Below are 130,048 nucleotides of genomic sequence, written 5' to 3'. Positions count from 1 at the left end.
AACTTACCGAAGCGCAGATCAGAGTAAATATTTATTGCATTTTCCTTTTCCAAATGGGTGGTAATTTAGAATGCATAAGATTCTGTATTTACAATAGAGTAGCTAGTAGAGAGAGACATATTTTCTCCCTTTGTTCCTCTTCCCGCTATTTCACTCAAACCCAACCCCCGTTCTTTGTATAACCAGCTGTCATATCTGTTCCGTCCGCTAGGGAAGTTTTCCTTTATGACATAATTTGTAATTAATGTATGATTAATTATGTGTATATGTAATTATGTGTGATTAGTTAGGTATTTAGTAAATAAATAATTAAACCCAGCACTCGGAGGCACGTCTCGAACATGACCGAGCACCCCTGTGTAACAGGGAGAGGCACTGTAGGAACGAGGTGATGCAGTCTTCCGAGAGTGTTGCCCGATAAGGTAGAGTACCCAGCATTATGCCAAGGTATTCTATTCCCTGTGTTGGCACCAAACAGTTATTTATCTGATTGATCTTGAACCCTAGCTCGGAGAGTTGGGTTAAGCTTAGCTTAAACTTCCCAGTCAAAACAGTTTGCACATATGACAATTTGACGTTTTGGTGTTCGGCATCATTCGGCAGGGGTTTTTCTGGGCATGTTCGATCACACAACCATTTCTCTTGAGGCAAGCCAAAGTTTGGTAGCCGAAGTCTACGCCCCTTCGTTGGTGATTGGTCAACAGTAGGGATTCTTCAATTAAGTGTTTGTCATTCAACGACAGATGACTAGTTGCCATGCACATTTTGTCACTTGCAAACATCTTAAAACCTCCTCTGCAAAAACTTCAAAATGAATTACATATTTCTTGACTTATCTTTGATAAATTCTAACTATTTTGAGGAAGTGTTACTCCATGTTATTTTACATGGCGAGGGACAAACAGTAATACTGCTGTTTTTTTAAAAGGAAATGTCTATCTATTTAAGGGAATATGCGAAGCATGAATCGAATCTCCTTTTCATTGTATTTTCAACCTGTGTATGTGGATGCCTGGATACAGCAGAGGCTTTTTTTACTGAGGAAATAAAAAGAGTGAATGTATAAAAATGGGTCGCTGCACAAAGGGAAGGGTTTAGGAGCACAGGGAAGGAACGTTTTCCCCACTGTCAGCCCATTAGGGGATCCGAACTGTGGGGTCGAAGACCAATGTGTCGTTGGGGGCTTCTCGCAGAAATTTTCCCTCTCTCTGGCACAAAGCCTTGCCTTCTGGAGGGGTTGGCCAGGTAACCACGATTCCCAGATCTACAGAGTTCACATTTCTGCCGAATGATGGCGACAGGTGGTCCAAACAGTCCTTTCAGCCCGACAGGAACGTGAAGGAAATGTGCTTTCTCCTTGTCCGTTAGCCACAGGCCTCTCTCCCCTACCACTGCAAGGCTCATGGCACAACCACAGGCTTGAATGGCACAACCTGGAGGCTCGGAAGTGTTGTCTATGAAGACACCGATGTCTTCCCAAAGATTTGGATTAGGATTGCCACTCGATAGGAGATTATGCATCTCCAGCATCAAATCGGCCTGGAAAGCCAGTAGTAGGGATGTAACGTTCAACACCCGTGAAGAATGTGCAGCAAACACATTTACACAGTGTAGTAGATAGATGCGGAGAAGCGGTTCGTCTTAACAGGGAGAGAAGTGTACATCTTTGACAAGGTACTGGGGTTGAAGTTGGTCAGTGACCGTTCAACCACCGGTGGATTGTCCTTGACGTTCATTTTGGCCAAAAGTCTGGTTTGGACATTGCTAGTCAAATCAAATGTATTTGTATAGCCCGTATTACATCAGCTGATATCTCAAAGTGCTGTACAGAAACCCAGCCTAAAACCCCAAACAGCAAGCAATGCAGGTGTAGAAGCACGGTGGCTAGGAACAACTCCCTAGAAAGGCCAAAACCTAGGAAGAAATCTAGAGAGGAACCAGGCTATGAGGGGTGGCCAGTCCTCTTCTGGCTGTGCCGGGTGGAGATTATGACAGAACATGGCCAAGATGTTCAAATGTTCATAAATGACCAGCATGGTCAAGAAATAATAATCACAGTGAATAATCATAGTGGTTGTCGAGGGTGCAGCAAGTCAGCACCTCAGGAGTAAATGTCAGTTGGCTTTTCATAGCCGATCATTAAGAGTATCTCTACCACTCCTGCTGTCTCTAGAGAGTTGAAAACAGCAGGTCTGGGACAGGTAGCACGTCCGGTGAACAGGTCAGGGTTCCAAAGCTGCAGGCAGAACAGTTGAAACTGGAGCAGCAGCATGGCCATGTGGACTGGGGACAGCAAGGAGTCATCATGCCAGGTAGTCCTGAGGCATGGTCCTAGGGCTCAGGTCCTCCGAGAGAAAGAAAGAAAGAGAGAATTAGAGAGAGCATACTTAAATTCACACAGGACACCGGATAAGACAGGAGAAGTACTCCAGATATAACAGACTGACCCTAGCCCCCCCGACACAAACTACTGCAGCATAAATACTGGAGGCTGAGACAGGAGGGGTCAGGAGACACTGTGGCCCCATCCGATGATACTCCCGGACAGGGCCAAACAGGAAGGATATAACCCCACAGCCCCCGGGGACACCACTAGAGGGATATCTTCAAACTTACCATCCTGAGACAAGGCCGAGTATAGCCCACAAAGATCTCCGCCACGGCACAACCCAAGGGGGAGGCACCAACTCAGACAGGAAGATCACGTCAGTGACTCAACCCACTCAAGTGACGCACCCATCCTAGGGACGGCATGAATGAGCACCAGTATGCCAGTGACTCAGCCCCTGTAATAGGGTTAGAATCCCAGTGGAGAGAGGGGAACCGGCCAGGCAGAGACATCAAGGGCGGTTCGTTGCTCCAGAGCCTTTCCGTTCACCTTCACACTCCTGGGCCAGACTACACTCAATCATATGACCCACTGAAGAGATGAGTCTTCAGTAAAGACTTAAAGGTTGAGACCGAGTCTACGTCTCTCACATGGGTAGGCAGACCATTCCATATAAATTGAGCTCTATAGGAGAAAGCCCTGACACCAGCTGTTTCCTTAGAAATTCTAGGGACAATTAGGAGGCCTGCGTCTTGTGACCGTAGCGTACGTATGTACGGCAGGACCAAATCAGAAAGATAGGTAGGAGCAAGCCCATGTAATGCTTTGTAGGTTAGCAGTAAAACCTTGAAATCAGCCCTTGCCTTAACAGGAAGCCAGTGTATGGAGGCTAGCACTGGAGTAATATGATCACATTTTTAGCTCTAGTCATTCTAGCAGCCATATGTAGCAAGAACTGAAGTTTATTTAGTGCTTTATCCGGGTAGCCAGAAAGTAAAGTAATGCAGTAGTCTAACCTAGAAGTAACAAAAGCATGGATACATCTGCATCATTTTTGGACAGAAAGTTTCTGATTTTTGCAATGTTACGGAGATGGAAAAAAGCTGTCCTTGAAACAGTCTTGATATGTTCGTAAAAAGAGAGATCAGGGTCCAGAGTAACACCGAGGTCCTTCACAGTTTTTTTTTAACGACTGTACAACCATCAAGAATAATTGTCAGATTTAACAGAAGATCTCTTTGTTTCTTGGAACCTAGAACAAGCATCTCTGTTTTGTTTAAAAGTAGAAAGTTTGCAGCCATCCACTTCCTTATGTCTGAAACACAGGCTTCTAGCGAGGGCAGTTTTGGGGCTTCACCATGTTTCATTGAAATTTACAGCTTGGTGTCATCCGCATAGCAGTGAAAGTTAACATTATATTTTCGAATGACATCCCCAAGAGGTAAAATATATTGTGAAAACAATAGTGGTCCTAGAACGGAACCTTGAGGAACACCGAAATTTACAGCTGATTTGTCAGAGGATAAACCATTCATAGAGACAAACTGATATCTTTCCGACAGATAAGATCTAAACCAGGCCAGAACTTGTCCGTGTAAACCAATTTGGGTTTCCAATCTCTCCAAAAGAATGTGGTGATCGATGGTATCAAAAGCAGCACTAAGGTCTAGGACCACGAGGACAGATGCAGAGCCTCGGTCTGACGCCATTAAAAGGTCATTTACCACCTTCAGAAGTGCAGTCTCAGTGATATGATGGTGTCTAAAACCAGACTGAAGCATTTCGTATACATTGTTTGTCTTCAGGAAGGCAGCGAGTTGCTGCGCAACAGCTTTTTCTAAAATGTTTGAGAGGAATGGAAGATTCGATATAGGCCGATAGTTTTTTATATTTTCTGGGAAAAGGTTTGGCATTTTCAAGAGAGGCTTTATTACTGCCACTTTTAGTGAGTTTGGTACACATCTGGTGGAGAGAAGTTTATTATGTTCAACATAGGAGGGCCAAGCACAGGAAGCAGCTCTTTCAGTAGTTTAGTTGGAATTGGGTCCAGTATGCAGCTTGAAGGTTTAGAGGCCATGATTATTTTCATCATTGTGTCAAGAGACATAGTACTAAAACACTTGAGTGTCTCTCTTGATCCTAGGTCCTGGCAGAGTTGTGCAGACTCAGAAAACTCAAAGGTTTTCAAAATTGCATTTGGCTTCAGTCATGCACGCTGAGAGGAGTTGTTTTCCTGGAACGGTCCTAGAGGGAAGTTCTACTCCTGTCGTACCAGTCCCTTGCTGATGCCACCCCCCATGGGTTCAGGACACTCAATATGCTGCCCGTTTGCTGACATCAATGAGTGAATATCTCATCCGCCATCGATGCCCAGCTAAGCTAGCAGGTTCCATGGCTCCAAAAAACAGCTGAAAAAGTGAAACGTAACTAGCGTTCACCACTTCGGTTAGTAGCCTAGCTAGTTAAGACAGTGCTGTCCAGAAAAGCTAATCCTTTAACAATGTGAACGTACGCTAGGATGGCCGGTCTAATCAATGCCGATGAAGGGTCAAACTAACAGAGAACAAACTAGTAATTCTACCCTTCCAAAGTAGAAAAGCTAGTCGTAGGATAGCCAGGTTACCTAAGCATGGCAGCTAAGCTAGCCAAGTCTCCGCAGTTAGTCGTGTGATGCTAGTTACAAAAGGAAGACAAAAGGCAGAAAGGCACTGAAGCAAATTATTACTTGAAAATGTCACCCAACACAAAAGACGTGAGCTAATAAGGTTACGCCACCAAGTGCAGCGTTAACGGCACATGAACAGTTAAGCAGGAAAAAGTATCAAGTTGTGCTCAGGAGAGCCAAGTAGAACTCGTCTGTGAGGAAGAGAGGTGAGAATGAGAAGAGGGAAGGTGAGTGGCTCTTTGGTATGAGGGCTCCCTCATTCGCCACTTGACCGGTCTGATTAGTCCTTCAAGCTACATATGCCGAAATAAATAATTGAAAGAGAACCCGTGTGCGTCTTTGACATTTAAGTCACATTCATCATGTAGAAGAGGATACGAATAGAACTCCCTCACCATTGTTGTTCATGGGCCAAAGAGCTACAGTATATTTTCCTCTCATCCAACACATGTAAACAGAGTTTGCATGGAGTTAAACTCGAATTTTCAAAACAACATTGGCATTGAGTAGAACAGGTGCTTAAGTCAGATGACATGAAAATAGAGCTCTTTGGCCACGCACGCCAGTTGTGGGTTGGGCATGGAAATGAGAATGCATGAACAGAAATGAATCCCATACCTACTTTAAAATATAGTGGTGAAATGTATTGAACTTTTATTTGATCAGGGAGTCATACTGAGACCAAATGCTTCCTTTTTTACAGATGAGCCCTGAATTACACAAATTGCAGAAAATAAACATCAATATAAATACGAAATGCTAGAAGGAAACCAGGTCACAAAAAATAAACACATTAATCTGTAAAAATGTACTCAATCAGCTTTCTGACTTGCCCTAGAGGAGGCAAAACATCAAATGTAAGAACATTTTGAAGATTGTTCCAGAAATAAGGTGTTCCAGAAGTAAGGTGTTAATAAACTCAAAGCTGATTTACCTAACTCAGTAGAGAGCAGAGGATTTTCCAGAGTTAGCCATCCCCGAGACTGAGTGTTGTAACTCATATGCCTAAAGTTTAGTAACGGTGTTAGGTACAGTGGGGCTTTTTGTAAAAGGCTTTATAAATTAGAACATAGCAATGCATCAACCTACATGTTTGGGCCATTATGCTTCCACTGGTCCTGGGGCCCTTGTTAAGGGCAACAGCATAGTGAACTTTACCCAGTACCAGGACATTTTAGACAAAAAGCTGGTTGCCTCTGCCAGGAAGCTGAAACTTGGCCACAACTGGCTCGTCCTGCATGTCTATAACCCCAAGCACACATCAAAATCCACTTAGAAATGGTTAAATTGGCCACAAATCAACATTTTGAAATGGCCATCTCAGACTCTGGACTTGAAAACTTTTGAAAACCTGTGGTTTGAATAAAGAGGGCAGTCCATAAGTGCAGACAAATTATATATATATTTATTTTACCTTTATTTAACTAGGCAAGTCAGTTAAGAGCAAATTCTTATTTTCAATGACAGCCTAGGAACAGTGGGCTAACTGCCTTGTTCAGGGGCAGAACAACATATTTTTACCTTTTCAGCTTGGCGATTCAATCTTGCAACCAGGGGTTAGTTAGCTATAGCTCTGGACGGACGGACGGACACGCACATACACACACAATCTTCCTAGTTCATACATGATAGCAATGAGATAAATGAATACCTTTTGACCTTGCCCAGATAGGTCTTCATTGACTTGGTGTCATGAGATGCCACCCTTATTTTAAACATTCCCCAATCACTGTTTGTAATGGTTAAGGATCTCCTCAGAACCACTATAACATATAGTATATATACAAAACACAACCCCGCAGGGCTCTTATACAAACACACTATGTGTGTGTGTACGTGCATGTGTGGGCAGTCTCTCTTCTCTACCAGCATCACCACACAAACATAAATACATGGCTAGCAGTACCGGTGCATCAAGTCTGACACCAACAGGCTCATAAACAGCTTCTATCCCCAGGCTTTAACCAACAGAATGAATTGACCCTATTTTTTCACTGACTCTACACACTCACACATTTATACCGACTCAACACACACACCTGACATTAAAACTTGAAACTTAAAACACTGAGTGATGTCTAAGCTGGGAAGGAAGACTCAAGGTTTTTCAACATGCTCTTTGTAGCGTCAATCACTTCTCAGTGTGTTCTCATCCTCCTAGATCCATCTGCTGGCTCAGGCTCTGCACACTCTTGGATTGCATCCTACCTGGCAGGTCGCTCCTAGGTGACATGGAGAGGATCTGTGTCTGCACCACATGTCTGCACCACATGCGCTCACTACCGGTGTCCCCCAGGACTCAGTTCTAGGCCCTCTCCTCTAAACACCAAATCACTTGGCTCCATCATATCCTCACAGTTGCACCTATCAACTACTTTTCTCCTTCCCACCCCTTCTGACAGGTGGCGACATGCATCTCTGAGTGCCTAGCAGACATCTCAGCTTGGAAGTCAGCCCACCACCTCAAGCTCAACAAGAAGGAGCTGCTCTTCCTCCGGCGGGGAAGGCCTGCCAGATCCAAGAGCTCTCCATCACTGTTGACGCCATGGGGTCCCCCTCCCAGAGTTCAAAGAACCTTGGCGTGACCATGGACAACAATCTGTCGTTCCCAGCTCTTCTCTGTCCTGGCACCCCAATGGTGGAACGAGCTTCCACCTAACGTCAGGAAAGCAGAGGGCCTGCCCATCTTCCGAAAACGTCTGAAACCCTACTTCTTCAAATTGTATTAGTTACTTGTGCTGAATACAACACTGTGAAACGCTTACTTATGACCCCTTTCTCAACAACGCAGAGTTAAAAAGAAACATTTGCTCAATAAAAAAGGAAATAGTAACAACAAAATAACAATAATGAGTAGTTAGTCAGACGTAACGCCGTTCCCTAGCTGTTCCCTAGCTGTTCCCTAACCGTTCCCTAGCCTAGGGCTCTCCACGGGGACACACTTAACTCATACAACAAACCGGGGTGCCCCAACTGGGGATTTTATTTGGCCTCCCAGGTTTGTTGTTGGACATAAGACTAAAAACAGCAGCAAATCAGCTCCAAGTGATTTTAATTCAGGAAATGTTTTACGAAGTAATCCCACAAATAATACTGTAAAATAGATACATGCAATCGTATACAAACGTAAGCATGGTTTGAAATTACGTTTTAGTCAAATATTATATCCGTTTGGGCTTCTTGCGGTCAGTTTGCAGTCGACAAATGATTTGCAATAATGTTCTGCCCCCCCGACCATCCACTCAAAAAAAGTATAATTGGCCCAAGGCTGAATCTAGTTGATGATCCCGGTCATACACATATGCGGGCGCCTACACACCCACACAAGAAGCGCATGCACAATTTTAAAAAGGCAATGTTGTAAGACACTGGGTTTATGAGTCCCTACTCTGTGTGTGTGTGTGTGTGTGTGTGAAAGGCACATATTTCGTGGTGGCTTTTAATTGGCCCTTTTGAGCTGTTGATGTTCTCTTAACGAGAGTCTGCTAGAGCTTGTCAACATTAATGGGCATCATTACTCCACCATCTCTCTCTGTCTGACAGCTTTCTTATATCTACTGAAGGATGCATGCCACTACGTGTAGTGTGTACCAATCTCAGGGGCACTCGGGGTAATGGTTCCCCAATGGGGTTCCACGCTAGTACTCGAAGAACAAACTGGAGTGTGTGTGTGTGTGTCTACGTGCATATTAAATGCCATTCACCCACAACCATGTCTAAGAAGAGTCCAACTTTAGCCACAGGACTAAACACTCATACTCCAACACAAAACATTGAATGAAATGACTGACACTCTCTTTCACCTACTAAAATTGAAGATTGATCCCATGGGGATCTGCAAACCGAGCCAACAACCTGCTAAAAATGGAAGATTCCAGATCCCCGAGGGTTCAAACCGAGCCAACAACCTGCTAAAAATGGAAGATTCCAGATCCCCGAGGGTTCAAACCGAGCCAACAACCTGCTAAAAATGGAAGATTCCAGATCCCGAGGGTTCAAACCGAGCCAGCAACCTGCTAAAAATGGAAGATTCCAGATCCCCGAGGGTTCAAACCAGCCAACAACCTGCTAAAAATGGAAGATTCCAGATCCCCGAGGGTTCAAACAAAGCCAACAACCTGCAAAGAACAGTAAATCACACAGAGCAGTTTACAAAACACATCCGCTCCCTCGCGTCACATCAATCTGAAGATATACATTCAACCCGTCGTGCCTTACAATAGCCATTCATTTTGTTTGGATTCAGACTGTTGCGTTCCCCAGAAGAACATTTGGTGAACAATGATGAGAAGCTGTAAAGTGGAGTGTGTGTAGGTAGCTGGCTGCAATGTGTGTTGTCACAAGGAGGTGGAGTAACGTCCAATTGCAGTGGTTCTCAAAGCCTCTCCTCAGGATCCCCCAGACAATTACCATTTTCTCGTTGCCCTGAACTAAAGTCACCTGATTTACCCAGTCAAGGGCTTGATGAATAGTCAACAAGTTGAATCAGGTGTGCCAGCTGTGGGACGGCTGGGCGTCCCCGAGGAGAGGTTTGAGAACCCCTTCAGGCAGCCTCGCCGAAAACTGAGACAGGATACAAATAGGCACTAATGATGATATTAAAGTTCAATCTATAGCCATCCCGCGCCTGGAAACCACGACGGTGCCAGTCATCTTCCCCTGTGCCATCTGCTGGGTTATGTAACATCTGTGTTCTCCAAGAACACACTTACTGTATTCCCAGCGCTGAACGTTCAACTGTCCATGGGAACATTTCCCAATCTCGGTCCAGGGGACTCTTAGGGGTACACATTTTGGTTTATGCCCTAGCACCACACAGCTGATTAAAATAATCAAAGCTTGATGACGAGTTCATTATTTGAATCAGCTGTGTAGTGCTAAGGCAAAAACCAAAATGTGTACCCCTTAGAGTCACAAGGACTGAGTTTGGGAAATGCTGGTCTATGAGCCCTTGGCCATGAGCTTGTAGACATGAAAAAACATTGGCATCTGAAGATCCAATCACCTGACTAAAACGGACCAGTGAAAATATGATTATACATTCTAAATTTAGCTCATGCAGAGGACCCTAATTTGATGTAAAAACCCCTCCAATACACACTGTATTTAACTCAATGCAGCCACAGATGATTTGAAATAACTTTATGACTTTGCAAAGACACTTTATGACACTAAAACCCAAACACTACATAAAGGGTATCCTTTTCCACACAGTTTCAGACATGCCAAATTGCACATTTTGTGATTAAGAGAGGAGTCACCTGCACAGGTGAAATGGATTGGCAATCAAGACAATTGTGAACAATAAAAATATCAATCTTTATTTATTTGACATAGCATATCAAAGATAAACCATACTCTCATCATACTATAACAAATTACACAATAACTATACAACAGTAAACATTGTATTACCTTTTGTAATTGTTTACGTTACGTAAGCTACATTGCTGAATGAATAGTACTCTTGGTTTTGACCTCTGTCCATGAGTTTTTGGCGGAGTGAAGAATTGTGTTTGGCTGAATGGCACATTTATGACTATTTGGAATAAATGTTTAGTAGGGAAGATAAGGGAGTTAAACATCGACTACACCGGGAATGCAAAACTCTCAGGTTACTAAATATTATTACAAGCGGTGTATGTAGGCTACATATTCAACCTACCTATAGTCCTATTCTGTATCATGTCCAAAAATACAATGTAAATCTAGATTCATAGAATTCTCTACAAATACACGGGAGACAATGCATGATTGCAAGAAAAATACAACCGAAGCGGATCTCTGTAGATTTTCCATCCTCTCGGAGAACAACGGGAGTGTGTAGGTCGACTGGTAGGCTATATGAATATCTAACTCAATTATAACGGGAATACATAACAAGCATAAATATCTATTTATAAATCAATTCTATATATTTCGCTTCTCTTTAAAACAGAAAGGACATTTATTTGGTTTAGAGAAAGTTCGGAGAGCATAGGGATGTCTGTTCCCTGCATCCAGACAACAATACAATAACATTAGAACACAACAGTAAATGTAAAATGCACTGTATGAATGAACATGATACGTTTAACAAGATACAACATTGGCAGACAGGATGGTTTGGTAAGAGGTCTGAAACATAGGAAAACGCAATGGAAAAAGACAAAAAGGGATTTCAAAGCTGCTCCACACTGCATTGCTGCTTTTCGGGGCAGTGCAGATGTGTCCAAAAATATACAAAGAACCTAAACCCTGCCTCCTAATATCTCCAATATCTAGACAACACAACCCAAACGTAGAACAGGTCATTCCGACCAGTTATTTATAGTTGAGCTAATTGATGTGCTATACTTCGATAGCTGGTCTGTACACATCTCTATGCTATAATACTGTGGCATCCCATCTCCCTAGGGGACATCTTGTACTGTTTACCCAACAGCTCTGACTTTGGCAGTTGATCATGTATGAATCATTATATACGTGATATTGGAATCCTCTCTGGAGTGTGTACAGTCCATGTCAGCCAGTTAGGATGGGTGTGTGTGTGTCACGTGGTGTGTTTGCATGTGGTATGTCACAGTTGCCAGCCATTAAAGATATATATGTGTGTGTGTGTGTGTGTGTGTGTGTGTGTGTGTGTGTGTGTGTGTCTGCAGATGGTCACACATCTACATCTCATGGGTCAGGACTTGGTGCTGTGCTGCCACCCCGTTGGCCTGCTGTGGGTTGACCAGTGTGTTGGGTGGCTGGCCGTTGGTCTCGTTTAGCCTGCGGACACGGTACACCTCGTAGTGGATGCTACTGGTGATGTCCTTGATGTTCTGCATGTGGGTCCTTACAGAGAGGAAACACAGATGAAGATTTAGTGAGAGAAACATCGACATTACCCAGAGAAACATCAAGCGTCATCAAAAACACTGGTCAAACACAGTCAGTATCACCATCACTTAAAACACAGTTAATATTCACCTGATGAGAAGGTCTCGCAGGTAGGCAAACTCACAGTGTGCAATGTTCTCAACTGCAAAAAGAGAGTAAAGAAAATGAAATTGCATTCTATGGGATAAACAGCAAGTGTTTTCTGTTTACAGTTACTCAAATAATATACAATACAATAGCCACGTAGCATATATTTTGTGTATCGGGGTGTGCATATCAAGTTAAATGCCATGTGCTATTCTACACTCTGCCACAAGATGGGAGTGTTGCGGCAAAGACAGGTCAAGGACGCCCATTTATCTTGACATCTGCAGCAATTATCTTAAATAAAGGTTACACCTTCCACTACAAGTAATTTAATCCATCTCAGCTCCCTCAGCAAGTCAGATTATTTAACAAACTCTCCATGACAATTTGCTGGAGTCTAGAAAGGGTCCAACACATGTTTGAATGATCGATTATGTCAAGTCCACAAAATGAAAAAGGAGTGTTATTTATGTGAAATCGCAGCACAGGAAATTAAATCCCATTTCATCCCTCTTAGGGAGGGGCGGGGGAGAAGAGGGTGCTGCTGTGTGACCACCACAGTCTGTGGGTATACTGATTCACGTGGTGGTGGGTCTCCCTTAACCAGGCTGGTTTTTAAATGTTTCCTCTGGCTAACACTTTCCTCCACCTATTACAAACAGGGGATTAACACAAGAACACACACAGAGACAGACACGTTGTATATGTAGTTGTATAGGTACCAGCCCTCTAGATAAGTATGACTTATGGAATGAGGAGGGGGAGAAAGAATTTGATAACGAGGTTGATAATGAGAAAGACATTGGGGCAGTGGTAGAGGAAAAAGAGAATGTAAGAGACGACAGAAAGAGGAGAGAGAGAAGGAGAACGAGTAGAAAGAGGTCCTGGCTATGAGAACCCTGGGCCCACAGGACTCCCTCCTCTTGTGGCCTAATTTATGATAGCAGTGCAGACAGGTCCCCCCCCCCCCTCCCTCCCTCCCTCCCTCCCAGCACAGACTGCCTGGCTGGCTCGAGTCAGTGTTCCTTCAGCCAGGGGCCAACCACATTTCTCACACATTTTTCACACCCGTGCTCCGACAAACACACCTTTGTCTTAGAGTTCAATCACAGTCCATGGGTGTTTTAAGAACACCCTGACAGTTCCAGAACAGGACCTAAGTACGAGAACTCTAGAAAGCCATGTACGCTAAGCTCTGATTGGTTGGTCCTTTGAACAGACCTAACAGCAAGAAATCAAATCAAATCAGGTCCAGATGAAGATATCTGTTCTACAGCCATCTGTCGACAAGTGTGGAGTGATGAGAGGCGCATTCACCAAGAGCCAAGAGGGGCCCTGGAGGGGCCAGGTGCAATCTGGGAAGAAGACAGTCGGCCCTCCAGTAAAAAGGAGCTGTGACATTCCTCTCTTCCACCCCCACCCCCCCCCATCTCTCTTTCTCTCTAGACCTCCTCCGGTCTGTCCTCCACACATCACCTTTCCCCCCACTGTGTTATGGATGCAGACGGCTCAGTAAATCCTCCATGGGTCTGTGACTTAGAAATGTCTTTAGTCACAGACGAGAGACACGTGGATATGAGAAACACTCGCTCATAGTCACACAAGACTCAATCAGTTGGCTGGGATTTAAACATGTGCTGGCAGCAGTAACGTGCATGGTTTCGCCAACATCTGCTTCAACCCATTTTACATGACTAGTTTGACAGGGAGAGTAATGGTTGTGTGTGTGTTGAATTACCTTCTATGGTTCCCCACTTAGTTTTTCTGCCCAGAAGCCTCTTTCCATTGACCTGGTACTCCTGGTTGCTCCCCACCACAGCAAATGGGATCATCTCCTGAACCCACACACACAGTTTAAGACCAACAATTGCTTTGTAATGAATCCATGCGTCAGTGTGTGTGTGTGTGTGTGTGGGTGTGTGTGTGAGATTCTGCATGCCTATACACACATTGTATACCCACCCTGATCTTATCATTGATCATCCTGTCATCAGCATCCTCGTCAAACTCTTTCTGAGGGTAGACGTCGATCCCGTTGGCTCGTAGTCCTTCCCTGATCTGTACACACACAGAAACACATCAGAATCTAACACCAGGTTTGCACCGTTTCATCAATGTACTGTAGAACAGCAGTCAGGGCTAAACAATGGCCGTTTCCACCTCATGTCATCTACCAAGTCATCTAGTCCTGGAGGTGGAGGAGTGTGTGTCCTGCCCAGTACAACAACATCACACACCAAAGGCCTTTCACTCACCACCAGAGGAAAGACCAGGGAAGGGAGGCTGAGACTTGTATCACATCAGAAGGCATCAAAAGTAAGTAAGTAAGCCTACTCATTCTTATAACTTAACTTTCACTGGCTAACCTCCAACAATAACAACATAAATGATTCATGCAGATAGCCAGATTGTTAGACCAGTATGAGGTCACCGTGACTGAAAATATAACAGAATAGGAAAGGACTGACTACAATTCTAGAGTAGCTCACTCAGAGTCCACCGTAAACACTGCTAAGGCTGGTGTTGACGTTAAATGGTCATTTAATGTTCCCTGACATTGAGAGTTAATGTGGAGGTTAACCACTATTACACAAATATACAGCCAGACACTCAGGTTTACAAAATGTCCACCTTTCTTCTATGTCTTTATAATGACTGGAATACAGACAAGAGACAGAGAGAGCATGACAGGCTTCTTCTTCTGCCAGCAGTGATGGCCTTTAAATGAATGACCGTTCCGCTCACAATTACTACTTTGGCAGTTTCCACTTGGTCGATGACGAACAGGTTTTCTACATTTCTCGGTTGATACTTCTTGGAAAGTTTACACTTGTAACTTTCTCAGCCTTGGGCCTATATCATAAGCCCACAACAGTCGAGGGAACGTGACCAGAGCACACACACGAACGCCCGCAACGAACTGTAGACACAGAGGGTAAAACAATAAAAAAACTCTTGTTCCCTCTGCGTGCATGTCAACTGCTGCAGGGAGCAGAGAACAAGAAAGAAATGTTTTTTTTTTAAACTTTAAGATCACAATCCCAGGGTCGTACATGGCCCAGCCCATGCAGCCAACCAAAACAAGCAGGGTTACAAGCCCCAGAGCTTCCATCTCGCTCTGCCTTGTTCTCATTGGCTGTTGTCGGGGAAAACGGTAGCCAAGTTGCCCAGCGTGTTTCCTCCTCCAGAATTAATAAAGATCTGTCGCAGGACGCCAGAGAGGGGGAGACTAGCGTCCCTTGATGTGTGTGTGTGTGTGTGTGTGTGTGCGCGCGCAGGCATGTTATTTTCGTTCTCCCAGGCTGATCACTGGCCAACAAACACACACTGGAACAGAAGGGGGTGCAGAGGCCTGTTTAAACTATGCCAAGCAGGCCGTATAGGCCAGTGTAACCTAGTATGGTGCAACTTTCAAGAGACCGCAGGAAGAGAAAGCAGCAATGGAGAACTCCATCGAATTCTAAATCAGTAGAGATGGCATAACTCATACCATAGACATGAGTTATCAACAGAAAGGGCTGTGCTTTCTTTCATGGAGGAGTGGCTACTGGACAGCCTCTGCCGAGCAGCTACTAGACAGCCTCTGCCGAGCAGCTACTAGACAGCCTCTGCCGAGTGTTGCATAAACCTTACTCTAAACAGAGTCCTTATCTGAGGTCCTGTGTGGTTTCTCCATCTCCTGTACCCAGTAGCGTATTGCTAATAAGAGACTAGCCTGCTACAGTACACTGGCATCTGTGCAGACATCAGCTGCCTCGGAGGTTTATAGAAAGCTGGAATACTGTAAATAAATCACTTCTTAAAATGCTCCTTTCTGGCTAAAAACATCGGTTAAGTGTTCCAAGGTTTCATACCACTACTCCTCAGACTGGGCAGAGTACAGTAGTTTATCCAGATGGCTGCTGTTTGTAATGCCTGGCTGCTTCTACCGGCCTTGTGTGATCTTACCCTCTGTTATCCTGTGCACGCGGGTGGTGTGTGTGTGATCTTACCCTCTCGTTATCCTGTGTGCCGGGTGGTGTGTGTGTGATCTTACCCTCTCGTTATCCTGTGTGTGCACGCGGGTGGTGTGTGTGTGATCTTACCCTCTCGTTATCCTGTGTGTGCACGCGGGTGGTGTGTGTGTGATCTTACCCTCTCGTTATCCTGTGTGTGCACGCGGGTGGTGTGTGTGTGATCTTACCCTCTCGTTATCCTGTGTGTGCACGCGGGTGGTGTGTGTGTGATCTTACCCTCTCGTTATCCTGTGTGTGCACGCGGGTGGTGTGTGTGTGAGCTTACCCTCTTGTTACCCTGCTGTAAAAGCCTAATGTCAGCCATGTCAGGTTGTTCTAGTGCAAAAGGGACTAGTTTAAAAGCAAATCAACAGATCAATGTCATAGGCTTTTTGTGTACACACACGTGCCTGTACACACACACACACACACGTGCGTGCACACACCGTACCGTCTGTTTGAAGAAGTCCCTCTCCTCCAGGGTGAGTGTGTCTGCCTTAGCGATGACAGGGACTATGTTGACCACTTTACTCAGACGACTCATAAACTCCACATCCAGGGGCCTCAGACTGGAGAGAGGCAACATGGAGGGAGAGAGGGGAGGAGGAGAGAGATGTTAATAAGATTACTCTTAAAGTTAAGGAGATATTTTCTGATCAAATCACATTTTATTGGTCACATGCGCCGAATACCTTACAGTGAAATGCTTACTTATAAGCCCTTAACCAACAATGCTTTAAGTTAAGATTTTTTAAAACTTAAATAGAAAATAAAAGTAACAATTAAACATCAGCAGTAAAATAACAATAACGAGGCTACATACAGTTGAATTCGGAAGTGTCCATACGGGTTTTAATGACTCCAACCTAAGTGTTTTTCAACCACTCCACAAATTTATTTTTAACAAGCTATAGTTTCGGCAAGTCTGTTAGGACATCTACTTTGTGCATGACAAGTAATTTTTACAACAATTGTTTACACACAGATTATTTCACTGTATCACAATTCCAGTGGGTCAGAAGTTTACATACAAATGTTGACTGACTGTGCCTTTAAACAGCTTGGAAAATTCCAGACAATTATGTCATAGCTTTAGAAGCTTCTGATAGGCTAATTGACCTAATTTGAGTCAATTGGAGGTGTACCTGTGGATGATTTCAAGGTCTACCTTCAAACTCCGTGCCTCTGTTTGACATCATGGGAAAATCAAAAGAAATCAGCAAAGACCTCAGAAAGAAAATTGTAGACCTCCACAAGTCTGGTTCATCCTTGGGAGCAATTTCCAAACTCCTGAAGGTACCACGTTCATCTGTACAAAGAATAGTACGCAAGTATAAACACCATGGAGCCACGCAGCCGCCACATTGCTTAGGAAGGAGAAGCGTTCTGTCTTCTAGAGATGAATGTAATTTGGTGCGAGTGCAAATCAATCCCAGAACAGCAGCAAAGCCTTGTGAAAATGCTGGAGGAAAAGAGTACAAAAGTATCTATTTCCACAGTAAAACGAGTCCTATAACGACATAACCTGAAAGGCCGCTCGGCAAGGAAGAAGCCACAGCTTCAAAACCGCCATAAAAAGCCAGACTATGATTTGCAACTGCACATGGGGACAAATATCGTACTATTTGGAGAAATGTCCTCTGGTCTTATGAAACAAAAATAGAAATGTTTGGCCATAATGACCATTGTTATATTTGGAGGGAAAAGAGTGAGGCTTGCAAGCTGAAGAACACCATCCCAACCGTGAAGCACGGGGGTGGCAGCATCATGTTTATGGGTGGCTTTGCTACAGGAAGGACTGGTGCATTTCACAAAATAGATGGCATCATGAGAGAGGAAAATTATGTGGATATATTGAAGCAACATCTCAAGATATCAGTTAAAGCTTGGTCAGAATGAGTCTTCCAAAAGGGCAATGACCCCAAGCATACTTCCAAAGTTGTGGCAAAATGACTTAAGGACAACAAAGTCAAGGTATTGGAGTGGCCATCACAAAGCCCTGACCTCAATCCTATATAAAATTTGTGGGCAGTACTGAAAAAGTGTGTGCAAGCAAGGAGGCCTACAAACCTGACTCAGTTACACCAGATCTGTTAGGAGGAATGGGCCAAAATTCACCCAACTTATTGTGGGAAGATTGTAGAAGGCTATCTGAAATGTTTGACCCAACAATTTAAAGGCAATGCTACCAAATACTAATTGAGTGTATGTAAACTCCTGACCCACTCGGAAAGTGATGAAAGATAAAAGATGAAATAAGTAATTATTTCTACCATTAATCTGACATGTCACATTCTTAAAATAAAGTGGTAATCCTAACTGACCTAAAACAGGGAATTGTTACTAGGATTAAATGTCAGGAATTGTGAAAAACTGAGTTTGCACGTATTTGGCTAAGGTGTACGCACATTTCCCACTTCAACTGTACACGGGGTACCAGTACAGAGTCAATGTGCTGGTAGAGTCAATGTACATGTAGGTAGAGTTAAAGTGACCATGCATAGATAATGAACAGAGAGTAGCAGCAGCGTAAGAGAGGGGTCTGGGTAGCCCTTTGATTAGCTGTTCAGGAGTCTTATGACTTGGGGGTGGAAGTTAAGAAACCCTTTGGACCTAGATTTGGCGCTCCGGTACCGCTTGCCGTGCGGTAGCAGAGAGAACAGTCTATGACTAGGGTGGCTAGCGTCTTTGACAATTTTTAGGGCCTTCCTCTGACACCGCCTGGTACAGAGGTCCAAGATGGCGGGAAGCTTGGCCCCACGCATTACCCTCTGTAGTGCCTTGTGGTCCGAGGCCGAGCGGTTGCCATACCATGCAGCGGATGCAACCATGTTCTCGATGGTGCAGCTGTAGAACCTTGAGGATCTGAGGACCCATGCCAAATCTTTTCAGTCTCCTGAGGGGGACTAAGCTTTGTCGTGCCCTCTTCGTGACTGTCTTTGTGTGCTTGGACTATGATAGTTTGTTGGTGATGTGGACACCAAGGAACTTGAAGCTCTCAACCTGCTCCACTGCAGCCCCGTTGATGAGAATGGGGATGTGCTCGGTCCTCCTTTTCCTGTAGTCCACAATCAATCTCCTTTGTCTAGATCATGTTGCGGGAGAGGTTGTTGTCCTGGCACCACACAGCCACGTCTCTGACCTTCTCCCTATAGGCGGTTTCATCATTGTTGGTGATCAGGCCTATCACAGTTGTGTCATCGGCAACCTTGATGGTGTTGGAGTCGTGCCTGGCCATGCAGTCATGCGTGAACAGGGAGTACAGGAGGGGACTGAGCACGCACCAATGAGGTGCATTGCTGATCCATGTTGAGGATCAGCATGGCGTATGTGTTGTTACCTACTCTTACCACCTGGGGGCGGCCTGTCAGGAAGTCCAGGATCCAGTGGCAGAGGGAGGTGTTTAGTCCCAGGGTCCTTAGCTTATTGATGAGCTTTGAGGGCATTATGGTGTTGAACTCTGAGCTTTAGTCAATGAATAGCATTTTCACATCGGTGTTCCTTTGTCCAGGTGAGAAAGAGCAGTGTGGAGTGCAATAGATATTTGGTCCTCCTTGGATCTGTTGGGGCGGTATCGAAATTGGGGAGAGTCGAGGGTTTCTGGGATAATGGTGTTGTTGTGAGCCATGACCAGCCTTTCAAAGCACTTCATGGCTACAGACATGAGTGCTACAGGTCGGTAGTCATTTAGGCAGGTTACCTTAGTGTTGGGCACAGGGACTATTGTGGTCTGCTTGAAACATGTTGGTATTACAGACTCAGTCAGGGACATGTTGAAAATGTCAGTGAAGACACTTGCAAGTTGGTCATCGCATGCTCAGAGTTCACGTCCTGGTAATCCATCTGGTCCTGTGGTATTGTGAATGCTCACCTGTTTAAAGGTCTTACATCGGCTTCGGAGAGCGTGGTCATACAGTCGCCTGAAACACTGATGCTCTCATGCATGCTTCAGTGTTACCTGCCTTGAAGCGAGCATAGGTTAATTTAGCTCGTTTGGTAGGCTCGTGTCACTGGGCAGCTCGCGGCTGTGCCTCCCTTTGTAGTCTAATAGTTTGCAAGCCCTACCACATCCAACGAGCATCAGAGCCGGTGTACTACGATTCAACCCTAGTCCTGTATTGATGTTTTGCCTGTTTGATGGTTCTTTGGAGGGCAAAAGCGGGATTTCTTATAAGCTTCCGCATTAGAGTCCCGCACCTTGAAAGTGGCAGCTCTACCCTTTAGCTCAGTGTGGATATTGCCTGTAATCCATGGCTTCTGGTTGGGGTATGTACGTACAGTCACTGTGGGAACAACATCATCAATGCACTTATTGATGAAGCCAGTGACTGATGTGATGCGTTCAGAAGGATCCCGGAACACATTCCAGTCTGTGCTAGTAAAACAGTCCTGTAGCTTAACTTGGTAGGTTATATTGTAATGCAGCACTGTAGTATAATTGAAAGCATGTCCAAAACGTTTATTCAAAGTATTTTCAGTCATGGATGATATGAGACAGATGTACCACTAGGGGGCAATGATGGTCCATTGTCTATTTTCTGATCAATGACAAGGTAATTGTGCAGCAGTGTGCCAGTATAATCCTAATTCTCAAATTTAAAAGACTAATCACAAACTCTTTCCAAGGTTAAACACAAAATGGTTAAGAACTGAAACTGATAAGCCTGGAAACAGGTAATGGTCCTCAAGATTTTCATCATGGGTGGCAGTTTTAGGGGGTAAAATGTGGGTATAATGCAATTACATACATACATACATACATACATACATACATACATACATACATACATACATACATACATACATACATACATACATACATACATACATACATACATACATACATACATACATACATACATACATACATACATACATACATACATACATACATACATACATACATACATACATACATACATATCTAAATCTAAAGACATTTTCCTCAACTGACCACTCCCACAAAGCTTGTACATTCTACTCACAAGTTGTCAAGTCTTAGAGCTTCTCTACTCTCTCTTCCCCATCTCATCTCTTTGTATCCTGTATAAACTCTCCTATCTGCGCTCTATCTGAGGAGAATGAATGAGAATGTTCAGGCTATAGCTATCCTGGCAGGGCCTCTGGTTGTTCCGTACGTCTAGATTCTGAAATACACATTTTCACATTCATTTATTTAAAATTGAAAATATGAATATCTAAAAAAAAATAACTTTTTGATGTTCATTTTAAGACAATACACTCTACAAGTACATCACATTTACAGAGTGTGCTCTCTGCTCATTCTGAATTTCTGATAATTGTATGAGCAGCACCATAGTTGGCCTGGCAGTACCTCCTGCTCCTTTCTATAGGCTCCCTCTTTTTTCAGTCTCTCTCTTTATGGTATCACCACTCCCTGCTTGGCTGGCAGTAATGCCTCTGGTTGTTCCCCTCTCCAGCTCCTCCTTATGGTCTCCTCTCCCCTCCAATTATCCCAGCCATGATGGGTCACCCTGGATCAAAGACCTGGAGCAGCTGGACTATAGAGGGGCCCCCTCAGGAGAGGGGAGAGACATGCACACGGAACGGGGCAGGAACAGAGAACACTACGCGTGTCAATACACGTCACACTACATGCCAAGGGTGTCCGAGAGAGACCCACGTGACATGGCAAGGGTGTCCAAGAGAGACCCACGTGACATGGCAAGGGTGTCCGAGAGAAACCCACGTGACATGGCAAGGGAGAGAGAGAGAACGAGGAGCGAGAAAGGGGGAGAGAAGGAGAGCGACAGACCCAGAGACAGCACAACAGACCCAGAGACAGCACAACAGACCCAGAGACAGCACAACAGACCCAGAGACAGCACAACAGACCCAGAGACAGCACAACAGACCCAGAGACAGCACAACAGACCCAGAGACAGCACAACAGACCCAGAGACAGCACAACAGACCCAGAGCGACAGACAGAGAGAACACCACTTAATTGGAAAGAAAGAAAGAGGAAGAGTGAGAGAGAGCTCCCATAGGTCATAGCCCTGCTGCAGCTCTCCTTGGCTCCGCCTATAATTTGATCTCCTGTCCCCTCAGGAACCGTGACCTCAGCTTTGTGGACTGTAAGTCAGACACACAGTGTCTCATGTGCATCAGTGGTATGTAGGCCTACTGTACACAGGTCAGTGAATACATACGGTTGATGTTTGACTATGAAGATGTTCACACGCCTCTGAACAAATAGATGAGACCGAGGTTCACTGCACATGTGAATCACATATCAGTCAACACACACACACACCACAGATAGACATGCACATGTGCACACATCTATACTCCAGTTCTTCACTTAAAACGGGAAATTGTCAGCACACACAATGCACGCCTACACACTAAACATATGTACTGTACATATTTATGCACACAGAGATGCCATATGCTCAAATTCTCCACTTCAAAAAGGGGAAAATAGTCAACTTGGTAGCTGTGTCTGCAGAGGGAGGGCTGAGCTGTCAGTGCTAATTCTCTGAGAGCTGTTCTGTGGTCAAAATGGAAGCAACCACGTAGAGGAAGGGGGGGGGGGGGACCGCACTGTAGACTGCTCTCTTCCCTCCTCTTTCTCTGATGTCTTTAAAACCACCTCGCGGGTCAAGAGAGTCCAAGTGCAACATTGCCTGGCGTAACCATGGGATACCCTGGTAGTCCTCAAAGAAAGCACCCTTCATGAGGTAACAAGAGGACAGCCTTGAGGGAAAGAGTGTGGTCAACCATTCAGTCAACGGCTGCTAGGCAGACAAGACTGCATCCGCTTCCATTCGCTACAGGTGCGACATAAAGGTCATCCTATTCCCTATATTGTGTACTACTTTTGGCCATAGCCCACAGAGCATAGGGTGCCATTTGGGACGTATCCTACGTCTATTGAAAACCAGTCTAGCTACTAAATGAAACCTTGAAGCAAATTGCTGACACTAAGTACTCCAACTAACCCAGGGTCTAATACCTTCAAATTGCAGTCAAGAAGTTTGACAATAAAAAGAACCACAACCATTGGGCTATAAAACTTGATGTCTCTGCTATTATTTGGTGATATGAGATACCAGTATTACTGAATATTCAGCGTAGTGTCTGTTACAGACATAATGGCACCAAAGCATGGAGCTATCCAAGACACATGGGTTAATTCCCAAATGGCATCCTATTCCCTATGTAGTTCACTACTTTTGACCAGAGACATAGGGGCACTGGTCCACAGTAGTGGACTAAAATAGGTAATAGGGTGTCATTTGTTACGCAGCCATGGCCTTGGCATGGTGTGTTAGTAATTGGTTACAGGCCCTTGTTGCAGACCTCAAGTCATTTGTGCGAGGAATGAAGAGGAGAGAAGAACGGGAGTTGGGAGAATAGTTTGAGTCTCGACCATGAGCCAGGTTCAACCCACAGGGTTTCATCCTTAGATTGTCCTGTAGAGGAGCATTGGCTACTCAACACATTATTACTGTGTCTCTCCCCCATCCCCTGTCGTTCCATCTGCTTTTGCTGTGTGTGTGTGTGTGTGTGTGTGTGTGTGTGTGTGTGTGTGTGTGTGTGTGTGTGTGTGTGTGTGTGTGTGTGTGTGTGTGTGTGTGTGTGTGTGTGTGTGTGTGTGTTTTTTATTCATCCCTATGCCTGTTGCTTGTGTTCTCTAGCCCAGTGCCAGGTTGTAGCTTCAGCCCCACAGTGGTGGTGGTGAGTGGAGGGGTAGGACATCCTCTTTGTGCTTCTGCTCTGAAGTCTCCTGGTGGCAGTTAAGAAGATCCTTCTTCCTGCTCCCCCTGTTTCCAGGCCTGATTAAGAGGTCCCTAGAGGGGACAGGTGCTTGGAAGTTTCCAAGAGAGCCTGTTTGGGGGAGGGGGGATGCACTCGAGGTCAAGCGGGTGAGAGAGGGAGGGGATTGGCAGGGGAAGTGAGTCATTTTAGCTTTTGGGACGAGAGAACGAGGGAAAAAGCTTTGGCTCGTGCTTTGCGAAAGAGGGTCTGGACAATGCACTGACTGTAGAGCTGCCACATAGACCCACACACACACTATGCAGCTGTGGTGTCTTGAGGGGTAGGTGAGGGAGTGTGTCAAACTGTGGGATACACACACACACCACACACTCCAGAGAATAACTGGTGGACAACTGTTGAGCTACAGGTCAAGGAAATGATGTGGGCGGATGGAAGAGACAATTGTGAGCCAGTAGATGGAGTCCTGATATGTGCTCAGACAGTGTGTGTATGTATGTATGTATGTATGTATGTATGTATGTATGTATGTATGTATGTATGTATGTATGTATGTATGTATGTATGTATGTATGTATGTATGTATGTATGTATGTATGTATGTGTGTATGTGTGTATGTGTGTATGTATGTGTGTATGTGTGTATGTGTGTATGTGTGTATGTGTGTATGTGTGTGCGTATATATATATATATATATATATATATATATATATATATATATATATATATATATATATATATATATATATATATATATATATATGCAAGTCCACCCAGGGTGCACACACAGACACTTTCATCCCTGTTAAATGACTAAAACTACAGACGTGAAAGGAAGGAGTATTATTATTATTATTAAACCTTTATTTAACTAGCCAAGTCAATTAAGAACAAATTCTTATTTTCAATGTCGGCCTTGGGTTAAAACCTCTTAAGGAAGCTGCAAATTTTCGCAGCTTTTTGTTAAAAATCTCGCAACATTTCAGCGCCCTGCTACTCATGCCAGGAATATAGTATATGCATATGATTAGTATGTGTGGATAGAAAACACTCAGACGTTTCTAAAACTGGTTAAATCACGGCTGTGACTATAACAGAACGTGCGTTTCATTGAAAAGTGCAGCAAAATCTGATCACTGAAAATGGAAAAATATATCCATGCGCAACTTGACCCACATTAAATGGAGCCGAGGTTGCAATACCTACAGCTTCCACACAATGTCAACAGTCTTGTCATTTGCCTACTATTTTTTTCTTGGTCAAACAGACACAGGGCAGAGCAGTTCTTCCGGTCTCCAACCGGATATTTTGGTTGAGATTTACCCGGATATTATTTCCAGACGCACAGCTATAGAATATAATTTGCCTCGTGATCAATTTGATCACTTATTAACGTTTACTAATACCTAAAGTTGCATTACAAAAGTATTTCGAAGTGTTTTGTGAAAGTTTATCGTCAACTTTTTTAATTTAAAAAAATGACGTTACGTTAAAAAACGCTATATTTTTCTTTGATCACACACTCTTCATAGATCGATATCTAGGCTATATATGGACCGATTTAATCGGAAAAAAAAGACCCAATAGTGATTATGGGACATCTAGGAGTGCCAACAAAGAAGATGGTCAAAGGTAATGAATGTTTTATATTTTATTTGTGCGGTTTGTGTAGCGCCGACTATGCTAATTATTTTGTTTACGTCCCCTGCGGGTCTTTTGGGGTGTTACATGCTATCAGATAATAGCTTCTCATGCTTTCGCCGAAAAGCATTTTACAAATCTGACTTGGTGGATAGATTCACAACGAGTGTAGCTTTAATTCACTACCTTGAATGTGTATTTTAATGAAAGTTTAATGACAGTTTGAGTTTTATCAAAAGCTATAGCTGGCGCTCTGAAACTCCGCTGAGTGATGTTCCTGCCAGGGAACTGTATTCTGCTACTTCCTTGTTCAGGGGCAGAATGACAGATTTTTACTTTGATAGTTCGGGGATTCGATCTTGCAACCTTCCGGTTACAAGTCCAACACTCTAACCACTAGGCTAACTGTTGCCTTGAAAAATGAAACAACTAGCCACCACCTGGGTGTTTAAAACTATTCTGTTAGTAATGCATACACATCCAGAAGACTACAGGACCTTGACAGAATCTTTACATGCTCCGAGACAGACTGAAGACACTTAACCATTTCCCTGTCTATTAGAATAAATGCTTTTAACTTTGCATGAAAATAACCTCACTCAACGTCAACAAAACTAAGGAGATGATTGTGGACTTCAGGAAACAGCAGAGGGAACACCCCCCTATCCACATCGATGGAACAGTAGTGGAGCAGGTAGTAAGTTAAGTTCCTCGGCGTACACATCACATACAAACTGAATTGGTCCACCCACACAGACAGCATCGTGAAGAAGGCGCAGCAGCGCCTCTTCAACCTCAAGGAGGCTGAAGAAATTCAGCTTGTCACCAAAAGCACCCACAAACTTCTACAGATGCACAATCGAGAGCATCCTGTCGGGCTCACCGCCTGGTACGGCAACAGCTCCGCCCACAACCGTAAGGCTCTCCAGAGGGTAGTGAGGTCGGCACAACGCATCACCAGGGGCAAACTACCTGCCCTCCAGGACACCTACACCACCGATGTCACAGGAAGGCCATAAAGATCATCAAGGACATCAACCACCCGAACCACTGCCTGTTCACCCCGCTATCATCCAGAAGGCGAGGTCAGTACAGGTGCATCAAAGCTGGGACCGAGAGACTGAAAAACAGCTTCAATCTCAAGGCCATCAGACTGTTAAACAGCCACCACTAACATTGAGTGGCTGCTGCCAACACACTAACTCAACTTCAGCCACTTTAATAATGGGATTTGATGGGAATTGATGTAAAATATATCACTAGCCACTTTAAACAATGCTACCTAATATAATGTTTACATACCCCACATTATCCATCTCATATGTATACGTATATACTGTACTCTATATCATCTACTGCATCCTTATGTAATACATGTATCACTAGCCACTTTAAACTATGCCACTTTGTTTACATACTCATCTCATATGTATATACTGTACTCGATACCATCTACTGCATCTTGCCTATGCCGCTCTGTACCATCACTCATTCATATATCTTTATGTACATATTCTTTATCCCTTTACACTTGTGTGTATAAGGTAGTAGTTTTGGAATTGTTAGATTACTCGTTGGTTATTACTGCATTGTCGGAACTAGAAGCACAAGCATTTCGCTACCCTCGCATTAACATCTGCTAACCATGTGTATGTGACAAATACATTTGATTTGAATGTCTAGGATTTTGGTGGTTTATCTTTCGGTATGTTAATATGAAGTAATTCTCTCATTTGCCAAGTCGCGGTTCCTGGTCAAATATACAAATGTATCCTCAACACTTTGTTGTACATACATGGTTTTAGTCTCCCTGGCACTCATGGTTTGATTACACAGTCGATAGGATTGGGTACTATAGTTTTCCAAGACAGTGGGTACTATAGTTTTCCAAGACAGTGGGTACTATAGCGTCTGCAGTCAAAGGAGTCTTTGTGAAACCTGATTCCCAAAGCGATACCTCTGAGTCTCAGTGGACAAGATGACTTCTATAAATGGTCGAAAGAAAAGGAGGGTAGTCTAGAGGAAGTGGTGAAGTCCCAGACAAACAAACAGAGTGTGTGTGTGAGAGAGAGTGAGTGAGTCCATAACTCACCAGTGTCCAGTAGGTGGTATGAAGTACATGCAGCAGTGAACCCGTGAGTCTGGGATCCTCTTCTTCCTGTCGATGTTGATCTCCTCCTGCAGGTACTGCTCATACTGGTCATTGATGAACTTCATGATTGGCTGCCAGCTGTTGGGGGGAGGGGCACATGGGAAATGGAGTTCACAGACAGGCGACGACATAGTCATTCACTCTGGTGGTAGGGATAAAAAAAACTACAACTCACCAGTTCTCGTTGTTGATGTGGTCCCCAAAGCCGGGAGTGTCGATTACCGTTAGTTTCATCCTCACGCCCTTCTCTTCGATGTCTAGACAGAGACACAGGAGATATCCATGACATGTATTATGTAAACTGCATACCATACATATACATATTATAATGTATACTGCATACCACAGATCCGTTTGTATGCATGTATGTGTGTGTGTTACCGTGACTGATGGACTTGATCTCGATGGTCTTGGGGATCCTCTCCTCGGGGGTGGACACCACAGACTTCCTGCTGACCTTAGACTTGAACAGGGTGTTCATCAGGGTCGACTTCCCCAGACCACTCTGACCTGTTAAAGACCAACACGGGGTGAGCTATATGTCTGGAAACACTCAAAAACAGAGGGGCTTATCTTCAACCATGAGGCTCTTCTAACCTGTCGTGAATGTACAATAGCTTTCCTGACTCTGAACAGAGACCCTACACACAAGTCACGTGACAGACCGAGCTAGACAAAGAGTGTGTCCTCATGCACTCACTGACTATGACACCAGCATGGCAGCTGTAGGGCCATTCCAGCCTGCTATCTGTCGGGCCATTCCTGCCTGCTATCTGTCGGGCCACAGAGGACAGATGGACCAGCCACACACACTCCTCACCAAGACCCAGAAAAGGACTGGCCACCGCTCAGAACCTGGTTCCTCTCTAGGTTTCTTCCTAGGTTCCAGCCTTTCTAGGGAGTTGTTCCTAGCCACTGTGCTTCTACATCTGCATTGCTTGCTGTTGGGGGTTTTAGTCTGTGTTTCTGTTTAAGCACTTTGTCACATCTGCTGATGTAAGAAGAGCTTTATAGATACATTTGATTGATTCCTCTACCTCCCCATAGGCATCCATTAGCAGCAGGCCTGACAGTGGGCATCGGCAGCACAGCTGTGCCAGCTTAATTAGCCTTTATGCATTGGGGACACTGCTGCGGTCTAAGGGGCTTTAGGGCTGGGATTAGGGTAATACATCTCACAGAGATTGGAGTCTGATTACATCTCCACTGACCTTTCTCACAATGCCTTCAGAGAGGGACAGAGAGCACTGCTGCTGTGTCGAACTCTGTCCCGGGGCTCCTTAAGGGTGCACGTTTAGGTTCTTGCCCTAGCACATCAGAGCCGATTGAAAAAAATCTAAGTTTGATGATGAGTTGGCCGTTTGAATCAGCTGTGTAGTGCCAGGGCCGAGTTTAGGACAGACGGTCATAGAGGATAGCCAAAACGGCCACTTCAAAACCAAATCAGAGTTAGGCACTTGTACAGTAGTAAAACGACTTCAGTTTGACCCCGGATACTGTAGGTCACTGAATCAACTATACCCCTGTAAAAAGGACAACCTTATAAAATGTCTTCTTTAACTTAATCATCAGGACTTGATGGACAGATCCTATATGTACAGATAGGATGCATCAACAACAACCCTCTATTCTAACCTGGCCTTTATCATGCGAGTCAAGTCTCTCACACCAATAGCGACTATAACATGTAAGCGCCCAATTGCACAACATAGCCTGGGCTCACGAACACATCTATCATTCACTACAAGTCTGCCTTTCTCCAACGTTCCGACTCCACTTCAAGTGGGCACACGCGTCTGACGTCTCTGATGGAGCGCTGGCTGAATGCTGCCCTTTGCCTGAAAACAACTATGAGGGTTGTGATGCATGTCAGTTATTTTTTATTGAATTGATCTTCCTACATGATAGCAATGAGAGAAAATGAATATTTTTTGACCTTGCCCAGATACGTTTTCTTTGACTTGGTACCATGAGATGCCACCTTTATTTTAAACAAACACATTCCAATGGTTTAGGATCTCCTCAGAACCACTATGACAGCTAGTATGTATACAAAACACACTCCTGCAGGGAGTACTGTGTGCTCTACTCTACCACCATCCCCCACTGACTGCCACCAAACACAAAAAGAGACATCTAAACTGGAAGAGAGACTCGAGGTCCTTCAACATGCTCTTTGTAGCTTTCAATCACTTCTCACCGTGGTAAAGTACAGGTAACTGCCGAAATAAAGGAACCACCAACAGTGTCTCAATAGTGTGTTGCTCCACCACGAGCCGCCAGAACAGCTTCAATGTGCCTTGGTATCGATTCTACAAGTGACTGGAACTCTATTGCAGGGATGCGACACGGTTCTTCCACGAGACATTCAATAATTGGGCGTTTTGTTGATGGCGGTGGAAAACGCGGTCTCAGGCACTGCTCCAGGATCTCCCGTAAGTGTTCAATAGGGTTGAGGTCTGAGATCCGGTGACTCGCGAGCTGTGGTGAGCTGAGGGCAGGGTAGAGTTTGCTAGAGCCTGTCAATATTAATGGGCATCATTACTCCACCATCTCTCTCTGCCGGACTACTTTCTTTTATCTAGTGAAGGATGCATGCCACTGTGTGTAGTGTGTACCAATCTCAGGGGCACTTGGGGTAAGGGTTCTGGAAGTTAGTCCTGGAAGATCAAGCACTCACTCCAGGCTCATTTCCAAATGACAGCGTGACTTTGAAAACAGTTAAATAGAGATTATAGAAAATAAAGTGAGTCTCGCTCTCTCTGGGGATGGGTGGATGTAACAGAGGACGTGTGTGTGTGTTCATGTGTGTTTAAAACCATTCACTCACATCTATGATCTCAAAAGGGTGTCTGTTGCATGCGTGTGTTCACTGTTCAACACCACTCACCGACGATCATGATGTTGAGCTCAAAGCCCTGTTTCATGGCCTTCCTCCTCATCTGCTCCAGGATGGCATCGATGCCCACGTAGCTGAAGTCGCCAGCGGCATGTGACGCTCCCTTGGCAGGGGGTTGCGGATGTGGTGGGGCGGACATGTTGCTGTGGCTCGGATTGACCTCTGACCCTGATGATGAGAGAGAGAGAGAGAGAGATCAGTGTTCAGCATAGAACATTTTAAATAGGAGCGTTCCATGCTGACAAACATTCTGATAAATATTTTCCATCCTACTCGTCACTGTAGCTGCCGATCAATGAGTAGATATCACGAATGTTCGCTGAATTCCAGCTGTACTGAACGCAAACTACATCGGACAAATGTAAGTTATCAAACTGATTCTACACAACAGTGGTGGCATGTTTGAGGAATAATGGATGCTATGCTTCAGCAGTATCAACACGGATATCACAGTTAACAACTCCACCTCACACAATAAGTCACTCTAACAAGAGTCCAACTGTAGCCACAGGACAAGACACTCATACACAGACACAAACCATTACATGAAGTGACTCAGAACCCCCCCGTCTAAAAGAGACAAACACAGATCCCTGTGGAATTAAACTGAGCGAGGCAGCCAACAACCTGTAGAGACTTTAGCCCAATAAATTACACACAGAAAAGCAGACAAACACATCCGCTCCCTACATCACCTGAATCTGAAGATGTACGTGCGTCTTACGATAACCTTTCACTTTACTGTGTTGTGGTGAACAATGGTGGCGAGCTGCAGCTGTAACGTGGATGTAGTTCTGACAATATTTCAAACTACAAAGAAAAAGGTACACAGACTTGTGTTGTAGAATAGTAGCAGTTACAACTCACCGGAGTGAGTGACTTGGAGGCAGGTAGATGAAAAGTACAGTCTACGCTGACGTAGACCTAAAATAGTCCAAAGTTGCTGAAGAGAAGGTGTGACTGCCAATTGTAGCAAGGCTAACTGCCAAAGCAGTGTCTGGACGAGCCTACTAAACAGACAACAAGCTGCTTTCAACTGTCGCATGTACACACACACACACACACACACACACACACACACACACACGCACGCACGCACGCACGCACACACACACACGTTAGCCCTGGAGGGGTGGGAGGAGATAGTTGGGTGTGATATTCCTTTGACAGCGTGCTCCGGTATCATCTACTGCTCAAGGTTTACAGACACTCCAAAACCACAGACAGAGACATATCACAGCCGCCAAAAATAGCTGTGAATGAATTCAAACATGCAAGCAGAAGATCCTCAGACAAACTTCAAGACGAATGTACACGCTGTTAACACGGACCACGATGAACGTGCTCCGGATACGGGGGAACTGCGGCTGTGGTTTCCAGTGCTTTACATTCCAGTTGTGTGTCCATACAGTTCACTCACAGTAGGAGAGAAAGTAGAACTCCCTTTTGGAGTTTGACAATGTCAGCTCTGGCTGTCTGTGACACGTCATTCTAACCCCCCTGCTCCTGTAGCTGTGTGTGCGCAATGTTGACCTGATGAGCATCAACAGCCACGTCCGTCTTCACAGTGAAACCTTCACCGCAGTCTCTGGGTTTCCTGTTCATCACACTCCCATCCACATCGTCTCGCTTTAGCTGGCTGGGCCTGATGATTCAAGTGTTGCGTTTTGCTCCACCTTGCACACGGGAAGTCATTGTTATTTCCTGTTCATGTCTGATAACGGCAGTTGGGAGCGTGCCCATAAAACATGCTGCCTCAGATCGGACACTAAATTCAATGTCACGTATAGAATCTTCCCCAATGGCTTTCTACACAATACGGAACCATTTTGTGGCACCACTACAGAAGGAGCTTTCTTTTATTTGAACTAGGAAGGCCCAGACTTTCCACAAGGAAGCCCTGGGGAAAAGTGCTGCAAATAAACTTTTAATGAACACAGTGTTCCCAACTGGACTCTTTTCTCTGTATACATCAATTATGTCGCTCTTGCTGCTGGTGATTCTCTGATTCACCTTAATGCCATACAACTCTCCTTCTGTGGCCTCCAACTGCAAGTAAAATGAAATGCATGCTCTTCAACCGATCGCTGCCCGCACCTGCCCACCATCCAGCATCACTACTCTGGACAGTTCTGACTTAGAATATGTGGACAACTACAAATACCTAGGTATCTGGTTAGACTGTAAACTCTCCTTCCAGACTCACATTAAGCATCTCCAATCCTATTTTGCAACAAAGCATCCTTCACTCATGCTGCCAAACATACCCTCGTAAAACTGACCATCCTACCGATCCTCGACGATGTCATTTACAAAATAGCCTCCAACACTCTACTCAACAAATTGGATGCAGTCTATCACAGTGCCATCCGTTTTGTCACCAAAGCCCCATATACTACCCATCAGTGCGACCTGTACGCTCTCGTTGGCTGGCCCTCGCTTCATATTCGTCGCCAAACCCACTGGCTCCATGTCATCTATAAGTCTTTGCTCGGTAAAGCCCCGCCTTATCTCAGCTCACTGGTCACCATAGCAGCACCCACCTGTAGCACTCGCTCCAGCAGGTATATTTCACTGGTCACCCCCAAAGCCAATTCCTCCTGTGGTCACCTTTCCTTCCAGTTCTCTGCTGCCAATGACTGGAACGAACTGCAACAATCACTGAAGCTGGAGACTAATATCTACCTCACTAGCTTTAAGCACCAGCTGTCAGAGCAGCTCACAGATCACTGCACCTGTACATAGCCCATCTGTAAACAGCCCATCTATCTACCTCATTCACATACTGTATTTATATTGCTCTTTTGCACCCCCAGTATCTCTACTTGCACATTCATCTTCTGCACATCTATCACTCCAGTGTTTAATTGCTATATTGTAATTACTTCGCCACCATGACCTATTTATTGCCTTACCTCCCTTATCTTACCTCATTTGCACACAATGTATATAGACGGTTTGTTTATTCCTTGTGTATTCCATGTTGCTTTATCTTGGCCAGGTCGCAGTTGTAAATGAGAACTTGTTCTCAACTAGCCTACCTGGTTAAATAAAGGTGAAATTAATACAAATAATAATAATTTTAAAAAAACGTACTTCTAAACCCTCACCCCAGAATGAATATCTGAACGACTGTGAATCTCTGAACTGAATGTCCTTTTCTCCTCCACTAATAGTCAGATTGAGACACCCCAATAGAAGAGAATGGGTAGGTGGTGCCGGTTGAGTTGGACCACACCTTCACTTGCCAGTATCTGTGTGGAGCTGCAGTCTCAACCTTCACTTTCCCAGACCCTGTGATGATAGACGGAGGCTAAGATACCACAGAGCGGCTTGGCTGAAACGTCCTGGGAACATGAACTTTATAGAAGAAAAATCCGTTCCTCTTTACCGTCATCAATCAATGCACATCACCGTCAGAGTATTGGGTTTTGTTTTTGTATTCCCTCAACCGGCAAAGCACTCAGCTCCTTTATGTTAAAGGGGGAGGGAAAGCATGACACAATGGCATGTACAGGGCCTTTGTTGATGTTGTGGTGTCATGTGCCTAACTACCTGCCTGCCTGCGTGCCTGTGTGCATGCAGCATATCACCCTGCATCCCATTGCTGGTTTGCCTCTGAAGCTAAGTAGGGTTGGTGCTGGTCGGGAGACCAGATGCTGTTGGAAGTGATGTTGGAGGGCCAGTAGGAGGCACCTTTCCCTCTGGTCCCAACAAAAATAAATATCCCAATGCCCCAGGGCAGTGATTGGGACATTGTCCTGTGTAGGGTGCCGCCTTAAATAAATAAAAGGTTAAATAAAAATAAACATTTCAGATGGGACGTTAAATGGGTGTCCTGACTCTCTGTGGTCATGGCACATAAGAGTAGGGGTGTTAACCCCGGTGTCCTGGCTAAGTTCCCAATCTGGCCCTCATACCATCATGGCCATCTAATCATCCCTAGCTTCCAATTTTATTTTTATTTATTTTATTTCACCTTTATTTAACCAGGTAGGCTAGTTGAGAACAAGTTCTCATTTGCAACTGCGACCTGGCCAAGATAAAAGCATAGCAGTGTGAACAGACAACACAGAGTTAACACATGGAATAAACAATTAACAAGTCAATAACACAGTAGAAAAAAAATGGGCAGTCTATATACAATGTGTGCAAAAGGCATGAGGAGGTAGGCGAATAATACAGTTTTGCAGATTAACACTGGAGTGATAAATGATCAGGTCATGTACAGGTAGAGATATTGGTGTGCAAAAGAGCAGAAAAATAAATAAATAAAAACAGTATAAAAAACAGTATGGGAATGAGGTAGGTGAAAATGGGTGGGCTATTTTCCTATAGACTATGTACAGCTGCAGCGATCGGTTAGCTGCTCGGATAGCTGATGTTTGAAGTTGGTGAGGGAGATAAAAGTCTCCAACTTCAGCGATTTTTGCAATTCGTTCCAGTCACAGGCAGCAGAGTACTGGAACGAAAGGCGGCCAAATGATGTGTTGGCTTTAGGGATGATCAGTGAGATACACCTGCTGGAGCGCGTGCTACGGATGGGTGTTGCCATCGTGACCAGTGAACTGAGATAAGGCGGAGCTTTACCTAGCATGGACTTGTAGATGACCTGGAGCCAGTGGGTCTGGCGACGAATATGTAGTGAGGGCCAGCCGACTAGAGCATACAAGTCGCAGTGGTGGGTGGTATAAGGTGCTTTAGTGACAAAACGGATGGCACAATTGACTCATTTATCCCCCCCATAACTATTCCCAAGGTCATTGCTATAAATTAGACGTGTTCAGTCAACTTATCTGGTAAAATAAGGGTTAACAAAAAATAAAATAACATTTAAAAAGGAGTACGGACCCTACTGTGCAGGAAGCAGCCTCTAAGAGACAGGACACAAACCAGCACTAATGACATATTAAGGGTCTATAAGCCATCCCATGCCTGGGTACCACAATGCCAGCTCCCCCTGTGCCATCTGGTGGGTAACGTCTGGGTTCTCTAAGAATAGAAACCACACACACACACACACACACACAACACACACACACACACACACACACACACACACACACACACACACACACACACACACACACAGCGAGAGAGCAAGGAGAAAAAAGGGTGCTGATGGCTGTGGCTTAACAAGACTGGGAATCTGCTGTCTGAATTCTCTGTTCCGGCTGGACTGGCACAACAGACGAGAACCATCAGTTTCCCTCTCCTCAACAGTGACCACTGATCAAATCTGATTGGTCGCATACACATGCTGTTGCGGGCGTAGCAAAACATTTCACCTTCCTCATAATTTATGAGCTACAAGAAAAACATTGGCGTTTGAAGATCCAATAGATGGGGCCCCATCAAACTTTTATAGAAAGCCTTGCCTTCTTTTTATGAGTCAGAATAGCAGACAGGCATAAAAAAACATTCTACAGAGCTCTGGTAGCCTTTGAAGCCTGCTGGGTCTCTGGCTGATTTTTCTGATTAAAACTGACCAGTGAAACTATGACATTCTAAACTTAGCTCACGCTAAATGACCCTAATTTGATGTGAAGCCCTCTCCAATACACGTTGCATCCAAACTGAAGACGAAGGGCCCTTGAGCCCAAAAAAAGCAGCTGTTGCTTATTCAAAAGAAATAAGATATTTGACCTGTAAAAACACCTAGCTGACCCCAGAATTAACCCTCAAAACACAACATCAAATTATTTCTTCCACTTTCTTAACCCTTTCCAACTGACTACCATGCAGTGTTTACCAGAACTCTGAAAACAGACAACTGTTACGACTGGGGTTGAAAAAAAGGCTAACTGCCATTTCTGACTTAAGTGTGAAAAGAGATTTAAGTATTAAGGGAAAGAATGTGGAGCGTTGCAGAATGGACATGGTGGAGTTTAAAGGTTCAGTCCATCCTCATTTTCCTTGCATGGATGAATGAATGGATAGATCGATGAGACCCTAACAGCTGCTGTTTCCAGACTACACATCCAGATTTGCTCCATTGAGAACCACCTCTGTTTCATCAAAACACTGGTTTGTTACACTCATCCTAGATCAATGGGGACCATGTGGACACTCATCCTAGATCAATGGGGACCATGTGGACACTCATCCTAGATCAATGGGGACCATGTGGACACTCATCCTAGATCAAGGGGGACCATGTGGACACTCATCCTAGATCAAGGGGGACCATGTGGACACTCATCCTAGATCAAGGGGGACCATGTGGACACTCATCCTAGATCAAGGGGGACCATGTGGACACTCATCCTAGATCAATGGGGACCATGTGGACACTCATCCTAGATCAATGGGGACCATGTGGACACTCATCCTAGATCAATGGGGACCATGTGGACACTCATCCTAGAGCAATGGGGACCATGTGGACAATCATCCTATATCAATGGGTACCATGTGGACACTCATCCTATATCAATGGGTACCATGTGGACACTCATCCTAGATCAATGGGGACCATGTGGACACTCATCCGAGATCAATGGGGACACCCAGCACCTTGGTCAAATGAGGAGGATTCTATTTAAAAAGACATGAACGAACAAGGGTGGAAATAAGATGTTTAGAAGTTCAATTATCTTGTGTAACGAAGCGGTTGAGATCTGAATGTTGAAAGCTAAATTATGCTACACGGTATGATCGGGACTGCATTGGTGGCGGTTATGGTATGGGATAGTACCAGTGTCTGCGTGCCACATCTAACCTCTACTGTCATGTAAATAATGAATGTTAATACGGGCTCATACAGAGATATATATATCTGTGTTCTCTAGTAAGGATTGCTCACAAGCTACATTTCTCAACCCCATATGAGAGGTTTCAGGCTCTGTGGTAGATTCATGGTTTCCTGTTTGTCAGTAGAGACACAACGGAAGAGGCCTAGACGAGACAGCGAAAGAGACATCAATGAGAAATGAGTCAACTCATACGCCACCTGAAGACTATAAAAATCAACGTGTTTTTTAAAAATAATCCCCAAATATCCCTGTTATTCATGCCAGCTGACAGCAGTGCTGCACTAGTACTACTATGTAGCGTATCAAACCATCTTAAAAAGCACAGCCACCACATTCCCCACTCCCCTCAAGAGTTGGGGTCAATTCCAATTCCAATTCCAATTCACTTCAGTCAGTAAACTGAAATTCCAATTCTCCTCGTTGAAAAGCAATCCCCTTACCCTACATGCACCCTGTGCCCACCCGGTGCTCCTGGCCAGCCAACACGGCGTTCCCAAAGGCATGTGTTCTCTCAGGAATCTCTCCCACATCCCATTCGGATACAATCTGCCCACAGTCTGCACCGGAGGATCATTTACATGCACCCATAACCAAATATTGTTCTGCTTTCATTCTGCCGTTCAAACATTCATAATATCCGGCACATCCTGACCCAAATACAATATTCAAGGAGTGTAATTCATACTATGAATTTCATTCAAAACTTGTTTGTAGAGTTATGAAGCAATGGGGTGGTTGATCGCGGAGCGATGTGCTTTCGGTTTGTTTTGGTTTCTATATATTAAATATAATACAATACAATTCGGTGGAACCTTGTTCAAAACCCATAGAACACTCCAGAACTTTTTCAATTAAACCTCAACCTCTTTAGTTGCCTTTCTGTTATGAATTACATGACAAAGTGATTTTTTTCTTTCTCCGTTCTTTGAGGCAAATCCAACCTTTGATGATACCAGAACTCTGGATACCACAGAGAAGGGAAACATGGATGAGAGAGAACATGACAATGATTCATCTCCTGCACGACTTCTAATTTGGCCTGATGTTGGGCCATGATGTTTGAATTGTGTGGCCAATGATTAAGCTGGTCCATCCGGGACTGGTCTGTGGGAGAGAAAGAGAGAGAGCTCTGGTCCAGGACCACATGTCTCTTCACAAGACAACGGGTCATAAAGAATGAGAACTCCACAGCACCAGTCATCCAATCCACTTTGAAGGTCTCTGGACTTCTGAGAAGATCACAACAGTTAAGCTGCTTCCTCATAATTGGTGCAACACACATTGTGACAGATTTTATTTGCATGGCTCAGATAAGAGACAGTATATGCCTTCTCTACAACCCTTTAACACATGGATGCCAAGGATGTCTTTGGGAGGAAGCCTAGGCATCATCCGCTTCTTGGTCACACACCGTTACCGATCCCCTTAACAACACGGTCTGCTCTTTTAAAGTCCCAGTAGCCTGGTCCCAGATCTGCTTGTTCTGTCTTGCCAACTCCATGTGTGTCAATGTCACACCAGGACTTGGAGTTGGCAAGACAGCACAAACAGATCTGGGACCAGGCTAGGGTCTCTGCCCTGTACCGACCAAATGGTCTGACTCTCTCTCTCTCTCCCCCTCCAGCTCTCTTATTCACCCCCCCTCTCTTTTACAGGAGATTACATTTCCATAGCTTTGGCGGCTGTCTCTCTCCCAAGGAGGAGGAGGAGGAAGCAATCGTTAAGTTGTATGCCTTCTGCTGTCTTGAGCAGTTATGTGGATGGTTAGGATTACATGCGGCAGTGTGGGCATTGTAGACTAAATAGAGCAGAGTATTGTAAAGTAATTTACAAAAGTTCAAATCAGAAAGGCTGGTCTGAATGCAGCCTAACACAATTCACTCGTTTTCCTATTATTTGGTATAGTGGGAATGAATACAAAACGTATCATCATCAACATGGCGTTTTGTTCTGCTCTTCCTATTAGTCATGTGTGCAATGTCATTCACCCAATTACCTTACAGCCTATAAACAAGGCCCAAAAACTTGCTGTTTAACCTATGGCCTCACTCTTGCAATTATCACTTTCCTCTCTCTGAACCAAGGGGTGTATTTATGTCAACTTACCCATGTTCTCTCACTTCCTGTTTTTCAGCAACAGTTTGACTACCACCCACCTCCCCACCACCACCACCAGCTATAATAACCTTCAGGCCCGTCATTGGAACTCCTTTCTGGGTTCGATGCCAGCTGCACAGCAAAGGGCTACCGCTCAACAACTACATCATACCAGTCATCCAACAGACTCCCATTCAGAGTGACACACAGAAGCATCCAATCTTAACAGCAATGTCAACTGTATATGTTTGTGTGCATGTCTGACACTATTACATGTATGTGTGTGTTCTTGTAAGCGTTTATTTGAATGAGAGTCTGTGTATATGCATGTATACAAACACCTGCACGGCATCAGCCTCAGGCAAACTGGCATTAGCTTTAAAAAAAAACTAACCCTCAGTGTCATTGAAACGTTCTTGTAATTATGTTAGAAAAATGTATTTACTTTCATCTCCCACACAACAACTCCACCCCACTTGTCTCTAATTCCACATACCAACCCTCAGCCCATCCCATCTATCTCTGCTGGCCACCCACTTCGGGTTTCTACGCAACATATACATACATATATATATACACATACATATATATCTTTCAACTATGCTGTGATGTTTAACGTACAATTACAATTGCAAGAATTATATATAATAATTTGGCTGAAATTCAAGATTTTGTGCTTCTTGCGTTGTTTTATATACACCCTCTACCATGGAATCGGTACATAAAAAATCTCTTCCCAACTATTTTGCAATCTGTATGGCACAGTTGTCAACATCCTGGTCCTCAAACGAAACTGGTAACTTTCCTATTTATGCTATTTTTATTCCTCTGTTAGTTTTGATATTTTATATTGGGGAGACAGACCAGTTCCCTAACTCCTTCCGTTGCCACGTTCCTCCTCCATTTTTGGGGTAATGCTGTAATCAATTGGTTGTACTCTTGGATTGAGCAGACCTTCCCGTACAATTCTGATTTCTCCAAGAAGGACATAACTCCACCATTTCAATTTACAATATAATTTAAGAACAAAATACACTAACATATTTTCCATAAATACAGGTATTTTATCAACCAGCACATTTGAGTTCAGCCATAATATTTGTTGTAATATTTTAATATATTTTCAGGGGGATGAAATTGAAATTGTTACTTTTTTCGAAGTATCTTTTTCAATGAATCAAAAATGAGACATGGCGATCTGCACAAAAGGCAAAAAGGCCATTTAAAAAAAATCTACTTGAGAAAAAATCTACTTGAGAACCATTTAGGGTTCAAATAAAACATTTGAATGAATGAAGCTTTTAGAGAGAGGTTTAGTGCTTTTATATTTAGTAATCGCAACCCACACAATTCATATTCATTATATAGATAGGCACGTTTTATTTTGTCTGGTTTAGCATCCCAGATAAAGCAAAGTAGGCAGCGCCATAAGTGAGTATACTGAGATATGACTAAGGAGTTAAATCAGGGCAATTGTTTCATAAATAGACAGGTATTTACCCCACCATGGTTGCAGGAGCTTGTCTATTTTTACAAGTTCTCTATTGAAAATCATTGTGGAGAGTTTATCTTTTGTGATATGAATACCGAGTATGTCTACTTCACCATCATCCCATTTTCTAGGTAAACTGCAGGGTAAAGTAAAAGTTGTATTTAAAAAAAAAAGATCCAATACTTAATATTGTACACTTACCATAATTAGGTTTTAGTCCAGAGAGCACAGAAAAGTTATCTAGATCTTCAATGAGACATTGCAGGGATCTAGCTTGCAGACTTAATATAAAATTTGAGTCATCCGCATATACATGGACACCTTTGTTTTTAAGCCTTGGATTTCTAATCCTCTAATGTTGTTATTGGACCTGATTTTAATAGCTAGCATTTTGATGGCCATAACAAATATATATGGTGACAGCGGGCACCCTTGTTTAACTCCTCTTGACAATTAAAAACTCTGAGATGTAGCTGTTATTTACTATTTTACACCTGGGGTTGCAATACATTATTTTCCCCCATTTTATAAGAGAATTACCGAAAGTGAAAAAAAAATCCAGGCTTACATTATCAAATGCCTTTTCAAAATCCACTATAAATACCATTCCTGGCTTCTTATAAGTTTCATGATGTTCCATTATTTCTAGTAGTTGTCGTATATTATATATCTAATGTATCGCCCATGAAAAAAATACAGTCTGATCAGGATGAACAATGAGTGTTATACATTTTTGCATCACAACATTGAAGTGTAAGGGGCCTCCAGTTTTTTAGATAGACTGAGTCTTTATATTTTCCATCTGGGTCTAGTTTTAATAATATAAAAATCAGACCTTCCTGCTGAGTACCTGACAGACTACCATTTCTATAGGAATAGTTAAAACAATCTAACAATGGAGCTTTAGTATATCATACTCTACCGGTATGCCATCAAGCCCTGGGTTTTTTTCCAAACTGAAAGGATTTAATAGCCTCAAAAAGTTCTTCCTCTGTAATTTGGTCTCATCCTCTTTCACTGATCTTTCTGTACATTTGTTAATTTTTCATGTTTTACATTCACTTGGAAAAAAATCCTTATAATAATCTTCATTCAGAGGGAGAGGATGAGACGGAAACGAGAACATCTGCCTACAATAATTAGCTTCCTCTTAAAATATAATTCAGACAATCATAGATGACTCAGTCTTCAGTAACGAGTTTCTGCAAATTATTTTTGTTAGAGTTCCTGTATTGGAGATTCAGGAAGAATTTTGTGCATTTTTCTCCATATTCCATCAGTTTGCTTTATTTTTGTAATATATTACATTAGATTGTTCTTGAATAAGTTCCTCAAGTTCTTTTTGTTTTTCCTCTAACTTATTTTGCATCTCTGTAGTATCATTTTTATTGCTATTTACCTGTACTATTAGTTTAGTGATTTCCCTTCTTAGTCTCGTCTCTTCAGCCAGAAACGGCCTTTTTATTATTGGATGAATGACCCCTGAAGGTACATTTAAAAGTATTCCAAACAATACGGGGATTTGCTGAACGTATATTACACTGGAAAAATTCAGTTCTACAGTCTTAGTTCAAATTAAGTTGTCCTCCAGTAAACATGGATTAAATTACCCCAAACTATTTAATAACATTCCATATTGCATTCTGTCTCTGCTGTTCAATCAGTGAGACATGTACTTGATTGAACTTGGGTATCAAGAAACATTCCGATTGTAAGGTAGGAGATTATCTGGTCACTACTCCTGTTTGGTTAAACCCATGCTGGGTACTGTAAAAGTCCTCAAGCAGAAAAAAAGTGGAGAGCAATGCTGGACATCCTGTTTCCCAAGAGGACCAAGTCAAGTACAGTGTTTCAAGTTGTATTTGTCATATTGTAGAGGATAAACAGGGTACACACACCGTACAACAAAAAGGCTTATTTGCAACTAATACAATATAAAAAATAAAGTAAATGGCTCAGTAGAATAGAACAAACATTTTAGCATAATACAGGAAGGGTGAACTATGGGATCTGTGTGATTGAGATAAATAGGCAATGTTTCGGTTGGTAAAAACCTGGGGGTCAGTGGAAGGCTGAAACAGTCCGTAGAGATGAGGCTAGGTGCACTAGGGGGATATACGTAACTGTTCTGTAGTGTACATCCAAGAGGATATCCCACTCACTCAATCTCCCATCCGTCCTTTGAACCAAAGGGAACCAGCTGATTAAGAAGGTCAACGTGCCGCTTTACTGCAATAACACCATAGCATGCGATAGTGGGCTTGAAGAATAGAACGGTGGACAGCACACACACACACACACACACACACACACACACACACACACACACACACACACACACTTCAGATGAAGGTGGGTGAAGAATGCTACCGGCTCACTTCATCCTTCACTCCTGTCGTCACTCGTCGGCCCCCTGAGAATGTGACCTTTGGCCCTGCGCGGCCCAAAGCAGATTGTGTTAAAAGACAGCTTTCCACACGGGAACTTCTGGAACACAAACGATAATGACCTGCCCCCTTTACCCACCACAGAGACAGTGGCAGAGTGAGAGAGAGAGGGATGGAGGGAGGGAGAGAATAGAGAGGGCATGAGAGGCGAGGCAGGCCCATGCTGTAAATACAGCGAGTGAGAAAAATGGAGAGAAGGAAACAAGGTTGAGGAAAATATAAGGGGAGGCCCATGCTACAAAGACAATGACAAGGTGAAAGACTGAGAGCGAGAGAAAGCGTCAAACTAGAGATGGAGTATATGAGAAAGGAGAGAAAGGCCCAGCAGAAGTGCAGCCATTATTGTGCTGCTGAGTGCCATGTCGGACACTGTGTGAGAACCAGCTGCTTTAAGTCATATACCTACCACAACACTATAAAACCCTACAGGCCTCTGAGAAAGAGGGAAGACAGACTGAAAGGAACCCAGCCTCAGTGTCTTCCAGAGCAGCATTATAGGGAACTGGGGGAACTGGTGTATGGCAGACACACAACCATGAAGTGGGAAGTTGGGTGGTTTAAAAACATTTTATCCCCACTGAAAACTGTTACTCTTCCTTATAAGAGGAAAATGTCATTACGTTCAGAGTGGAGGAATGAGACGATAAGGTGCCCTGAGACAAGGCCTGAGAAGACACGGTGGGGAATATTTTTCCAAGATATTCATTTCATGCTGCAATTAGCTACACATAAAAATGTGTTTCCAATTAGTTTTATTAGCCAGCTGCCCCCTTTATATTTCCACACATTTTGTTATTGGAAGATATGCAATTATGATCACTCCCATTGCCAACAACAACCACAGAAGTCAAATTAATATTCCTTTAAGCGTTAATAAGGGGCTTAAATAGACTTAAGAAAAAAGGGTTTACAGATGTCTGGACATGAATCAAGTTGTTTGCTCATATCTCCTAAGTAGTGTGTTCTACAGGGCCAGAAACATTGATCTCATTTCCCTGTTAACGACCTGACCGTGTTCCACTACGTAAGAGTCATCACACAACAGGGTTCAAACAGGCTGGTACACTTCAGGCAGCACAAACAGAGGAGGCCAGCAAAGAGGACATACGGGAATCGGAGGAAGAAATCCCGCTACACCAGAGCTAGACCTAATAGTCTCCGATTGTGATCTAGAGAGAGCACTGAGGAATTCATGACGGCTGCAATGACTGGCTAGCTAATGTCAAGCAAAGGTTACACATAACCCAGAAGCTATTCCTCGAAAAAAATAAAAAAAATAATTTGGACTGATACATTGACACTGTAAATGGAGTCAATAGATAGCAAGCATGTGTTGTTGACGAACAGCGCGCCAACGAGGACCATGTGTACTTCATCACCCGGTACTGTTAAAAACAATCATGACGGACGTCCTATCATGTCGTTGTCATCATGACTCTGTGTAGCGGTCACAAGGCGGGGGGGGGCATAGCCTGCTGTGCACATGCTGCCACGGGCCCCTCGCTGTCTCGCCCTGCACACCAACAACTTTCGCCTATAACAGGAAATGACACGTTTACCGTTCCTCCCTGCTCACGTCCTCCTATCTTGCCCTCCTTCCACCCACCTCTCACATACACTAACAGTACTGTTAACCTCGCAGTGGTGTCTGGAGGATGGACTCCTCTGTCATTGGATGAGAAAAGGAGAGGCTGTTTAAGAACACGATTCATTGTGGTGTTTATGGCATAACAGGCCACAGATCCACCTCTTAAGAGCTCTCTACCCCCAGGGTAGTCACCCGAACAGGGTCTGGCTCATTAGAGGGAAAACATGACCCATTTATTTTAATAGAGTGAAATGGGACAGATTTCTTTGCTTTCCCGTTGTAAGGTGTTTTGCTACGGTGTGTGAGCCACGTTCAGTCCTGCCACCTTGCCTGTGAGCTGAATAGTAACGAAAGCATGAAACAATGGCGGACGTATTAGCGAAAGTTTACACTGTAATCACAATGCAACTACTCCCTTGTGGGCTAATGTAGCTAATTAACGGTTGGTTTATCGTGTTGATGGCTAATAACTGTAGCGGCTAGCCTGGAAGCTGTAAACACATTACAGCTGAATATGTTTTTAATATTAGGTCAGTGTCTCCTACTCTAAAGCGTCGGTGAAATAATGAATGATGGACTAAACACGTGGAACAGGGTTGGTTATGTTCCCTCTTGACACTGCAGAAATACATATTCGAGGTTTCTGTATTCCTATTTGTTGGTTGAGTTTACATATCAACAAGGTGTTATGTCATTGGCCATGCTTGCAGATAGTGGGAGATGTCGAACGTATATTCTTCTGGGTCTGATATTGACACGCAAACGGTAGGTCACATCCTGAAATAGAATATTCTACTTTCATATTTACAATGTGTAAGAGTTCACTATATACCTGTCCTGATGTGTATACACACCAAGTATACAAAACATTATGAGCACCTGCTCCTTCCATGACAGACTGAACAGGTGAAAGCTATGACCCATTTTTTATGTTACTTGCTAAATCCACATCAAATCAGTGTAGATGAAGAAGAGACTGTTTAAACATGGATTTTTAAGCCTTGAGACAGTTGAGACATGGATTGTGTATGTGTGCCTTTCAGAGTGGGAATGGGCAAGACCATGAAAATCTAAGTGCCTTTGAACAGCATATGGTAGTAGGAGCCAGGCGCACCCGGTTTGTGTCAAGAACTGCAACGCTGCTGGGTTTTTCACACAACAGTTTCCCCATGTGTATCAAGAATGGTCTACCACCCCAAGGACATCCAGCCAATTTGACACCTGTGGGAAACATTGGAGTCAACATGGGCCAGCATCCCTTTGGGACACTTTCAACACATAGTAGAGTCCAAGCCCCAACGAATTGAGGATGTTCTGAGTGCAAAAGTGTGTGACCTCAATATTAGGAAGGCTAATGTGTGGTATACTCAGTGTCTGTGGGCACGGTACCTGTTCGATATTGGGGGAAGTCTGTGCTTTTGTATGTTATTGCTGTAAGAGTGAGTTAGCTAGCTTGAGATTAGCCCCTGCTAATGCAGTTGTTTCCATGGTAACAGTGGAATCACAAATCTACAGCCATCAACATACTGTTGTCCTGCACATCTAATGTGCTTCTTTTGTGTCCATCGCCAGAATAAACACCAATCAATTGGGACCGCTGGCGGGGCATTCCTTTCTTTAAAAACAACGCAAGAGGGCTACGAAGTACGTTCACATCTGTTACACTGGTGCTGAGACCAATTCTCTTGTCTTCGCAGCATAGCTGTTGTGTCCACACACACACACACACACACACACACACACACACACACACACACACACACACACACACACACACACACACACACACACACACACACACACACACACACACACACACACACACACTAATGTTGACTGTAGCTAAGCTAACAGTGTCACTCCTTGGCCATATAGGGATACAGTGTGGCAGACACCAAGGCAAGGACATCTAGAACATCTGACTACATGCTACACTGCTGCGTCTTATTCTACTATCTTCAATTATAGTTGTCCATTGGTGGATTGTGTACAATAAAACCTGTTGAAGGCTGGGTAAAATGGAGGTCATGTGACCAAAGCTGGAACTACTACAAATGGAAGCAATATGTTTGATATTTCAACAGCAGAAACGGGGAACGGAATATGGTCAGTCACATACGGTGGGGCACAAACATGGTTCGTTCTTTCTTGAGGCGGCAAGAGAAGCGGAGGGGCTGGGTTGGAAGGAATGGTCCGCTCTTCTGTTGAAAAAAGTCTCATGCAGAAAATGTGTCCTGACGCTTCAACTCACCTTGAACTTGCTACAGCAATCCACCAGAGAGCAGATGCATGGGGTTGCCAAAATTAAATCATGTACTTACTAATCCACTGTAATGTATCAAAGTCAAGCTAAAACAATCGCTGATGGGATAAAAAATTTCAAAGAGGGAACTGAAAAAAAAAAAAAGAGAAAAATACCAGGGACCTTAAAAACACAGGGAGCAATTAGGACTAACATGATTGGTCAATAAATACTCCCCCCATCCATTTTAGCAGATTGATTATTCAATCTGAATGGAGCCGAGTAGACAAAGGAAGAGGGAGAAGACAGTGGGGGATGAGAAACAGGGGGGGGGTAACCTAAAGGAGGGGGAGCAGTAACCCCCCCAGAAAGCACAATGGAACAAGAGAAAGACAGATAGAAAAAGGTCTGGTCTGAATATTGACACCTTTCCAATCCCTGACAAATACAGCTGTCACACACTACACGCTTCAGCTCCAAAACCCAGTCCAGACAGGACACCTGGCAAACTAACTTTGACACACACTCACACGCATTGAACTACCCCTCTTTCCCTTTCTATCACTCCTCCAGCTTCTCTACAGAAGGAAATCACACACGGTCAGAGAAACAAGTCGTAGCATGTTATGAATGAACAGAAAACCAGAGACACTCACCCCAGCCTCACTTTCTCTCTTCCTCCTCTCTTTCCTCTCAACCACCCTGATTTCTGCTCCAGCTGGGCAGGCTGTGCTTCTGCTCCCAGGCCCCGCCCCCACAGCCTGGTCACATGACCCACCACTCTACACCCCAGCCAGGCGGCCAGCAGCAGGCATGCCACACCCCTCATTCAGGGAGAGTTGAATGGGGAGCATTGTGAATGTGCTGGACACAGCCAGTGTGTGTGTATATATGTGTAGGGGGGGGAGTGAGTGTGTGTAAGAGGTGGAAACGGAAATATTAAACAGAACATGTGTGACAGTTTGCACGTGCTTGAGAAGGAAATATATGTTTTTGTAACAAATGTGTATTCAGTGAAGGGGTGTGTATGTGTGTTGATTTCTATCTGTCCCTTCCCTCCCAGGGCAGTATGTCTCTCCCTGTGTGTGTGTGTGTGTGTGTGTGTGTGTGTGTGTGTGTGTGTGTGTGTGTGTGTGTGTGTGTGTGTGTGTGTGTGTGTGTGTGTGTGTGTGTGTGTGTGTTGATTTCTATCTGTCCCTTCCCTGCCAGTGCTCAGTGTAGTGTGTGTGTGTGTGTGTGTGTGTGTGTGTGTGTGTGTGTGTGTGTGTGTGTGTGTGTGTGTGTGTGTGTGTGTGTGTGGGTGGGTGGGTGGGTGGGTGGGTGGGTGGGTGGGTGTGTGTGTGTGTGTGTGTTTGTTTGTACTGTGAGGAGGACACTGGGTCATCTCTCCTCCTGGCTCCTTCTCCTCCTGGGCTACAATGAGTCTCCATCCATCACATTAATGCCTGCCTCTCACAGCCCCATGACTAAAGGAATATGTCCCAGGTAACAAATGAATACCATCCCATAGAGTCATCAGACTCAGTATGAAACATTCTATGGGAAACAGCCCTATCGACTTGAATTTAAAACATTCTGAACTGTAGAAGATGTGTGATTTCCTTTTGGTCTCATACGTTCACTTGTTGCATGCAATAACTGCAGAGCATGGTTTTTCATCATGTCTACATACACTGAAATACATTAGTGTGGTATTTTCTTTTGGTTTCATAGCTACATTCACTTGTTGCGTAGGGCTATCCATCTGTGGATATGTGATAATCACCCTGTCATAATGGGCAAATTCTAATTGGAACTCAAGCTTTGCTCATTGACTGAGTCTAATTTCAGTGCTCCAATTCATTGCAAAATAACTAAGTCACCGTCCCATAGAAATAGACGTCCTAGAACAGTCATCCTTCGATTACTAGTGTACGCTCATGACCATAGCAACTGATCCGAGTCCAGCTCTTCAGCCCTTCAGCTAATAGACCTCAGAATACCTTTTTGGCAAAGAGAAGCTCTGTGGGTGAGAGATCACATTGACTTCCGTCCTTATCTTGATTACATGCCACGATAACGAGATGAGACCCTGGAGCCACTTCCTTGTTTTGCAGTTGCAAACAAACATTTGAATTATTGTGCCAGAACCTTATTAAATGACCCAGCTCTTACGCGGCTGTTGCTCCGTTGGCTGAACATTTCTCCAGAGCTTTGTTTGTCATTCTGTTTGTTTTGTCATTTACCCCACTTCTGGAGGCCATTTTGAGGCCAGATTCGTATAATCACATCAAACTGTGTGGGCCGAACAGGCAACTGGAGACCCATGCAGGCACAGCCCCAGAGGGGAGCTCTCTGATTGGACTAGAGGTCAGGTCTGATTGGAGGAGGCCCACACAGTGATTAGAACACATGGAGCTGATTAACCAAGTCACCTCAATGACTCAGCAGAGAGAGTGACTCACACAGACATACAGCCTCCCACCCAGAGAGATGGAAGAAGGGATGAAGAAGGGATGAAGAAGGACAGCGGAGGAGGAGGGAGAGAACATCTGGCCAAGCTTATCTGGGAAGGAGAGAAACAAGCGACTTCCTGTTGAGCTGTAGCCGAGGCTGCTCTGCTCCCCTGTGGTGCAGATGGAGACCGCATGTGAGGATGCATGCAACCAGATGCAAACAGCTGAGGCCTGGGTGCATCTCTCTAGTCCAAAGTGGATTCCTCTCCTTGTCTCCTTCTCTCCGTCCACACTCATCTGAGGGAACCGGATAAGTGATAGTAAATTCCCACCAGGATTAGATCAGTGCAGGTGAAGGAAAGCAGACGGAGAGAGGTAGCTCATTTACACTATTGACATGAACCCATAATCTCATGGCACCACATGGGAGACATGGTATAGGCAGAAAAAGGCCAGTTTGGAGTTCATTTTAGGGACAGACTTCTTCCTGACTGTGTGAACAGAACAGGATAAACTCTGACCTTGGTCACATGGTCAGGAAAATCCCTAGCCCGACTTGTTCTTCTCTCGCTACCCTGAAGACATGACGTTCATGCAGTCCATTTCTAATCCTCCTCCATACACACACACTGTATTACTTCCTCGGGGACTGTGCTGCACTCCAGCAACGCTACACGATCCCTCCAACTCTGCTCCTGACTCACCTCAGACCTCAGCTTGTATGTTGCTCTTCAAGGTTACAATAACCCTGGCCTTGTTTGCTTTCATCTGCACGCACGCACGCACGCACACACACACACACACACACACACACACACACACACACACACACACACACACACACACACACACACACACACACACACACACACACACACACACTTTTGAAAGACCCATGCGCCTGTTGTTTGAACAGCGGCCGCAAAGTAGATAAACTGTTGGAATTTGTGGTCAGAGGTTGGTTTAAGCCAAGGTGTTTATCTAGTGGCTTGTTTCCCCTCAGTTTTATAGTGTTAGGATACTTCCCAGCTGTGTTACCTAACAGAGCCAAATAACCCCCATATAAATAGATATATACACTACCGTTCAAAAGTTTGGGATCACTTAGAAATGTCCTTGTTAGTGAAAGAAAGGCACATTTTTTTGTCCATTAAAATAACATCAAATTGATCAGAAATACAGTGTAGACATTGTTAATGTTGTAAATGACTATTGTAGCTGGAAACGGCTAATTGTTAATGGAATATCTACAGAGGCCCATTATCAGCAACCATCATGCCTGTGCTCCAATGGCACGTTATGTTAGCTAATCCAAGTTTATCATTTTAAAAAGCGAATTAATCATTAGAAAACCCTTTTGCAATTATGTTAGCACGGCTGAAAACTGTTGTCCTGATTTAAAGAAGCAATAAAACTGGCCTTTAGAGGAGTTGAGTATCTGGTGCATCAGCATTTGTGGGTTCGATTACAGAGTCAAAATGGCCAGAAACAAAGAATTTTCTTCTGAAACTTGTCAGTCTATTCTTGTTCTGAGAAATTAAGGCTATTCCATGCTAGAAATTGCCAAGAAACTGTAGATCGCGTACAACGCTGTGTACTACTCCTTTCACAGAACAGCGCAAACTGGCTCTAACCAGAATAGAAAGAGGAGTGGAAGACCCCGGTGCACAACTGAGCAAGAGGACAAGTACATTAGAGTGTCTAGTTTGAGAAACAGACGTCTCACAAGTCCTCAACTGGCAGCTTCATTAAATAGTACCCGCAAAACACCAGTCTCAACGTCAACAGTGAAGAGGCGACTCCGGGATGCTGGCCTTCTAGGCAGAGTTCCTCTGTCCAGTGTCTGTGTTCTTTTACCCATCTTAATCTTTTCTTTTTATTGGCCAGTCTGAGATATGGTGTTTTCTTTGCAACTCTGCCTAGAAGACCAACCTTAACAAAGTCTACACTGTATTTCTGATCAATTTGATGTTATTTTAATGGACAAAACATTTTTTTGAAAGAAAAGCACAAGGAAATTTCTAAGTGACCCTAAACTTTTGAACGGCTAATAAAAGGCCCCGGCCTTGTTTGCTTTCATCTGCACACACACACACACACACACACACACACACACACACACACACACACACACACACACACACACACACACACACACACACACACACACACACACACACACACACACACACACACACACACACACACACACACACACACACACACACACACACACACACACACACACACTAGATAGAGAGAGAGGGCTAGAGAGTGAGAGAGAGCGAGCTGTTGAGTCTGCTCTACTGCAAGGCTAGCATGTACAAGGACTCCATCAAACCCACATTAGCAGCATGCAGACTCAGACATAACACATACTGTGTATATGCACAAACTATTCAACTCCACTATCGACACAAGGAAATTCTTAGTGATATATAACTCAACTGTGGACATAGAGACTTAACGCAACATACACGAGTAGCACGAAACAGCACAGATGACAAAACAACACTTCAAGGAGAGAGAAATCAATGCATACCTTATGCGGCCTCACCTCATCTAAACTGAGGTTTTAGGGGGAGGAGAGGAACTTATTAAAAAGCATCTTGGGATGTCCCTGAATCCCTTTCCATTTACTCAGCAGCTAAAGTAGAGTTACACAACATGTAGCCCTGATTGGCCTTAATAGAAACCAGTTGTCTCACCAGTTATGTCGCAACAGCCCTCCCCTTCCTTCACCAAGTTAACATCCCAAATGACACCCTAATCCCTACATAGTGCACTACTTTTGACCAGAACCCTATGGACCCTGGTCAAAAGTAGTGCACCATATAGGGAATAGGTTACCATTTTTGTCACAACCCAACAGCCATACTCACAGAGGACCTCCATCTCAGGGTTAATGTGCATCTCTGCACCACATGCAGCCATGTCTTCCAATCGCAGTCCCAGTCGAAGCATCACAGAACCGACTATTCCGACGTGGAAGTGAAAACAAAATCCTCAATAAAATTCCCAACTGCTTCCCAAACCTAAACTCTTCACTGTGACAGCTGTGAGTGACTGGGAGCGCTTGGGATCTAATGCCCTATTTCTGTAACTCTCCCTCTTCCCGATGTTCCCAACTCAACGTTTCTTACCAGGAGCCTCAAGACTGAACAATAAACAGAGCTCCACAGATCGGATTGGCCTTCCGGGGGAATCCCTGCCCCTAATTCCAGCTGGAATTCTAGGGGGGAGTCAGATGACTCAGCTTGGAATGGAGGAGAAGAAAGAGAGGAAGACGGGACTCTGATTACATACTTCCTCTCTGTGCGGTCGTTCCGGAAAACTTCCCAGAGTTATGAGGATAATTATCCATAATAAAAACCTTGCCATGTGCTGAACTGGGAGAGACACAGAGAGAGAGAGCTTATCAGTGTTACAGTAAATTCATACCAAAAGATCTAGTCACAACATAAGTTGTCAAAGTTATTTAAACGGTGTAGCCTGTTTCTAAACGATATGTCAGTACAGTCTAGAAAGGGAGAATAGGACTAACCGGAGACGTGTGTACTACTGTACTCAAAACAGCCTCTACTTTGTCGGCAATTCAATGACTTTACTTAGCTAACCAACACTGCATACTGTAAGAGGCAGTACCGTTGCCCTTTCCCCTACATCTTCAGCTGCTCTTGTTTGTTCCGTCTTCTCTCCCCTGTGTCTCATCACTGAGTGCAAAGGTGAAAGTTCACCCAGAGTTCCTCTGAACTTTAGCTAAATTGAAATTGAAAAAGCTAGCTACGGCCACAGGATAATGACTCCCAATGTAGCGGTGTTAGCTGTGCTTAGGCAATAGAGGACTAGCCATTCGCCATGGAGATGAGAAGCCAGTCAGGCAACTAAGCAGTGTGTGTATGTGCGCGTGCGTGTTCGTGTGCGTGTGCGTGCTAACCCAGTGTTGTTTGATCTAGGGCTGTTCAGAGGGGATTAGGGTTTAAGTCTAGTCATAACATTGCTCCTGTCAAACACACCTCAAGGTACTGTGCCGTGCGCCAATGGGTGCGATGATGACTCCATTATGAAGAGTGGTCTCATTCACCTCAATGTATAGTGAGCATCAGCTAGGAAGTAGTTGCCGTGGCGATTATCAGCATGGGGCACCAGCCTGTTAAACTGACACCATGTTGGCCCTACAGTACTTCCATTACGTCCTGAGGAAATTGATTGAAAGACAGATCAAATCAAACAAACCTGGAGGGGCCAATGGAGGGGCCAATGGAGGGGCCAATGGAGGGGCCAATACGACCAAATCAATGAGATCTGTCAGTGAGACACTTATTTAACATGGATTCATGTCTTTGTGTTTTACGTTTTTTAAATAATTGAAGATGAGTAAACAATTGATCATAAAAAGTAACTGGTTCCCACTTCTATTGAACGTCTAAGGATCAATAACCCCTTGCAGTACTGTGTCCCCCCCAATGGACTAGTGGCTGATAGAATTAGGATCACAGAACATAGACTTGAATGGGGATGCCCGTTCTAGTAATTATATTTCTATGGTGGCTGATGACTATTATTATGGTACCTCCTTAGGAGAGGTCCAGCAGGGAGAGGTGGTGCACTGATCCCACACATACCCTGCCCAGCCTAGCAGATGGCACAATAGCGGTACGTATTGGCCATCTGTCCAGTGCCCACTCACAATTTGTGTGCACACACACTCACACTCACTCAATCTCTGGCCACACAGCAACGAGCGCTGGTTACTGCCCGAGACAAGACCTATACATGACGTCAATATCCGGGAACCTCGTATTGTTAAGGTGAAAGAGAGAGTAATTACAGCAAAAACACCATTATCATTCCAAACATGGCCCTTATCAGCCAGAGAATGAGGGAAACCTCATTAGCAGAGGATGTTGAGAGCTGAGGCACTGACCCAAAGTGGACCTTCTCTTTGTTAACCAGCTGTACAGTTGGCAAAAAGGAGAAATACTGAGCTCATCCTGGTCAGCCCGTAGCAGCTGGGTGCAGTCTATAAGCAGGATCAGACAGGACCAGACAGGACCAGACAGACACCTCTTCAAGATAAACCAGAATAAACCAGATAAAAGACTGTGGTAGTGGCAGGGGAGGGTCCAGACACTGGTAGTGATGATAGTTTTTGGCTGGTGGTCAGGGGGTCAGGAAAAGGTCCTGGCCCTACCTATTTTGTACGGTCGTGACTAGTGTCAGGCCAGCTTGACCAGCATTCAGAGAACTCACTAAGGAAGACAAGGGTGGGGACTGGGAGATAGTAGCTCTGGGAGACTGGAAATAGGAGGAAGGGGGAACTGGGGTTGCTTTAGTGGAGTGTATGGGCATGTGTGTGTGTGTGTGCTGCATGGGAACCTTCTTTAACCCCTGACTTCCACCAGGCGGAGCAGAGTAAACAGAAGCTTCCGGAAACCTTATCTGGGGGACCCTGTCCGGTTTCCACTTCTCTCAGCTCAGCTCTACCCTCAGGGAAGCGCTCAATACACACAGGCAGACGCAGGCTTTCCACTGACCCAGTCAGAGTCCACAGCCTCCAAAACACGTTCAATCACATCAGGAATAAATCCTACAAAACACAAGCAGACACATTCATTCAGTTTTAGTGAGAAATAGAACAATGTGTGAGTGAGAGAAGAGAAAGGCAGGAGAGAATGAAAGAAACAGAGTAGATAAGAGAATAAGAGATTACTTAAGAGTACTTAAAACTGCACCTTTAATTACTGTCTACATGCCCTCAGCAATGTCCTATATAAGATGCGAGCATTACCTGCAAGCCAGGTCCCATAGCTATCTCCCCTAAACCATACCCTAACCCTACACTCCACCTGTCATACTGCACCTCCTGCTGGCCACTCTGAGCTCTGCGCCCACAGACATCATTATGAGCAAACGCTGCTATCCCTCAGGGGAGCTGAAAGTGAGTGGCCAACACTGCAGTCTAATGACCTCAGTCTGTGGTTTTCCTAGCCCGCTAACGCTAACCCTGAGAGGTTTGGAACCTGTAAACAGTTTAACATGAGCCATGATGATACACTCTAGCAGACGGCCTCCTCTACTCAATTCAATTTCAATTTAAGGGGCTTTATTGGCATGGGAAACATATGTTAACATTGCCAAAGCAAGTGAAGTAGATAAACAAAAGTGAACTAAACAATAGAAATTAAGGGTAAACATTACACTCACAGACGTTCCAAGAGTAGACATTTCAGACATCTCTCTCTCTCTCTCTCTCTCTCTCTCTCTCCCCCTCTCTCATAATGACACAGCAGGTCATGCTGAGTGCAATTAAACTGTGAGACGCCTAACCACTGTCTGAGGGTGTGTGTGTGCGTACGTGCATGTGTGTGTGCATGTCATAGTCCTTCCTTGTCATCAAGATGTGTTAAGAACACCCAATAAGCATCATTTCCAGTTCAGCATCTGCCTGGTTAAAATGAGTGGGGCCTCCTTTCTCTCCTCATACCATAGTGACTTGGTGAATGACATCATGAATACCCTGCGAGCGAGAGAGAGGCATCTCTTGCTATGATGGATACCAGGGGCGTATTCATTACGCCCGATTCTGGTGCAACATTTCTTTTAAACGGGAAGCAAACAAGACGGGACCGACCTGAATTAGTCCAATAGAAACTATAGTTTTGCTCCGTTTGCTTCCGTTTGGTAAACGGTTTCCGTAATGAATACACCCTGCTGTCAAGAGCTGCTTTACCACAGCGACTTCACCTGAGATACCAATCGGAGTGCTTCAACTAAGACTAAGAAGCTGGAGAAAGTTTAAAATCACATAGTGCTGTAGGTCATTCTAGTTCCACATATATGACACAGCATGGAATGACACGGGGAAGGGGAGACTGAATACAGTACTTTAGAATCCTAGGGAATTAGTGAGGTAAAGGTAAAGGTAAAGATTCTTACTTTGGGAATGTTGACACTCGATTTCACAGTACAGGCCCAGTGTGTGTGTGTGTGTGTGTGTGTGTGTGTGTGTGTGTGTGTGTGTGTGTGTGTGTGTGTGTGTGTGTGTGTGTGTGTGTGTGTGTGTGTGTGTGTGTGTGTGTGTGTGTGTGTGTGTGTGTGTGTGTGTGTGTGACAGAGACTAACTAGCGCGATGTTAGCCAGATGGGAATGGCGGCCCCCCCTATTCCCTAAACGTTCCTCTTGGGGGGTCCACTGCTAATCATGTTAATCAGCCTGGGATCTCCCTACCCTTCTGTCTCTCTCACTGTGTGTGTGTGTGTGTGTGTGTGTGTGTGTGTGTGTGTGTGTGTGTGTGTGTGTGTGTGTGTGTGTGTGTGTGTGTGTGTGTGTGTGTGTGTGTGTGTGTGTGTGTGTGTGTGTGTGTGTGTGTGTGTGTGTGTGTGTGTGTGTGTGTGTGTGTGTGTGTGTGGGTGTGTGTGTGTAGGGAGGGAGGGAGGGATTCTGTGTAGAAAGGGGATAGTGGGGCCCTCATCTGGTGTGACGCTGCAGAAGGTCACATGGGGGTACAAGGGTGTAGGGGACCGGGACAGGCAACACACAGGCAGGCCACCAGAGGAGAATGATGGGACATGGAGGAGAACAGTGAGAGGAGTGGGTCACGGAACAATCACAATCCTTCGTCACAACTTTGTTGATCAACCAAACATGTCAGTTCAGGGCCAATGAGACACTATGAGGATTTATATAAACAAATCCAATGCTGGTTTAGAGGGCTTGAAGTGGCAGAACTGATGGCATAACCAAGCACCCCCAGGACAGAGTGGTCAAGGTGAATCTCAATGGGAATTCCTCCCTGTATTGTTACAGTATAATATAACAGCAATCTGCAGTCTAATGGACCTCTGGTTCTACAGAGATCAAAGGGTGGCAGGTAGCCTAGTGGCCTAGTAGCCTAGCCCAGTAACAGACAGGTTGCTAGATCGAATCCCTAAGCTGACAAGGTAAAAATCTGTAGTTCTGCCCCTGAACAAGGCAGTTGGCCTACCGGGGAACAGTGGGTTTTCATTGTAAATAACAATTTGTTCTTAACTGACTTGCCCTGTTAAATCAAATAAAAAGGGTAGTCAATCAAGGCAAATCATAACCCTGTCAATCTACTATTTAGTTCAATGTAGATGTGTGATTGGGAGCAACAGTGCACTGATTCAATTAAAGAGTCTTCCAATTTCTTCTGCAGTACATATAAAACAGGTTATTTTGTGTTCTACAAACATTAGTTACCTGTTGATATTTAGAGCCACCGACAGAGATCAGAGACGGACATTTTGATCCTAGAAACTAACAAAAAATGTACTCCAGATGTACTCTGTTGTGGTGAGATCACACAACTGGCTGAAAGTGCCACTGACTCAGGTCACATGACCCAGGTTGAGAGAGGAAGAGAGGCGAGGTCAGGACGAGGGGAAACAATCGTCCTGACAGACAGCACACGGAAGGAAGGAAGCCCAGGAAACCAGAGTGTGTGTCTCTGATGTCATTACCCGTTTGAAAAACTGAATGGACAGGAAAACGGCTTATCACTCAGAAAAACACAGCTGACAGTAACTCGGAAAATTTCAAACGAGGCACGGAGTCAACAATCTGTACGCCAATGTAAAGAGTTTCATATCCACCATTATCTAGTTGGATGAAAGAGGATCAATCTCTCCTTTAAGTCACTTGTGAAACCACCACATCTATCACTCATAGTCACCTATTGAAATGAATTAGGGCCTACTTGTGTATTATGTTGGAGCCAATTTCTCCTACTTGACACAACATCTGATGGAAACAACCCACACTAGCAGTCCACTACAGTGTTGTGTTGTTCACGTTTCTGCTCCACTGACGCCATCTCCCCTCATTGACAGATGGAGAGGGTCAGAGCAGGGGTCAGAGTCCCTCAGTCAGGGTGGGCCCCGGCCTCAGGCCCTCCAGGCAGGTCACCCTTCATTGAGAGCCCTAATAAGGCCCTCTCCCTCTGGGAAAATAACTAGCCCAGACCTCCGTGGCTTGAGTAGGAACCACGCTACAAGACTCCCAGCTCCAGAGCAGAAACACACACACACACACACACAATCGTCCCAGCAAATCTGAGCTCCTAATATTGGAGTATAGCCTACAAACTCGTACCGAATGATAAAGTATGGTCATTTATATTGTTCCAGTCCACAAACACATAATGCTAAACTGGTCTGTGTCGACAGGAAAAAAGCCTACAGAATTAGAGTTAATTAAGGCCAAATAAGACATGGAATACTTGGCAATATCGCTAATAGCACTGACTGGAACATACTGGTTTATTAAATACTGAAAGCCATGATTCATTTGATAACTGCGGAGTTCGAGTTTGAGGAAGCGAACGAGCAAGGCTAAGTAGAATGCTTTTCTCCATGTGCCTGTGTCCAACATTCTGTGTCCAAAATTGCACCCTATTCCCTATATAGTGCACTAGCTTTGACCAGAGCCATAGCCCCACTATATAGGGAATAGGGTACCATCTGATAAACAAACCAATGCGTCTAGCAGCTGTAGTTTCCCTGCAGCTGGCCCCATGCTGTGTGCTCCCATGCTGTGTGCTCCCTCGGTCTCAGGTCTAAAACGTTGTCTAAGCGTTATTTATACATTCTCTAAACGCTTTCTAAATATGGCTTGAATGCCGTCTAAAGACTGTGTAAATGCTGACACATTAGGTCATATTTGGCTCCGGGTTTTATCCCTCAGTTTACAGGAATCTAACTTGGCTCGTGTCGGACGCCCCTTCTGGGGGCCTGAGACACGCTCAATCTGCAGAGGGAGGAAAGAAGAGGAGTGTCTGTGCGCGTGTTGTCAGAAAGAGAGAGGAGGAACGAGAGGGATAGACAAGGAAAGTACAAAGCAAAGGAAAGTGAGTGAGTGGGAACCCAAATGTATCCGATGTTGCCGACTGCTAAAACACGCTGGTTTGCTTTGGGACAGGGTTCCTTTATACATTCATCATTTGCATATGTAGGAGAATAAAACAATATATTGTTGTCATCTCACAGTCTACCAAGAGTGCGTGAATTGAAGAACAAATTGGCTGAATATTTTTTGTGCATGCAGCGATAGGGGACTGAGTTGAGAGGGAATTGAAGAACAAAGCATCCGAACATTCATTGATCGGGGACTGAGACGCTGCGCTCCAGACAGAGCAGAGGGAGGGACAGGAGAGACAGGCCGTAGTGACAGACAGGCCCAGGCTGGGCTTTAATCAAACAGACCTAGGGGACTCCTCTTACAGGCCCATGCCGATAGGGGACCCAGAGCTCTCCACTCTGTGTGTGATTGCATGCGCTCCAGTCCCTCTGTGGGGTAGATTGCATCGTCCAGTCCCTCTGTGGGGTAGTGTAGGAGGGCAACTGGAGAGGGATGATGTGTTCTGGAAAATGTTCTGTACTCCCGCCACTGGAGGTTTGAAAACTAAAATTGTATCCAAAATGTGGATACCAACACTACTGTGTACTGCGGAGGTATGTGCATATTGCCAATAGTCTTAAAACAGAAAGCTGACATGAATGCAGGACCATAGTACACAGTTTCTATATATACACCTAGCCTCACTGGTCCCAGATCATGTTTGGCATGACAAAAAAACAACTTGAGTTGGCTAGATAGCACGAACAGATCTGAGACCAGTCTACGATGCACTTTACTAACTCATACGACTTTTACAGAGTGGCATCTCTCCACCAAGGCAGGCTGTATCAGACTGGAGGCACTCAGGCTGTGTTGGAGAGGCCACTCCTAGAAACAGTCCCCAGATCAGTGGTCTGCTTTCTCATACCAAAGCCTCTGCTCAGAAGCCTGTGTTATGCCACGGGGAACTCCAGCCCAGATCAAACACACACACACTACCAAACACACCAGAACCTATGATTAGTGGTTAGCAACACACACACACACACACACACACACACACACACACACACACACACACACACACACACACACACACACACACACACACACACACACACACACACACACACACACACACACACACACACACACACACACACACACACACACACACACCAGGTCCAAAGCCTCAAAACACTGCTTTACTCTCCCTTGCTTACACATGTATATACTGGTCATCTTCATAGCAACTTCACAGTGACACAATTGAAACACAACAGAAAGTTGGGGTCTTCCTACAAACCCAAGCATCTCTACGGCTGTTTGTGTTCTCCCCTACTTGAAGGCCCTCACTCTGTTAGAGTGACTACATCCAGGATCACATGAGGAACCTAAGGACTTAGAGGGTTCAAACCTAGGGTCAGAGGTTACTCACTGTCAGGGTTGGGGGACTTGGTGCGGTTGGGCGAGGAGCAGCGGATGGTGGTGACGATGGTGTTGTGGTGGGGGTTGGGGTGGTGCGGTTGGTGGACCGGTGCATGATGACCATGGTTCTCGTGGTTGTTCTTTCCATTCCCCGTTGTCTCGGGTGCTTTGGTGACGCTGATCCCTGGTGTGGTCCTCACGGCCGGGCCGTCCCCCAGACTGAGGGGCTCGATCCTCCGGGCGTGGCTGGGTGGCTCGGGGGTCCGGGCCCCTGTGCGAATCACCACCTCCTGGGGCGTTTTAGAGAAGGCCACCTCCCGTTTGTGGCCCATCTCGGGCGTCTTGGAGTGGCCTAGGACCTCGGGTCGTTTTGCTCCGAATCGGAGGGAACCAGGGCTGGTTGGATCTACCTGCTTGGAGGAAATGTCGATGGAGAGCTCCGTGCGCCCCCGGGATATGGGTTCAGGAGGCTTGGAGCCGCCCCCTCCCATGATGGTCTTGGAGATGGAGCCGTTGTTGTTATTGCTGGCGCCCAGTTCACGGTAGTAGATGCTGGTGGGGGACATGACGGGGCGGTGGTTGGTGTTGTTGGGCACCCGGCGGGAGCCTGGCGAGGAGTTGGCCGAGGTGTCCACATCCTCCACCTCAAATGACCTCTTTAGAGCTGCATGGAGGGTGAGATGAGACAGACAGATGAGACAGACACACTCAGTCAATGAGTCATCCATACTACCATTTCTGACATTGATGATAATCAGAGTGCACTTAGGGCCGGTTTCCTAAACAAACATTACTGCTCGTCCTGGACTAAACAAATACAACAGCAAATATATGAACAGTGTTTCTAATTCCAGAGGAGCAACATGAACTGTTTCGACGTCCCTGGCATCGTAGCTGCTTGAGGTTAGTGGGTAGAGAGAAGCTGGAAAAGCAATCTCAGCAACATCACAAAGGAAAATGGCAGCAACAAGCAATTAAGCCAAGCTCAAATCATTTCAATAACTCGTTATTAGTGGTGCCAATCTGTCACTACATACGACTGCAGATGGCACTCTATAAGTTTATACACGTTTAACTGGTGCCAGTTGTATGACACAGTGTGGTACTGTATGTTATAAAATGTGGTCCAATTTATACACCCACTTGCACGGCCTCAAATGGCCTTAGACTTGCATAGCCTTATATAAATGAAAGTCATATATCTATCTGCCTTGTATTCTCTACATGCATTCTTGAATATTGTATGAGATATGGATGAGTACAATGCATTAATACCAAATGAACAAAAGGAGACACACCTCCCCCCAGGTTACTGATGGCTTTGTGAGAAAATCCTAAAAATAAGTTTGAACAAAAACATGAGGCTAGTTTGGCCTTGTAGGCATTGCCTCTTAGAGGTCAACTTGAATCCCATGGAGAAGATGCTAAGATAGTCCCTGTGGTTGTGAGTTGGTTATGACATCACAGTCACACACATCCATGACCTCACTGTACTACTCAGTAACTACAAGCTGATGATCAGTTCTGTTATGGCCTAAAGAGAGTGTGTGTGTGTGTGTGTGTGTGTGTGTGTGTGTGTGTGTGTGTGTGTGTGTGTGTGTGTGTGTGTGTGTGTGTGTGTGTGTGTGTGTGTGTGTGTGTGTGTGTGTGTGTGTGTGTGTGTGTGTGTGTGTGTGTGTGTGTGTGTGTGTGTGCATGCATGTACACTACCGTTCAAAAGTTTGGGGTCACTTAGAAAAGTCCTGTTTTTGAAAGAAAAGAAAAGCACACAAGACGCCTCACAAGTCCTCAAATGGCAGCTTCATTAAATAGTACCCACAAAACACCAGTCTCAACGTCAACAGTGAAGAGGCGACTCCTGGATGCTGGCCTTCTCGGCAGAGTTGCAAAGAAAAAGCCAAATCTCAGACTGGCCAATAAAAAGCAAAGATTAAGATGGGCAAAAGAACACAGACACTAGACTCTGCATAGAAACTCTGCCTAGAAGGCCAGCATCCCGGAGTCACCTCTTCACTGTTGACGTTGAGACTGGTGTTTTGAGGGTACTATTTAATGAAGCTGCCTCAAGTGTCCATGATGTCTATATGCTGTCGTATGATTGGTGTTGCTAGTCCCCTTCCCTCTGTATCTCTCTATTTAAACACTCACTGCTGCTATGGTTACCATACATCTTTCCATTTTATTTTGCTTATCTGCCTTTCCTTAACCAACGTTAGCATAGCAGCATTAGCAAACTGCTAAACCTCCTCACTGTATTTGAAGGGTCTCATGTGTACATACTGTAGGTGCTAAATGCTCTTAACAACCCCCAAAACACCTTTTAAAAAAGGTTCTCAACTAAACATTTATTTCCAATGACTAACTGTTCTCTCATGCTTCCTCCATTACGATCTCATGGATTTGGGGAATATTGGAGTTCAATTTCGGAGTCTACGAGGCATTATAAAAACTTTTTAGCCCTCCATTTTAAGGATGTGTGTTGCTTTGACTGTTACTAAAAACACATCCCATCTCCCAAATCTTCAATTAGAACGGGAGACCCAATCCCATATGCCGCTTATAAAACAGAACACGGTTGTAAGTTATTTCCATGTCCAAACCACTTTGCCACTGGACTCCATCCCCCATAACCCCCCTTTCCTCCCTCTTGTGTTCTATGATTGTGCTGAATGATTCCAAGGTTCTGGCTACTTTCAACTCAGTCCAGGACTAGGATTTGACCTGCCAAATTAGTCTGCTGCTTAGTGCTTCGCAAACAGTGAGCTGAAAGACCATTGGTGTATCCAGTGATCTGATGCGTTCTGAACGTTGCAGACAGAAACAAAATGAACAGAGCTGACATGATTCCCTATTCAATCTGACAGACAGTCCCATCTTTTCTACCACATACATTTCTATCTGAATGTTCTTTAACGTTACATGCTCTTGAACAGGCTCCAGGGTTGCCTGCATAGAGAGACAGTCAGTATAAGCCTAACACTGATAGGACTTAAGTGTTGTCATAACATCCAAGATGGCTGCATATGATTTAATATGACCTAGAGATGAAACTTTCTCAACGGTCACCATCTGCCTGACAAGGACTTCAGAGAGAGGCAGGAATTACTATAGCGAAATAGGAATGTTCCTCGACTCAGTTCTACCATGCGGTTTTCCCACGGTTTTCTATACATTCAGAGGCCACTCTTTCAAACATCATTCCACTAGAAGACAGAGAAGAAGGATCACGTGTTTCCGAGGAAGCATCCAAGGATATCCCTGTCATGGATTTCACACGTGCTGGATGGACCTGGGATCACGGAGCGCCAGTATCCCGACGTGAGCGAAGGCCAGACGGACGATACCGTCTCATCCCCCAAGTGAAATGGCATTCCCAGACAATGAGCTGGAAATACAGAACGTCTCTGCGGAATCTCCTTAACAAACAGAGCCTACTTCTCTTTCTCCCTATGTAGCCCACCTCTCGGTCTCTTGTGAGGGGATGACCATAACAATGGCCACAGGGCCTGGCATTATTCCTGACCAAGAACAAATCTGGCCAGATGTTGTGGTTAGGAAAACTCCTGGTCCTAGCATAGCACAACACGCTAAGATGGAGGCTCTCTCCCACCTGACCTAAATAGTAGGGCCGGGAAGATACCAGTATCGCAAAGACATATCCATGGCAACAATGAAAACACGAAGCAGACTCAACTCTTTGGTCCTTTCAAAACCAGCTGTATGTCAAATATTGTGTACTATAGCTTGGAAAAGAAATACACGTGGCTCTGGATGACAACATAATGATGATTGTTTCCAACATTAGGACTGTTTTCTTAAATAAATCTGCTTTGTGTTTTGTTTCTCTGCCACGACACTATCGAGTACCGCGATACTGGTATCATCCAGAGAGGAGGAAACAGACTTTTGTTCTCTCTCCCACCCTGCTAGGCCCAGGTGCTGGCCTTGACTTCCTGTCCCTGTGTGCATCACTGGCGTTAGCTCATCTCCTCAAGGACACACAGATAGAGTAATGGACAACAGATACGTGTACAGCTCTGATGCAGCTAGAAAGAGATAGGCTTATGATAATTATACAGTTATGCAGGTCCTTTTATCTCATGGTTTGAGTTAACAGTATGCGTTTCACACCTGTTATTTACGAAGCTGTTATTTATTTTGCGACGCTTAAAATTCGATTTTTATGCAGGACCTGTGAAATGTAACTATGCTCCGACCAAACGAGCCATCAGAACCACAACGTATTGTTTCCTGTTTACAGTCTCACGGTAGTTATAGACCGAGACCGACTTCCTGGTTGTGTTGGGTTCTGACTGAGGTCCGAAAGATCAAAGTCATCACCGCATCCTGTTGTGAGGTTTAGTGAGGCTAGAGAAAAGACTGAACACTGAGGAAAGAGAGGGCGAGAGAGAGAGACCATAGACCGTACACTCAAACTGACTGAAAAAAGTCAAGACATGAGGTTGCGTTCTCTAGGGCCCACTGTTGCACTACAGCTCATCCACATCAGCACACTATCCTACTAAACAAGGCCAACGGATGTCATGGTGACCTTCCTGTTAGAGTCCCAGGCCTTAATCAATACTCCTTCACTGAGATGCTTGGTGAGTATGGGCCCTGAGCTCCATGGCATGTCGTCTGAGTCCTGATGTGACCGGCTGGATCAGCTTCCTCAAAGAAAGGGGTCTAGACGGGGGCCAGACGGCCTTCAGACCAGCCTGTTAGAACTGAAGAGTGAAGGGAGCTCTCCTGGGAACCGCAACTCTGAGGCCCAAATGCTAGAGTTTCATCAGTGTGTGTGTCTAGTCTAATTTATGTCTATTGGGCCGGATGTGCAAGTGTGTGTTTTGAAGGTTAGGGCAGAAAAGGTAAAACTGTACTGTAGCAAATATATAGTATTATACACCATCTATGGGATAGTCCATCGATCACCACATTCTTTTGGAGAGATTGGAAACCCAAATTGGTCTACACGGACATGTTCTGGCCTGGTTTAGATCTTATCTGTCGGAAAGATATCAGTTTGTCTCTGTGAATGGTTTGTCCTCTGACAAATCAACTGTAAATTTCGGTGTTCCTCAAGGTTCTGTTTTAGGACCACTATTGTTTTCACTATATATTTTACCTCTTGGGGATGTTATTCGAAAACATAATGTAAACTTTCACTGCTATGCGGATGACACACAGCTGTACATTTCAATGAAACATGGTGAAGCCCCAAAATTGCCCTCACTAGAAGCATGTGTTTCAGTCATAAGGAAGTGGATGGCTGCAAACGTTCTACTATTAAACTCGGACAAAACAGAGATGCTTGTTCTAGGTCCCAAGAAACAAAGAGATCTTCTGTTGAATCTGACAATTAATCTTAATGGTTGTACAGTCGTCTCAAATAAAACTGTGAAGGACCTCGGCGTTACTCTGGACCCTGATCTCTCTCTTGAAGAACATATCAAGACCATTTCGAGGACAGCTTTTTCCCATCTACGTAACATTGCAAAAATCAGAAACTTTTTGTCCAAAAATGATGCAGAAAAATGTATCCATGCTTTTGTCACTTCTAGGTTAGACTACTGCAATGCTCTATTTTCCGGCTACCCGGATAAAGCACTAAATAAACTTCAGTTAGTGCTAATTACGGCTGCTAGAATCCTGACTAGAACCAAAAAATTTGATCATATTACTCCAGTGCTAGCCTCTCTACACTGGCTTCCTGTCAAAGCAAGGGCTGATTTCAAGGTTTTACTGCTAACCTACAAGCACTACCTATCTCTCTGATTTGGTCCTGCCGTACATACCTACACGTACGCTACGGTCACAAGACGCAGGCCTCCTAATTGTCCCTAGAATTTCTAAGCAAACAGCTGGAGGCAGGGCTTTCTCCTATAGAGCTCCATTTTTATGGAACGGTCTGCCTACCCATGTCAGAGACGCAAACTCGGTCTCAACCTTTAAGTCTTTACTGAAGACTCATCTCTTCAGTGGGTCATATGATTGAGTGTAGTCTGGCCCAGGAGTGGGAAGGTGAACGGAAAGGCTCTGGAGCAACGAACCGCCCTTGCTGTCTCTGCCTGGCCGGTTCCCCTCTTTCCACTGGGATTCTCTGCCTCTAACCCTGTTACGGGGGCTGAGTCACTGGCTTACTGGGGCTCTCTCATGCCGTCCCTGGGGGGGGGTGCGTCACCTGAGTGGGTTGATTGATTCACTGTTGTGGTCGGCCTGTCTGGGTTGGCGCCCCCCCCTTGGGTTGTGCCGTGGCGGAGATCTTTGTGGGCTATACTCGGCCTTGTCTCAGGATGGTAAGTTGGTGGTTGAAGATATCCCTCTAGTGGTGTGGGGGCTGTGCTTTGGCAAAGTGGGTGGGGTTATATCCTTCCTGTTTGGCCCTGTCCGGGGGTGTCCTCGGATGGGGCCACAGTGTCTCCTGACCCCTCCTGTCTCAGCCTCCAGTATTTATGCTGCAGTAGTTTATGTGTCGGGGGGCTAGGGTCAGTTTGTTATATCTGGAGTACTTCTCCTGTCCTATTCGGTGTTCTGTGTGAATCTAAGTGTGCGTTCTCTAATTCTCTCCTTCTCTCTTTCTTTCTCTCTCTCGGAGGACCTGAGCGCTAGGACCATGCCCCAGGACTACCTGACATGATGACTCCTTGCTGTCCCCAGTCCACCTGGCCATGCTGCTGCTCCAGTTTCAACTGGCCTGGGCCCTAGGACCATGTCCCAGGACTACCTGACATGATGACTCCTTGTGTCCCCAGTCCACCTGGCCATGCTGCTGCTCCAGTTTCAACTGTTCTGCCTTACTATTATTCAACCATGCTGGTAATTTATGAACATTTGAACATCTTGGCCACGTTCTGTTATAATCTCCACCCGGCACAGCCAGAAGAGGACTGGCCACCCCACATATGCTCTCTCTAATTCTCTCTTTCTTTCTCTCTCTCGGAGGACCTGAGCCCTAGGACCGTGCCCCAGGACTACCTGACATGATGACTCCTTGCTGTCCCCAGTCCACCTGACTGTGCTGCTGCTCCAGTTTCAACTGTTCTGCCTTATTATTATTCGACCATGCTGGTCATTTATGAACATTTGAACATCTTGGTCATGTTCTGTTATAATCTCTACCCGGCAAAGCCAGAAGAGGACTGGCCACCCCACATAGCCTGGTTCCTCTCTAGGTTTCTTCCTAGGTTTTGGCCTTTCTAGGGAGTTTTTCCTAGCCACCGTGCTTTTACACCTGCATTGTTTGCTGTTTGGGGTTTTAGGCTGGGTTTCTGTACAGCACTTTGAGATATCAGCTGATGTACGAAGGGCTATATAAATAAATTTGATTTGATTTGATACTGAAGATATTGGCAAATAAAATTGCTGACGTTTCTCTGTTCATAACACCATGGTTTTAAGTCTGGAGTCAATGGTTGTGAACCACTGACCCATCTCTTACATTCCAGACTCGCTCACTTCCTGATCAATATCACATGACGGTGGAACAATGAGAACACTGACAGTTACTGTAATACTGCCAGATTACGGTCTATGAAAACATAAGAGGCATGATGATATAATGCTAGCATTTAAAACTGTGCAGTGTCAGACATTTACTACTGTACATACAATGCCAAACCCACTGGCAAAACAGCGATTATGGCTTGAATGAAATGTCCATTCACGTTGACAGCACTTTATCTTGATACACTAACACAAACTGTGACGGTGAAGCTGAACTCCGTGGCGCTACATACGCACACAGCGGTTCTGCCAGTGTCAACAAAAGCGGGCTATAACATTATGCAGTGGAATTTTAATATCATAGAAATCTTTCAAAACCAAGTCTGACAAGGCAAGGCCATCGACTGACCGATAAAGTTACTCAAACCCTCCCCTTATATTCCACTTGATCAGTCCAAAGGTTAGCCACCGCTAATGGTAGGGTGTCAAATACACACTTCCTTTTAGTCTTCTCTGGACACTGTTGGGTTTATGCTGACACACGTCGTGTGTAACTTGCTCGTGTTCTGGCTGACACCAGGTTCAGCACAAAATAATTATTGTAGAGAGAGCGAGCGACAGAGGCAAAGAGAGAGAGAGAGAGAGAAAGATATGGAGGAACTCAAAGTGAACGCAGCTGTTGGTAGTTCAGTAGTGCTTGGCTCCAAACCTTTCAGTCTGAACCCCTGGGTGCTTGGCAGGTAAGGCTTAGTTCAGTCCTTTGAACAAGCAACAGCCACAGGTTAACGACTAGAAAGCCTTCTGTACTGCAGGCCACTGCCACCCTGGTTTACATCCCTTGTTGACCACTGGAGCCGTTTCCAATGTTAGATGTATCAAGAGTGGACAGATTCCAGACAACACCTGCAGCTATTTCAAACTCCACAATAGCAAACAGACCGTGAGAGGACTATTCACTGTTGATGAGTAGGCCTATTCGCTATCGAGTCGATTCACTGTGCAGTTGATTCACTATGCGGTTGATTCACTATTCAGCTCATTCAGTTTATCAGAGAGCGGTATACGAGACCAAGGCTTATGACTTGATGTTGATCTCAGATGCACTCAAAAAGAAGAAATACAAATCCATACCGACGCACTAACATAAACCACACCATCTAAAAACACACACTGTCCACAAACAATAAGCCTCTGGAAAATCCCCACACTTTTCGTTTGAGCTGAGAGCCAGACAGATAAGAGACCAGACTGGATTTGCCAGTAAATGGAAGAGTAGGCCTACAACAGCAGTGCCTCAGCGGCAGTGTGTGACAAGTAGTGCTATTTCTACACAGCCCCCAGATCAGATACCAGGGAGAATCAGATACAAGTAGTGATATTTCTACACAGCCCCCAGATCAGATACCAGGGAGAATCAGATATAAGTAGTGATATTTCTACACAGCCCCCAGATCAGATACCAGGGAGAATCAGATACAAGTAGTGATATTTCTACACAGCCCCCAGATCAGATACCAGGGAGAATCAGATATACGTAGTGATATTTCTACACAGCCCCCAGATCAGATACCAGGGAGAATCAGATACAAGTTATTGACTTGTTAATTGTTTACTCCATGTGTAACTCTGTGTTGTCTGTGTAGTGTCGCAGTTGCAAATGAGAACCTGTTCTCAACTATTAGCCTACCTGGTTAAATAAAGGTGAAATAAAAATACAAAAATAATAAAAAATATACATAGTGCGATTTCTACACAGCCCCCAGATCAGATACCAGGGAGAATCAGATACAAGCAGAATCCACAACTGCCTGAGAGGACAGGCTGAGTGACAGGGTGGCTGACATCATCCTGCTAACATGGCACTGATATGGTCTTTTTCATCCATTTGATCATGCAGTACTGCTACTGAACACATAATCACTTACCAAAAAAACATAAACCTACAGATGTGGGAGACAGAGTCTGGTCTGTCCAATATGGAGAGATCACCACAATCCTTTCTCTCAAAAGAGCAAGGTCTTACAAGGTCTGACTGATATTGTTTTAAGGGACTTTCTAAAACAGGACCACACATCCAGAAGTGTAATTCCAAGGGAGTGAATGCACATTTAGACTGATCTGACCAAGAGAGCGAGAACCCGACGCTCATTAAGTGCTGGACTGCGTCCATATGACCCTAAACCAATGAATTAATAATACTGAAATGTTTAACTGTGTTCAGTCACACATTCAGTTTCTCAGATCTGACGGAGTAAGCACACTTTCAGTTCAATGTGTGTGTGTTTTGGTTTTACTGTCATTGTGGGGATAAAAATAAGAAACCCGCACACTGCTCGATAGTACCACTGCTCTTTTAATAACCTTCACGTAATCGGCCTCCAGAGTCCTCACAAGGATAGTAAAACAAGAAAATTCAGACAAATGGGTACATTTTGTCAAGCCCACAAGGAAAAATATTTTTTTAGCCTTAGCGATTAGGTTTAGGCTTACAATTAGGGTTAGAGATACAGTTAGGGGTTACGTTTAGTTTTAGGGTTAAGGTTGGATTAAGGATTAGGGGTTACGTTTAGTTTTAGGGTTAAGGTTGGATTAAGGATTAGGGGTTACGTTTAGTTTTAGGGTTAAAGTTGGATTAAGGATTAGGGGTTAGGTTTAGTTTTAGGGTTAAGGTTAGATTAAGGATTAGGGGTTAGGTTTAGTTTCAGGGTGAAGGTTAAATTAAGGATTAGGGGTTAGGTTTAGTTTCAGGGTGAAGGTTAGATTAAGGATTAGGGGTTAGGTTTAGTTTCAGTGTGAAGGTTAGATTAAGGATTAGGGGTTAGGTTTAGTTTCAGGGTGAAGGTTAGATTAAGGATTAGGGGTTAGATTTAGTTTCAGGGTGAAGGTTAGATTAAGGATTAGGGGTTAGGTTTAGTTTCAGGGTGAAGGTTAGATTAAGGATTAGGGGTTAGGTTTAGTTTCAGGGTGAAGGTTAGATTAAGGATTAGGGGTTAGGTTTAGTTTTAGGGTGAAGGTTAGATTAAGGATTAGGGGTTAGGTTTAGTTTCAGTGTGAAGGTTAGATTAAGGATTAGGGGTTAGGTTTAGTTTCAGGGTGAAGGTTAGATTAAGGATTAGGGGTTAGGTTTAGTTTCAGGGTGAAGGTTAGATTAAGGATTTGGGGTTAGGTTTAGTTTCAGGGTGAAGGTTAGATTAAGGATTAGGGGTTAGGTTTAGTTTCAGGGTTAAGGTTAGATGAAGGATTAGGGGTTAGGTTTAGTTTCAGGGTGAAGGTTAGATTAAGGATTAGGGGTTAGGTTTAGTTTCAGGGTTAAGGTTAGATGAAGGATTAGGGGTTAGGTTTAGTTTCAGGGTGAAGGTTAGATTAAGGATTAGGGGTTAGATTTAGTTTCAGGGTGAAGGTTAGATTAAGAATTAGAGGTTAGGGCAGGGTTTCCCAAACTCGGTCCTTGGGACCCCAAGGGGTGCATGTTTTTTTTAATGCCCTAGCAGAAAACAGCGGATTCAAATCATCAACTAATCGTCAAGCTTTGATAATTTTAATCAGCTGTTTAGTTAGGGCAAAAACCAAAACCGTGTCCCTCTTGGGGTTAGGGAAAATAGGATTTGAATGGGAATCAATTGTTTGTTCCCCACAAGGATAGCAAAACAAACGTGTGTGTGTGTTGGGGGGGGGGTCAGTGTGTGACGGTCCTGTCAGACCTCTCACAGCTGGAGGGAAGGACACACTCGGAACGGAGGAGGAAGAGGAAAGGAGGAAGAGGACAACAAAGGAAATCAATGTTAGCTTCACAGGACAGCTAGGAAAACAAAGGAGAGAGAGGGGAGACACTGAGGAGTTGTGAATGAATTGGGGTTTGATGCGGTGGCCAGATGAGGCTTTGCTATAAGTCCCTTTAATGCTTTCAGTTGGAACGTTTCCTGTGGTGGAGTAGCACTGTCAATACTGGGGTACTCTACTGATGTAACTAGGATATGATCAATAACAGACTCAGATTAAGAAACCGAGGGGAACACATGCCCAATGCGCACACACACACACACACAAACAAACTGGAGAAACAGAGCGAGAAGGAGGGAGACCAGCGCTGTTAAGTGAAGAAGGCTAGTGACTCAATTGTACATTTGATCTGGAAATAGTATTATGGAGATCAGTTGTCTTCAGTCGTTAGTCACCACTGGCTGTCGATGGGAAGGTCTGTGACAAGTAAAAGAGAGTAATCAAAACGTAGAATTCAAAACATGACAAACCTTCAAAGTCCGAGATAATTCCGTCCAAGTGAGCAGTAACCTTGGAGTCAGACATGTTGCTGGTTTGATATAAAAGTAAACAGAATTTCCAAATCCCTTCCCAATCAAGGTAACGCTCCACAGTCCCTCTACTGATTCTAAATAAATCCCAAATTAGGAGCCAGTGTAAAAACCAGAGTGCTGAGTAGTCGATCTGATCCAAGCCCACAGCTTTCTTAAAGGAGCAACTTATTTTTCTCTGCTTCCTCCTATGCCTGGCACTACATCGCAGCGTTCAGTCTTCAGAGAGTGAAAGGCAAGCCCTCCTCTCCTCCCCTCAGAGAGAAACTCCCTCCCTCTTTTTTGTGCATCTCCCTGACTGCCGTCTCCCTCTCAATGAGTGGGTGTGTGTGTGAGTGTGTGTGTGTGTCAAGTCTGATCCCATAACATTCTACAACATGTAAAAAGACATGAGCCAACAGGGGAAATATCACACAGCCATTTAACCAACTTCCTGGCCTCATGTAATCAACCAGCAAGCTCCTCTTCCCTCAGCCAACCAGTCAAAAAGTCAGGCCCTCAAAAATGGCCTTCATAAACCTCAAGCCACTCAGTCCCACTCCACTCGAGCTAACATGAACTGACCACCTCAGAAAGTACCTCAGTAGTTATAGATAAACATGGAATTCTGCCTCACGACCACTAATTAAAAAACACTCACTTCTCTGGTACTTTCCTGACACAAAGTCTGACAGAATCTGCAATGGCACTCTTTTCCCTATATAGGGCCCTGGACAAAAAGTTAGTGCACTATATGAGCCCTGGCAAAAAAGGTAGTGCACTATATGAGCCCTGGCAAAAAAGGTAGTGCACTATATGAGCCCTGGACAAAAAGGTAGTGCACTATATGAGCCCTGGACAAAAAGGTAGTGCACTATATGAGCCCTGGACAAAAAAGGTAGTGCACTATATGAGCCCTGGCAAAAAAGGTAGTGCACTATATGAGCCCTGGCAAAAAAGGTAGTGCACTATATGAGCCCTGGACAAAAAGGTAGTGCACTATATGAGCCCTGGTCAAAAAGGTAGTGCACTATATGAGTCCTGGTCAAAAAGGTAGTGCACTATATGAGCCCTGGTCAAAAAGGTAGTGCACTATATGAGTCCTGGTCAAAAAGGTAGTGCACTATATGAGCCCTGGTCAAAAGGTAGTGCACTATATAGTACAGTCCAGGCTGCATCACATCTGGCAGTGATTGGGAGTCCCATAGGTCGGAGCACAATTGTACCAGCGTTGTCCAGGTTTGGCCTGGGTAGGATGTCATTGTAAGTAAGAATTATTTCTTAACTGACTTGCCTAGTTAAATAAAAACAATAAAAAAAGGATTATATATATACACACACACACACACACACACACACACACACACACACACACACACACACACACACACACACACACACACACACACACACACACACACACACACACACACACACACACACACACACACACACACACACGCGTAATAGGGTTCCATTTCAGACTCATTCTTTGACTCACTACCTCTCTAATTAAAGAACACTCATTTCTCTGGAAGTTTCCTGACTGATTACACTGTAGGGCCTAGTGTGGCTAGGGAGCGAGTCACACACACACTCACTCCCTGTTAAAAAATGGTTCCGAGAGAAAACACAGGAAGTTAAGATCTGTGGGGATTTCGGAGAGTGTGTAACCTAATAACACAATGCGGGAATGAGCTTGATAAGACAGCATTTGATCGGAGTGGTGATTACATGTCCCTGGGGACTACTTTTTTGGGGGTGAGTACCAAGTTCTGAAGCAAGCTTGAAAAACTGTTGATATAAAAATAATAGAAAAAGACAAAAAATAACATATTGTTGTCCTTGTGCTTCATACTAAAGTCTGCACCGCAGTCACCCTGCAGTAATTAGCATTAGGACGCAATAGTAGAGCTATTTGCATATGATCTCCCGTTAGCATTCTACGCTAACAAAGCAATAGTAGAGCTATCTGCTTATGATCTCCCATTAGCATTCTACGCTAACAAAGCAATAGTAGAGCTATCTGCTTATGATCTCCCGTTAGCATTCTACGCTAACAAAGCAATAGCGTAATTAGTGATGAGCGACTCATGGCTTTTCCAGAGCAACTCACTTCATGTTTGGAGCCAGACATGTTGAGAACTACAGGAAGTCAACATTGTAATCACACAGTGTATTTCACCCTTAGTGGAGCATATGGACCATACAGAGGACACCTCTGATGCCAACAAGCAATTTCCATCTTGTGAATGTGTACTATGTATACTAGCTGGCTGTATGAATGAAAAGGTATTTTTGAGAAGGTCAATATCATCATAGGAACCTGGGCCCACCTGGTGGCTGGCGTTGCCTCACCCTAACACCTTCAGGTCAGGAGCGGTACTGTTGTGTTTTATTGTGTGTTCTGGTTCCTTCCTATGGCGAGTGTCTAGGGACCAGGGCCAGAGGCTGTCAGGTAGAGTGTGTGTGTGTCCAAGGACTATGGAGTGTGTGTGTTTATGATATATACCAGTTATAGGATTGGAATACTTCTGCTAGACTGCTACCATGTTTACCACTTGTGCTGTGTTGCAAAGGTTACAGTCTTCTATGGATTGTTTAGGGTGCCTCTTAGTGCTGAAAGCAACCATGGGTTGAGTCAGCCTCATAAGTACTCACATACCCACATTCTGTGTGTCATACATCCAGTAAACCTGACAGCTGTGTATAGGTGTGTGGTGTGTGTGTGTTGCAGGACATCCTCACTAACCCATGCATGTGCATTCATGTATGTATATTTGGTCAAATGTAGCAGTGTGTGGCCGGCCCCCTGGTACTCAGCCCCAGTGGCAGTACTGTAAACCATATGCCACACAGCCTCAGTCCTCAATTAAACCTAAAACACACCGTGCGAAATACGCACCTCCCCAGCCATCATATATTTATCTAAACACGCACGCAAACACACACGCACACGCAGATGATGGCTCCCTTCCAGGCATCGGGAGACAGATTTTCAAAACAACATCTGGAACGCGTGTGTGTTTCAGTACCCCTGAAATGTACACTAAACAGTGTTTGAAGGCTCAGGGCTAAACTGTAGGGCTAAACTGTAGGGCTAATAGGAAAATCTCCACCAAAACAATACAGCCTGGTCCTGGATCATGGCAGAGAGAGAGAGAGAGAGGAGACAGGAGAGCTGTGGTGTCGATGCATGTTTTTTGTGCAAATGGGTGCCGGTTTGGGTCAGTACAATGCACTTATAGGATAGGCTGGTCTAGGACTCTTCACATATTCACACGGTCTACATCACGTCATGTCTCCCCAGTATATGTGGGTTAGCTCTGTCACTTACAGTGTAGGCCTCCTAATACTTGACTGGTTGTACCAGCAGACTTAGTTGTCAGGCCAATTTCAGAAGAATAGGAACACACAACCATAGACGTTCATAACCAGGAAGTGACACAAAACCAGTCGCCCCACATCAATTCCTTTTATGAGTGTGTGTGTGTGTGGGATTAGACAGTTTCTCTAAAATGACACCTTTTAAAACGTGATTGTCCTGACCTTTCGGTCCAGACAGCGTGGCAACACTGCGCTGATGACTGCTGATGAAATTGACGGAGCTAAATGAACTTGGCTTCAATAAAAGCTTCAGTAGAGAAACTCTACGGAATTAAACGGGATAATAAAACTCAGAGAACGAGTGAGAGAGAGAGAGAGAGAGAGAAAGCAAGAGCGCGTGAGAGCTGTCCAACTAGAAGTCGTAAACACGCCAGGACTCCTAGCCTGACTGGATCATTTCACACTTTGCCCATCAGGCATAAAACACACACTGTGCGATGAAGTGTGCCTTTCCACATGTCACGTTATGATGCATTTAGACGAGGGCCGCAAAAAAAAAACATCATACCAGTCATCAAATCAAATTTGATTTGTCACAGGCGCCGAATACAACAGGTGTAGACTTTACTGTGAAATGCTTGCTTTCGAGCCCTTCCCAACAATGCAGAGTTTAAGAAATTAGAATAAAAAGAAAAATAGCAACACAAGAGGAATAAAATAAAGTAAACAAGAATGTATACAGGGAGTACCAGTATCAGATCAACGTGCAGTAGTATGAGGTATTTGAGGTAGATATGTACATGAAGGCAGGGTAAAGTGACTAGGCATCAGGGTAGATAATAATAAGGTATATGAGGTAGATATGTACATGAAGGCAGGGTAAAGTGACTAGGCATCAGGGTAGATAATAATAATGTCACACCCTGACCTTAGAGATCCCTGTTTATTCTCTATATGTTGGTTAGGTCAGGGTTTGACCAGGGTGGGTAATCTAGTTTTTGTATATCTATGTTTTTTTTTTTTTTGTTGGCCTAGTATGGTTACCCACCTTCAGTTGTGGGATCTTGTCTTTTTTGTGTTGCATCGTTTTGCACTCCTAGCTTTACGTTCATTGAGTTGTTTATTGTTTTTTGGTGGAAAATTTAAAATTAAAGGATATGTACGCCTACCACGCTGCACCTTGGTCCGGTCATTCTACGAACGAGGTACGTAACAGAAGATCCCACCCAATGGACCAAGCAGTGTGGTCAAGAGGACTGGACCTGGGAGGAAATCCTGGAGGGAGCAGGACCCTGGACAAGGGCCGGGCAGTATCGCCGTCCGAAGGAGGAAATATAGGCAGCGAAAGCGGAATGGCGACGTTACGAGGAGTTATACCAACAAAGCAAGCACGAGAGGCAGTGTGCCCCCCCCCCCTTTTTCACTTTTTTTTGCACTTTTTTGGGGGGGGGGGGGATTGGCGGAGTCGGGGTTCAGACCTGAGCCAACTCGCCGTGCTTACCGTGGGGAACGGGTGACCGGTCAAGCACTGTGTTATCTGGTTCTGAGCACCATGCCTTCAGTACGCATCCACACCCCGGTGCGCTCTGTTTCAAACTCCCTGCAGTTGCCGTGCAAAGGTGGGCATTCAGCCAGGACGGATTGTGCCGGCTCAGCGCTCCTGGCCTCCGGTGCGTCTCTTCGGTCCAGGATATCCTGCGCCAGCTCTACGCACGGTATCCCCAGTTAGCCAGCACAACCCAGTGCGGCCTGTTCCAGCTCACCGCACTTGCCGTGCTACTGGTGGGATTCAGCCAGAACGCGTTGTGCCAGCTCTACGCTCCAGACCTCTAGTGCGCCTCCACGGCCCAGCATATCCTACGCCGGCTCTACGCACTATGCCTCCAGTGTGCCTTCATAGCCCAGTGCGTCCAGTGCCAGCTCTCCACACTCACCGAGCTAAAGTGGATATCCAGCCAGGACGTGTTGTGGCAGCTCCCCGCACCAGGCTTCCAGTACGTCTCCTCAGTCTGGTGAAACCTGTTCCGGCTCCACGTACGAAGCCTCCAGTGATATTCCATGGTATGAAGCTTCCAGTGGTGATCCATGGCCCGGCGCCTGTAGTGGAAATCCATGGCACAAAGCCTCCAGTGATGATCCATGGCCCGGAGCCTGTAGAGATGATCCATGGCAAGGAGCCTGCAGCGAGGGTCCCCAGTCCAGAGCCTGCAGCGACGGTCCCCAGATCAGAGCCTGCTGCGATGGTCCCCAGTCCGGAGCCTCCAGCGACGGTCCCCAGTACGGAGCCTCCAGCGACGGTCCCCAGTCCGGAGCCTCCAGCGACGATCTGCAGTCCAGAGTCTTCAGCGACGAGCTGCAGTCCAGAGCCTCCAGCAACGGTCTTGAGTCTCCAGCGATGGTCCGCAGTCCAGAGTCCCCAGCGACGGTCCGCAGTCCAGAGCCTTCAGCGACGAGCTGCAGTCCAGACTCTTCAGCGACGAGCTGCAGTCCAGAGTCCCCAGCGACGGTCCGCAGTCCAGAGCCTTCAGCGAAGGTCCGCAGTCCAGAGCATTCAGCGACGAGCTGCAGTCCAGAGTCCCCAGCGACGGTCCGCAGTCCAGAGCCTTCAGCGAAGGTCTGCAGTCCAGAGTCTTCAGCGACGAGCTGCAGTCCAGAGCCTCTAGCGGGGGTTCCCAGTCCAGAGCCTCCGGCGACGATCTGCAGTCAGGAGCGTCCAGCGGTGGTTCCCAGTTCAGAGCCTCCGGCGATGATCCACGGTCCGGTTCCTCCGGCAACGATTCACGGTCCCGAATCTCCGGCGACGATCCACGGCCCGGTTCCACAGAAGCTGATGGATCAACATAGGGAGCAGGGGCTACGTCCCAAACCGGAGCCGCCTCCGAGAGTAGACGCCCACCCGGACCCTCTCCTATAGGTTCAGGTTTGCGGCCAGAGTCCGCACCTTTGATAGATAATAATAAGGTATTTGAGGTAGATATGTACATGAAGGCAGGGAAAAGTGACTAGGCATCAGGATATATAATAATAAGATATATGAGGTAGTTATGTACATGAAGGCAAGGTAAAGTGACTAGGCATCAGGATAGATAATAATAATGTCACACCCTGACCTTAGAGATCCCTGTTTATTCTCTATATTTTGGTTAGGTCAGGATGTGACTAGGGTGGGTACTCTAGTCTTTGTATATATGTTTTATTTTTCTTTGTTGGCCTAGTATGGTTCCCAATCAGAGGCAGCTGTCAATCGTTGTCTCTGATTGGGGATCACACTTAGGCAGCCCTTTTTCCCACTTTCAGTTGTGGGATCTTGTCTTTTTTGTGTTGCGTGGTTTTGCACTCCTAGCTTTACATCTGTTTAGTTGTTTATTGTTTTTTTGGTGGAACATTTAAAATGAAAGGATATGTACGCCTACCACGTTGCATCTTGGTCCGGTTATTCTACAAACGAGGTACATAACAAATAAGGTATTTGAGGTAGATATGTACATGAAGGCAGGGTAAAGTGACTAGGCATCAGGATAGATAATAATAAGGTATTTGAGGTAGATATGTACATGAAGGCAGGGTAAAGTGACTAGGCATAAGGATAGATATTTTATTTCACCTTTATTTAACCAGGTAGGCAAGTTGAGAACAAGTTCTCATTTACAATTGCGACCTGGCCAAGATAAAGCAAAGCAGTTCGACACATACAACGACACAGAGTTGCACATGGAGTAAAACAAACAAGTCCCATCTACCGTGGCGGCTGACGGCAGTCACCGCCAGCCCCAATGACATTTACTGTCGTGCTCTCATTGAAAACAATGACATCGGCTTTGCCATCTAAAGTCTACCTCGTACCATCTAAACATACCATTATTTTAGCATTCCCTACAGGTACATTAGCATTTCCCACACCTTCAATGAATGTTCCACTGGTGCAAGGCCCAGTCAGACCCGTAGATCAGACAAGGGTCACACGAGAACTGGCCCTTGTCGTGATACACCTTCAATGAATGTTCCACTGGTGCAAGGCCCAGTCAGACCCGTAGATCATACAAGGGTCACACGAGAGCTGGCCCTTGTCGTGATACACCTTCAATGAATGTTCCACTGGTGCAAGGCCCAGTCAGACCCGTAGATCATACAAGGGTCACGCAAGAGCTGGCCCTTGTCGTGATACACCTTCAATGAATGTTCCACTGGTGCAAGGCCCAGTCAGACCCGTAGATCAGACAAGGATCACACGAGAGCTGGCCCTTGTCGTGATACACCTTCAATGAATGTTCCACTGGTGCAAGGCCCAGTCAGACCCGTAGATCAGACAAGGGTCACACGAGAGCTGGCCCTTGTCGTGATACACCTTCAATGAATGTTCCACTGGTGCAAGGCCCAGTCAGACCCGTAGATCATACAAGGGTCACACGAGAGCTGGCCCTTGTCGTGATACACCTTCAAGACTACTAGTATCCATTGACAAATATATCATGACTAACCTAACCCCAGATTTGACCCCTGTTCCGTCATTTCCATATAATAGCCTAGTACCAGCCAAACTCCCAACACCAAAAGGTGGGGCTTCCATAGAGCCTGCCTGCCCAGTTTCCTTCTTTCCTGTTCTCAATGTCCAGGGCCATGTTCTTTGGGCCCGGTCTTATCCTAGTGGAGAAATAATAATATTAGCAGACAATAAAAGGTAGGGTGCAGAGAGGTGGGAAGGTAGAAGTGTCGACAGCTGACTCATGGAGGAAATCCTGTGCACTGCTTTTATGGAACACAAAGAGCCTTGCAACTTCCTCAACAGGGGTTAGCCATTGGGTAGTGTGCATGTGTGTGAGTGGAGTCTTGCATGTGTTTGTTGTGCTGTGTCTTAAGGGTACTGCATTGGCTATCGCCTGCATTCACTGCACTGTTTACATTGTGCAAAACCCAAACAAATTCAAAGGAAAATTCACACACAGCAGCCGAAGGATGAGTAAGCTGACGTGTGACACACTAAACAGGCCTTGTGTTGATCCAGAGCATGTAAGAACCAGTGTTCAGAGCAAAGCCCTATCGTCACCTCCCTCCCTCCACATTGACCTCAACTGGTCTATCAACTACCACCTCAGCCACCAATAGCCTAACATGGCTGTGATGAGAGCATCACCCAACAGGATATCCTGTACTGTTCATATCTCTATTTAAAATGTCTCAATACAGACAGTTAAAAGGCATTTCTGATCTCCTCTCAATTCCACTATTAATCATCGGTTTTCATTTTTCCACTAAAGCACCAGCCAGACACATTGAGCGAGTCAACTATCTGCCATTATAGCACAATGTGCTGCCCATACGTAGAGATGATCAATAAGACATCACATTGAACATATTATCTTAAATCCAGCACAGCTGAGGGTACTGAGGCTACACCACGGCCGTAACTCTGGGGACTGACGCAACGGTTTATAGCAGAGAGGTTTGAAACACTACAGAGCCAAAACGGAGAGTGGCGACAGAGGCTCAGATCACGGGTCCAAAATGTCCAGCTGAGACTTAATACTGTAGCTCATATCACTCTTAAAACAAGTTGTGTTTTTTGGGAGGAAACGTTGATTGTCATAGCAACACATCTAAAAACAACCCCATAAAAACAAAATGAAGAGTTGAGCAGAAACAGGAAGTTGCTCAGTCCAGGGCTTCCTGGGTGAAAGGCGACTGCTGCCACCAAACGCTCGAGCTGTGGAAAAACCTCACACTTCTCCTCGCCCCCGCCAACGTCCGACTTTGCTAGATTCTTCCAACTCACACAAGAAAGAAATCCCCGTCTGCAAAATATGAATCATCCACATGGAACTTTTCACAGAACTCAGTGAAATGGTGGTGCAGTCCACTGACTGCCTGCAGAGACAGACTTCCAAGGGAAAACTCTCGTAGCAACACTGCCTCCCTGTGGTCTAATCTAGAACTATACAGAGTCTGCACAGCAGATCATATGCACTCGGAGCTGAAGTGGAGCCATCTCATTAGCAGCTGAATGAAGGCAAATATTCAGAGTGACGCTCAGTTTGACGTCCGACGCTAATCTCCACAAGCCTGTTGGATTAGCCTTATCGTTTTAATCCAGTCTGAGCCCATACGGGCCAGTTTAGAAGCCCCTCTACACGCAAAACGTACCAAAAAAACTGAAAATCCAATGAAAGATTTTGATAAGGCAGATCTAGGGATCCGAGATAGCTTCAGTCGTAGCACTGTGTGTAAACAGAGAGGGTGACATGAACAGGGGACGTGGAGGAATATCAACCCTGAAGCTGAGAGCAACAGCGGGGAGGACACAGAATGACAAGACACGCAGTCTGACAGGACACAGTGTGTGGGACGTGCCAGGTTTTCCTGAAAAGACGCTGGCGGAGGCCACAGCCGCAAAAAAAAGCATATTATGAGCTCATGCCTCATCCCATAATTAAAAATAGACTTTCCCATCAACCATAGTTAATCCAGATGACTGAAATCAAGCATAAACTCCCTTGTACGCATGGCCATGACATGATTCGGAGTGAATCATGTCTATAGTCTAGCTCCCACATCAGGGTCAGCTGAAGTAAATCATTAGTCCCTCATATCCAATGCAATCCTACGGCAATGCCTCAGTCACAAATGGCATATGTTTGTGGCTTTTCCACATTTCTTTCCGTAGTAGTGTCCAGGATAGCTTGTAGTCATAGGGCTTAAGACACGTCTTCACATGATGCCCACTCACTCACCCACTCACTCACCCACTCACTCAGTAAAGGCAGCCGTACACTATCTCACAGCTGAGAGTGTCAGAAAGAGACAAAGAAAACCACCCGCTGTAGAGTAAACTATTACATGTCAACACTTAAAAATGGAGAGAATTAGAGCCAATGATCATATTCTTGTGGAATTTACTAGCAAGATGAATTGGTTAGTCCTAAACTCTTCAAACAGTAGTGAGGCAACCGGACTAGACAGACAGCGTGCCCCAGTGTCTACTGTACTGCCGACTAAGCAAACAGAACCTCGAATGACTCGTGGCTTCCTCTACACAGGCAAGGCAGCAAACTAAAGTTACCAAGTGAGTTAGAAAAGAGAGAATTAAGCAGCTTTTCTTCAATGAAAAAGACTCCAAACTACGCAGAAGAAAAAAGTTTGAGAGCCCAGAACTTACCGGCTATTCTGTCTCGCTCCATTACTTGCTCACAGCCTTAGCCACATGTAATGTCTGTCTTTTTTCTCTCTCTCCTTTTTTGCTGAAGACTTCCCCCTTTTCTGTCTGACTTAGTCACATCTCTCCCCCTCCCTCCCTCCCTCTTAGGTCTAATGTCTTCAATCTGCCGTGATAATGCAGTTTTAGCACTGTGTGACGATGCAGTGTCAGTACTGTGTGATAATGCAGTGTTAGAACTGTGTGATGATGCAGTGTTAGAACTGTGTGATGATGCAATGTTAGTACTGTGCGATAATGCAGTGTTAGTACTGTGTGATGATGCAATGTTAGTACTGTGCGATAATGCAGTGTTAGTACTGTGTGATGTTGCAGTGTTAGTACTGTGTGATAATGTAGTGTTAGCACGGTGTGATGATGCAATGTTAGCACTGTGCGATGATGCAGTGTTAGTACTGTGCGATAATGCAGTCTTAGTACTGTGTGATGATGCAGTGTTAGTACTGTGCGATGATGCAGTGTTAGCACTGTGTGATAATGCAGTGTTAGTACTGTGTGATAATGCAGTGTTAGTACTGTGTGATGATGCAGTGTTAGCACTGTGTGACGATGCAGCGTTAGCACTGTGTGACGATGCAGCGTTAGCACTGTGGGACGATGCAACGTTAGTACTGTGTGACGATGCAACGTTAGTACTGTGGGATGATATGCAATGTTAGTACTGTGGGATAATGCAATGTTAGAACTGTGTGACGATGCAGAGTTAGCACTGTGTGACGATGCAGCGTTAGTACTGTGAGACGATGCAGCGTTAGTACTGTGCGACGATGCAGCGTTAGTACTGTGTGACGATGCAGCGTTAGCACTGTGAGACGATGCAGCGTTAGTACTGTGCGACGATGCAGCGTTAGTACTGTGTGGCGATGCAGCGTTAGTACTGTGTGACGATGCAGCGTTAGTACTGTGTGACGATGCAGCGTTAGCACTGTGTGACGATGCAGCGTTAGTACTGTGTGACGATGCAGCGTTAGCACTGTGTGACGATGCAGCGTTAGCACTGTGTGACGATGCAGCGTTAGCACTGTATGACGATGCAGCGTTAGTACTGTATGACGATGCAGCGTTAGTACTGTGTGACGATGCAGCGTTAGTACTGTGTGACGATGCAGCGTTAGCACTGTGTGACGATGCAGCGTTAGTACTGTATGACGATGCAGCGTTAGTACTGTGTGACGATGCAGCGTTAGTACTGTATGACGATGCAGCGTTAGTACTGTATGACGATGCAGCGTTAGTACTGTGTGACGATGCAGCGTTAGCACTGTGTGACGATGCAGCGTTAGTACTGTGTGACGATGCAGCGTTAGTACTGTGTGACGATGCAGCGTTAGTACTGTGTGACGATGCAGCGTTAGCACTGTGTGACGATGCAGTGTTAGTACTGTGTGACGATGCAGCGTTAGTACTGTGTGACGATGCAGCGTTAGTACTGTATGACGATGCAGCGTTAGTACTGTATGACGATGCAGCGTTAGTACTGTGTGACGATGCAGCGTTAGTACTGTATGACGATGCAGCGTTAGTACTGTATGACGATGCAGCGTTAGTACTGTGTGACGATGCAGCGTTAGTACTGTATGACGATGCAGCGTTAGTACTGTGTGACGATGCAGTGTTAGCATTGTGGGACGATGCAACGTTAGTACTGTGGGATAATGCAATGTTAGTACTGTGTGATAATGCAACGCTAGTACTGTGGGATAATGCAATAATATAATGGCCATGTGCTGATTATATAGACGTTCTCTCTATCTTTCTCTAGAAAGATCATGGAACTCAAGCACTCCACTACCTCCATTTAACAGCCCCCAATATCTCTCTCTCTCACACACACACACACACACACACACACACACACACACACACACACACACACACACACACACACACACACACACACACACACACACACACACACACACACACACACACACACACACACACACACACAAATGTACTCTCTGTTACTGTATGTGTAGGGACCTTCGACACCATTCTAAGATGCCATGGTTACAAGGTAAGCGTAGGGTAAGCGGATGAAGAATACTCCCATAACAACATCACACTCAACTGAGTGAGTTATAGAGGAACTTTAACATTTCCTGACCAGAGACTGTGTATTCTATCCTCCCAGAATATCTCCAGTTCTAGTGACTGGGGTTTAATCAGGAAAAACAAACACTGGAGTCACTTAACAGACCCGGAGCATTCCGTAGTGTCCACCCCTAACCCCACTCCCTTTCCAACCCCTCCCCTGACGCCAGGAGCGCAGGACGCACTCTGGCCTCTGACCCTCCACCTTACTCTCAGGAGAGGTCAATTAGCGAGCTGCCGTCTGGGCGAGAAAACGGCCAAACAAACACACGCGGCCCAAGTTACAAGCACTTCACTTCCCTTTCCATTTGTTCTCAAAGGGACATCCAATCCCTCCCTAGATAGCTAAGTCGCTAACTCTGCACTATCTAGATAGCTTTAGCATAAACATGATTGGAGACAAACCCTTTGGCTCTTTCAGGTGAATGTGACCTGTCCTGGGCTGTTTTAGTTTAATCTACAGGAACCGTGGCTGGGTGAGGACAGTGATATGCTACAGTTGCGATAGGGCAAGTTGTTTATCTTGGCTTGCCCCGATGACAAACGCCCGGCTTTATCTGAGGTGAGGTGATGATACAAGAGACTGGGCTGGGGATGGTGTACGTGTCGACGGGGATTTATTGTACGTTGTCAAAAACTTAAACCGGAGCCAAACTTTGCAGTCTCTCTGCCAAGGAGTGTGATCAGAAGTGAGTTCACAAACATTCATAACAACCTTCTCTGGGATTTTCCCTCTGTCTTGTAAGATCCTCTTTTTAAATTGCTTCATCTACTGTACGGAGGGACCCAAGGAAGTTGGAACCAGTCATGAAAGGGTCAACAGATGGGACACACACAAACACCCCAATCTACACACACACACACTGTAGCCCAGTGGGAATGAGACAGGCATGAATGAGCAGTGGGGTTATCTATATAGGCATTTTTACAGAAACCCGTTATCTACGGTCCCTTCTAACCCAAACCAGCTCTGTGGAGTTGTATGTCTCTCCCCCTCTGATGTACCTCCTTCCCCTAGCTCTCCTCGCTCCCCCACTCTTCATGTCATATGGCCATATGTCTGTGTGGGGGAGTAGAGGGACTGGATGGAGGGATAGGGGGGTGTGTGTAGATTTGTAGGTGTGTGTCCATATGTGTGTCCATGCTTGCTCACACACACACACACACACACACACACACACACACACACACACACACACACACACACACACACACACACACACACACACACACACACACACACACACACACACACACACACACACACACACACACACACACACACACACAGTGTGGTTACTAAAGGTCACTCAAAGAAACAGATCAGAGCTACATTCTGAATACATTTTCACCTCTATTAAAGAGGAACTCAGTCATAAGGAAGAAGCCAACTTCCATCCACATGGTGTTTGCCAATGTTACTCAAGTCTGTCAAAAATTGAGGCCCGGTTTTAAGGCTGTTAAAGCTGTTGAGCAATAACAAAGTTAATGGAATGCAGTGACTGCTTATGACATGTTTTAATTAAGGAGAACTCTTTAGGGCAGTCAAATGGCAGCACTAACCCAGTCTACCCTGGACCTAGTCAGTGCTCAGCTGGACAGGCGAGACAGTCAGACCCTTGGCCTGAGCCCAAAAGCACTGTGGTCTCTTTCACACAGACTCATGCAAGCAGGCACGCTTGCGACCACACGCACAAACACACACACAAAAACACACGTGACAATCTGTGACATCCTATTTGTGACACTCAGGCAATTAACAAAGCAGCAGTATCTTTTGGTGACACACTTTTTCATGTACGATATGTGTACGGTATTTAAACAGTGGTGCTGCGGTAAGCCAGCTCTGACTCAACGTTGGTTTACTATAAGCCTCAACAGGCCTGTACTGTAGTGGCTCCATGGTGAGACCTAATTGAGGAGAGGGAGACCAGCTCCAGTGTCCATCTGTAGAGAGAAGAGAGAGAGAGACCAGCTCCAGTGTCCATCTGTAGAGAGAGGAGAGAGAGACCAGCTACAGCGTCCAGCTGTAGAGAGAGGAGAGAGACCAGCTCCAGTGTCTAGCTGTAGAGAGAGGAGAGAGACCAGCTCCAGTGTCTAGCTGTAGAGAGAGGAGAGAGACCAGCTCCAGTGTCTAGCTGTAGAGAGAGGAGAGAGACCAGCTCCAGTGTCTAGCTGTAGAGAGAGGAGAGAGACCAGCTCCAGTGTCTAGCTGTAGAGAGAGGAGAGAGACCAGCTCCAGTGTCTAGCTGTAGAGAGAGGAGAGAGACCAGCTCCAGTGTCTAGCTGTAGAGAGAGGAGAGAGAGAGACCCGCTCCAGTGTCTAGCTGTAGAGAGAGGAGAGCAACCAGCTCCAGTGTCTAGCTGTAGAGAGAGGAGAGAGAGAGACCAGCTCCAGTGTCCAGCTGTAGAGAGAGGAGAGAGAGAGACCAGCTCCAGTGTCTAGCTGTAGAGAGAGGAGAGCAACCAGCTCCAGTGTCCATCTGTAGAGAGAGGAGAGAGACCAGCTCCAGTGTCTAGCTGTAGAGAGAGGAGAGAGACCAGCTCCAGTGTCTAGCTGTAGAGAGAGGAGAGAGACCAGCTCCAGTGTCTAGCTGTAGAGAGAGGAGAGAGACCAGCTCCACTGTCTAGCTGTAGAGAGATGGTTTCACTCATACGTTTCACCACCTACCCTCTACATAATCCAAACCTGCCTGCTGGAGGAGAACCTCCCACCACACTAGGGCTGTCCCCCCCCCCAACTCAAGAAGGAGCCAGAGATCAAGATAACCAGAAGAAAAAAATCCTTAATCTGTCCCAACCATCCAACTCCCGCTGGCTTTCGCAGATTCTGCTGTTACTCTCCTGAAGTTGCCGGTTATAGGCTACACGAGGAGTCGGCCAACTTTCTCACGAGGAATGCCAATTTATATTCAAATTTTTACTGATCTGTGTACCAGTTATGGTTTTCATATTCACATTTTTCATGGAACAATTTAATTTAATTTATAATAATGTCTTTGTATCTCAAAATCATTGTCATGTGGTACATCAAAACTCTATCCAGTTCTATATGAAAATGATATAAACTTAAAATGTAACTTCTATTGCCAACTATGTAAAAATAGCCTATAAAGCCAACAAATAAAAACATTGCAGCATGCAGTGTCCACACATGGCCTGTCTGCAACAAACTTGAAACATTGTATTAATTCTTAACTTGGGTCTGGCCTGAAGCTTCTTAAAACATTGTATAAAATATTCTGTGCCATCAGCTGTAGGCTATTTGCGCAAGGGATAAGTAATAATCAGGTAGGCCTATTGATGATGTTTCCACTGGATCAAACAGAGCATGACACTTTTCCTTTTACACTGAGTGGTTATGGAAAAGGGAGAGAGCTGGAAAGAATTCTCAAATACATTGAGGAACAATTGTTAGTCTGAATGGATGTAAAAACAGACTTTGCTTCCTAGCTGTTTGAGGTGAAGAAAACATTACTTTGAGAAGCCTATAGGCCGGCCTACTTCTATGCGTAATCAGGTGCACGCCCTTACTCAACATGGTCTTTTGTTTGGAGTGCTCCCGACAATGACTAAATGGACAGATTTCGTAAATGGAATGAAATAAAACAAAATGTGTTTCATAGGTTATGCGCTCTGCAAATAACGTGTCCACTCCGACAATGAGAGCGGTAAACGACTGGAATAATAATAATAACTCGGCAAAAAAAAGAAACGTCCCTTTTTCAGCACCCTGTCTTTCAAAGATCATTTATAAAAATCCCAATAACTTCACAGATCTTCATTGTAAAAGGGTGTTTCCCATGCTTGTTCAAAGAACCATAAACAATTAATGAACATGCAGGTGTGTCACAGCATCTTCGGACTGAACTTGTTGTCATTGCAGGCAATCTCAACGCTGTGCGTTACAGGGAAGACATCCTCCTCCCTCATGTGGTACCGTTCCTGCAGGCTCATCCTGACATGACCCTCCAGCATGACAATGCCACCAGCCATACTGCTCGTTCTGTGAGTGATTTCCTATAAGACAGGAATGTCAGTGTTCTGCCATGGCCAGCGAAGAGCCCGGATCTCAATCCCATTGAGCACGTCTGGGACTTGTTGGATCGGAGGTGGAGGGCTCTTCGCTGGGGAACTTTTAGGTGCCTTGGTGGAAGAGTGGGGTAACATCTCACAGCAAGAACTGACAAATCTGGTGCAGTCCATGAGGAGGAGATGCACTGCAGTACTTAATGCAACTGGTGGCCACACCAGATACTGACTGTTACTTTTGATTTTGATCCCCCCCCCCTTTGTTCAGGGACACATTATTCCATTTCTGTTAGTCACGTGTCTGTGGAACTTGTTCAGTTTAAGTCTCAGTGTTTGAATCTTGTTATGTTCATACAAATATTTACACATGTTAAGTTTGCTGAAAATAAACGCAGTGCACAGTGAGAGGACATTTCTTTATTTGCTGAATTTATATTAAATGCATTAACAGACATTACCGTAACCAAACAAACATTGTAGATTAGAAATGACAGGGATTAACTGTAAAATGTACTACTGGTGATCTACTGTATGTAATGGGGAATTGATAGACACTAACAATGAAACACAAACAATTCACACAATAAAGTTATGAAACAATGAATGTGCACAAATTGGGGCAGGAGAGAGCTCATTCTGGAGAGAGAAGTGCATTGTGCAGCCACACTCCCCATCTTCTTGGACTGTGCCATCCCCACGGCCTCCGCAATGGATTAGTCTCGGCCTCCGCAATGGATTAGTTCACTGAGATGGGCGCGAATAAGAGGTGTGCCAGAATTTTGTTTTTAGATATTTACAACTGCTCTACAAAAACATCATAATCGACCAAACAATCGACCAATCTAATAATTGTTTCAGTCCTACATCGCACACACACCGCACACACGCGTGCGCGTATGCACACACACACACTCGCACATATGCACACACATGCGCACGTATGCGCACACACATGCATGCATGCACACACACGTGCACACACACACACACATACGCACACATACGTGCACGTATGCACACACACGCACGTATGCACACACGCGCACGTATGCATGCACACACACATACGTATGTACACACACACGTGCACGCACACACAGGCGCACGTATGCACATACACACACGCACATATGCACGTATGCACACACACACGTATGGACACACGCGCGCATGCACGCACAGGCTCATATATGCCCACACACATACACACACGCACATATGCACGTAGGCACACACACACGTATACACGCACATACACATGCGCACGCTTAGGCGTGCACACACATACAAACACACTCATATGCAGACACACACACACCACCTTCACCACCCAGCCTGGGGAGGAAGGCTGTTATCCAGAGCAGATTCCTCTCGCATGACCGTACATCCTGTAAACACACACAAACACACACACACACGTTGTGCAGTAGGGCATAAGGGCATCGAAAGCAGACAGCCATGTACGCAAAAGCACCCATGCAAGACCCAAAAAGCTGTAGGCTACACGATGACTGACGTTGCATGGTGAGCCTAAGGGTTCACATTAAAATGTAAGCCGTCACTTTACTACATGACCTATGGCCAAACGCCTGACCCCAACATGCTACATTTAGTTACATAAGAGTCAAGGACTGGACCAGCACACAGCGGACCACTAGTATAGACATGCCTATGGGGCGGTGATGCACTATGAAGGACACAGAACAGTCAGAAGGAGATAAAAGATGAGTGGGAAGAGAAAAGAGAGATATAAGAGAGGTGGAGGTAGTGAAAGGACTGAATGTAAATGGACTGGAAGAAGAGAGGAGTGAAGGTAAAAGGGAGGAGAGATCAGGAGGTTCCCTCTGCAGGAGCATGTCTTCTGCACATCTGGGGAAGGGCCTCGGGGGCCGATGATATACACACAGGCATAAACACACACACACACACACACCCACACACACACACACACACACATACTTTTAGACCGTCTTTCTAAACCTACAGTAAGAGCTGATGATGCAGAATAAAGGGGGAATGAGGCAGAGAAAATAAAACAGACTGTGCCCGATTCGTCGCTGCAGCCACAATCTATGACCTCATCACAGCGCTACACAGCACAGCTCCCCTATTCTCTGTTAGACACAGACAGGCATGTCCTTCTCATGAATCTACTGCCCTGCTTTTACAATCAGATCTGCTGGCCTGGGGATCATTCACAACATTGGGGCGGCAGGGTAGCCTAGTGGTGTTTGGCAACGAACAGAAATGTTACAAGTTCAAATCCTCGAGCTGACAAGATACAAATCTGTCATTCTGCCCCTGAACAGGCAGTCAACCCACTGTTCCGAGGCCGTCATTGAAAATAAGAATGTGTTCTTAACTGACTTGCCTAGTTAAATAAAATTCAGGTTCTAAAAAGTCTCACCATCCTGAATAAAAACCCTGCTACGACACATCCAGCAGCTGTTAATCTAGGGCCTATGACACACACACACACACACACACACACACACACACACACACACACACACACACACACACACACACACACACACACACACACACACACACACACACACACACACACACACACACACACACACACACACACACTCTGCCTGATTGAGGGACCTTGATTTGATCCAATCACCTGATTCCCTCTGCTCCCGATGGCAGCCACATGCTCATCCCCCATCCACATATTCCCCACTGATGGTGTCCAAATGCTGCGGGAGGGGGGATGAGGGAGTGGGGATGAGGGAGTGGGGATGAGGGAGGGGGGATGAGGGAGTGGGGCTCACTGGGGCTTTGGGGGAATTGACACAGATTGAGATTGTGATTATGCAGAGTCAGTGTGGTTGAGTTAATGAGCATGGTCAATAAGACAGTGATTAGACTTGGTCTTTGACGTTTCTGATTGCTATCAATTTCTCATGGTTTTCATTGGTTAAAGATGACCTGGTGTAAACCAGTCAGAGAGACTTCCTACTTCATAACCAAATAGAGAATGAATTTCATGGCCAATATATAGCTGAATAAGTAATGTCCCAAAGGCTGAGTAATTACTCTGGAAATGGCAGCTCACAGTACAAAACAGATTGCAGATACTATCTAACCCACTCCCCTCAGGACAGTCATTTCTCAACTCGAACTCAAAGACAGACTTTTTTTTCCTTTCCAAAAGTCTGACAACCCCCAACCCCAATTCCAGGTCAGTAAGAAGTTAAATCAAAGTGTTGTAAAAGTGCTTGGACTGCAGTCCGTCCGTCTGTCCTTCCCAGCGTGGCTGTGGTGGTACTGGGACATCTGCTGGATATTTGCTCACCATAAGGTAGTAATTAGAGCCTGGAGGAAGCTGGCAGCAGACAGAATGGGATATATCCTCACAGTGTCGGGTCCACAGGCCCGGGAGTCTCCGGCTCTACATAGCCCAGACCTTGCCTGAGTCTCTGATCTGTTTGTGTTCCAACTTGTTTGGCGTGACACTCATAGTAAGGGAGTTGGCAAGACAGCACAAACAGATCTTGGATTCAGGCTATAAAATGCCTAGGTCAGAACCACACTTAGCATTTTGAATGACTGATAGAACTGACAGATGTAGTTAAATACTGAAACACATGTTGACATTGAGAAAATGGATCATCAACAGTGGCTTGGATGTCTTATCAATTCACTAAGTACTGCCTAACACACAGCAGGGTACAGAGTGCATGGACAAACAAGACTGAGGGCTAGGTAGTCAACAATAATGTGTGTTTCGGGATTACACACACACACGCACACACACACACACCTCTGTCCTGTCCCTGCGAATTAGACTAAACTGAGTCATGGTGAGTGAGTGAGTGAGTGAGTGAGTGAGTGAGTGAGTGAGTGAGTGAGTGAGTGAGTGAGTGAGTGAGTGAGTGAGTGAGTGAGTGAGTGAGTGAGTGAGAAATAGAGGGAGAGAACAATAGAGAGAGAAATGGAGAGGCAGAGAGAGAGAAAGAGTTCCTGTGGTTCCTTGTGGCTTGTGCCCCTGTAATCAGCATGGCAGGCTCCTGATGTCTAAATCTGCTGCACTGACCCAGACAGTCTCCACACACACACACACACACACACACACACACACACACACACACACACACACACACACACACACACACACACACACACACACACACACACACACACACACACACACAGTGTCTGTGCATGTGGAGTTTGGTCACAGACGTTAAATATGCCCTACATGGCTTCTACTGAGACGTTATGCAACTACATTGACATGGCCATCCAGTTCTGTGCATAGTACCTTAAGTTTGACTCTTTTAAAAACACATGCTATTACTGTTTTTAATGCATCTGCGGAAATGCAATAAAGTTTTGGGGGAAAAAAAACGTTTCTCTTGATTACCCCCTAATATGATAATATGTTTACAAGCCAATCTGCATGGCAATAATGACTAGCTCATTAGTCATGCTATGTTAATGACATCTGCTCTCAACAGAAGGTGTGTGTTTTATATAAGTTATATAACTAAATAATGGATAACACTAGAAGACTGCCCGTCACCCTAAGCCATAGTGACATGGCCCTGTTTTCAGTGTCCTGTTTTCAGTGTGTGTGTGTGTGTGTGTGTGGGAGGGGGGGGTTCTAGGCTTTAAGCTGAAATGTCATCCGTGTTACACAAATCAACATCCCTATATATAACTGAACTCTGACACACTGGCTAATGATGTCACCGAGCGCACCACAGTACTTCCGGCGGTTTAGACGGCATTCCGAAACAAAACGTCAGTGGGCATTCCTGCACGGCGAGGCTAAATCATAGAGGCATCTGGACCTGGGGAGACTGGAGACAAATGAGCCATAATAAGTCATGGGTTACTTCCTATGGGGGACGTAAGATTAGGCTAATGAAAGCTTAAAGCTTCTCCAGCAGGAAATGGAGATTTGGAACCATTTGTGCGGATATGCAAATTCACAGCACACCAAGTCCCGTTGAGAACCACAGGCTAAGTAGTGGGAGTTCTGGGTGGGAGTTCTGGGTGGGAGTTCTGGGTGGGAGTACTGGTGTGATACTCATCAACGAGAGAGGTTAATACGTCCCTTCGCAGACACTTTATTCTAAAGAGACAGAATAGTCAACATTATTAACAATGAATGACACAGGACGAACATGAACAAAACAGGCCCATGTGGGAAATCTAATCCACAACCCTTGTGTTGCCAGCACCGTGCTCGAACTCAGTGAGCCATTGGAAGCACGATCCACAGTGAGTTGGGTTTGGTCCAGTACAGAGTGTCTCAGACTCAGGCAACGAGCTGGCTTCACTGTAAGGCAGCATTGTTAAGGAGACATAAAGAGCAGTATTGACTCCTCATCTGCTGCTTGGTCACTACAGGACCTGGATCTGCCGTTGTGCTACTGAGTAGGAGGATGGCTGAGACACTGGAGCCTAACGGGAAAACTAGATACAACGGTCCTTATTACATACAGGGTTGCTCAACTCGTCCAGCCACACGGAGGGTTGATACACAGCATTCCTTTACTACGGCGTTGGTTGCTCAATTCTGGTCTAGGGGACACTCACACAGTATTCAGGCATTTGTTCCAGCCCAGCACTAATCTGATTCTGCACTTACACACCTGATTCAATTGGTCAATGGCTCGTTGATGAATTGATTCAAGAGTTAGTGTTTGGCTTGAACAAAAGCCTGCACTCCCTGTGTGGGGGTACCCTGAACCAGAGTTGAGAGACTCAGCCCTACTTTCAACTGTCTGTGCCCAGGAACCAGAGACGCCTAGCGGTCCCAGTTGACCCCGATGCGACATCTGAGATAATTTGTCACTTCCTCACATCAATGACATCACCGGGAGTGCTGCCCCATTAGGAACGACTACACCACACACAAATAATCTGACAAACACAAACACTGTTACAGATTAGTAACTCATACGCACTAACAATAGATTTATTTCTGGTCTCTCTTTCCTGTTAGTACTATCTTAGCTGAAGACTAGAATATAAATCGCTGTAGGTCAGGATAACGATTTTCCTGATGACAACCCATGCTGATGGGGACGTTACGCTTCACCGATCCATTTGATTCGCTATAAGTCTTTGAAAGGCTTGCTGCTAATGCACATCAGAGACCTGACACCCACTTCATTGTGGAGGCCAGCATCAAAAAATAGCAAGTGTAACAAGCTCATAACACACCCTTGAGCAACTCCTCAGCACAAAAGGTCCATTCAGTGTGCGGACAAATTCTGAGAGGAGTCAGTGTACAGTGCAGCTGACTGGGTTCACTCACATGTCCAGAGAGAGAGATGGGGAGTGCATTTACTCAGCTGAGCTCCCACCACGCTTTCATTTGGAGTTTGCTACTGGGAAATAGGCAACAACATAGGTACATCCAGCCCATTAGTTCTTAATGTGTATCCCTGACAGACAGACAGAGGCCTCTGTCCAGATGAAGATTCCCTGGCCTTGCATTCATAGGCGACATCAGACACAAAACAAAAGTCTTCCTCTGTGTGGAAGAAAATATTGAATAATATCTATGTCCACTGGTTGTTAGTAATGGAAGACTGAGGAGGAGGGTAGATGAGAGAGAAGAGCCCCCCCCCACTGTAACACAGCGACGCAAAATAGAGCAGCGCTAACCACAGGGATGGGAAATAGAGCAGCGCTAACCACAGGGATGGGAAATAGAGCAGCGCTAACCACAGGGATAGGAAATAGAGCAGCGGTAACCACAGGGATGGGAAATAGAGCAGCGCTAACCACAGGGATAGGAAATAGAGCAGCGCTAACCAGAGCGATGGGAAATAGAGCAGCGCTAACCACAGGGATGGGAAATAGAGCAGCGCTAACCACGGGGATAGGAAATAGAGCAGCGCAAACCACAGGGATGGGAAATAGAGCAGCGCTAACCACGGGGATGGGAAATAGAGCAGCGCTAAACACAGGGATGGGAAATAGAGCAGCGCTAACCACGGGGATGGGAAATAGAGCAGCGCTAACCACAGGGATAGGAAATAGAGCAGCGCTAACCACGGGGATGGGAAATAGAGCAGCGCTAAACACAGGGATGGGAAATAGAGCAGCGCTAACCACAGGGATAGGAAATAGAGCAGCGCTAACCACAGGGATGGGAAATAGAGCAGTGCTAACCACAGGGATGGGAAATAGAGCAGCGCTAACCACGGGGATGGGAAATAGAGCAGCGCTAACCACAGGGATAGTAAATAGAGCAGCGCTAACCACGGGGATGGGAAATAGAGCAGCGCTAAACACAGGGATGGGAAATAGAGCAGCGCTAACCACAGGGATGGGAAATAGAGCAGCACTAACCACAGGGATAGGAAATAGAGCAGCGCTAACCACAGGTATAGGAAATAGCGCAGCGCTAACCACAGGGATGGGAAATAGAGCAGTGCTAACCACAGGGATGGGAAATAGAGCAGCGCTAAACACAGGGATGGGAAATAGAGTAGCGCTAAACACAGGGATGGGAAATAGAGTAGCGCTAAACACAGGAATGGGAAATAGAGCAGCGCTAACCACAGGGATGGGAAATAGAGCAGCGCTAACCACAGGGATGGGAAATAGAGCAGCGCTAACCACAAGGATGGGAAATGGAGCAGCGCTAACCACAGGGATGGGAAATGGAGCAGCGCTAAACACAGGGATGGGAAATAGAGCAGCGCTAACCACAGGGATGGGAAATAGAGCAGCGCTAACCACAGGGATGGGAAATAGAGCAGCGCTAACCACAGGGATGGGAAATAGAGCAGCGCTAACCACAGGGTTGGGAAATAGAGCAGCCCTAACCACAGGGAGGGGAAATAGAGCAGCGTTAACCACAGGGATAGAAAATAGAGCAGCGCCAACCACAGGGATGGGAAATAGAGCAGCGCTCAACACAGGGATGGGAAATAGAGCAGCGCTAACCACAGGGATGGGAAATAGAGCAGCGCTAACCACAGGGATGGGAAATAGAGCAGCGCTAACCACAGGGATGGGAAATAGAGCAGCGCTAACCACAGGGATGGGAAATAGAGCAGCGCTAACCACAGAGATCGGAAATAGAGCAGCGCTAACTACAGGGATGGGAAATAGAGCAGCGCTAACTACAGGGATGGGAAATAGAGCAGTGCTAACCACAGGGCTGGGAAATAGAGCAGCGCTAACCACAGGGATGGGAAATAGAGCAGCGCTAACCACAGGGATGGGAAATAGAGCAGCGCTAACCACAGGGATGGGAAATATGGCCGAATCCGGACGCTATCATCTCGAAAAAAATGTTTTTATTCTTTCAGTGAAATACGGAACCGTTCCGTATTTTATTTAACTGGTGGCATCCATAAATCTAAATATTCCTGTTACATTGCACAACCTTCAATGTTATGTCATAATTACATAAAATTCTGCCAAATTAGGCGGGCCAAACTGTTGCATACTGTATACACTGACTCTGCGTGCAATGAACACAAGAAAGTGAACCAATTTTACCTGGTAATATTGCCTGCTAACCTGGATTTCTTTTAGCTAAATATGCAGGTTTAAAAATATATACTTCTGTGTATTGATTTTAAGAAAGGCATTGATGTTTATGGTTAGGTACACATTGGAGCAACGATACACACCGCATCGATTATATGCAACGCAGGACACGCTAGATAAACTAGTAATATCATCAACCATGTGTAGATAACTAGTGATTATGATTGATTGATTGTTTTTTATAAGATAAGTTTAATGCTAGTTAGCAACTTACCTTGGCTTACTGCTTTCGCGTAAATGGCAGTCTCCTCATGGAGTGCAACGAGAGGCAGGTGGTTAGAGCGTTGGACCAGTTAACTGTAAGGTTGCAAGATTGAATCCCCCGAGCTGACAAGGTGAAAATATGTCGTTCTGCCCCTGAACGAGGCAGTTATCCCTCCGTTCCTAGGACGTCATTGAAAATAAGAATGTGTTCTTAACTGACTTGCCTAGTTAAATAAAGACTAAATAAAGGTGTAAAACAAATCAAATGTACAGTTTCTAAAAAAAAGCGGCCAAATCAGTGTCCAAAAATACCGATTTCCGATTATTATGAAAACTTGAAATCTGCGCTAATTAATCAGCCATTCCGATTAATCGGTCGACCTCTAGTCTCAACCTCACAAACAGAGCACTGGTATCAGTATAAACAGATCTGAAGGCTCTCGATAGGTTTCAGCAGTGTAGTGGGGGACCTTCCACCATATTGCTAACAACCTACAGATTTAACATCGAAAGGATAAGCCCAAGGAGAAGGGTTAGTGAGTGTTTTGGGACAGGCTGTCTGGTTTGTCTCAACACCACCACTAGGAGAGGGCTGGTATCAGTATCAGAGCTCTCCCAGGAGCCGACATACAGTGATAATCACTCAAAGCACTCCATAAACTGCTGAGGATAATGCTATGTAGGAAAAGGCCCTGCTTTAAAGGCCATTCTCCTTCCCTCTGAAAGGTCACACACTGACTTAATGATGCTTAGCCTGGTCCCTGATCCATTTGTGCTGTATTGCCAACTGTAATCTGAGCATGAATCCCAACACACTAAAAAACACTTTGGCATCAGCATGTGTTATTTTCCAATTCTCTGATCCACTTGATCCCAGGAGCCCGTCCTGTGGTCCTGAACGTTGGGAACGAGTGGGAAGCACAGATGGGGTCTGAGAGGAGCCAGTGAGCAGAGGTATGCTGTGACACACACACACACACACACACACACACACACACACACACACACACACACACACACACACACACACACACACACACACACACACACACACACACACACACACACACACACACACACACACACAACTATATGTATTAATAGAGCACAGCCTAGAGAGGGCCAGCACATCACAGCCATAGAGAGCAGGAAGGAGAAGGACAAAGGGATGAAGCATAATGGGACAGACAGAGGCCTTAATGGCTAGAGAAGTCCAGGAGGCTCTCCTCTAGAAGGAGAACACTCAGTCTGCATACACACACTGGTCAGAGGGGAGAGAAGAAAAATGTAAAAAGAGACAGAAAGATCAAATAAATAAAAGGAGAGAGTCTCACTAAAAAGGAGAGAAAGAGAATAAAGGTGACTGACCTGTACCTCTCCCTGTGTTAAACTATAGGCTCTTTGATTTGTCTAATGACAAGTCATGCAAGTAATGAAAATACAGGGAAATGCAGACATGTAGGGAAAAACACTAGCCTATAGATCATTAAACGAACATGTATTCAGAAATGTACATAAAAGAGGTTCAAATTAAAATAATTATGTGCTGAAAATACATAATAGACAGACATGTACTCAAACATATCACATCATCTGCAACAAGCCTCCAAGATCTCGTGGAAATAAAGCAACTTGAAATTGAGGGGTGGGCGCACAATAGTGTATTCCACAATAACAACACATTTCCCAACATACCTGAATTCGCAGGACTTTTCTTCATGTTCTGGTCTTTTGGGCGACAATTAGTCAACGTTTCCACCCAACAAATGAATAGAGTATTCGTCCAAGTATTCTTGTACTAGATCACGCTTGTCCTTTCACTGTTCTAACTGTTGCCGCGGCTCATGCGTAACCGTTCGCCGTATCCCAATTCAAACCATCGAGTAGCCTACTCGAACTATCGTAGCCTAGCCTGTATTATTTATTGTCACTGAATGTTTCACCAAGCCTGATGTGCACTTCGTGGGATGCTCCAAGTTTCAGACCACACAAGCGTGCATACGGAATCACGGGTGCATCAGTGGCACGAATGGATGTTGATGTGCCTTTTACGCACGTCCCACTTATGAACATGCTGTTATTTTAGTGTTCGGCTTTCTATGCATGACATCATCCGTGCGTATTCAATCAATCCATGTGAAGAGAGAGAGGTCGCAGAGACGACGTCATAGGTTGTTGACGTACGAATACATTTGTTTGAGCTCATTGGCGTCCCCAAAATATCGCTCTACTGACCATTACATGGAAGATTGAGGAGGTTCTATTCGTAAATTAGAACACATCCATTGCATTTTATTGTGGTGTAAAATGTCACAAACACCCAATTTAGCCGTATAAATATTAATGACTCAGATGTTTCTATTACTGAAAAAAATATTAAGGCTACATGCAACAATTTTACTGAGTTAGAGTTCATATAAGGAAATCAGACAATTGAAATAAATGAATAAGGCCTTAATAATCTACGGATTTCACATGACTGGGCAGGGGCACAGCCATGGGTGGGCCTGGGAGGGCATAGGCCCACTAAATTGGGAGCCAGGCACAGTCAATCGGAATGGGTTTTACCCCACAAAGGGGCCTTATTACAGACATAAATATTCCTGTGTTTTATCAGCTGTCCGGGTGGCTGGTCTCAGATGATCCCACAGGTGAAGAAGCCGGATCTGGAGGTCCTGGGCTGAATTGGTTACACGTGGGCTAAGGTTGTGAGGCTGGTTGGATTTACTGCCAAATTCTCTAAAACAACATTGGAGGTGGCTTATGGTAGAGACATGAACATTCAATTCTCTGGAAACAGCTCTGGTGGACATTCTTGCAGTCAGCATGCCAATTGCACGCTCCCTCAAAAATTCAGATATCTGTGGGATTGTTGTGTGACAAAACTGCATATTTTAGTGTCCTTTTATTGTCCCCAGCACAATGTGTACCTGTGCAAATGATCATGCTGTTTAATCAGCTTCCTGATTTGCCACACCTGTCAGGTGGATGATTTTATTACATTTTTGGGGCAAAGGAGAAATATTCACTAACAGGGACGTTTTATTTTAGATAAATAAACTTTTTGTGCATATGGAACAATTCTGAGATACTTTATTTCAGCTCATGAAATATGGGACCAATGCTTTACAGGTTGCGTTTATATTTTTGTTCAGTATAGTTGTAGTAATAATGAAACTATAGCCTTTTGGATTGTCAGCTGAAGGTATGGACCACAACTGGCTCTATGTGAACTTACAATCCCAACAATCTGTTTTAACGTTTAGAAACGTTCATAATCCTAGCTCGCAATACGGTTTTGGAAACGTTTGGAACTTAACTTTTGTACCAGTGAGTAAGAATATAAGATACTCTTACTGTAAGCAGTTTAGAAAGTTGCACCCAGCTGTAACAGCCTTCAGCCATGGAATGACACATCCTCTCACCCTGCACTCACATTTCCATTGGACCCTTCCATTCCACATTTCCGGTCAGAAGCAGGTGTTAATCAAAACACAGCTGGCTGCAACTTTGCTATACTGTGTCATGTATACAGTAAGTGTATATTTTGTGTTTGAAAAATGTTGTCATTCATATTAAAGTTCAGTTACAAATGTTTCCAAACCTGTTTCGCGTGTGAGGCATATTTGCTTTTGGGCAGCGTCTAAGAGTCGGGGCATTTCCCTGACAAGGCTATAGGGGACGTCCAATGACCCAAATCTAGTGCAATTGAATTGGTGTAGTGATAAGGGCTAAACCCACACGAGCTCGAGGTTAAGACATTATTTGGGCTCCTCTTGTGAAGCCTAAATGAAACACTTACCTTGATGAAATACAGTACTTATTCATTTAAAATGGTTAGTTCCAACTCTGACCTTTTAAAACAACAACATTTTAATCCAGTATGCCCATACTTGGTCTGCAGAGGAGGCTGGTGGAAGGAGTAATAGGAGGACGGGCTCAATTTAGTGGCTGGAATGGAGTTAATGGAACGAAGTCAAACGTGGTTTCCATGTGTTTGTGTTTGATACCATTCCATTATTCCATTCCAGGCATTACAATGAGGCCCACCAGCCTCCTCTGGTAGTTTTTTATATGAATGATATTGACCTATCTGCCTCTTCAATGTGCAAAAACAAAATGCCATATAGGCCTCGTGCAGCCAATCAAAATTGATTAAGCTGCTGATTGTAAACGTAAAACAGCTGCCGATTGTTTAAAACAAAGGCTTTGACAAAATACTCACTGTGTGTGGGGGGGACCCAGGCTTGAGCTTTGGACCCCCCTTGACTAGATCACGTGTCAAACTCCTTCCAAAGAAGGCTGAGTATCTGTGGGTTTCGCTCCTCTCTTCACTTGATGAATTAAGTTCACTAATTAGTAAAGAACTTTCTTCACCTGGTAGTCTAGGTCTAAACGGAAAGTTTTAAAATAACCTGCAGACACTAGGCACTCCATGGAATGATTTAGGCATAGTCTTAGCTGCAATAGGAACCCTGTTGAGGGGCTGAACGTTAGACTCGCTGTCATTTATGTACATTTTCGTATAGTCAATATTACTGCATATATTACGTTGAAACAATGTTGATTCAACCAGTGTGTGCCCAGTGGGTAGGCTTCTGTTGGCCTACTAACGGGCATTTTAGTTTACAAGCTGTAACTCCATTTATGGAGGTCTGTTGTTTTTAGACATTTTTCTCACAGCAAACGTGAATACCAAATGAGCCCATTGAATGCATAGACAATTCTGGGTTCCTATGCTTAGACATTTCTGACAGATCTTACAATGCCTGGATAGGTTTTTTAAGTATCAACTAACCATATGTTGTAGCAAATTGTCAGTTGTTGGCAAGGCACACAAACAGTGGTTAATGCAAGCAACTGTCTGTGCAGGGGAATGCGACCATTGGGCTTGTTCGACATTGCAGGCGACTGCCTAATAACGGATCTACAAATCACCTTGCATCAAAAATAACTACTCATAAATGTTTGTAGACCAGCCAGTCACCATTTACCCACAATGCATCATGGATTTAATGCTCTAAAACATGGCAAGTGCCATCCCCTCATACCCTAAAACATTATCATGCTTTTGCTTCCCTCTAGTGAGCATACCGTTAACAACTACAGTTTCTGGTACTGTCTGAAAAATGACAGTCACATCTTTTCTGAATTACAAGGGAGAGGCCACAGCAGAGCATCTATCACTGTAAACTTTAAACACATCTTATACCTGTGTGTGTTGACGCAGCCTTAGCCGGTCCTTATCACCATTTTAAAAGGTATTTCATGAAGTTAATGTCTAAAATGCTTGAAAGTAAATACGTGTGGTTTGGATAAAGTGAACTAGTCCATTGCCATGCATAGCTAGCTGCCATTTTAGGTGTGCCTGACCTAAATTGTCTGCTACCAAGTTGAATGCTCAGGTTGAAGCCAGGTGTGGTGAGCTATGTAATTAGCAAGCAGCTCACATGCTTTCAGTCTCTGAGGAGTAGTTCTAATCATGTTCTACTTGATGTAGTTCTATGTCTTTTAAAGTAAAGCCTACTTGACTAATTATGGTAATTTTAACAAATGAATGTAATTAACTGAATTTGTTTTTCATAGTATTGCTTGGTCTAATTAACAAAGTAAAGTTGGTTAATCGATATGGGAATGGTTTAGGAGCTAAGGTAGAAAGGCTATAATTTACTCTCAGCTCAGGGTTGAACACCATTTTACAATTTGCTCCATAGCAGTTTGTTGTAGAGCGGATGAAGAAGTAATCTTTGGTTACGCTGTTTAGCCTGGACTTTTTCCACATTTTGTTACATTACAGCCGTATTCTAAAATTGATTAAATAAATTATCCTCAGCAATCTATACATAATGCCCTATAATGACAAAGCAAAACAAGGATTTTTGCAAATGTATTAAAAATAAAAAACAGATACCTTATTTACATAAGTGTTCAGAACCTTTGCTATGAAACTCAAAATAGAGCTCAGGTGCATCCTGTTTCCATTGATCATCCTTGAGATGTTTCTACAACTTGATTGGAGCACTGTCAAACCATAGTTGGCAGTGCATATCAGAGCAAAAACCAAGCCATGAGGTCGAAGGAATTGTCCGTAAAGCTTCTAGACAGGATTGTGTCGAGGCACAGATCTGGGGAAGGCTACCAAACAATGTCAGCAGCATTGAAGTTCCCCAAGAACACAGTGGCCATTATTCTTAGATGGAAGATGTTTGAAACCACCAAGACTTTTTCTAGAGCTGGCCGCCCGGCCAAACTGAGCAATTGAGGGAGGAGGGCCTTGGTCAGAGAAGTGACCAAGAACCCGATGGTCACTCTGACAGAGCTTTAGAGTTCCTCTGTGGAGATGGGAGAACCTTCCAGAAGGACAACCATCTCTGCAGCAATCCACCCATCAAGCCTTTATGGTAGTGGCCAGACGGAAGCCACTCCTCAGTTAAAGGCACATGACCGCCTGCTTGGAGTTTGCCAAAAGGCACCTTGAGACTCTCAGATCCTGAGAAACAAGATTCTCTGGTCTGATGAAACCAATATTAAACTCTTTGGCCTGAATGCCGAGCGTTACATCTGGAGAAAAATTGGCACCGTCCCTACAGTGAAGCAAGGTGGTGACAGCATCATCCCTTGGGGATGTTTTTCAGTGGCAGGGACTGGAAGACTGGTCAGGATCGAGGCAAAGATGAACAGAGCAAAGTACCGAGAGATCCTTGATGAAAACTTGTTCCAGAGTGCTCAGGCAGTTAGACTGGGGCGACAGTGCACTTTCCAACAGGACAATGACCCAAAACACACAGCCAAGACAACACAGGAGTGGCTTTGAGACAAGTCTCTGAATATCCTTGAGTGGCCCAGCCAGAGCCCGGACTTGAATCTGAACAAAAATCTCTGGAGAGACCAGACAATAGCAGCAATGCTCCCCATCCAACCTGGCCGAGCTTCTTATTTATTTATTTAACTAGGCAAGTCAGTTAAGAACAAATTCTTATTTTCAATGACGGCCTAACAACAGGTTAACTGCCTGTTCAGGGGCAGACTGACAGATTTGTACCTTGTCAGCTTGGGGATTTGAACTTGCAACCTTCCGGTTACTGGTCCAATGCTCTAACCACTAGGCTACCTTGCCGCCCCAGGATCCGCAGAGATTAATGGGAGAAACTCCCCAAATACAGGTGCCTGACTTCACCAATGCTCTTGTGGCTAAACGGAAGCAAGTCCCCACAGCATTTTTACAACATCTAGTGGAAAGCCTTCCCAGAAGAGTCGAGGTTGTTATAGCAGCAAAAGGGGGACCAACTCCATATTAATTCCCATGATTTTGAAATGAGATGTTCGACAATCAGGTGTCCACATACTTTTGGTCATGTAGTGTATCATCTTGATCCTGCTGCCATCTACTCCAGACATACCAGAGAGGTCTTGGTTGACTTCACTTAACAATGTCTCCTTACTTTGCTCTTGTTTGCGACGCTGGTGTAAGGAAGTTTAAGGAGCATCAACCCCCCTGTTGGAAAGCCAGAGGTAGATTTCCTCAGCCTTTCACAAGCATCTTCTGGTGACACCATAGTTTGCCAACGAGGAGGTGAACACTGAGGTAAGAAATAACAGCCATCGGAAAAGGCCTATTATTCTGATAGTCTGATAGTCATTGACCCATCACCTGGGCAACCTTCAGCACACTCACCAGTGGAGCGACCCAGACGAGGAAGATGACGGCACACATCAGGGTGGTCAAGATGCTGGTGATGATGATGATGATGCTTTCCACGCCAGATGGGCACGGCTTCTCATTGGCTGGGTGAAAGGGGGCCAGTGTTACTGCAGTAGCTGTGGGGCATGGCAGCTAGAGGGCATCGTCTATGGAAGACATCACCAGATGGCAAAATTTAACCAGTATGCACAAAATAACTATCGGAGACAGAATTGTACAAAAGAAAAGTCACTGAAGAACAATGTTTGTCAACTTTCTGGTATCTGGACCAACAGGCTATGGTTGTTTAAATTGAAACTAACACTTGAGATTTGACCAAATTGGTCTGAAACACCTGAGGGACTGCTGCCAGTCCATGAACCATAGACTGAGAAACACTAGTCTGGATTCTAGATTGCACACATTTTTTCTACATGTGAAATGGATTGTTCATTCATGAGAAGAGTAAAACATATCACAACTCCTAGAGTGTAAAAGTACATCTACCATTCACCACGAACAGAGTGGAGCCTCTTCCTCAGTTGATGTCATTTTCATATGTGGCTTCATTGAATTTTGTGTAAACACACCAGTAGACACCTGTGTCCTCTATGGTCAGGTTACTGACGGTGATGGTCAGTTGGTCCACAGGTCCCTCAGTCTTCACTCTGTCCCAGTAGCGTTTCCTGGGGGTCAGCTTGGAGTCACGCTGGTAGTAATACAGCACCTTCCCATGGTTGTTAGATTCAAAGATACATATGTACCATACTGATGACTTAATACATAATCAACCTTGATTGGTGGGAAGAAATAGCTTGCCTTACCTGCTGCTGTGGTCAATTCATTGAATGAGAAGTGAACAACAGCAAACTCCTCAGCAGTGACATCATATACTTAACACCCCGGCAGTCCTACAATCTAAGCTAGATGCCCTCAATCTCACTCAAATCATCAAGGAACCCACCAGGTACAACCCTAACTCTGTAAACAAGGGCACCCTCATAGACGTCATCCTGACCAACTGGCCCTCCAAATACACCTCCGCTGTCTTCAACCAGGATCTCAGCGACCACTGCCTCATTGCCTGTATCCGCCACGGAGCCGCAGTCAAACGACCACCCCTCATCACTGTCAAACGCTCCCTAAAACACTTCTGTGAGCAGGCCTTTCTAATCGACCTGGCCCGGGTATCCTGGAAGGACATTGACATCATCCCGTCAGTTGAGGATGCCTGGTCATTCTTTAAAAGTAACTTCCTCACCATTTTAGATAAGCATGCTCCGTTCAAAAAATGCAGAACCAAGAACAGATACAGCCCTTGTTTCACTCCAGACCTGACTGCCCTCGACCAGCACAAAAACATCCTGTGACGGACTGCAATAGCATCGAATAGCCCCCGTGATATGCAACTGTTCAGGGAAGTCAGGAACCAATACACGCAGTCAGTCAGGAAAGCTAAGGCCAGCTTCTTCAGGCAGAAGTTTGCATCCTGTAGCTCCAACTCCAAAAAGTTCTGGGACACTGTGAAGTCCATGGAGACCAAGAGCACCTCCTCCCAGCTGCCCACTGCACTGAGGCTAGGTAACACGGTCACCACCGATAAATCCATGATTATCGAAAACTTCAATAAGCACTTCTCAACGGCTGGCCATGCCTTCCGCCTGGCTACTCCAACCTCGGCCAACAGCTCTGCCCCCCCGCAGCTCCTGGCCCAAGCCTCTCCAGGTTCTCCTTTACCCAAATCCAGATAGCAGATGTTCTGAAAGAGCTGAAAAACCTGGACCCGTACAAATCAGCTGGGCTTGACAATCTGGACCCTCTATTTCTGAAACTATCTGCCGCCATTGTCGCAAACCCCTATTACCAGCCTGTTCAACCTCTCTTTCATATCGTCTGAGATCCCCAAGGATTGGAAAGCTGCCGCAGTCATCCCCCTCTTCAAAGGGGGAGACACTCTGGACCCAAACTGTTATAGACCTATATCCATCCTGCCCTGCCTATCTAAGGTCTTCGAAAGCCAAGTCAACAAACAGGTCACTGACCATCTCAAATCCCACCGTACCTTCTCCGCTGTGCAATCTGGTTTCCAAGCCGGTCACGGGTGCACCTCAGCTACACTCAAGGTACTAAACGATATCATAACCGCCATCAATAAAAGACAGTACTGTGCAGCCATCTTCATCGACCTCGCCAAGGCTTTCGACTCTGTCAATCACCATATTCTTATCGGCAGACTCAATAGCCTCGGTTTTTCGGATGACTGCCTTGCCTGGTTCACCAATTACTTTGCAGACAGAGTTCAGTGTGTTAAATCGGAGGGCATGCTGTCCGGTCCTCTGGCAGTCTCTATGGGGGTGCCACAGGGTTCAATTCTCGGGCCGACTCTTTTCTCTGTATATATCAATGATGTTGCTCTTGCTGCGGGCGATTCCCTGATCCACCTCTACGCAGACGACACCATTCTATATACTTTCGGCCCGTCATTGGACACTGTGCTATCTAACCTCCAAACGAGCTTCAATGCCATACAGCACTCCTTCTGTGGCCTCCAACTGCTCTTAAACGCGAGTAAAACCAAATGCATGCTTTTCAACCGATCGCTGCCTGCACCCGCATGCCCGACCAGCATCACCACCCTGGATGGTTCCGACCTTGAATATGTGGACACCTATAAGTACCTAGGTGTCTGGCTAGACTGCAAACTCTCCTTCCAGACTCACATCAAACATCTCCAATCGAAAATCAAATCAAGAGTCTGCTTTCTATTCCGCAACAAAGCCTCCTTCACTCACGCCGCCAAGCTTACCCTAGTAAAACTGACTATCCTACCGATCCTCGACTTCGGCGATGTCATCTACAAAATGGCTTCCAACACTCTACTCAGCAAACTGGATGCAGTCTATCACAGTGCCATCCGTTTTGTCACTAAAGCACCTTATACCACCCACCACTGCGACTTGTATGCTCTAGTCGGCTGGCCCTCACTACATATTCGTCGCCAGACCCACTGGCTCCAGGTCATCTACAAGTCCATGCTAGGTAAAGCTCCGCCTTATCTCAGTTCACTGGTCACGATGGCAACACCCATCCGTAGCACGCGCTCCAGCAGGTGTATCTCACTGATCATCCCTAAAGCCAACACCTCATTTGGCCGCCTTTCGTTCCAGTACTCTGCTGCCTGTGACTGGAACGAACTGCAAAAATCGCTGAAGTTGGAGACTTTTATCTCCCTCACCAACTTCAAACATCAGCTATCCGAGCAGCTAACCGATCGCTGCAGCTGTACATAGTCTATTGGTAAATAGCCCACCCATTTTCACCTACCTCATCCCCATACTGTTTTTATGCTGTTTTTTATTTATTTACTTTTCTGCTCTTTTGCACACCAATATCTCTACCTGTACATGACCATCTGATCATTTATCACTCCAGTGTTAATCTGCAAAATTGTATTATTCGCCTACCTCCTCATGCCTTTTGCACACATTGTATATAGACTGCCCATTTTTTTCTACTGTGTTATTGACTTGTTAATTGTTTACTCCATGTGTAACTCTGCGTTGTCTGTTCACACTGCTATGCTTTATTTTTGCCAGGTCGCAGTTGCAAATGAGAACTTGTTCTCAACTAGCCTACCTGGTTAAATAAAGGTGAAATAAAAAATAAAATAAAAAATAATAATAATATCACCACAGCTGGCTGTGTACTGCTGTCTGTCTCTGTATGTATGTCTCTCTACTTATAAAGAACAGGAAATAGGATACATCTGACATCACAGTCAACCACATGCATGTATTACTGCAGTGAATTCCAACCTTTTGCGGTTACTGTACCACCAACTGAATTTCGCTCTGCCCGGAGTACCCCCAGAGTACCCCCTCGTGCAGTTTACCAGTAAGCCTATGGTCTAATCATGAGTCTTAAGTTCCTGCTGTGGATAGGCCAAGTACGTCCATGGTTCTTTGTACCCCTGGTTAAGAATCTCTGTATTACTTAACACTGTAAACAATCTCATTTAGATTTCTTTACTGAATGAAATTCTCTATATATGTTATTATAATTTCAATGGTTTATTGTGTTAGTGTGTTGGACATGAAATATGGTGAGTGGAGAGTTTAGATGGATTGTATTGTTATAGAACCACAACAACATATCCAACTGTAAATGAACTTCACTGCATTCACATTACAACAGGCATGCTAGAAAAGCATATCAAAGATACATCATGTTGTGTTCATGTTATTCACCTTCCAGATGTCGATTTGTCTCAATGTTAACCTTTCTAGTGCAGCGGAACCCCTCGACAGCATTCTGCTGAAAAGGCAGTGAGCGAAATTCAAAAATATTTTTTTGAAATATGTAACTTTCACACATTAACAAGTCCAATACAGCAAATGAAAGATAAACATCTTGTTAATCTACCCATCGTGTCCGATTTCAAAAATACTTTACAGCGAAAGCACAACATATTATGTTAGGTCATAGCCAAGTCATAAAAACACACCTCCATTTTTCCAGCCAAAGATAGGAGTCACAAAAAGCAGAAATATAGACAAAATGAATCCCTAACCTTTGATGATTTTCATCAGATGACACTCATAGGACTTCATGTTACACAATACATGTATGTTTTGTTTGATAAAGTTCATATGTATATCCAAAAATAAACATTGATAAAATATTCAAGTGTTATTCACAGAATTAAAGATAGACTTCTCCTTAATGCAACTGTTGTGTCAGATTATTGAAAAAGCATAATCTGAGAACGGCGCTCAGAGCCCAATCCAGTCAGAGAAATATCCGCCATTTTGGAGACAACAGAAGTTAGAAATAACACCATAAATATTCACTTACCTTTGATGATCTTCATCAGAAGGCACTCCAAGGAATCCCAGTTCTATAATAAATGACTGATAAAGTTCCATAAAGTCCATCATTTATGTCCAAATAGCCACTAGTTGTTAGCGTGTTCAGCCCAGTAATCCATCTTCATGAGGTGTGAGCACTTCGTCTAGACAAAAACTCGAACATTTCCGTTACAGCTCGTAGAAACAAGTCAAACGATGTATTGAATCAATCTTTAGGATGTTTTAAACATAAAGCATCAATAATGTTCCAACCGGAGAATTCCTATGTCTGAAGAAAAGCACTGGAACGAGAGGCAACTCTGTCGGGAGCGCGCGTCATGAGACCAAGGTACTCTGCCAGACCACTAACTCAAACAGGTCTCATGAGCCCCTCCTTTATAGTAGAATCCTCAAACCAGTTTCTAAAGACGGTTGACATCTAGTGGAAGCCGTAGGAAGTGCAACTTGACTCCATAAACACTTGGTATTCGGTTGGCCAAACTTTGAAAAACTACAAACCAGAGATATCTCACTTCCTGGTTGGATTTTCCTCAGGTATTCGCCCACCATATGAGTTCTGTTATACTCACAGACATCATTCAAAACGTTTTAGAAACTTCAGAGTGTTTTCTATCCAATGCTAATAATAATATGCATATATTAGCATCTGGGACAGAGTAGGAGGCAGTTCAATCTGGACACGTTATTCATCCAAAAGTAAAAAACCATCCCCCTATCCCAAAAAGGTTTTAATCAAACTCAGCTCAAATCTCTTCTCATGCGTTGCATCAGAATTTGAATGTGAGGAGGGAATTCCCTCTAGTGGACATGTTGCTTCTGTTCAATGTCACATGTCTAACTTCAGTTCAATCAATCCAGGGTTGTATTCACAAGGGATCAAATGAAAGCTGATGTAGAGGGACCACCAGACCATGTCCAATAAGAAACTTTTGTTTTCGGTGTCCGCTGTGAATTGTTTAGCTACTTCCCTGTACTGTTACCAGGCTAAAAAAAAGTACAGTCTTTAGGTACTTTATCCACTTCTATAATACTTAATGTCCAAATAGCCACTTGTTTTCAGTGTGTTCAGCTCATAATAATTAGAACATAATAATTAGAACACATCCATTGCATTTTACTGTGGTGTAAAATGTAACAAACACCCAATTTAGCCGTATAAATATTAATGGCTCAGATGTTGTAGTGCCAAATTCTCAAAAATGTCTTTGGAGGTGGCTTATTGTGGAGAAATGAACATTAATTTCTCTGGCAACATCTCTGGTGGACATTCCTGTAGTCAGAATGCCGATGGCATGCTACCTCAAAACTAGAGACATCTGTGGCATTGTTTTGTGACAAAACTGCACTTTAGTGACCTTTTATTGTCTCCAGCACAAGGTGCACCTGTGTAATGATCATGCTGTTTAATCAGCTGCTTTATATGCCACACCTGTCAGATGGATGGATTATCTTGGCAAATGAGAAATGTTCACTAACAGAGATGTAAACAAATTTGTACACAACATTTTAGATAAATAAGCTTATTGAGGGTATGGAACAATTCTGGTGTATTTTATTTCAGCTCATGAAACATGGGACCAACACTTTACATGTTGCATTTACATGTTGCGTTTGTTCAGTAAAGTTGTAGCAATAATGAAACTAATTCAGTGAGGGCATAGACCTAAAAATTTGTCTCGCTGAAATTGCCTTTGTCTCGCTGAAATTGATTTCCCCCCCAAATGCAATGTATCATAATTTCTTTAGGCCACTGACAAAAACTTTAGCTCCAAACTTTTTATTATAGCACATGAAAAGGGAGAATTTAATATGGATGAGATCAGTCACTCGCTTAATATTTTATACTTATAGCTTAAGTTTCACATTTCACTTGAAATAGGCAAGTGAGCTCCTATTGTCTGAGCCTTATCTTGCCTTTTGGGTTGTCTGCTGAAGGTATGGACCACAGTTTGCTCTATGTGAACTACAATCCCAACACTCTGTTTTAACGTTTAGAAACGTTCATAATCCTAGCTCGCAATACGGTTTTGAAAACTTTTGGAACTGAACTTTTGTACCAGTGAGTAAGAATATAAGATACTCTTACTGTAAGCAGTTTAGAAAGTTGCACCCAGCTGTAACAGCCTTCAGCCATGGAATGACACATCCTCTCACCCTGCACTCACATTTCCATTGGACCCTTCCATTCCACATTTCCGGTTAGAAGCAGGTGTTAATCAAAACACAGCTGGCTGCAACTTTGCTATACTGTGTCATGTATACAGTAAGTGTATATTTTGTGTTTGAAAAATGTTGTCATTCATATTAAAGTTAAGTTACAAATGTTTCCAAACCTGTTTCGCGTGCGAGGCATATTTGTGTTTAGACAGCATTTGGGCAGTGTCTAAGAGTCGGGGCATTTCCCTGACAAGGCTAAAGGGGACGTCCAATGACCCAAATCTAGTGCAATTGAATTGGTGTAGTGATAAGGGCTAAACCCACACAAGCTCTAGGTTAAGACATTATTTGGGCTCCTCTTGAGAAGCCTAAAGGAAACACTTATCTTGATGAAATACAGTACTTATTAATTTAAAATGGTTAGTTCCAACTCTGACCTTTTAAAACAACATTTTGATCCAGGCTGCCCATACTTGGTCTGCAGAGGAGGCTGGTGGACGGAGTTATAGGAGGACGGGCTCATTTTAGTGGCTGGAATGAGTTTATGGAACGGAGTCAAACGTGGTTTCCATATGTTTGTGTTTGATACAATTCCAGGCATTAAAGTGAGCCTGTCCTCCTATAGCTCCCCTCACCAGGCTGTGACAAAATACCCACTGGGCACAGAGGTCTATTCAACTTTGGTCCAACGTCATTTCATTGAAATAACATGGAACAACGTTGATTAAACCAGTGTGTAGGCTTCTGTTAGCAATTTGTAAGTTGATGACGAGGCATTCAACCATTGGTTAATGCAAGTAACGTCAGAGCGGGGGAATGCGACCATTGGGCTTGTTCGACATTGTTGGCGACTGCCGAAGGACTGATCTACAAATCACCTTGCATCTTAAATAACTACTCATCAATGTTTGCAGATCAGTCAGTCAGTCACCATTTCCCCACAATGCATCATGGATTTGATACTCTCGAACAAAGCAAATGGCATCTCCTCATACCCCATATAGGCCTACATTATCATGGTTTTGCTGCCCTCTAGTGAACATACATTTATCAACTACAGTTTCTGGTACTGTCTGCAAAATGACAGTCACATCTTTTCTGGTTTACAAGGAAGAGGCCACAGCAGAGCATCTATCACTGTAAACTTTAAACACATCTTATACCTGTGTGATGAGGCAGCCTTAGCCTGGCCTCATCACCATTTTAAAAGGCATTTCATGAAGTTAATATCTAAAATGCTTGAAAGTATATACATGTGTGGTTTGGATAAAGTAAACTAGTCCATTGCCATGTATAGCTAGCTGCCGTTTTAGGTGTGCCTGACCGTAATTGTTTGCCACCAAGTTGATTGCTCAGGTTGAAGCCAGGTGTGGTGAGCTATGTAATTAGCAAGCAGCTCACACATGCTTTCAGTCTCTGATGAGTAGTTCTAATCATGTTCTACTTGATGCAGCTCTGTCTTTTAAACTAAAGTCTACATGACTATGGTAATTTAAACAAATGAATGTAATTAAGTGAATTTGTGTTTCATAGTATTGCCTTGCCGATCTTGTGGGGAATCCCAGGGTTGAGTTTGGGACCCCACCCCTTGACTAGATCACCTGTCAAACGTATTCTGTAGAAGGCTGAGTATCTGTGGGTTTTTGCTCCTCTCTTAAAACTTGATGAATTAAGTTCACTAATTAGTAAATAACTTCCCTCACCTGGTACTCTAAGTTTAAACTGAAAGTTTTAAAAAACCTGCAGACACTAGGCCTTCCATGGAATGATTTAGGTATAATCTTAGCTGTAATAGGAACCCTGTTGAGGGGCTGACCTTTAGTCTCACTGCCATTCTTGTGTGTTTTTGTATCCTGAATGTTACTGCTACAGACAACTGTTTTTCAAGTCAAGCCATGTATCCTGAACTCTGCAATAAATTCAAGTATTGCCTTTCTGCAACCACAGGTCCATTCCCACCTATCACCTCCCTTGGTTACTCTGGATCTGCTATTCTACAACCTGTCATTTTCTAGCTGCTTGCTCTAAGGCAAACCACAATCTCTCCAAAACATCTTAGGTGTTAGTTTCACTCAGCTGCATATGTTTTCAGGGTTGAGAGAGAGACTTGCTGTCTGTTAATATGTAGATTTGATGTCTTTCTAGTTATGAATAGATAAATGAGTTCATAAGTACTGTGTTTTTGTGCAGGTGTACTGTATATTCAGAGGAATGGGAAATATTTGTATAATTTTTCTTCTATCCCTTGAAAGTGGAAAGGAAATGGGAGCACAAACTCTCTACCTGGATTCCTGCCCCATCTTTCCTGTCCTCTTACCGGATGGAACCCCTGATCCAAGTATCTCCTCCTACCTTACCCAGTGCATTCTAAATAGCAAACCTGCCCTTTAAGTTTCTCACTATTTACATATAGGTTGAAGTGAATGGGTATCTTCAACCTAGAATAAGAAAAGGTGTACAGGCCATATTTGCAAGACAACAGAATTAACAGGAAAACAACAGCTAAGAATAGCGACGTATAGTCTCAGAAAAGACAGGGCTGCTTCACCACACTTTTCACACAGTTGATATAAACATACTTTGACTGTATTAACACATACGTCAGGGGTAGGCAAATAGACTCAGCTGCAGGGTGATGTTTGTCGGAGATAATGTCAGTGGGGTCGGAAAATAATTATAATAAATTTAAGTTCAATTAATCTTGATTTCACCAAAGATGTTTACAAGCTTGAGTGATGAAGCTCAACTTGAATGCAAATATACACTGCTCAAAAAAATAAAGGGAACACTAAAATATCACATCCTAGAACTGAATGAATGAAATATTCTTACTAAATACTTTTTTCTTTAAATAGTTGAATGTGCTGACAACAAAATCAAACAAAAATTATCAATGGAAATCAAATTTATCAACCCATGGAAGTCAGGATTTGGAGTCACACTCAAAATCATTTGGAAAACCACACTACAGGCTGATCCAACTTTGATGTAATGTCCTTAAAACAAGTCAAAATGAGGCTCAGTAGTGTGTGTGGCCTCCACGTGCCTGTATGACCTCCCTACAACGTCTGGGCATGCTCCTGATGAGGTGGCGGATGGTCTCCTGAGGGATCTCCTCCCAGACCTGGACTAAAGTGTCCGCCAACTCCTGGACAGTCTGTGGTGCAATGTGACGTTGGTGGATGGAGCGAGACATGATGTCCCAGATGTGCTCAATTGGATTCAGGTCTGGGGAACGGGCGGGCCAGTCCATAGCATCAATGCCTTCCTCTTGCAGGAACTGCTGACACACTCCAGCCACATGAGGTCTAGCATTGTCTTGCATTAGGAGGAACCCAGGGCCAACCGCACCAGCATATGGTCTCACAAGGGGTTTGAGGATCTCATCTCGGTACCTGATTGCAGTCAGGCTACCTCTGGCGAGCACATGGAGGGCTGTGCGGCCCCACACAGCAATGCCACCCCACACCATGACTGACCCACTGCCAAACCGGTCATGCTGGAGGATGTTGCAGGCAGCAGAACGTTCTCCACGGCGTCTCCAGACTCTATCACGTCTGTCACATGTGCTCAGTGTGAACCTGCTTTCATCTGTGAAGAGCACAGAGCGTCAGTGGCGAATTTGCCAATCTTGGTGTTCTCTGGCAAATGCCAAACGTCCTGCACGGTGTTGGGCTGTAAGCACAACCCCCACCTGTGGACGTCGGGCCCTGATTACCACCCTCATGGAGTCTGTTTCTGACCGTTTGAGCAGACACATGCACATTTGTGGCCTGCTGGAGGTCATTTTGCAGGGCTCTGGCAGTGCTCCTCCTGCGCCTCCTTGCACAAAGGCGGAGGTAGCGGTCCTGCAGCAGGGTTGTTGCGCTCCTACGGCCTCCTCCACATCTGATGTACTGGCCTGTCTCCTGGTAGCGCCTCCATGCTCTGGACACTACGCTGACAGACACAGCAAACCTTTTTGCCACAGCTCGCATTGATGTGCCATCCTGGATGAGCTGCACTACCTGAGCCACTTGTGTGGGTTGTAGACTCCGTCTCATGCTACCACTAGAGTGAAAGCACCGGCAGCATTCAAAAGTGACCAAAACATCAGCCAGGAAGCATAGGAACTGAGAAGTGGTCTGTGGTCACCACCTGCAGAACCACTCCTTTATTGGGGGTGTCTTGCTCATTGTCTATTCCATTTGCACAACAGCATGTGACATTTATTGTCAATCAGTGTTGCTTCCTAAGTGGACAGTTTGATTTCACAGAAGTGTGATTGACTTGGAGTTACATTGTGTTGTTTAAGTGTTCCCTTTATTTTTTTGAGCAGTGTGTATATATATATATATATATATATATATATATATATATATATATATATATATATAGTACCTTTGGAAAGTATTCAGACCCCTTGACTTTATCCATATTTTGTTACATTACAGCCTTATTCTAAAATGGATAATTACGTATTTACATAAGTAGTCAGACCCTTTGCTATGAGACTCAAAATTGAACTCAGGTGCATCCTGTTTCCATTGATCATCTTGATTGGAGTCTACCTGTGGTAAATTCAAGCAATTGGACATGATTTGGAAAGGAACACACCTGTCTATATAAGGTCCCAGAGTTGACAGTGCATGTCAGAGCAAAAAACCAAGCCATGAGGTTGAAGGAATTGTCTGTGGAGCTCAGAGACAGGATTTTCAAAAATTCTGCAGCATTGAAGGCCCCCAAGAACACAGTACCTCCATCATTCTTAAATGGAAGAAGTTTGAAACCACCAAGACTTTTCCTAGAGCTGGCTGCCCTGCCAAAATTGAGAAATGGTCAGAAGGGCCTTGGTCAGGAATGTGACCAAGAACCCAATGGTCACTCCGAATAGAGCTCTAGAGTTCCTCTGTGGAGATGTGAGAACCTTCCAGATGGACAGCCATCTCTGCAGAACTCCACCCATCAGGCCTTTATGGTAGAGTGCCAGACGGAAGTCACTTCTCAGTAAAAGACAAATGACAGCCCGCTCAGAGTTTGCCGAAATGGCCCTAAAGACTCTAAGGTCCTGAGAAACAAGATTCTCTGGTCTGATGACACCAATATTGAACTCTTTGGCCTGAATGCCAAACGTCACGTCTGGAGGAAACCTGGCACCATCCCTACGTTGAATCAAGATGGTGGCAGTATAATGCTGTGGGGATGTTTTTCAGTGGCAGGGACTGGGAGACTAGTCAGGATCGAGGAAAAGATGAACAGAGCAAAGTACAGAGATATCCTTGATGAAAACTTGCTCCAGAACACTCAGGACCATAGAAGGAAGGTACACCTTCCAACAAACCAATGACCCTAAGCACACAGCCAAGACAACTCAGGAGTGGCTTCGGGACAAGTCTCTGAATGTCCTTGAGTGACCCAACCAGAGCCCAGACTTGAACCTGATCGAACATCTCTGGAGAGACCAAAAAATAGCTTCAGAGCATGAGATGATCTGATCTATCCTTCCTGTTTGGCCCTGTCTGGGGGTGTCATCGGATGGGGCCACAGTGTCTCCTAACCCCTCCTGTCCCAGCCTCCAGTATTTATGCTGCCGTAGTTTGTGTCGGGAGGCTAGGGTCAGTTTGTTATATCTGGAGTACTTCTCCTGTCCTATCCGGTGTCCTGTGTGAATTTAAGTATGCTCTCTCTAATTCTCTCTTTCTCTCTTTCTTTCTCTCTCTCGGAGGACCTGAGCCCTAGGACCGTGCCTCAGGACTACCTGGCATGATGACTCCTTGTTGTCCCCAGTCCACCTGGCCGTGCTGCTGCTCCAGTTTCAACTGTTCTGCTTGTGATGATTATTATTTGACCATGCTGGTCATTTATGAACATTTGAACATCTTGGCCATGTTCTGTTATCTCCACCCGGCACAGCCAGACGAGGACTGGCCAACCCACATAGCCTGGTTCCTCTGGTTCCTTCTTAGGTTTTGGCCTTTCTAGGGAGTTTTTCCTAGCCACCGTGCTTCTACACCTGCATTGCTTGCTGTTTGGAGTTTTAGGCTGGGTTTCTGTACAGCACTTTGAGATATCAGCTGATGTACAAAGGGCTATATAAATACATTTGATTTTGATTTGATCTGCAGAGAAGAATGGGAGAAACTCCCCAAATACAGGTGTGCCAAGCTTGTAGCGTCATACCCAAAAAGACTTGAGTACTGAGTAAAGGGTCTGAATACTTATGCATTGCAAAAATGTATAAAAACCTGTTTTAGTTTTGTCATTATGGAGAACTGTTTAGATTGATGAGGGAAAAATAATTTAATACATTTTAGAATAAGGGTGTAACGTAACGAAATGTTGAAAACGTCAATGGGTCTGAATACGTTCAGAATGCACTGTATAAATACAAAGTATGTGGACACCCTTTCAAATTAGTGTATTTGGCTATTTCAGCCATATCTGTTGCTGACAGGTGTATAAAATTGAGCACACAGCCATGCAGTCTCCATAGACAAACATTGGCAGTAGAATGGCCTTACTGTAGAGCTCAGTTACTCAACGTGGCACTGTCATAGGATTCCACTTTTCCAACAAGTCAGTTTGTCAAATTTCTGTTCTGGTAGAGCTGCCCCGGTCAACTTTAAGTGCTGTTATTGTGAAGTGGAAACTTTTGTGATCGAAGTGGTAGGTCACACAAGCTCACAAAACGGAATCGCCGTGTATTGAAGCGCGTAGCACATACATAGTCTTTCCTCTGTTGCAATTCTCAATACGGAGCTCCAAACATCTTCTGGAAACAATGTCAGCAAAACAACTGTTCGTCGGGAACTTCATGGACGAGCAGCAGTACACAATACGAAAATAACCATCTGCCAAGCCAATGCTACCTGCTCCAATGCGTAGTGGGTGGAGGAGGAATAATGGTCTGGGGCTGTTTTTCATGGTTCGGGTTAGGCCCCTTAGTTCCAATACTGTGCAGCTTTATTCATTGACCTGGCCAAGGCTTTCGACTTTGTCAATCATTTACATTTACATTTAAGTCATTTAGCAGACGCTCTTATCCAGAGCGACTTACAAATTGGTGCATTCACCTTATGACATCCAGTGGAACAGCCACTTTACAATAGTGAATCTAAATCTTTTAAGGGGGGGGGGGGGGTGAGAAGGATTACTTTATCCTATCCTAGGTATTCCTTAAAGAGGTGGGGTTTCAGGTGTCTCCGGAAGGTGGTGATTGACTCCGCTGTCCTGGCGTCGTGAGGGAGTTTGTTCCACCATTGGGGGGGCCAGAGCAGCGAACAGTTTTGACTGGGCTGAGCGGGAACTGTACTTCCTCAGTGGTAGGGAGGCGAGCAGGCCAGAGGTGGATGAACGCAGTGCCCTTGTTTGGGTGTAGGGCCTGATCAGAGCCTGGAGGTACTGAGGTGCCGTTCCCCTCACAGCTCCGTAGGCAAGCACCATGGTCTTGTAGCGGATGCGAGCTTCAACTGGAAGCCAGTGGAGAGAGCGGAGGAGCGGGGTGACGTGAGAGAACTTGGGAAGGTTGAACACCAGACGGGCTGCGGCGTTCTGGATGAGTTGTAGGGGTTTAATGGCACAGGCAGGGAGCCCAGCCAATAGCGAGTTGCAGTAATCCAGACGGGAGATGACAAGTGCCTGGATTAGGACCTGTGCCGCTTCCTGTGTGAGGCAGGGTCGTACTCATAATCATCACATTCTTATCGGCAGACTCAACAGCCTTGGTTTCTCAAATGACTGCCTCGCCTGGTACACCAACTACTTCTCAGACAGAGTTCAGTGTGTCAAATTGGAGGGCCTGTTGTCCGGACCTCTGGCAGTCTCTATGAGTGTGCCACAGGGTTCAATCCTCGGGGCGACTCTTTTCTCTGTATACATCAATGATGTCACTCTTGCTGCTGGTGATTCTCTGATCCACCTCTACGCAGACAACATCATTCTGTATACTTCTGGCCCTTCTTTGGACACTGTGTTAGCTAATCTCCAGAAGAGCTTCAATGCCATACAACTCTTCTTCCGTGGCCTCCAACTGCTCTTAAATGCAAGCAAAACTAAATGCATGCTCTTCAACCAATCGTTGCCCCCTGTCCAGCATCACTACTCTGGACGATTCTGACTTAGAATATTTGGAAAACTACAAATACCTAGGTGTCTGGCTGACTGTAAACTCTCCTTCCAGACTCACTTTAAGCATCTCCAATCCAAAATTACATCTAGAATCGGCTTCCTATTTCGCAACAAAGCATCCTTTACTCATGCTGCCAAACATACCCTCGTAAAACTGACTATCCTACTGATCCTTGACTTCGGTGATGTAATTTACAAAATAGCCTCCAACACTGTACTCAGCAAATTGGATGCAGTCTATCACAGTGCCATCTGTTTTGTCATCACCAAAGCCCCATATACTACCCACCACTGTGACCTGTACGCTCTCGCTGGCTGGCCCTCGCTTCATATCCATCGCCAAACCCACTGGCTCCATGTCATCTATAAGTTTTTGCTAGCCCCGTCTTATCTCAGCTCACTGGTCAGCATAGCAGCACCCACCTGTAGCACGTGCTCTAGCAGGTATTTTTCACTGGTCATCCCCAAAGCCAGTTCCTCCTTCGGCCGCCTTTCCTTCCAGTTCTCTGCTGCCAATGACTGGAATGAACTGCAACAATCACTGAAGCTGGAGACTAATATCTACCTCACTAGCTTTAAGCACCAGCTGTCAGAGCAGCTCACAGATCACTGCACCTGTACATAGCCCATCTGTAAATAGCCCATCCAACTACCTCATCCCATACTGTTATTTATTTTGCCCCTTTGCACCCCAGTATCTCTACTTGCACACTCATCTTCTGCACATCTATCACTCCAGCTCACGGCCCTGTGTCTGAACTCCTTCCTATGCAACTGGGTCCTTGACAGGCTGCACACAGATGGTGAAGGTAGGCAGCATTACCTCCTCAACACTGATTCTCAACACGGGGTCCCCACAAGGGTGCATCCTCAGGCCCCTTCTGTATTCTTTGTATGGCCTCACACAGTTCCAACTCCATCATCAAGTTTGCTGACAACAACGACGAGATGGCTTACAGGGAGGAGGTAAGCACTCTGACTGCATGGTGCCTGGTAAACAACCTCTCCATCAATGTCACAAATCAAAGGAACTAATTGTGGACTTCTGTAGGAACCAGCCTGGACAGCCCCCATCCTCATCTACAGGACCGCGTGGAGATGGTCAAGAACTTAAAGTTCCTCGGCGTACACATCCAAGGAGCTGAAATGGTCAAACCACACGGACACCGTGGTGAAGAAAGCACAGAATGCTGAAGAAATTTGGCCTGTCCTCGAGGGCCCTCACAGAGTCCTACAGGAGCACCTTCGAGAGCATACTGTCGGGCTGCATCCCAGTCTGGTACGACAACTCCATCGTCATGGACCGCAAGGTGCAACAGAGGCTGGTACGCTTAGCCAAACACACCATTGGTTAAATGAAATATTCATAGCTTGTTATACATTAAAAAGTATTAGTAAGTTCATAGTATGTGAGGATCTTAAAACATCTAAGGTTAAAAAGATCATGCATTCAGTATTAGTGGATAGAGATTGATAACATTCATATAATTGTGTTAAAAAGTTCAAATCCGCAAAGCGTACAAAGGGTACGAATTGTGAGAGGAATGTGTAAACGATATATTGATTACTTTATTTTGTGGTGCCTAATGGAAGGGTAAAAGTGTTAATCTGTAATCTACTAGATGCTCTTAATCTATGAGCCTAAGATCGATTGCTCTGGTGTCCACCCGTAGCTGCCATTTTATGTCGATTGTGAATGAACATGTGCGTTATTAATACGATATTTTGCGGTGTTATTTGCATAATGGTTTTTCAAATGCTTTATTGCCTGTTGATAAATTGAGTTATGGTTTACTGAGTTAAAGCTTTGTGCTTGACAGTTATATTGAAATGAGTATCTGTTTCAGTGAATTACAGTGTATACTGTTGAGACTTGAATAAGCCTTGTACCCTAAAAGACTATCTCTTTCCTGTAGATCTGTTGTTCTGTAAAATGTGTTACTTTTGTAAAATGATTGCACTAAAAGTTATTATTGAGAAAATGACACCGTATCTCTCTCGTGATTATTCCTCCCTTTTTTCAGGGGCGTAACACACACTGTCTGACCTCCAGGACACCCTACAACACCAGGTGTCGCAGGAAGGCCAATAGGATGATCAGGGACCACAGCCACCTGAGCCATGCCCTGTTCTCCCCTATTCCTTCACTCAGAAGCAGGCAGTACAGCAGCATCATGGCATAAACTAGAAGACTGGCCAATAGCTTCTACTCCCCTGACCACCGGGCTGCTCAATAGGAGCCACTACATTCTTCATCCCTCTGTTCCCTGCCTCTGCCAGCAACGTAGATAAAGGTTGATATTAGGTTGACTCCAACATCATTTCTGATGTTTGCCGATAGCCTGATGCTCTAAAGCAGAGTGGCTGATATTCCAAACCTGGAGAAGTATTTGGAATATCTCGTGGCAGTGAACACCTCAATAGGGGTTCCAGACCAATGAGGAGGTCCCGTTGATCCAGCGAGTGATGGGGAACATTTTAGAGTCATTAATCATCATCCTCATTGAGGTCCAGACCTCAGACCCAGGTACCAACATAGAGGAACTTGTGGAGGTTGAGGAGCATCAGCCCTCGGAGATGGAGAAGCAGCCCTGGGAAGTTTATGGCTGTTGGAAAAGCCAGAGGTAGATTTCCTCAGCCTTTCACAAGCATCTTCTGGTGACACCATAGGTTGCCAACGAGGAGGTGAACACTGAAGAAATAAGAGCCATCTGAAAAGGCCTATTATTATGATAGTCTTTGAATGAAATTTCAAGCAACCCTGCAGGTTATGTGTATCATTTTGGACACATTGACAATGTAGATATGACTTCGATATGTTTTGTAAAACTGCTACTAGGTTCCAATAGTTATATGCGGTATGTCTGTCTGTTTGCAGAAGGATTCCACAGAGAATGCAGACCTCAACCAACTAGGCACCATTCACCAAGGAGTAATGTGCCTGGAGATGAAATCTGAGCAACTCGCTCTGGGCAACACCAACAGCGAAGACAACTGTAACAAAGATGTCCTCCTCCTACAAAGAGTCGGAGAAACAGGAGGCTATGATTTATACCTGGCCCTCGGCTGTGTCCAAAGTAATATCATATCACAAATGGATATTACAAATGTATATTACAAATTTATATTACAAATGTATATTACAAATTTATATTACAAATGTATATTACAAATGTATATTACAAATTTATATTACAAATGTATATTACAAATTTATATTACAAATGTATATTACAAATTTATATTACAAATGTATATTACAAATGTATATTACACATTTATATTACAAATGTATATTACAAATTTATATTACAAATGTATATTACAAATGTATATTACAAATGAGCAACAATTATTTTCTTTGGATGTCTGTGGTATGTTTTGTGAAACAGCTACAGTAAAGATTGTCGTTATTCCTACTCTTTCAGTGCTCTCGTCTGTCTGTTTTCAGAACACTGAATGCCTGCCGAAGGCCGTAACTCAAGAACTTATGTTAGCGACGGTCTCAGGTCTGTTGTTCTATATTCAAGGCAACACAACCCATCTCTATTGAAGCTCATACAACAGACATGTTTTCAAAAACATTTCTTTAGGCAATGTACATCAACATGGCAAATTGTTGTAATACTCAACGGTATTCCATTGTTTATAGAGGACGGAGCTGGAGGCAAATAGCCGAGGAAGCAAAAGAACTTCATTAGGAAGATCTTCAGCCGCTTCTGCAGGATCATACCGTGTTCCTCTGGGATCTCCAGAGAGGACGACAACTGAGCTGCCTCCATTGAAAATAACTGTTTTACCAGTTGCTACCACCAACTGTAATATCACCATGGACAATTATATATTTGTATTTAAATAACCCAAAAATAAAAACTCAATTTTGCCGAAAATAAACATTCTGTATGTGCATTTTCACACAATGCTGTTATAAAACATGCACCATTTTTTAAAGACATTTTTAAATCAGAAGAGAGTACCACTTAGACCTTGCACATTCTGATTTAAGAACGGGATTTACACAAAGACAAAGTCGTAGAGTGTGAGAATAGGGATACGGCCTATGTTCCATATTCATATGTCATGCAGGTCATGCTGTGTGTGTTTGGTTGTTGTGGAGGGCCTTGGAATTGGGGTATTCACTCACTGTGGTTGGTTTTTGAAAATGGTGGGCATGTTAAACGGAAGCACTGTGTTTCCCTGGGATGTTGGATACGGTTTTGCATGTGTCTGCTGCCACCACATCAGAAATGCCACTGTCACCAGCAGCACACTGAGGTCTGGCTTACATGGGTCTGTTTGGCATTTATATTGTACTTGACTTATGGTTATAATTTTGGATATGATTGTAGAATGTAGTGTCAAAAACAACTTAATGATGCTGCTCATGTATACTGAAACGTAAATTGGACATTAAAAGTGATTCAGACCGGAAACGTCACATATTTATTTAACCATTTATTAGAAAAGACTACAATACAGTCAATACGTTACTCTTGGCGTTAGGCTCTGCTCCTTCAGGGTAGCTCACTGCCAGAGCATGCATAATGATAACATAATAACAAACAGTGAGCCAGGTATGCTATACCAATCTCCCGGACTGAAACAAAAGCAGTACCCAAACAGGTGGAGTCTGGGGTGGGTGATCAGAAAGCAGACATGCAGGGTCACCCTGCATGTTACAGCATAGCATGTCACCAAGAACACCAGTGCATAGCTTGCGCGCAGCAGACATCATGAAATGATGTGCATTACCTGGTTGACTAAACAGACCTTATTGGTCTAATTGGATCTAATTGGTTCAATATCAGCAGATACAAATACTCTGGTTTCCTGTCTTAACTTTTCTTCGATTGATACTGTAAGCAATATAGCTGAACATCACCAATGCATGCCAGATGCACATACACAAATACAACATAAACATGACATACACAAGTGGAATATCACATGACTTTCAATGATGTATCAATATTTTGATTAAAATGGAAAATGGTGAGAATATTTTTCTTCCTCTAAAAAAAAATACACAACACATTTACATTTATTTAAAGTGAAAATAGCTGTTAGGAAGTTGAAAAATAAGTAAAAAACAGTGACTCATAGTGTAAAACAAATACTACGTCACTTGGTAAAAATAGTTTCTCCAACCACAAGACGCACTCATTACTCCGTACCAGCATGAAAACAATGTACTCAGACCATTATGGTTTAACCTACTAGCTATCTCAACTAAAACAATAGATTAATCAAATGTAATTATAAAAATCACTTATATCCTAATGTACCTGAACGTTTAGGAAGCTAAAATATTTGTACCTATGATAAAATATAATAAAAATCTTAACAAAATGTTCTCATTTTAACATTGAAGCTCTTTTGACTTTGTGTGCAGACAACATGCACAGGAACAGCTTGATGAGTGGTCCAGTGACCTAAAAACACTAAAACAACAGCAATATAAATCTTATTACCTGATCTATTGAAAAAAGTTATAGGGAGGCCTCCATCTCTATCAACTGTACACCTTATGGACTAAAACAAGGATATTCAACTGGCGGTCGGCGGGCCAGATCCGAACCGTTCAGTCATTTAGACTGGCCCCCTGATCAATTCTGAACATTCACAAAAGATTGGCCCCAAATTCCGACATTCAGTGTCAAAATGAAAGGCACTTATGGTTGCTTTCTGTTATTTACTGAGATGCTTAGTTGTCAGATGATTTTCAAATGACCAAATTACTTTAAAGAATCTTTCAATAGTTCAAATGATGAGCAAGCATTGAGCCGGTTTCTTTTCAATGAGGACCAAATTGTTTGGTTGCACCTCAACTCACGTTGATCGAGCACTTTCCACTTCTTCCCCAACTCCTTTTAGCAACATTTCATTAGAAGAAAAGTGCTTTACTGGTGTGTGTGCGACGCATGTGGAAAATGTCCGCCCCCCTGAAATGAACTTTTTTAACATCTGGCCCCCGTAAGAATATAGTTGAATAGAACTGGAATATAACACTGGATGTTCCCTCTTTTGTTGAAATATGAATACTATCCATATAGAGAATTTATTCACACACATAAGCATGGTATGACGCACACACAAACAATTTACCAATAAGACTTGCATTGAGGCCAGAACTGTGAAACACAGCAGAACGGGTTTGTCAATTCTGATGAAGTACAGAAGCAATATTCAGAGAAAGCATTTGAAGAAGCTACACAGTGGTCCTACTTCCTCCTTTGGTAGACACAGAAAAGGGGTACGATTCTACCTGCTGTGTGCCTGATGGATAAATGTGATTCCTGGCCATGTCTTCATAGACCGAGTCAGGAAAGACCTGTGGTGTGTATCCTCCCTGGTTACAGCACCTCTTCACCTGTGAAACAGGAATGTTGCTTCATTCATATCTTCTGATGCGCTACAAGAAATCAACTAAATTGTCTAATTCAACCACTTTATAATTATTCTTGGATGACATTGACTGGCATTGAAAGGACATTGTGTTTTGAGAGTTTAGAATAAAATGTAGATCTGCATACTGGTAATATGCATTGAACGTGTTTATTAGGACAGGACAACTTGTTAATAAAGGACAATGTTTTGACAGATATACATCATTGACCCATCACCTGGGCAACCATCAGCACACTCACCTGTGGAGCGACCCAGACGAGGAAGATGAAGGCACATATCACGGTGGTCAAGATGCTGGTGATGATGATGATGATGATCTGATGGCTTTCCACGCCGGATGGGCAAGGCTTCTTTTTGGCTGAGTGAAAGGGGGCCAGTGTTACTGCAGTAGCTGTGGGGCATGGCAGCTGGAGGGCATTGTCTATGGAAGACATCACCAGATGGGAAAATCTAATCAGTATGCTGCGGCACTCACACAAAATAACTATCAGAGACAGAATTGTACAAAAGAAAAGCCACTGCAGGTCTCAACACCAAAAAGTTGAGAAAAATTGTCCTTCAATTTTTCTCAACTTTTTGGTGTCGAGACCTGCAGGCTCTGGTTGTTTAGATTGAAACTAACACTTGAGAGTTGACTAAATTGGTCTGAAACACTGCAGGGACCGCTGCCAGTTCATGAACCAAAGACTGAGAAACACCAGTCTGAATTATAGATTACACAAATGTTTTCTACATGTGAAATTGACTGTTCATTCATGAGAAGAGTAAAACATACATCTACCATTCACCACGACCAGAGTGGAGCCTCTTCCTTGGTTGATGTCATTTTCATATGTGTCTTCATTGAATTTTGTGTAAACACACCAGTAGACACCTGTGTCCTCTCTGGTCAGGTTACTGACGGTGATGGTCAGTTGGTCCACAGGTTTCCTGGGGGTCAGCTTGGAGTCACGCTGGTAGTAATACAGCACCTCCCAGTCCCTGTCCAGCCCAACATACAGGTACTGTCATGTTTGTCATTTATTATCATGTCTTGTCCCTGTGCTCCCCATGCTATTCGTTTCCCTCTGCTGGTCTTATTTGGTTCTTTCCCTCCTTCTATCCCTCTCTCTCCCCCTCCCTCTCTCACTCTCTCGCTCTCTCTTTTCTCTATCGTTCCGTTCCTGCTCCCAGCTGTTCCTATTCCCCTAATCATCATTTAGTCTTCCCACACCTGTTCCCGATCCTTTCCCCTGATTAGAGTCCCTATTTATTCCTTTGTGATCCGTTCCTGTCCCGTCGGTTCCTTGTATTGTATTCACCATGCTGTGATTGCGTTTCGCCCTGTCCTGTCGTGTTTTTGCTGTGATTGTGTATCGCCCTGTCCTGTCGTGTTTTTTTGTGCCTTCATCAGATGCTGCGTGTGAGCAGGTGTCTCTGTCGACTACGGCCTGCGCCTACCCGAAGCGACCTGCAGTCTGTGGCCGCTTCTCCAGTTATTTCCCCTCTACAAGTCTAGAGGATTTCTGTTATTCCCTGTTTGGACTTAAATAAACTCTGTTTCTGTTAAGTCGCTTTTGGGTCCTCTTTCACCTGCATGACAGGTACATTCCATCCTGGTCTTTTAAACTTCTCCCCCGTCTTCACCCAGAGAATGTCTTCCAAAGAAAAGACAGGGAAGAAAGTGAAACCATGGTTGTTAGATTCAAAGATACATATGTACCATAATGATGACATAATACAGAATCAATCTTGATTGGTGGGAATAAACAGCTTGCCTTACCTGCTGCTGTGGTCAATTCATTGAATGAGAAGTAGAACAACAGCAAACTCCTCAGCAGGTACATCATATCACCACAGCTGTCTGTGTACTGCTGTCTGTCTCTGTCTGACATCTACTTATAAAGAACAGGAAATAGAATACATCTGACATCACAGTCAACCACACCTGCATGTATTACTTCAGTGGTTTCCACCCTTTTGTGGTTTCTGTACCACCAACTGAATTTCGCTCTGCCCGGAGTACCCCCGAAGTACCCCCTCGTGCAGTTTACCAGTAAGCCTATGGTCTAATCATGAGTCTTAAGTTCCTGCTGTGGATAGGCCAAGTACGTCCATGGTTCTTTGTACCCCTGGTTAAGAATCTCTGTATTACTTAACGCTGTAAACAATCTCATTTAGATTTCTTTACTGAATGAAATTCTCTATATATGTTATTATAATTTCAATGGTTTATTGTGTTAGTGTGTTGGACATGAAATATGGTGAGTGGAGAGTTTAGATGGATTGTATTGTTATAGAACCACAACAACATATCCAACTGTAAATGAACTTCACTGCATTCACATTACAACAGGCATGTTAGAAAAGCATATCAAAGATACATCATGTTGTGTTCATGTTATTCACCTTCCAGATGTCGATTTGTCTCAATGTTAATCAAACTCAGCTCATAGCTCTTCTCACGCTTTGCATCAGAATTTGAATGTGAGGAGAGAATTCCCTCTAGTGGACGTGTTGCTTCTGTTCAGTGTCACATGTCTAACTTCAGTTCAATCAATCCAGGGTTTTATTCACAAGGGATCAATTGAAAGCCGATGTAGAGGGACCACCAGACCATGTCCAATAAGAAACTTTTGTTTTCGTTGTCCGCTGTGAATTGTTTAGCTACTTCCCTGTACTGTCACCGGGCAACAAAAAAAAACAGACATTCTTTGTACATAAATTACATAAATGTTTCTTGTTACGGGTTTCCTGCTTTTGGTTGCTTGAGTTAAAATTATTAAAACAGTTGAATACTTAGAACATGAAAGAAGGCAGAATATTCTCTCCAAAAATTATGATTTTACTCTGTTTGAAGATTGTAATAATAAAATACAACAATTGAAATCCTTCCTTTCATTCCTTGAATATGCTATTATATCCACATATTCTACAGATATTTACTATCCAGACACTGTCCATAATGTCTATACATCACACACAGTACCAGTCAAA

At 44.6% G+C, this 130,048-nt stretch overlaps 1 protein-coding gene across 10 annotated transcripts; it reads right to left on the bottom strand.

The window, feature by feature from the left end:
• Positions 1-8,384: 8,384 nt before the first annotated feature.
• Positions 8,385-99,760, bottom strand: LOC124002804 (septin-9-like). 10 transcript variants are annotated; one of them, XR_006833108.1, is made up of 13 exons: positions 72,412-72,686; positions 60,729-61,382; positions 30,368-30,544; positions 27,859-27,987; positions 27,653-27,734; positions 27,418-27,555; positions 16,392-16,509; positions 13,908-14,003; positions 13,684-13,780; positions 11,949-12,000; positions 11,584-11,813; positions 8,658-8,670; positions 8,392-8,408 (listed from the first exon to the last, which is right to left on the bottom strand). XR_006833108.1 is itself a non-coding variant. In XM_046310552.1 (11 exons), exons 1-11 carry the CDS (start codon positions 99,570-99,572, stop codon positions 11,648-11,650), a joined length of 1,734 nt encoding a protein of 577 aa, XP_046166508.1. In that variant the 5' UTR covers positions 99,573-99,760; the 3' UTR covers positions 10,295-11,647. The 10 variants fall into 10 exon arrangements, 8 of the variants coding, with proteins under 8 accessions (XP_046166508.1, XP_046166509.1, XP_046166506.1 ...); XR_006833109.1 differs by lacking the exon at positions 8,658-8,670 and having other exon boundaries at positions 8,385-8,405; XM_046310552.1 differs by lacking the exons at positions 8,392-8,408; positions 8,658-8,670; positions 72,412-72,686 and adding an exon at positions 99,548-99,760 and having other exon boundaries at positions 10,295-11,813.
• Between the last annotated feature and the right edge of the window lie 30,288 nt (positions 99,761-130,048).

This window comes from Oncorhynchus gorbuscha, linkage group LG18 (assembly GCF_021184085.1).
Source record: "Oncorhynchus gorbuscha isolate QuinsamMale2020 ecotype Even-year linkage group LG18, OgorEven_v1.0, whole genome shotgun sequence".
Classification (NCBI taxonomy): Eukaryota; Metazoa; Chordata; class Actinopteri; order Salmoniformes; family Salmonidae; genus Oncorhynchus; species Oncorhynchus gorbuscha.
Note: the sequence above shows the minus strand (reverse complement) of the source record. Positions and strands in the feature narration are given on the sequence as shown.

Excerpts from the sequence above, each read along its gene's own strand:
- LOC124002804 (XM_046310550.1), bottom strand. The coding sequence starts at position 72,466 with ATGTCTGACTCCAAGGTTACTGCTCACTTGGACGGAATTATCTCGGAC. Across the intron at positions 14,004-16,391 it reads GGGACTTCTTCAAACAGACG|ATCAGGGAAGGACTACGAGC; the intron begins GTACGGTGTGTG and ends GTGTGTGTACAG. Across the intron at positions 12,001-13,683 it reads TAAGTGGGGAACCATAGAAG|TTGAGAACATTGCACACTGT; the intron begins GTAATTCAACAC and ends CTCTTTTTGCAG.